The 137,725-nt window shown below is 48.5% G+C and overlaps 2 protein-coding genes across 5 annotated transcripts; one reads left to right on the top strand and one right to left on the bottom strand.

Moving 5' to 3' along the window:
• The first annotated feature begins 20,423 nt into the window (after nucleotides 1-20,423).
• Camk2b (calcium/calmodulin dependent protein kinase II beta) lies at nucleotides 20,424-116,124 on the top strand. Of its 3 annotated transcripts, XM_071614370.1 has the most exons (22): nucleotides 20,424-20,488; nucleotides 58,360-58,454; nucleotides 75,858-75,917; nucleotides 83,686-83,740; nucleotides 87,222-87,287; nucleotides 90,614-90,686; nucleotides 93,701-93,803; nucleotides 93,878-93,961; nucleotides 94,473-94,567; nucleotides 94,700-94,822; nucleotides 95,247-95,330; nucleotides 96,212-96,254; nucleotides 101,843-101,883; nucleotides 102,030-102,101; nucleotides 105,190-105,238; nucleotides 106,479-106,592; nucleotides 107,068-107,196; nucleotides 108,406-108,534; nucleotides 112,904-112,979; nucleotides 113,062-113,156; nucleotides 113,399-113,632; nucleotides 113,972-116,124. In XM_071614370.1, exons 1-21 carry the CDS (start codon nucleotides 20,424-20,426, stop codon nucleotides 113,629-113,631), a joined length of 1,884 nt encoding a protein of 627 aa, XP_071470471.1. In that variant the 3' UTR covers nucleotide 113,632; nucleotides 113,972-116,124. The 3 variants fall into 3 exon arrangements, with proteins under 3 accessions (XP_071470471.1, XP_071470468.1, XP_071470463.1); XM_071614367.1 differs by lacking the exons at nucleotides 20,424-20,488; nucleotides 58,360-58,454; nucleotides 75,858-75,917; ... (1 more) ...; nucleotides 107,068-107,196; nucleotides 108,406-108,534 and adding an exon at nucleotides 79,586-79,595; XM_071614362.1 differs by lacking the exons at nucleotides 20,424-20,488; nucleotides 58,360-58,454; nucleotides 75,858-75,917; ... (6 more) ...; nucleotides 107,068-107,196; nucleotides 108,406-108,534 and having other exon boundaries at nucleotides 94,044-94,567.
• Nucleotides 116,125-118,620: 2,496 nt separating this feature from the next.
• Nucleotides 118,621-131,411, bottom strand: Ykt6 (YKT6 v-SNARE homolog). Of its 2 annotated transcripts, XM_027938337.2 has the most exons (7): nucleotides 131,150-131,411; nucleotides 127,858-127,940; nucleotides 126,073-126,173; nucleotides 125,119-125,223; nucleotides 124,744-124,809; nucleotides 121,664-121,765; nucleotides 118,621-120,634 (listed from the first exon to the last, which is right to left on the bottom strand). In XM_027938337.2, exons 1-7 carry the CDS (start codon nucleotides 131,251-131,253, stop codon nucleotides 120,599-120,601), a joined length of 597 nt encoding a protein of 198 aa, XP_027794138.1. In that variant the 5' UTR covers nucleotides 131,254-131,411; the 3' UTR covers nucleotides 118,621-120,598. The 2 variants fall into 2 exon arrangements, with proteins under 2 accessions (XP_027794138.1, XP_071470456.1); XM_071614355.1 differs by lacking the exons at nucleotides 118,621-120,634; nucleotides 121,664-121,765 and adding an exon at nucleotides 123,751-124,414.
• Nucleotides 131,412-137,725: the final 6,314 nt, after the last annotated feature.

Below are 137,725 nucleotides of genomic sequence, written 5' to 3'. Positions count from 1 at the left end.
GATCCTACAAGCAAGAAGGGAAGGCAGAACTGGGTTTGGGGTTAAGAGGGGCTTAAGTAGGGCAGGGTCTCAGATAGGATAGAAGGAACATCCTTGGGGGAACAGGAGGTGGCCACTCTTCTCAGCTATTCCCATCCCAGGGATAAAAATATCAGCTTGGAAAATCAGCTGCTAATCTTGTTGCTAGGTAGAGTTCAGCCCCTGAATTGCTATTCTGTGCTAAGTTTGGCTGAACAGCTTTTCCTGGGAATCAAAGACTCTCAGCCTTCTGGCTCTGGGTCCCTGGAGGAGGCACAGAGAGGCAGGCATTTTGCTGGTTTTTAATGGGGGCATAGCCTGGTTATTCTTCCCCTCCCCTGCCAGCCAGTCAGACATGGAAAATGAAAAGATATGTGTCCCATCTAGACTGGGGAGGAGCAGAAGTCTGGCTCCCAGGTCAGCAGAGCTGCCTTTGGCTTCCTGGGGCCATGGAGACAGTTTTGCTTCTCAGAGGGTCTGAGCAGATGCAGCATGTGGGTAACTGGCCAAGGTGGGGTGGGCCAAGATGGCATCATGATAAGTACCACTAAAAACTGCACGTTCCTGGAAGAGGCCCTAGTTTAGAAGGATAAGGCATCAGGCAGCTCTGGAGACCATCAAGGGAACCTTCCAGGGGAAAGTGCCCTCCCTCCCACCATCACCCTGTCATGAAGGCCTTTGCACAGGAGTGGTTTTGGTCATGACCAGGAAAGAGAAGGCATGGCCTTCTGAGCATCTATCTGAAAAAAGAGAGAAGAAGGGGTCTGTGTATCATGAGGAGCTGTGTAAGGAGCACGGGAGGGGATAGAAGGGACTGCATCAGGGTCGGTGCTCACAGGGACATCTTAATGACTGTATTGTAATACCAGGGCAGGTCGGTATCCTACAATGACTGCTGAACCAGGTGAAGAGCTGAAAGTATCTGAAATGAAAGACACATGGCCCTAGGGCTCAAGTCCTCCTGAGTGGCACTTCTTGGGGGCTCTTTATAGTTCTTCCTGCCCTCACAAACCATGCTGATACTATGCTCACTCCCTCAGGTGGCCCTGATAGAGGGCAAAAATTCAGAGAGGGATATGGCCTCAGGGTCTTGGGAGGGGCTTCCCAGGTGGAGGCCACACAGGTCCACAGAACAGAAGCATCAATCAGACCACCTCCAGCCTTCAGCTCCAACCCAGGGCCTCAGTCACACTCCTGGGTTCCCTGAAGCAGATCTGCCAGCCCCAGTTCTTACCATGACCTGCTGTTTTCAATATACTCTGCCCAGGAATGCCACCAAGGTTCCTTCACTGCTGCCCCTAACAGTGCTCACAGGAAGATTCTGACACTCTTGCCCAAGCCCCTCTATCCTTTAAGTGTAGGAACATTGTGGGTTCCCTGAGGTTCTTAGTGTCAGGAAGCCATGCTCAGCTCCGTAGAACTTCTGATGTGCCCCACACTTCCACCTACCATCACTCATGAGGAAGCCTAATGCAACCAACCAGTGAAAGGAGTTGTTTATGAGCTCAAATTTTCAAATCCCATTTGGAACCTGAAGGCGTACTAGTCAGCAAATGAGTTCCATGCCTAGCCCCATGTTGGCCTGGCCATGGGACTACAGAGTTAGGGTATCATCTCCCAGCACTCCTTGATAGCTGCTCCTGTGCTAGGGGATGAGCTGAGTCCCTCCCTTAGGGAAGAGACACCAGGGAAGAGCTAGTTCTTATCTTGGCTTGTTGCCAGGGCTGCCAACGTTCCTTCCCTTCTCTGGAAGCTCCCACCCACTCCCAAGCGCAGGGCTGTACTGCCTCTGTGGCCTCCTGTACTGCCTCTGTGGCCAATTCTCTGTTATGATTGATTTTTCAGGATTGAAGAACCAGCAGCAGCATCTAAGCCTGTGGTTGAAGGGGCAGGGAAGTTTATGAAAGAAGATCCTTTAGTCCCTAAAAGATGACATTGTGGAAGAGAGAAGAGCCCAGGTTGCTTGTTTAATCTAGAACGTGACCCTGCACTGCAGAGGTCTGGCCCACAGCCATGGGAGGGCTCCAGGGCAGCATTTTTCTTCCCATAGAGGCAGGGCTACCAAGCCTGTCCTTCCTTATATGGGCCACCAGCTGTTCTTTGTGTTTGTTCTTTTAAATAACAGTTTTATTGAGGTATAATTCACAAAGAACAAAATTCACCCTTTTAAAGTATACAATTCAGTGCTTTTTAGTGTATTCACAGAGTTATGCAACCATCATCACTTTCTAAGTTTAGAATATTTCATTACCTCAAAAGAATCATTGTACCCATTGGCAGTCACTTCCCACTCCCATCACCCATCCCAAGATTAGTCAATCACCAATTTATTCTCCAGTTCTATTCTCTATGAATTTGCTTATTTCATAGAATGGAATTAGACCCCTACCTCACACCACACAGAAAATTAATTTGAAATGGATCACATACCTAAATATAACAGCTAAAACCATAAAACTTCAAAGAAAGCAGAAGTGCAAGTTTTCATGACCTTGGATTTGACAGTGACTTCTTAGATATGATACAAAAGCAAGAGCAACAAAATAAAAAATAAATTAAATGATCTTTATTAAAATTTTAAAAACTTTAGTACATAAAATACATTATCATCAAGAAATTGAAAATACAAATTAGGAAGTGGAAGAGAAATATTTTCAAGTCATTTATCCAATAAGAGTTTAGTATCTGGAATGTAGAAAGAAATGCCTGCAGCTCAACAACAAAAAGACAAACAATCCAATTAGCAAAGAACTTGAATAGACATTTCTCTAAAATAGATAAACAAATGCCCAATAAGCACATGAAAAGAAATACCATTAATCAACATGGAAATGTAAAAAAACACAATAATATATAGTTCACACATACTCATATGACTAGCCTTTTAAAAAGAAAAGAAGAAATTGGTGAGGATGTAGAGAAATTGGAACCTTTGTAACTTACTGGTAAAAATGTAAAATGGTTCAGCAGCTATGGAAAAGAGTTGGCATTTCCTCAAGAAGTTAAACATAGAATTTCAATATAAGCAGCAATTCCACTCCTAGGCATATACCTCCAAATAATTAAAAACATGATTCAGATACTTGTATGCCATTGTTCATTAAGCATTAGTCACTGCAGCCCAAAATAGGAAATAACCCAAAATGTTCACCAAATGATGAATGGATAAACAAAACATGATGTATTGATATAATGAAATATTATTCTGTCATAAAGATGAATGAAATTCTGACACATGCTACAACATAGATGAACCTTGAAAACAGTATGCTAAGACAAATAAGCCAAGCACAAAGGAAAAATAAGGTATTATACTACTTAACTTAGATTAGGCAAATTAATAAAGTCAGAAATAAAGTGGATTACAGGGGAGTTATTACTTATAGGGCTATTGAATTTCTGGATGGGGGAATGAAAAAATTTTGGAAATATGTAATGGTGATGGTTTCAACACAGTGAATGTACTTAAGGTCAATGAATTATACACTTAAAAAAGATTAAAATGGCAAATTTTATGTTATATACATATTTAATCATGATTTTTTTAAGACTTTAAAAATCTTTTTCTATGCATTTTAGCTCCAGCGGGTAGACAAACTGCCTGGACAACTTGATTTATCTCTCTAAGTCTCTGTTTCCACACATATAAAATGAGAATAGATGTAGTACCTAACCCATGCAATTATTGTAAAAATCAAAATGACATAATACATATAACCACTTGGCACAAAATTTGGAAGGTGATAAGTGCTCAGTAAGTGGGAACCATCATAATTATTTCCATGTGTTCATTTTATTCTGTCTGGAATCTCAATTTGATACCATCTATAAAATTTCCCCTTTCCCAGTTTCTATTTCCAGCTATAATGGAGTGCTTGAAGCAAATCACCACCCTCATTGAGAATAACTAGAAAATCCAGGTTTAAAAAACGAATTAGGGGCTGGGGTTATGGCTCAGATGTAGAGCACTTGCCTAGCATGCATGAGGCACTGGGTTGGATCCTTAGCACCACATTAAAAAATTAATAATAAAGGTATCATGTCTGCCTACAACTAAAAAATAAATGCTTTAAAAAAATGAATTGGAAGGCCTTGGACCGCTCAGGCAGCCAGGACTTGAGGAGCCAAAGTTCCAAAGAGAAGAGAATTGGAGAGGTGAACTGGTATTCTGCATACTGTTTATCTCTCCAGGTGTTTACCAATTCTTTTTTTTATTTAGTTTTTTTTCTTTATTTTATTTATCTATGTGGTGCTGAGGATCGAACCCAGGCCTCACATGTGCGAGACAAGTGCTCTACTGCTGAGCCTCAATCCTAGCCCCTAATTCTTGACTTAGAGATATAGGCTAGAAATCTGAGAACAGGGATATTACCACAGAGAGTTAAAGAATACAGCAGAACTTTCAGTAAATTCAGGAATAAGGGGAGGGAAAAATTTTAATTATATGCTGACAAGCTAGCCAGGACTCAAGAGACCAGGAGCCCTAAACTTAGAGTTTTCCTTTGAAGCACTTATTATTATTATCTATTAAATACACACAGTGAGTGGCTAAGACACTAGTAAGAAAGTAAGTGGAAAACTGAGTGGAGTTCAATGATTTCATGGCTATAAAGAGATAACATTGTGGGGGCTGGGGCGATGGTAGCGCACTTGCCTGGCATGTGTGAGGCACTGGGTTCCATTCTCAGGACCACATATAAATAAATAAAATAAAGGTCTATCAAAAACTAAAAAAATTTTAAAAAGAGAGATAACAATGGGAGTTCAGGGTCTCATCTGGGACAGGCAAGAGAAATATCTAGGAGTGGGCATGAACCAAAGATACTGCAGAATGAGATGTATGAGAACTGCACTCCTGACTCATGTAACTTTTTTTTTTTTTTTAAATGCTGGGATAGAACCCAGGGGTGCTCTACCACTGAGCTATGTCCCCAGCCATTGTTTTGAGACAGGATCTTACTAAGTTGCCCAAGGTGACCTCCAACTTGCAAACCTCCTGCCTCAGCCTCCCAAATAGCTGGGATTAAAGGCATGCACCATGGTGCCCCATTTATGTAACTCTGATTAAGGTAGTCTGCTCACACTCCAGCTGCCTCTGGAAGATAAGGTCAACCCTCTCTGGAGGAGGATTATAATAGCATTCAGAGCCTCTATAATTTTTCAAAGATAATGTCTAACATCCAATTGAATGTTACCAGGCATAACAAGAGAAACTGGTATGAAAAATTTCCACATGACTCAGATATTGGAGTTATTAGACACAGACACAGACTTCAAAATAACTGTTATTAGTATTGTATTTTTAATTTTTATTCATTTATTTGTAGTATTGGGTATCAAACACAGGGGTGCTCTATCACTGGGATAGCCCTTTTTATTATTTGTTTTGAGACAGGATGTTGCTAAGTTACCAAGCTTCCCTCAAACTTGTGACCCTCCTGCCTCAGCCTTCTGAGTAGCTTGGATTGCAGGCATGTGTCACCACTCCTGGCTTTTTATTAATGTTTTTTAAAAAGATGAATAATAAGGTAGATATTTCACAAAAGAAAAATATGCATATATATAAATTCTAGACTGAAAACACAATAACTGATATTTAGAATAGATGGGTTTAAGAGTGGATGGAACACAACAAGAGGGTTAATGGAAGTACACTGGTAGGAGTGGTAGAATTAGAAGATACGACTGTAGAAAATGTCAAGGCTGATGCACAAAGATTTTTTAAAGATGGAAAATAGAGAAAGTAGTGTAAGAGATATATGGAACATATTGAAAATTCTAAAATAGATACAGCTGGAGTCTCAGAAGGAGAAAAGAAAGATGATGGAACAGAAGTGACATTAGAGTATGGTAATTTTAGAAACAAAGGAATGCCATCAATCCACAAGTTGAAGATACTCAATGAATTCCAAGCAGGATAAATACAAGGACAATCATAAAAGGAAACGGAAGAAAAAGAATAACTTCTAAGGAATAGCAATCAGATGATAGCAGACTTTTCAACCAAACTATTAAAGTCAGAAGACAAAAAATAACATTATTTAAGTTCTGGGGGAAATTACTGCTAACTTAGGATCCTTTTAAAAAATTTTTGTTTAGTTGTAGTTGGAAACAACACCTTTATTTTATTTTTATGTTGTGCTGAGGATCGAACCCAGGACCTCGCATGCACTAGGCGAGTGCTCTACCGCTGAGCCACAACTCCAGCCTCCAACTTAGAATTCTGCAGCAAAAATATTTTTTCAGAAGTGAAGGTAAAATGAAGCTATTTCTAGGAAAATTTTAAAAAAATGAGTACAGAGAGTTCTTCTGGCATGTTGTCACCAAGAGTAACCACTAAAAACCAGTACAAGTATATAAATAAACAAAATAGTAGCAAAGGTATGTATAACCAACAGGCTAATGGGGAAGGGGAATGAAATAATAAAAATATTTAATCCAAGCAAGGACAACAAAGAAAAGCAAAAAGAATGAAAGCACATACTGGGTATGAGTAGAAAAAATTCAGATGGGGGTATAAACTAAAATATATCAGGGATTACATTAAATGTAAGTAGACTAAATATTTCAGGCAAAAGATTAAGATAGGTTTTAATAAAAACAAAACAAACTATATGCTGCTACATAAGACATGTCTTAAATACAAAGACACAGAAATATTGAATATAAAGGAATAGAAAATATATCCCATGTGTTTTAGGTTTTCCTAAAACCACTCTCAGGCTTGATGGTTCACTAGAAGGACTCACAGGACTCAGACTAGCTGTTACTCTTATGATCACAATTTGTTAAAGGACAAGATTACAGATTAAAATTAGTAAAGGAAAAAAGCATATGAAGTAAGTCCAGGAGAAACTAGACACAAGCCTCTAGGTGTGTGTCCTCTATCACATGGAACATGCTTAGTTTTCCCAGTAATGACATATGAAATATCGACAACTAAGGAAGCTTATCTGAACCTTGATGTACATGGATTTGCCGGGGGTGGGGGGGATTATTCACAAGGCATGCATTGTGTACATGACTTACCTTAGCTACTCGGTCTCCAGCTCCCAAGAGGTCAAACTGATATAGTATATAGCCAAAGTCTGTAGTCATTCACCATAGGTTACATTGTTTCATAAACTATCTGGTATATTAGTTTGATGGGTCTGCCATAAAAAAAAAAATTGCAAAGACTAGGCATGTTGAACAGATTTTCTCATAATCCTGAAGTCTGGAAATCCCAGATCAGTGTGGGGTTGGTTTCTCTGAGTTCTCTCTCCTTGGCTTGTAGACAGTGTCTTCTTCCTGTGTCATCACATGGCCATCCCTCTGTGCATGTCTGTGTCCAAATTTCCTCTTCTTATAAAGACATCAGCCAGATTGGGATCAGAACCTACCTTATAGGCCTCATTTTACCTCTTTAAAGTCCTTATCTCTAAATACGGTCACATTGTAAGTCAGTAGACTTTAGGATTTCAAAATAAGAATTTTGAGAGAGGGCTGGGATGTGGCTCAATGATGGAGTGTGAGGTACTGGATTCAATCCTCAGCACCACATAAAAATAAATAAATAAAATAAAGGGATTGTGTCCATCTACAACTAAAAAAAAAAAGAATTTTGGGGGAACAAAATTCAGTCCATAGCTGATTTAATTAAAACAGCATGGCCTAGAGCCTCAGGTATATAAAAATACTCTTTTCAGACAGGATATTCCATGGGCTCAGAGGTGGTCTCACATGAGCCTATTCAGGGCCATTTTTTTTTCTTGGAATATTCAGCGTTTGGACCAACCAATCCTGATGAGTTTAATTTTACTGTACACCATGCCAGAACTATCCAAGAAAAGTTAATGTAGCTGCACTATCATTAGATAAAATAGGCAATAAGAAAACAGGCTGGGCATAGTTCAGAGATAGAGTGCTTACCTAGCATGTGCAAGGCCTTGGGTTCAATCCCCAATACAGGGGTAAAAAAAGGAAAGAAAGAAAAAGAAAGGGATAACTAGAGATAAAGAGGGACATATTATAGTGATAAAAGGGTGGACTCACCAGAAATACAAAATTTAAAATTTCATCTGAACATAGTTAACACAACCTCTTACAACATACACAATTTAAAATTTCATAAGCTTAATAACATAACTTCATATTACATAAAGTAAAAATGGACAATGCTAAAAGGAGAAATGGAAAATTTGACAATCACAGTGGAAGACTTTAACCCACCTCCCATGAAAATATGAAAAAACTCACAGTCAAAAACTCAGTAGGAAGATCTGAATAACATAATTATTGACATATTTGACACATGTAGAATACCATACCCCAATAATGACAGAATACACATTATTTTCCAATGCATATGGAACATTACAAGAATTGATCATATGTTTGAGTCATACATTTCAACACATTTTTGAAGATTAGAATTATTCAGATCGTGTCCTAGGAAGAGAGGGGAATTTTCTTATTCTGTTAAAGAGTAGCTATAAAAACCTTCTTAATGATGAAATATTTAAAACTTTCCCCCTGAGATTTGGAATGAGGCAAGGATACCCACAATCGCCACTACAACTCAACAAGGTACAGTCGTCTCTCCTTATACAAAGGGATGATGTTCCAAGACCTCCAGTGGATATCTGAAGCTGCAGATAATACAGAACCCTATATGCTACATTTTCTTCTTTTTACCCTGATGCATTATCATGCCATACTGAGGCTAATCTGTCTTTTTATAATTTATGCCCTGGTGCCTCCCTTGCTATTATTATTATCATTGGGGGTGGGGGGAGTCCTGTGGATTGAACTCAGGGGCACTTGACTACAGAGCCACATCCCCAGCCCTATTTTGCATTTTATTTAGAGACAGGGTCTCACTGAGTTGCTTAGCACCTCGCTTTTGCTAAGGCTGGCGTTGAACTTGTGATCCTCCTGCCTTAGCCTCCAAAGCTGCTGAGATTGTAGGTGTATGCCACTGAGCTCAGCCTCCCTTGCTATTATTACACTTTAGGATCATTGTTAGGTAAAATGAGGGTCACTTGAACACAGGCAGTGTAATACCACAACTGTTAATCTGATAACAGAGTTACTCAATGTTTAACAGGTCGGTAGTATATACATTATGAATATGCCAGACATAGGGATCATCATGTCCCAGATGCAACAGGGTGAGTAGGAGAGAGTGAGATTTCATCATACTACTCTAAACAGCAGGAAACTATCCCTGGGAGAGAGTAGAGCAACCCTAGGATTTATCTTGTAAGTTTCCCTTCTCTCAGGGATACTTGTCTTACATGGTTTGGTGTCCTCTGCCTGGAAACAGTCACCTGATATATTTCATCTATGTTTATGATTATTTATGGTGGGGGCTAGTCTGATACCAGCTATTCTATAATGTCTAGATGTGAAAAATCACAAGTAATTCCTGTCAGGGACAATGATATTCACTTCCACTTCCTGACCCACCCCTAACCTCCCCTGTGACCGGGCTCCTGACCTTCTTCTACCCAGGCATTTCTTTGCCTGGAGACTTCTTGACCAGCTTCTACAAGGCTCTTGCCTCCTGGTTCTCTCACCCTTGTGCTCCCCTTGGTCACTTCACTCTCACCATCTCAAAGCTACACACCCCAAAAAGGACGGTAGATTTTTTATTCCTCTGGTGACATTCCTAGGCTGCGATTCAATCCTCCTTCAACTGATGGTGTCTGGCCCCCAGGCCATGTTTTCACGTGATACTGCTGGGAGTATATGTTTAGGAGGCCCTTAAACTCTGCACTCCCTAAGCAGAATATAATATATTTATCTAAAACCTGTTCTTCTGTTTTGTTTTCCCTCCGTTATAAGCCAGGAATGCTGAAGTGGCCCATACTGCCTGGTTCCATCCACTACAGGTAGTAGCCCACAAAGGTGAGGTCACTTGTAAATGTGGTTTCCAGGATGTAGTAGGACAATAGTTAGGTCTGGCCCCCAGCAATTCCTCTTGGGGGTTTTGAGGTGGTTAAGATTGGGGAGCAAGAATGTGAGAAGGGTTCAGAAGATTCCTGAGAGTCTACAGGGGAACCTGGACCAATCCTGAAAGAAAAGATGACAGTGGCTCTTGCCCAGAAAGCCCTGGGCAAGAGCCACTGTCATAGATATCTGATGGGGTTCAAGATATGGGAACTGCCATTGTCCTCCAGGCCACAGAAGTTTCCAGAAGCATAAGGGGTACACTGACTTGGAGGCTGACCCCATTGCTGGAGATACATGAGGGTCTGCCTGAACTGACTCTGAACTGTCATATTCTGGCTGCTGTGAGGTCTGGTCCCCTGGCCAGTGTGCTAAGGTCCCGGGTGAAGTTCTACATTCCAGTTGTGTGGTTAATAGCCAACAAGGTCAGAGACTGAGGGGCATTTAGAGAGGGGCACAGGAAGAAAGGACCAAGGCTGCAGCCTAGCCTTGTGTAGACACCTGCTGGGTGCTGGGTATGGCCGTGTGCCAAGACACGTTATGGCCTTTATCCTCACCAACCTCAGAAGGCCACTGTACCAGAGGCTCTGAGCTCTGGTGGCTGCCAGGCTGGAGTGTGGGGATAGGGAGACAGGGACTAGGGGAAGGAGCAGGAGATCTATATCCCTTGTTCCCCAAGCTTCTTCTGAGATACCAGGGAAGGCCAAATTCAGGGTGCAGCCCAGCAGAGGCCTGTATCTTCAGGCTGGGGATTGGGCAGAGATCACTCCACTCTGGGAGCATCAGGACTTATCCTTCACCCCTCCTTTATCCATTGGCCCTGCCAGCGTGATAGGGACTCCCAGTTATAAAATGGGACACCTAGAACTAGATGGAGGCCAAAGAAGGACAAGAGTCAGTGAGAAGAATTCCTATATGACACTCTCCAAAGGGAGGAAATGTGTATTTAAAACACATTCCCAGGCTGGGGCTTGTAGCTCAGTGGTAGAGTGCTTGCCTTGCATGCACAAGGCACTGGATTCATTCCCCAGCACCACGTTAAAAAAAAAAAAAAAAAAAGTCTAAAAATAAATAAATAAATATATTGTGTCCATTTACATCTAAAAAAAATATTAAAAGAAAAACACATTCCCTCCCAATCCCCACTCTAGAGGACCACCAATATCATGGTGGGGACATGGAGGAGCTAAGAGGGTGGGAGTTACTTCAATGGAGAAAGACCCCATCATCTTCAGGTGCTGTGCGAATCATTTCCATCCTTGAATAGTTAGGATAGCGTTGTCTTTGCAGGTGGTTTTCTTACTGCTCCATCCTGGCCAGGAAGGACTGGCATCCGGCACAGAGCAGGATGGGCAGGCCCAGGATTCTAGCAGCCTCCCCACAGCCTCCCTTACTGCTGTTTGTCTTCCAACAAGTCAACCATTCAGAGCTTCCTCCTTTGCATGGCACTGACCAGGATCACATGTCAGGTATACAGGAAGCGCTTAAGAAGTGCTGCTCCAGCTGTAGTCACTCCTGTGATTTCCTACCAGCCATCACCTGACACCATCCATATGTCCATGCATGCAGCTTCCATAATTACGGTGGCTGTGTACAAACTGCATTATATTTGGCGTCCCCCGCGCAAGAAGCTCTTGTATCCACGGAGCCCTTACCCTCCCCACTTGTCACGCGGCCAGCATTTCCCTCCTCTGGATCAGCTCCACTGTTTCTGCCAGGCCAGTCCCCTGTGGGGGGCGATTTGGATTGTTTCCAGTTTTTTGGGGGGTTATAAATAGCACCACTGTGCATATCTTTATTACAAATTCTGTCTTTCCCCTGAAACCCTGAGTAACCAAGCCCCACAGGCATCTGGTACCCAGGCTTGCTCCTTACCAAACCTCTCGATTCTGCACTGTTGTGCCTGCAATGCGTGGGCCTAAAGACTGTCTTCTCAGTGGCTCAGACAGGGGCAGCCTCAGCCCTCCTCTTCTTGGACCCCATGAACCAGAACCTGATGCTTGATGTTTTCCAAGTTCCCAGGCAGAAAACAAAAAGAAGCAAAAACTAAAGAAAAATGTCCACCAGTATTCCCTAGTTTTCTATGCCCTGAAATTTGAAAAGGTCTCCTTGTGTGCCTACGGCTGAAGGAGGCCAAGGCCCTGGAAGCCAGAGAGGACCACCTTCATCTCCTTGTCAGGATTTTTTGCCCCCTCTACTATATATATAGTAGATGGACACAGTGTTTGTATTTATTTATTTTTATGTGGTGCTGAGGATTGAACCCAGTGCTTCACATGTGCAAGGCAAGCGCTCCACCACTGAGCTACAGCCCCAACCCTCCACCTTATTTTTTATTGCTCTTGTTGATGGTTTTTTTTAAAAAATAGTGTAAATGCAGTCTTATTATGTGAAGCTCATCACAGTTTTTACATTTATTCTGTGGTTTTCTGCTTTTTTATTTTGGAGTCAATATGAATAATTTATGCTTCCCCAGAACAAATTCCATTTCAACTACATTTTCCTATTTCTTAGGAAAATGTGCACAGTACAATTATCCCTCAGTATCACTAGGGATTGGTTCCAGGACCCCCAAGGCTACCCAACCCAAATCCTTAGATGGTCAAGTTTCTTCTGTAAAATGGCATAGTGTTTGAATAAAACCTATAAGCATCTTCCTATATATTTTAAATCATCTCAAATTTCCTTACAACACCTAATACAATGTAAACCTATGTTAATAGTTGTTATTCCTATTGCATGGGAATAATGGCAAGAAAAAGTATCTGTACATGTTGAGCACAGACACAATTTTTCCCTCAATATTTTGATATTTGGATTTGAAGTCTGCAGATATAGAGGGCCAATTGTATTCTTTCATAATCTTTATCTCTTTGTTTCATTTTTTTCCTCTTTTGTTTCTATCTTTCAGGCTTATTTTCGCTATTGACATACTTGTCAAAGATTTGTCTATTGTAACTGTTATAAATTTAGGGGGCTAAGGGTGAACTCAGAGGTGGAGCACTTGCCTAGCATGCACAAGGCCCCAGATTCCAACCCAGCACCATAAAAAAGTAAAATAAAAATGTTTTTCAAAGATCTAGAATTTGGTGTTACTAATTGGTCATCCTATTTTTTTTTAAATTTCATTTGTTTCTGTTCAGTGCAATCAAATTCATCTTTTGACAATCTCTTGGATTTATCTTGCTAAACTTTCCTAGCTCCTTGAGCTGAACATTTTAGTTTATTTTCAATCTTGCCTATTTTCCAATAAGTTCACACGGACTCATGACATCTCCTCTGGGCACAGCTTTGACTGTGCCCACAGCTTACAAAATGCTCTTACTTATGTTTGTTTGTAGATCTCATTTTTGTAATGCCCATAGTTTGTCTTTAAAATTTCCTGCTGAGTGGATTTGACTTTCCTTTAGTTATTTCTTAATTTTTATATTGTTTTCAGTAATTCCTGCTTTTGTAGAATTTTAAAAAATTTCCTTTGTCTCCTAATACTTGCTCCATTGCTTAGATTGTTTTATGTGGCTGAAAAAAAAGTGTATTCCCCATATGGGATAGTGATATCAACCTACATTTCATGTAATTTTTAAGTTGGAGAATAATTTACATACATAATTACTGGGAACGCACATGTAAATCACATTTAAAATGCACTGATTTTAAGTGTACAGTTTGCCAAGTTTTGGGCAACGACACACACACACACTATATATATATATATATATATATATATATATATATATATATATATACACACACCATATATGGTAGAAGTGATATACATATCCCAGAAAATTCCAAGTCAATTCTGGTGCCACTTAATCCTATGCAGAAGCAGTCACTGTTCTGATCTCTATAATATAGACTACATCTAGAATTCTGTAGGAGTAAAATTGTGCAGTATGTGTTCTCTGTATCTGGCTTCTTCCATTCAGCTTTAGTTCTGAGAGATTCTTCTGCATCACGAGTGTATTAGTAGGTATTCTTTTTTATTGATCTAGGAACCACTTTGTTTATGTTCCTGTTTAGAGACATTTATGCTGCTCCTGAGTTTCAGTTCTATGAATAGAGCTACTACAAATGTGTGTGTACAAACTTCCCTCCCTCACTCCCTCCCTCCTTCCTTCCTTCTTTTGGATATTTTTTTTATTTCTTTGGGGGTAAATACCTAAGATAAGAATTGATGGATCATAGGGAAGACATCTCTTTAGCTTTATAAAAACTGTCAAGCTGAGTGAGGTGGCACATGCCTGTAATCCTGGTAACTTGGAGGTTGAGGCAGGAGGATCCCCAAATTTGAGGCCAGCTTGAGCATCTTAGTGAGACCCTGTCTCAAAATTTAAAAAGCTGGGGATGTATCTCAGTGGTAAAGCACTCCTGAGTTCAAGTCCCAGTACCACGAAAACAAAAACAAAAACCCCTGCCAAACACGTCTCCTGAGCGTCTGTCTTCTGTTTATGTACATGATCTTTATAGTGTATTACATCTGTTAATAATAGCAGATACTAACAATTTTCAAGTATTATCTCCTATCACAAAGCAGCATCCAGAAACAATTGCCATATGCTCTGTGGACTTTGTTCCTCAGCAGCAATGACCAACACAGTTCACTGCTTGTCCTCCGGGTGATTCTCTACTTCCTCAGTGACAGACACCCACATGCTAGTCTCCCCTGTGGCTAAGAATAGTCATGTGATGGACTGTCAGTGGGGCTAAGAGGCAAAATCTGGCCAGTGCTCATCATCATCCTTCCTATCACTATCCCCTGTAGGGAACATGGACGTGATGGCTGAATCTCCATGTCAGGACACTGGGAAAGGGCTAACCTCAGATACTAGAGCAGAATGTGGGAGCACCAAGAAGGGGCTGACCCCAGACATCAGAGCAGAACATGGAGATAGCCTGGTTCCTGAGGCTTCCTGACCACCCCACAGTGCATATAGGCCTCTTTGTCTGCAGTGAACTACAGATTTAGCACCATGCCTCTTCTGACAATAGGGCCTTCATGCCCATGACTGGAGGCTGCACAAAACATCATGGGAAGCATTCCAGTGCAGGTCTCCTGACATCTATCTCCTCCCCACCCCTGTAGGAGGCAGTTTCCATGACAACAAGCCTGTGGTGTTCGCCCAGGGAAGGAGGAACTAGAGCTGTCCCTGACCTTGCATGGCCATTTGAACCTACCTGTTCCCACTATCCTAAGCACTCCTGGTGATGGAGATGCCTGATTGGAGGCTAGGCTGGGGCAGTGCTAGTTCTTTGGAGGTCTAGGTCTGAGGTGCCTCCAGGAGGATGGAGGTCACACCAACCAGAACAGACAGGGTCCACCTCACCCAGGGATCAGAGAGAGCCAGGGTTCTCTGGGAATTCCAGCCACCCAGAGGTCTGGACAAGATGCAGGAGAGGTGGCGCCAAGCTCCAGTGGAAGAGTGGGCTTAGCAAGGTTGCCCTCACTTCCCTCTGCCTCCCAGAGGTATGGCATTTCTTTGACATGATGGTGCCCACTGAAAAGAAAGCAAGTCTGAACTTCCTGACCGGTGTTCTCAGGAGGGCCTTTGGGCCAGTGGTGGATGCCAAGTGATGACTGGGAATGTTCATTACTTTGCTTATTAATCATTAAGGTGGCCCAAATCCCTTAGAGGACTTAGATGCCAGAGAGAATCTGTAGATGAACCATGCATAAAATTTCGTGGGGACTTTGCTCACTCTCTTTTCTCCATAATACCTTTATTTTATTTATTTATTTTTATGTGGTGATGAGCATTGAACCTAACACCTCACACATGCCAGGCAAGTGCTCTACCACTGAGCACAACCCCATCCCTTCTCCACTCTCTTTCTTAAACATACCACTTTGGATCATCTGCAGGGTCTTTGCATGGTTGCCTCTTCTGTCAAACCTTTCCTGTTTATTCTTTTGAGGCTACTTTCTCTCTCATTCAGACTCATTTTACAGGTCACCAGTTCAGAAAATCTTCCATGGACACCCACTCTGAAGATGCCTCTCTGTTACTCTTTTGCAGATCACTCGGCTTTAAATTTATATAGAATTGTTCCCCTTATTTGTGGAGATTTGTTCCAAGGCCCTCCAGTGGATGTCTGAAACTTCTGATAGTTCTAAACCTTATACTATGTTTTTTTTTCTGTGCATACATACATACTGTGGATATTCGGGACAAAGAGATGATTCATGTCCCAGTGGGATGCAGTGGGATAGTGTGAGGTTTGATCACACTACTTGGAACTGTGTGCAATTTAAAACTTAGGAATTGAACTAGAGTTGTAGAGTGGTAGAGCACTTGCCTAGCACATGTGAGGCACTGTGTTTGATCCTCAGTACGACATAAAAATAAATAAAATAAAGATATTGTGTCCATCTACAACTGAAAATATTTTTGAAAACCTAAGAATTGCTTATTTCTGCAACTTTCCATTTAACTCTTTTGGATTGTGGTTTATCATGGGTCACTGAAACTATGGAAAGTCAAGCTGTGGGTGAGGTAGTGGTGGGGAGGACTATTATATAACAAACACCACTACTTGACATGTTATTGTCAGGCTTGGGTGTTAGTCTGTATGTGATTTGGTGCCTGGACAGGGCTGGCATACACTTGGTGCACAATAACTGCATAAAGAAGGCCAGGGATCACTCTTGAGTTAAGCACTGTGGTTAAAGTCATCAACTGTGAAGACAGATCTGGATGCTAATACTGGACTAACTTTGTGATCCAAGCTCAGTCTACCTGTACTAAAGTTTCCTCATTTATAAAAGGAAGGTGATGATAGCTCCTATACTGCAGTATTGTTGTGAATTTATATGACGTGGTAGATGTCAGACTTTCTGAATGATTTCTGCATGTGGTGAATGCATTGTAAATTATAGCTAAGACCTTCACCATCACCATCACTAACACTATCAACATCTTCAAGATCACCATCACTACCACCACTATCATTACCATCATCACCATCACCATTATCATTATCACCAATACCAGTCCCACCACTACCTTCATCATTACCACTACCTTCATCATTACCACCACCATCATCATTGCCATCACCACCAACACCATCAACACCACTATCACTGTCACTATCACCACCATCATCACCACCACCACCATCAACACCATCATCACTGTTACTATCACCACCACCATCACCACCATCCCCATCCCCATCTCATATGCCTGCCATGGTGTCCTGAATGGGCTGCCATATCCAGGGTCAGATGATTGGGGATTTATGGACTTGGGTCTTTCTGCTCTGGTAATCTGCTTCTGCTGGGTCTGGGAGAGGTAAGAGCAGTGACATTCCACTCTCCCTCCACACATACACATGAAAGCAGCTCCTGAAGGTGAGGGGACAGGGAAGACTGCTTTCTTTGGGAGAATGAGCCCCATGTGCAGCACTTTTGGCTCTGCAGATGTGATGCTCGTTGCCATGGTGACTGTCCTAACAATAACCTCCTAGAACCCATATTCCCCACAACCACCCCAGCTGCCACCTGGGAGGGAGAGCCCTCCTTGCTTACGAATGTGAGCTAGAAAGGACAAGGTGGGAGGCAGAGATGACATGGGAGTGGGGGCGGAAGAGGGTCCTTCCTGAAGAGAGGGGGTGGGGTGGGAGGAGAGGAGAGTTTGGGCCTGAATAGAGTCAAAGGGAATGAGAGGGCTTCTGGATTCCAGACCAGAAAGAGTCATAGCTGGAAGCATTTCTTCATTCCAATCTTTTGCCCTGTGAGGGAGAAACCCTCTGTCTCTGGAGGCAGGAGTGGGCTGTTCTGTGTGGGGAGGGACAGCCTGGCTGCCTGTGGTAGCTGAACCCTTCCTCACTGTTTAGTGCCCACTTGCTCTGACTTTCCTGTCCTCATCAGGGCCACCTGATTTCTAATGTTCAGCCCAGAGAGAGCTCCTGGGCATCCCAGGTGCTAACAGAAACAGAGGTGGGGGAGATACAGTGGGCCTCAAATTGTGCCTCTTAGTGATTTCAACTTTCTGTGTAACCCTGATCCTGGATAGCCTCCCTACTTTTTGAAAGGTGACCTCATATGAGACCACCCAGAATGCTACTATGTCTTCATTTGGGGCTTCAAGAAGCTGTATGTATAGATGTGTGTGTTTGCATGTGTTTGTGTATGGGTGTACCGTATATTCACACGTGTTTGTGTGCATTGTTTGTGTACATATTACATTTATATGTGTATGCATGCACATGTGTTTCTGTATGTATGTCAGTAAGTGTGTATATATGTGTATCTGTATATGTGTGTTTGTGTGAGAAAGTTAAAGCTAAGGGAGGCTTCTTGGGCCATGGGGTTTGAATCCCAGCCACTTCTTGTGGCCATGTAACTTACCTCACTTCTTTCTTTGTTATCCCATCTAGTAAAATGGGATAATGATAATACATGCCTCATAAGATTGAGAAATAAATAAGAAAACATGTAAAATGCATGTAAGAACAATCAATGTCTGCTGTCATTAAGTTCCAGTATCACTTTGTATCTGAACACATCGGTAGGAGTGTATGTGATTTTGGGTAGCTTGGAGTCTGACTTACAGAGGGGTGCAATTTTGTTTTGTTTGTTTTGCTAATTGTACTCTATGTGTAGCCCTGCCTCCTCCTTCTGGAACTCAGAAAGGGCACAATGCAGCTGCTCCCAGCAGGTTCAGGGACAGGCTCCTGTGGGGTTAGATCCCAAGAACAAACCTTGGTTCCCCAACCTGTGACTGTTAGGATAGCCTAGGGTTCTCCATGTCTAAGCCCAATGCTGAGGCACAAACTGCTATCCCTTCCTGCCTGCTTTTCCTTCTTGCTGAGATCAAGGCCAGGCTTTCTTTGCCTCAACTGGTTTTACCTGGAAACCACACTTGCTTTGAACTTGTGCATCTCCCTCATCCTCTAGCTATCCATCTTCTGACCAGGGCAGGGATTTGCCATGTGGCATACTCCTTGCCAGGCAGCTCAGTGCCAAATGCATCCTAGCAGGGAAGGACCCTAGCTGCCCTCTGCAGAACCCTCATTAGCTCCTTTATCCAGGAGACATTGTGGTTTCCAGGGGTAGGCATGGTCTTGCCTGGGGTTGAGGTACCAGCTGGACAAGCCCAGAGTCTGCCCTTGGGGAGCAGTAAGCAGGTTATCTCAGGGCAGCAGTCTGGCCCTATCCAGAACTGATTGGAAGACTCTGACCTCAGAGCCTGCCTGGGACAGACCTGGTCCCATCCCATCAGAAAAGTGTGGGTGCTTGCCCTGGGGGAAGGCTTTTGTAAGAAACAGGGTGGGTCCTGCCTCCACCCTCCCTTCTTCCCTGCCTGTGCTCAACTCCTCCTCAGCCTTCAGGGCCACTTTCAAGAGATGGAGAGGGGAAGAGTGGACTCTCTCCTTCCAGGGCAGAGAAGGGGGCAAGCAGATGGACAAAGCCTGGTGACTTCAAGTTGTCAGGACCCCAGAGTCCCTGACAGAGCAGTCATTGTACCTCTGGCTCAAGGTCCCTCTGCCTGGATTCCAAATGTCCATTCCTGGGACTTCAGATACTCCAGCAGCCAATCATAGAAGGAAAAAAGGGGGCAGCTCTCACCCTCCCACTCTCTCACCCTGGTGTGTGCTCAGCCTGGGAAGCCCCTGGGCTGCTCTGCCAGGCCAAGCAGGAAGCCACTGTGCATGTGAAACGATAGAGACTGGGCAGGGTGGGTCTGGCAGCATCTTTTCATGGGACTGTAAGGAATGAGTCCTCTGGGTATGGCACACGAATAATCTTCCATGTGGACACCAGTTCCCCACTGCAGCCCAGGGGAGGGAAAACCTTCAGGGCAGAGGAGGCTGGGTTCATTGTATGCGGTCCCTTGTGTGTGTGTGAGTAGGGGAGTCGCTGGCATCCTGGTATCCCAGGGAAGAGCCAGCTCTTCGGTGGTTGCCTGTGCAGGGCGCGGTGGGTGCCCGGCGCAGGTGCAGTGTGCGGGCACCGTGCGGGTGCGGCCCAAGTGCGGGGGCGGGGCGCGGGCACGGCTGTTAGTGCGATGTGCGGGCGCAGTGCGGGTGCAGGCGCGGGCGCGGAGTGTGTGCGGGGTGCAGGCGCGATTCCGGTGCAGGGTGAGGCGCGCGTGCGGGTGCAGGCGCGGGAACGAGTGCAGGTACAGGGCACTGGTGCGGTGCGTGTGCGGGTTCAGGCAGGAGCTGGGTGAGTAGGGTGCGGGCGCGGCGCGTACAGAAGGCAGCGGGCCCGGCGGGCGCGGCGGCGGTGACAGCGGCGCCCGCGCCTCCCCGCGCGTAGGTGTGCGGCGCGCTCCTGGCGGGGACCGAGCGAGCAGATCTCGCGTGCGCTCGCCGCGCGGCGCAGCCCAGCCCGGCCCCCGCCCGGCGCCGCGAGCCGAGGTGTCTCCCGCGCCCGCGCCCGTGTTGCCGCCGTGCCCGCGAGCGGGAGACGGAGTCGCCGCCCGAGCGCAGCCGAGCGCACGCCGAGCCCGTCCGCCGCCGCCATGGCCACCACGGTGACCTGCACCCGCTTCACCGACGAGTACCAGCTTTACGAGGATATTGGCAAGTAAGAGCCACGGCGCGCGCGTCCTGGCCTGGGACCCCAGAGGAGTGGGGCCCCGGGGAACTGGGACCCTCCGCGTCGCGGGTTCCGAGCGCACTGCGGCCCCGCGCGTCCCCGGCTCCTCCCGGTTCCTGGCCCTACCGCACGGCCCCGCGTGGGCCTGACCCTCGAGCTTCGGTGCTGGGCCCGGCTGCTGGACCGCAGCGTGTACGGCCCTGCCCAGCTTGGTGGCTCGGCCGGGGCCCGGACTCAAGGTTCTGGACTCGGCGCGGCGGGGGCGGCAGCAGGTGTCCCCGGAGCGCCGGACAGACGTGACGCATTTGGCGGCGGGGAGGTCAGAGAGGAGGGGCACATGGGGGTGACAGCCAGGCCTGGAGCTCCGGGAGGGGTCAGCCGTGGCCCCAGGGGGTCATCCCCCGTGTGGGAACGCTGTCCCCACCCCCACCCGAGCGGCAGGCGGCGGGGGTGGCGGACCTGCTCCCGCCTGCTTCTGCGCGTGGCCCCATCTGTGCGGGGGGTGCCGGCGTGGGAGCAGCTTCTGCCAGGGGTCCCTTGAGGAATCTGGGTTCTGGAGGATTTTTCCCCCAGATTCTTCTGGAAACGAATTTGGAGAGCGGGGGAAGAGGTCAAAGAGCCTGGATCAGGTCATCAGGGTGGGAAATGAGGGGGTGAGGCGGGGAACCCGATTGGGCTTCTGACTTTGGGGTCATCGAGGCAGGTGGAGACTGGATTTTGGGGCATTATTTTTTGTGGTGGTGATTGGTTGAAAGGAGGGGGTTTGGAAGCTTGTTTCAGGTAGGGCCTCACGGGGAACAGGTGCCCTGGCTCCTCTGCTGTGCTCCGCAGCGTGAACAATGTGGGGGCGGGAGCCCTAGTTTGGAGTGTCCAGACCTGGCTTTGCCCCTTGGGTCAGAGACCAAGAAGCCCTTCAGGGGCCTCGTCTCTAACGTGGGGTCTCCTCTCTGAGTCAGGGTAGCTGCACTTGGCATCCCTTGGGGCTGGTTTGAGAACTCCAGATCCCCATCTCCTCCCCCCTCCCCCCACCCCTCCTGCGCGGTGGGGGAGCTGGCGAGATTTCCTATTACACATCCAGCAGCAAATCCTTTTTTTCCTTTACTAAAAAAGCGTCTGGTGAAACCTTGTGGTGGGCGAGGGACGCTGATCATTGATAATTGTGGAGTGCCCAGCTGGAGGAGTGTGGGGGTGTGCGCATTCCCCACTTCCCTGCACGTGTGGAGAGGAATCGGGTCAGGCCTGGGGGGTGAGGAACACAGTGAAGTGACAGAGAGGAAGTCTATGCTGGATAGCAAGGGGTGGGGGTTGGGTGGACCTGGAGAGCCACCCAAGGGACAGGCCAAGCACTCCTCCATCCTCACTGTGTGCTCCTCCCTGTGGGCCCAGGGACACAGGTCTTGAAGAAGCTTCTAGGAGCTGTCTGGGGGATGGAGGCCTGTGAGGAAGAGGGTGACAGGTTGGGAGCCCTTAGGTGGGGGTGAGCTGGCTTCCTTTGTGGACAGAAGGCCCAGGGCTGTGGGTGGGGGGCTGGCTCTCCAGCTCTCAGACCCTCAGTTGAGTGGCTCTGTTCCTGTCCATCCTGTCTCCTCCAGAGCTGTGTCCTGCACTGCGGGGCAGATGGCAGCAGTCAGTGTGCCTGCCTGGTTCTGTCAGGAAGAGGCAGCAGGGGGTAGTCTCTTCTTCCTGGGGAAGCTTCTTGTCTTCTTTTGTGCCTGTGCTCAGGCCTCACCAGTCTCCTCCAAGAAGCCCCTTTCAGGACCTCCCAATTTGCCCTGGTTTCCCAGTCTGCAGCTCACCACTGCTCTTCCCTTCTTCGATTTGGTGTGAGCTTCCCTGAGTCGAGCGATGGTGTAAGTGACCAGCCCTCCCCTGAGCCTCTGGGTCTAGCAGCTGTTGGTTATTGTCACCCACTCTGGGGTGTGGAGGTTGAGAGGGCTGATGGCAGGTGAGACAGAGGGCTCAGACAGGTGAGAGCTGGGGCCACCAGCTCCTTCTGTAGACAGGCAAGACAGTGAGCCCTCATCATAAAGGAGCACATGGAGAGGCCAGGCATGTGATCAGGCAAGGAATGAAGCCTCAGGTCAAGGGGCCCACTGGGACCTGGGACCAGAGGCTAGGAATCCTAGCCAGAATGAGTTGGTTCAGCCTAGCATCCATTTGTGGAGTTTGCTAGGTGCCAGGGCCAAATGCAGGAAGTATATTTGGAGGGCAAGACACCCCTAGGCCAAGCTGGGGGAACTCAGGCCCATCCTGCCATGGCCTTGTCCGACAATTGTTGATAGCGCCTGCCTGGGGCACAGTGGTGTTGCTTCCCAGCCCCAGGTGGACACATCCAAGTTTATTTAAAGCCATAGTCCTGGCACCCAGTCAGGCTGACTCCCTGCTTGGCGGAAGGACAGGGTCACAGGCCCACAGCTGCGTGTGTGTGATGGGGCGTTGGCCTTTGCCTTCTCGGCTGTCTCTGCTCCTGATCTTTCCCTGGACACTTGGGCAGCAAGTCAACTGGCCAAGGAGAGATACTTTCTGGGGCCTGCTCCACTTGTCCCCAGTGACAGTGCTGCAGTGTGTGCCCTTCCTTGCCCAGCTCCATGAGGCTTGTGGACATTTGCCCGGAGGCCCATATGCTGGGATACGGAACCACCTCTAGCCTAGGTCCTGCGAGCCGACACAGAGCAAAGGAGGAAAACCCTCAGTCCACACGGACCAAATAACAGTACAGTTTACTTTTTTTATTAGATTTTTAAAATCCAGAAATTCTAGGATAAACAAAATGAACACTCCTGTCTCTTCTACCCAGAATTGAAAACTATTCATCATTTTGGTTTAAGTCCTGTTTTAAAGTTATGAAAAGTAAAGCATTACAAATAAATGTTAAGTAACCCATTTTCCTCTGACTGCTGTTAGGCATTTGTATCCTTTCTCCCGGGCTCTTGAGCCTGGGAGATAGAAGTATCCATACTAATATGTGGGATTCTTTCACGTGTTTTCTCAGCATAGTCTTATTGACATCTGTGCGCACCAATAAATTGTGGTCGCCGACTGCTGCGTGGTGATCCATCATATGAACACCACGTCTCATCTGCTTTCCTCCTGATGGGAGTCTAGATTTGCTTCCTGCTTTGCACTCTTACCCACCACGAGACCAACACTGTGCATGTGTTCGCTAGTGCAGGGGTGAGAGTTTCTTTGGGGTTTATCCCTGTCAGTGGGGTTTTCAGTGAGGGTCTACCCTGCCATGTCCACTCCCACTAGTTGTGTTGTGGATGCCCCTGCCCTTGGTGCTGCTCTCCCTGGCACAGGCAGGTGGTGAAGGTTTATGGGCAGGAAGTGTCTCACTTTCTGGATTCTGGCTTGTGAATCTTTCACTTTTGGGGAGTCATTGTTGCCTTAAAATATAGATGATCCCCTTAGAGGAAAACAGTTCCCATGAGGTTTTATATGTAATTTCAGGAGTTCATGAACCCCTCCAGAGGACTGGGGCCATGGCCCACGTGGTTACAGCATCTAATGGGTGTGGAACTTTAAATGTTTGATATTATTTGAGCTATCCAGGAAGGCTTTCCCTCCACCTCTGTTCTACAACTACAGAAACTGCTGGGAAGGTCAGCGACTTGCCCAAATTCAGGCAGCAGGTATGCCCTTGACTTCCAGCCCAGGGTATCTCCCATTCCTTCCAGCAATCCCCAAACCTCAGATAGGCCTAGAATTGACCTTGATGTGTCCTTGACTCCTCCATTGGCCCCCAGGAAGTAGAGAGCAGGCTGCATTCTGGGGCATGTGTAACCTGCCCACTCACTGGAAGTATTGCTGTTTGCTCCTGCTTTCTGCCAGCAGGCCTACTCTGCACCAGTGGATGGCCTGCTAGGTAGTTAATAGGTAAACTTCAGAAATTCAGAGCAGATCAATTTTTGAGACTTCCTTGCTTTGAAGCGGTTGCCAGGGAAGACAGGAATGGAGTGGAGGAGGAATCTTGTATTTGCTGTTGTGTTTGCTTTCCTCCTCCCTTCCTCTGGTACATCAGTCCCTTCCTGTCTCAGGGTCTTTGCCAATGACAGGCTCCATTTTCTTGGGCTACTCAGCCAGGCTGTCCCAAACACTATCCCTCCCCCAGTTGCCTTTCCCTCCCCAGGACTCTCGTTACTTTGCCTTCTCCCTTGTACCCTGCACTGTGGGATACTGGGGTGCAAGATGTGTTAGGACTTGGCCACTTACCCACCCAAAGGCAGGGCTGGGTCCCTAGGTCCTGGCCTGAGGGTGGCTTCTCCAGGTGAGGAAGGGGTGAGTGGCCTCAGGCCTACTGGTCTGTCTCCAAGAAGGCCAGAGAAGTTCTGGTCTTGATTCTTTAATGTAGGGTAGTTTAAAAAGAAGTTGCACATGCTGAGGTTGCTGGCAAGATGCGCATTAAGGTGCCGCTAGTTTAGTTACTATTTAATGGTATTTTTATACCATAACCTACTTTGCTGAGAGCTAAGAATATATCTGCATGCTTGCTACCGGACTCTTTCTTTTCTGGTAACAGTTGCTAGCACTTCAGTGGTGCTTATTTTATTAACATGCTTGCTCTGTGAAATAGGTGCTGTGATTATTCCCAGTTTACAGAAGAGGCGACTGAGGCACTAAGAAGCCCCATCCCCTGCAAAAAGTCATACAGGGTCAGAGTTTGATTCTAGGTACTTTGACTCTAAACTCTATAATCTGCTTCTCTCAAAAGCACATGAACCTACTCTATAGTGTACTTTAAAAATGCTGTTTTTCTGTTAACTGACTTGTGGCAAGCTTGTGGTCCACTCTGAACCCAGGCTCCTGGAGACTGCACCTGTCCTCAGCTAGCAGCTTGCCATGCTGTCTTTGTGCCTTTCCAAACCCAGGGCACTGCCCCCAGTTCCCATTTGTGAAAATTTCATTTCTTTTCATTGTCTCTCCTTGACAACCAACAATCTGACCCCATTTGAAACCAGTAAGACTTGAAACTTTTATTTTATTAATTAAATTACTAGGGCAATATAGTCTGTTGTTAAAAAAAAATCAAGTAATAAGAAGTGTGCACCAGAAATGTGACCTTTTACACTCATGTTCCCTCACCTGCTGGAAAAACCTGGGCTGTTTATTTTTATGTCACTATAAGGTTGTGTTATGTGTACACATATCTACACAGACACATATATGTCATGTATCTGTGATTTTAAAGCACATATGGAATCACCATGCATGTGACTGGTGACACTTTTCCATGCTTATCTGCCATGTCAGTATATCTTTTCCTAGGGATTTGGGCTACTGGTCCCCTTAGTAGAGAGATGGATGTACATGCATTGGCCATACTTTTATTTTCTTTATTCATTTATTTAAATTTTTTAAATTGTAGATGGACACAATACCTTTATTTTATTTATCTGTTTTTATGTGGTGCTGAGGATCCAACCTAGTGCCTTACATGTGCGAGGCAGATCCTCCACCCCAGAGCTACAACCCCAGCCCTGGCCATACTTTTAAAACCCAAATTTGGGACCAGTCTTCTGATGAGTGTGACAGAAGATGGGAGGGCCCTATACTTGAATTCAGGGCCTGAAAAGTTACTAGGAGGGTGTGATTCTTGTGAATGAAGGGCTGGGTTCTCAGTATTACTGCAGGTACTGACCACTTAGAAGTGCAGAGGTTAAGGTCATTGATACTAAGAAAGTCCCAGTCTCACTTGAAGAAACTGAAGAGTGTATTCTGGGTCTTTTTTTTTTCTTTGTATCTGGGCCTCCACAAGAATGGAGGGGAAGGATATGCAATACTTGCTTTTCTAATAGGAATGATTCTCTTATATTGGCTCTCTTGGCCTTTCAAGAGTCTATATTGAGTCATTCTGGAATTTAATAGTAATTTGATGGAAAAGACCAAGTAGATAGAAATGTGTAACGATTGCTCTGGGAAGACGTCTTGACCCCATACTCCCTGGTCCAAGTGAGAGATATGGCCTTTCCAAAGATTTTAAGTTTTTTTTGTTTCTGTCTCTCCTACCAAAAATGGAATCTGATTTGATTATTCGTAAAGCATCCTTTACAGCTGCAAGTCACTTTGTTAGTGTAGAAACATGAAAATGCATATGTGTCAATTTAGTTCGGGGTAGAAAACATTGCCATATGGATATATCACATACAAATACCTATCTTATTCATATGCAAATCTGAATTTATTTAAAATAAAAACATGGTTTTGTGTGAAAGATGGTGTTTTTAGCTGCTGAACTTTGGGTGGCTTCTGTCTCCTGGATGAGAGTCACAAACTTGATTAGGGCTCTGCGACTGGTGGACATGGTGCCTTATATTTTGACATGATGATCCTAAAATAACTAAAGTCACTGTTCTTTATTAAGCCAGATACAAGCTTTAGTAGAATCTAGAACAGATTGGCGGTAGTCAGGCAACAATTTTGGGATATTTTATAGAAGAGGGTATCATTCCCACTATTGGCAGTCACCACTATCTTTGTCTCCCCACTTTGTGAGCAGCATGTGAACCTGGTTAGGGAAGGAGCCGTTCTCGTATTTTGGGGAGATGCTAGGGTTTGTGCTCTGCTGTAATGCACACCCAGTCGATGCTGGTTTCCAAGCCTCCTTCTTTCACCCAGTGTGCTTGAGTGCTCAGAACAGTGCCTGGCACACAGCAGGTGCTCAGCAGTGGCTCTGTGATAGCCTGGACCGTTCAGGCCTTGTAGTCCTGCCTGCTTCCCAGAGCAGTGTCATCCCACTTCACAGATGCAGGTCCTCCAGTGTCTGCTAGTGCCTTACTAGTGACTTGCTGGTCTTGCCACCTGGTGAGACAGCCACAGAATTGTCACCTGCCTGGAGCTGGCCTCCAAGTGGTTTGCAGCATCCTGCTCATTTCATAATGAAGTTCTCCATGGTACTTCTGTTCTTGCATGTTGAGGGACAGCCTGATTCTCTAAGTCCACGGGTTTGATCCAGGCTGGCTGTTGGGGGTTTGTGGCTCCAGTAGAAGCAGAATCTTCTGATGAAGAGGGTGACCAGGGGGATGCTTCTCATCTCAGGCTGAAGCTTGGAGGCCTCTGGGGAAATGTTCACTGAAGCCCAGATACTCAGACACTAGGGTTTTGAAAAGCTTCCAAGTGATTCCAGTAGTAAATGCATATGCCATGAAGCCTGAACCTGTTCTATGGCTCAAGCCGTACAACCCTCACATTCCTTGGTTCCTTAAGAGCCTTATTATTTGTGTTTGGAATTTGGCTTTGTTTTCTGTACACTCACAATGATATTAACCCCCATCCCATCCAAGTTGTCTAGAGTAGTATTGTCCAGAAGAAGTGAAATGTAGCCATGAAGGGGAGCCACATGTGTGATTAAAAAAATTCTAGTACATAAAAAAAAAAAAAAAGTCAAAAGAAACAGTGAAAGTAATTTTACACACACACACACATTTAACCTTATATTTATATATAATTTCAACATGTAATCAATGTAAAATTATTAAGTATTTTGCATTCCTTTTTATGATATATCTTAGAAACCTGTTGTGTATTTTATATTTAAGGTATGTCTTGGTTTGGACTAAACATTCCAGGTTCTTGTAGTTATGTGATGCCAAGTGGCTATTGAGTTGGACAACAGGAGACCAGAGCTTACATTTTTTTTTCTGGTTTCTTTTGAGGATGGTAGTTACATTCTGGGTTGTATTTGCCAGTTGTTGATTTCTCTTGCTGTCCTGAAGACTCTTTTATTCATTGTACAAATCTGGTTGCACATTCACCACCTGCCAGGCATCTTCCAGCTGCTTGGGAAACAGTAGTGAGCAAAACAGTCAAGGATGCCTGCCTTGGGGAGCTTATGTGCTGGTGGCAGGTGAGAGGCAGGCAAAAACTAAACAGATTCTGATGGGACCCTGGGCAGTGGTATGCACCTGTAATCCCAGCTATTTAGGAGGCTGAGGAAGGAGGGTCACGAGTTTGAGGCCAGCTTGTCCAAAATAATACAATTTAATCAAAGGTCTGGGTAGAGGAGCTGGAGTTGTAGCTTAGTGGTAGAGCATTTGCCTAGCATGTGTGAGGCACTGGATTCAGTTCTTGGCACTGCATATAAATAAATGAATAAAATAAAGGTCCATCAACATCTAAAAAAAAAAAAGGACTGGGTAGAGTACTTGCTTAGCTTATGCAAGGCCCTGGGTTCTATTCCCCAGTACTGAAAAAAAGAATTATATGTTAGTGTAGCTGGTGATGAATACCTGTAGAAATGCAGGAATACCAATTAGAAGGAAGATTGTAGCTATAAAAAGAGTGGTCAGGGATTTTAATTAGAATAAGATATTCCAAGCTTGTACAAATATATCAAAATTGTTTACACAGTTATGTATAGCTAAAGAGAACGAATAAAAATTGTTCTTTTTAAGAAAGTGTCATCAGGCCAAGAAAAAAGAGAGTAGACTCAAATTGCTCAGGTCAGGAATGAGAGAGGAGACGTTACTACCAAATTGACAGAAATAAAAAAGGATTATAAGGAAATACTGTGAAAAATTATGTGCCGGGCTGAGATTGTAGCTCTGTGGTAGAGCAATTGCCTCGCATGTGCGAGGCCCTGGGTTCGATCCTCAGCACCATATAAAATAAATACATAAATAAAAATAAAGATATTGTGTTCATTTACAACTAAACATAAAATTTTTAAAAATTATGTGCTGGTCTGGGTCTGGGGTTGTGGCTCAGAGGTAGTAGAGCACTCGCCTATCATGCCGGAGGCACTGGGTTCGATCTTCAGCACCACATAAAAATAAAGATATTGCATCCACCTATAACTAAAAATAAATATTAAAAAAAATTATGTGCTGGTCTGGGGTTGTGGCTCAGTGGTAAAGTGCTCACCTAGCTCATGCAAGGCCCTGGGTTTGATCTTCAGCACCATATAAAAATAAATAAGTAAATAAAGTAAAAGAATTGTGGGAAAAAAATTATGTGCCAAAAATTTAGATAGCCTAAATGAAATGAACAAAAAGAAGGATGTAAACTACTAAAACTGACCCAAGAAGAAATAGAAAATTTGAATAGACCTATGACAAGTAGAGATTGAATTAGTAATTTCAATGTCCCATACTGAATCACCCAGTCCCTGAGACCTTCATGATAAATTCTACCAAGCATTTAAAGAGGAATTAATACAGTTCTTCATAAACTTTCCCAAAATATAGAAGGGGAACAGATTCCTCCCAGTTAATTTAATGAAGCCAGTAACTGTAAATGACAGACCATCTGATACCAGACCAGAAAGGATATTACGACTGGTATCTTTTTAAAAATAATAACGAAACCAACTAGCAACATATGAAAGGATAGCACATTACAAACAAGTAGCATTTATCCCAGGAATGAAAGGTTGGTTTAACATAAAAAGCAATCTGTGTAATATACCATGTTGATAGACTAAACAAAAAAAGAATGATTATCCCAATAAATGCAGAAGAAGCATTTGACAAAATCCAGTTCTTTTTCATGATAAAAAAACTACAAACTAGGAAAGACAACTTCCTAAACTTGTTAAAGGCATTTATGAAAAACCCACAGCTAAAATTATATTTGATGGTGAAAGACTAGATGTTTGTTTTTCCTAAGATCAGAAACAAAACAAGGATGTCTTTTCTTTCCATTTCTATCTATCACGGCACGGAAAGGTTCTAGCCATGGCTATTAGGTAAGAAAGAAAAGTAACCAGAAAAAGAACAGATAAAACTACCTCTCTTTGTGGATGACATGATCTTGTGTAAGAAAATCCTAAATAATTTACCAAAAAAATGAATTCAGCAAAATTGCAGGATAAAAGACCAATGTACAAATATCCAGTGTATTTCATTACACTAGTAATGCTTAATCTCAAAATTAAGACAAATAATTCCATTTAAAATATCATCCAAAGGAATACATTTAATAAAAGAAAAGACATATTTGTGTATTGAAAACTATAAACCAGGGCTGGGGATGTGGCTCAAGTGGTAATGCGCTTATCTGGCATACACGGGGCGCTGGGTTCGATCATCAGCACCACATAAAATAAAGATGTTGTGTCCACTGAAAACTGAAAAATAAATATTAAAAAATTCTCTCTCTCCCTCCCTCCCTCTCTCCTCTCTCTCTTAAAAAAAAGAAAACTACAAACCACTCTTGAGAGAAATTGAAGAAGACATAAATAAATGTAAAGGCATCCCATGTTCATGGATTGAAGGCAATATTATTAAGATGGTAGTTCACTCCAAATTGACTTACAAATTCAATGTATTATCTCTTTAAAAAATTGAATTTTTTGTTTTTGCACAGATTGAAAAATTTGTCTTAAAATTTACATGTAAAATGCAAGGGACTCAGAATAGCCAAAATAATCTGTAAAAGAAAAACAAACTTGGAAGACTCACACATCCTGATTTTAAAACTATACGGCTACATCAGTTAAGACAGTGTGGTATTTGCAGAAGGATAAACACATAGATCAGTGGAATAAGATTGAGAATCTGGAATAAATCTATACATCTATAGCCAACTGATTTTGACAAAGGTGCCCAGATAATCCAATGGGGGAAAAAATAAGAGTCCATCCAACAAATGTACAGTTGAGTATTCAGATGCAAAAGAATGAAGTTGAAACCTTAATTGATACTGTATACAAAGATTATCTCCAAAAAATTATTTCAAAATGGATCGCAGACTTAAATGTAAGAGCTAAAACACTGTTCAACTCTTAGAAGAAAATATAGGAGTAAATCTTTGTGATCTTGGTTTAGGCAATGGTTTTGTAGACATGACACCAAAAATGTATAGTAAAAGAAATACAGATAAACTGAACTTTATTAACATTCAAGTTTGTACTTCAAATAATATTTTCAATAAAGTGTGAAAAGACAACATATAAGAAGCTGATTCTTATTTGCCAATCATGTATTTGATGAAGAATTAGTATTCAGAATACTTTAAGAACTTTTAATACTTAACAGTAAAATAAACAACCCAATTAAAAAATGGGCAGAGGATATGAACAGACATTTCTTCAAAGAAGGCATTATAAAGCCCAACAACACATGAAAAGATGCTAAACATCATTAGTCATTCTGGATATATCCACATATGAACTTGTTCATATCATCATTATCTATAACAGCCCCAAAGTAGAAACAGCTCAAATGTGTATCATCTGAAGAATGAATAAAGAAATGGAATATTCTAAAAGTTCTAGAAGTTCTAACAATACTGCTACATGTTACAACATGGATGACCCTTAAAAACATGCTTAGTGGGGCTGGGATTGTAGCTCAGTGGTAGAGTGCTTGCCTAGCATGCGTGAGGTACTGGGTTTAATCCTCAACATCACATATAAATAAATAAATAAAGGTGTTTTATCCATCTCCAACTAAAAATGTTTTTTTAAAAATATTTATTTTTTATTTGTATTTGGACATAATACCTTTGTTTTATTTATTTGTATGTGGTGCTGAGGATTGAACCCAGGCCCTCACAGGTGCTAGGTGAGCACTATACCGCTGAGCTACAATCCCAGCCCCTCCAACTAAAAATATTTAAAAAAAATATGCTCAGTAAAAGAAGCAAGTCACAAAAGACCACATATTCTATAATTAATTTATGTGAAATGTCTGGAATAGGGCTGGGGCTGTCGTTCAGTGGTTGAGCACTTGCCTCGCAGGTGTGAGACCCTGGTTCAATCCTCAGCACCACATAAAAATAAATAAATAAATAAAAATTTTTAAAAATGTCCAGAATAGGTGAATCCTCAGAGCAGACAGTGGAACTGAGGGTGCATGGGGAGAGAGGATCAGAAGTGACTGCTAATAGATAGGAGTTTCTTTTGGGAGCGATGAAGTGTTGTAAATTTAGATTGTGGTAATGGATGTACAACTTTGTGGATGTATTAAAAGCCATTGGATTGTAAGCTCTAAGTGGATGGATTGTTTGATATAGGAATTATATCTCAATAAATTTATTAAAATGTGTAAATCCCACTTAGAAAAATAAAAACTCTTCCATCTGGATCTCAACCTTCCAATTGCTGAGAAGTGAGCTTTAAAACTAATGTGATCGCCAACACCTCACTCAGGGCCTTCCTTAATCGGCAGGACCTGCCAGAACGGTTGCTCTGGCTGGGCCAGCTCCTTTGAGCCAATTCTGCTGTGGCGTCTTCACAAATGAACCACAGTGAGAAACAGTCTTATCACCAGAACCTCTGACCTGTGCCTGGTGACGGTGTCTCTAAACTTAGCCAGTCCCTGGGCCTCTGCCTGATGTGATCTCAGGCCTGAGGCATGGGAACGTCAGGTTCCCATTTGGCAAGAAGTGTCCAGGACCTGTGGGCCCCTTTAGCTCTGACCTGGACCCAAGACACATGCCACCTCCTATCTTTCCTAGAGGCAGGTGAGTGGTGAGGGCACATCCCTATGGCTTCACTTTCAGGAATGTCCTTCTGATGGTTCCACTTCTAGGGACCCAATAAGTGCCTTGGCTTTCAAAACTTGACATAGTGGCTTCACTTCATGTTCTGGGATCCATCTTCCTTCTTTTCTGAACAGCTTTCAAGACCATCTTTTCAACACTCAAGGCCAGGTCTTTGCAGCAAGGCTGGGACTGAGGCTTCCCTTTAGTCCCTCGTGAGGTAGGTCTTGGCATCCCTGATCCCTTCATCGCCTTCTTTCCTTCCTCAGAGAACGTTCAAGAGGCTCAGACACCTCAAGTCTGGGTAGGGGTCCTCATGACAGCAGTACAACTTTGCTGTGGTGGAACGTCTGGGCCACAGATGTGGCTGCTCTGAAAGGCAGCTTCAAGATCAGGGAGATGGATAGAGTATGTGAGAACTCGCTTATTGCTCAGGACAGTAGGCTGGGCAGCAGGACAGTTGGGATCCCCAGGGGCTGTGTGTTTGGCAGTCACTGAAAACTTGGTAGACACAAGGCCTCTGCAGGCTGAAAGGAAGTGAGGGTCTGAGGGTCCTTCTCTGTCCCCAGTGGCTCAGCCTGTGTCTGACCCCTGCAGAGATGAAGCCCCTTCCCATCCTGGGCTCACTGCCTCTCCACCTGACCTGGCTCATCCCCTCATCATAACAGCTCCCAGACAATGCCAGGAAACACAGACCCCACCATCTGAAAGTCCTAACAGAATCCATGGTTTGGGTGCTTTTCATGATTCCTCTGCAGGCTGAGAGGATTGTTATCCTTACACTATTTTTCTGATTGGCGTTCACAAACCTTGTTTTAACCAATGACCTGCATGATGGACAGCCAAGGACAGCCTGTCTTGTGGGAGGAGTGTTGCTCTGAACCTCTCTGGCAGGATGGCCTTCAGGGCATCTGGGGCTGGGGAGGGCTGGGGGCTACCAGCTTCATGGGAACATGGTGGGGACAGAACAGCCCTGCCTGCCACCCATTGCTTTTAGTTCATGATCTACTGTCTGGAGTCATTATGGATTTTTTCCTTTAGATTTTTCTTATTTGTCACCAGAGGTTAAGGTTTGATTGGACACATGAGAGTTCTTTTTAAAAACCAGATTTATTTAAATATTTATTTTTGGTACCGAGGATTGAACCCAGGGGTGCTCAACCACTGAGACACATTCCCTGCCCTTTTTGTATTTTATTTAGAGATGAGGTCTTGCTAAGTTGCTTAGGGACTTGCTCAGTTACTGAGGCTGACTGAATTTGTGATCCTCCTGCCTCAGCCTCCCAAGCTGCTGGGATTACAGGTGTGTGCCATTGTGTCCAGCTAAAAGATTTTAAAGAAAGCATTTCAAGTACAAGTCTTTCATTATTTCTTAAAGATTTCTCAGAGATATGGCCACATGTCTTATCAGGACATTTTTTAAAATGTGGTAAAATACACATAACACAAAACTTACTGTCTTAATTATTATTAAGTATATGATTTAGTCACATTAAGTATAGCCACATTTCTCTGCACCCATCACCACCATCCATTTCCAGAATTTTTTATTTTCTCTAATGGAAACTCTGTCCCCATTAAACACTAATTCTCTTTACACCTTCCCACAGCCTCTGGTAACCCCCATTCTACTTCCTGCCTCAGAATTTGACTCCTCTAAATACCTCATATAAGTGAAATCATACAGTATTTGTCTCTTCACAGATGTCTTATTTCACTCAGCACAGTATCTGCAAGGTTCTTCCATGTGGAATGTGTCAGAATATCCCTCCTGTCTACCTTTAAAAAAATTTTTTTTTGCAAAGCTGGGGATGGAACCTAGGGCCTTATGCATGCTAGGCAAGAGCTCTATCACTAAAATGTATACCAGCCCTCTCTCCTGAATAATATTCCATTGTATGTGTAGACCATGTTTTGCTTATCCATTCATCTATCAATGAATGCTTTCACCTCTTAACAATTGTGAATAATGCTGCTTTGAATATGATTTACAAAAATATTTTAAGGCATATGATACATGATTTCCTCCTGCTGGGCATGGCTTATTGGCCACTGGGAGGTATAGCCTTGGGCTGCCATGTTATCTCTGGGTTTTGGCCTCACCCATATAAATCGGATGTGTCAGGTCACATGACTTTCTAGGGTTCCTTCTGGTTCTGTGGAAATCCATTTCTTTTCTTTGAGACTTGCTGAAAAGCTTAGCTTTTGAACATGAAGGTGCCCCACAGGCCAGTCCCAAGGACAGTTCTTACCACATCTTTTTGCATTCCTTAAGAATAAAATAAGGGCTGGGTTTGTGGCTCAGTGGCAGAGCGCTTGCCCAGCACATGCGAGGCCCTTGGTTTGATCCTCAGCACCACATAAAATAAATAAATAAATAAAATAAAGATATTATGTCCAGCTAAAAAATAAATATTTTTTAAAAAAGAATAAAATAAGAGGGATTAAATTTATTTGATCTGAAATATAACACAAAACAAAAATCCTGAAAACTTTAATGGGTATGCACATTACAGGGAAAACCAAGGGGACATAAACATTATGAGTTCTGAAGCCCCTTTGGTTCTGGGTCTGTGAGTTGGGAGCCTGCACGTCCTAGGTGTGCCCAGAGTCTGTGTCCATGGTACCAGACTGTACATATCCTGAGTCCTCCCACTTGTCCTCCACGAGCCAACATGGCCTTCCAGTCCTGTCCTCACATGGTGACTTTCCTCCCAGACACAGCTGACAGAGGGCTGTGGATTCTGAAGTGTTGACTTTGAAGGTGGCTTTCTGGCTGCCACGGGCCAGCCTTCTGTAGCACCCACTACTGCGGCTGTTTCTGAATCCATTTGCCGTTTGGCCTGGTGTCTTTCAGATCGGTACAAGCTTGGATACTTTCACATCTCACAGAAGTTCTGATAACACAGGCTGCTTGCTGTCATGAGACAAACTCTTCCTGCCGCCATGCTTCAGGCCACAGAGGGGAGACAGTCTATGTGTGAGGGAGGCGTTGGGATAATGTGCCTGTACCTTGGGGGAAGACGGCTCTTCTGCACACCTGGATGACTTATCTCCTTCCTAAAGCCCTCTCTATGCCCTGTGATGGAGCTAAAGATCAGATATCCATGGTAGGGTCTCAGTGGGCAGGTGAAGAGGGGTCACAGCACAGCCCTTTTTCCTACTAGCTCTGACCTCAGGCTCTAGCCAACCTGAGAGCATAGTGGCCTTGAAGCCACCATTACTCCCTTCTCCTGCCAGGCCAGGAACACAGCCCTTGACTGAGTATGCCAGCCTGGACCCCAGACCCTGGCTCCAGCTGGACAGCCTACTCAGAGGCAGACTGAGCCCCCTCCTTTTTGGGGCCTAGCCTGGTACCTGTCCACTCCCCTGGGACATTACCTTTTCCCTGGCATGTCTCAGATGGAAGTGGCACTTTGGGGAATATGCAGTTGTGCTGGTGGCCCAACAAGTGAGGGAGGCAGTGCCAGGCAGGGCTCTGGGCTGAGGACATAAGCCACCCTAGGAAGGGCACCACCCACAGCTCAGTGCCCTCCTGCCTTTGCTGGACCCTTCTGGCTCTCCCTGGCCTGTCAGTGGCGGGCAGACTGGTATGGATAGATGCTCCAGGAGAGTTGGCCACTCAGCCCTAACCTCTTTGGGTGAGCATTAAGGGACTGCCATGCTTCCACATTTGCAAGACCTGCCAATGGGCAAAGTCTCTTCTCTGATGCGCAAATGATCAATCATAGAGACAGTGGTCACCCGTGTTCCTTGACCAGTACTGGCCTGGCTTTCAGGAAACAGCTGGAATCTGGGGCCCTCCACTGCTCTTTCCCTGCAGTTTCCCTTGCACCTTGGTCCTCCCAGAGCTAACTGTGGTAGGTGATGGACCTCTTCCTGCTGCTGAGGCATCCCTGTGGACCCAGCCCAGAGAGGGCAGCAGAGGGGTCCAGGAGTTGGGTACTGAGGGGAGATGCTTGAGGAAGTGGGGGTTATGGAGAAGTGCTGGCAGTCCCAGGCAGGGCAGAGGGGCAGATAAGGAGGAGGAGAACAACGAGGGACACAGCACACAGGAGTGGGCAAGGCTCATCCCTCTTCTGGCCTGCCTAACCCTCCCTTTGGGCATGCTGGCTCCCCTTGCCTGGGCAGCATGTTCATCCTGGAACCTGGCTTGTCCCTGGTGTTTCTCAGATGGAAGTGGGGATGGCAGCTGCCCATGTTAGCTAATTGCCAGCATCTCTTGACAAGCATGGCTTTCTGTGAGTCTGGACTCTAGGGACACAGAGAAGAAACAGACTCTTTCCTCAAAGTGCCCACCTTCATGTTATGGGGACAGAAGAATGTGCCGTACTCCATATCTCCCAGATAATTTCCATATGTCAGGGGGCCACAGCTGGCACACGTGATACTGGGGCTGGAGATGTTGAAGGGTGGTTTCCCTCACATATAAAGATCTCCTGCAGGTCAATAAGAAGACAGCCAAAACCCTAATTGAAATATAGATGAAAGATGTTAAGTAGGCAGCTCACAAAAAAGAAATTGAAAGCTTTTGGCTTGTAAAAAGAAGACCACAAATCAAACAAGCGTTAGCCCCCTCAGAAGAGAAACTCAAGTGGCCTATCTGCTAATAAGGCCACCTTGGCCATTCTCAGGCTCAGCTCCTCTCCTGTGGCCAAGGATGACCAAGGTCCCAGGCTACAGGCACACATGGTCTCACAGAGAATGGTTCAGTCATGGATCCACCTACAGGCCTCTCCATGTGGGCTGCTGAAGAATTTCAAAGATGTGGCTGAGCCTAGGGGCCTGTCCCTAGTGCCAAGGGACAGACAGAACAGTAGGGGAAGTCCCAGCACTGAGTTTCCTACCACCTCTCCTTCTCCTTCTCCTCCTATTCTCTCATAAGCTCTCCTTCCTGCTCACACCATCCCCTGCTCACACCATTCCCTTTCTGCTCACATTGTCCCCTTCCTGCTCACACCATCCCCTTCCTGCTCACATACTCCTTTTTGAGTATATACCCTCCTCCCCCTGCTCACACCCTCCTCCTCCTTCTAATACCCTCTTTGTCCTGTTCACACCTTCCTCCCCTCCTTATACCCTCTTCCTGCGACACACTCCTTCCCTTGCTCACACCTCCTCCTCCTATTCACACCTCCTTCCCCTACTCATACCCTCCTCCCTTTGCTCACATCCTTCTTCCCCTGCTCACACCTGTTTCCCTGTGCTCACACTCTCCCCCTCCCACTTACCATCCTTTTTTTTTTCACACCTGACGGCTGTGGGTTTTTCTGAAGAAAAATCCTTGTGGCCAAAGATCCCTGGATAATATGGTTTACCTGAGAGAAAGAGGCAGACACATAAATTGAGAGAGGGGGACAGGACAAGAGCAAGGAGTAGAAAGGGCTTGAGTGAGCTATATATAGAAGGCTGGGAATGGTGAGCTCCCAAGGAGGCTGTTCAGGAGGGCCTGGATTTGGGGGAGCCCAGCCTAGATTACTGTGTTCAGAGCCCTTAGTAGGGCTGGTTTCCCCACCAGTCCTCTTACCTCTCCTGTTCCCAAGTAGAACCTGAAATGTCAGACCCAGGAGGCCTCCAGCCTGGCAGCATTTCCACCCACCCCCCATGAGAGGCTTCATTGAGGGTTTTGGGAACATGCAGAGAGAAGCCACATCATGGCCTTAGAGTCCCTTCTCCAGTGGTGCCTGGTGAATGTGTGACAAATGGGGTGGGATGCTGATGGTAGCATGTGCCCTTTTGGGTGTTGTAAATATGCCTGTCATGGCCAATATCAAGATACTGACATGACACCAACCAGCAAGCAGAATTTGAGAGCATGGAACTTAGTTTTCTCAGATGGTAAGAGCTGTCTCTGAAGCCTGGCAGCCTCTGCCACAGCCCAGCCAAAGTGACTAGTGGAGGATAGAGCCATCAAGGGACCGAGGGAAGCCGGGTTCCAGACTCCTTTCCCACATGCTCTCTCTCTGCTGGGCATAAGCCCTGAAATTCATTCTGCTCTTGCTCCAGCTGCTGCTTCCTCCACCCCACAGGAATGTACTCTTGCAATAGACCGTTTTTGAGCCTGCAAAGGGCACCTGTAGGTAACATGCAGGGAGAGGGTAGTTCTAGCTTAAGTCCCACCTCTACACCTGTGATGGTTTGATCTGTGGGGTGTTCTTGTCTTCCTGCAGTGCAATTGGGAGTGGAACACCATCCTTTCCTGGAGTGTGAGAACACAGGGAGGGGGCACTTGTGACTGAAGTTATAGTCAGGACATCAATCAGGTGTTGATAACAGTCAGGGAGCACCTTGTCACACAGTTCATGGGCTGTGATGTTGGAGACCCTAAAACATTATTTCCAAATGTTGTACAGAGTCCTCTATCATACTGAAGATTTAAAGTTTCCCTGTATGTCAGATAATATCAGTAATTTCCTTTTGGTATATGTTTTCTGTATTTAGTTTTTTAAAAAGTCTTCCCTATCCTGGTATAATAAAGGTATGCTTTTGTCTCTTTCATTAAAAAAAAATCATTGCACTTTTCAGAGCAGTTTTATGTCTACAGAAAAATTGGCTGGAAAGTACAGAATTCCCATGTACTCCTCACCACCCCACCCTAACCCCCAGATTTCCCTATTGTTAACATCATGGATTAGAGTGATACATTTGTTATAATTAATAGACCAAGATTGGTGATGGTGGTGGTGATGATGATGATGATGATGATGATGATGATTGGCAGGAATGTTGCTAGGAATCAAACCTAGGGCCTTGGAAATGCTAGACAATGATATGTTATTAACTAATGTCTGTAGTGTACGTTAGGATTCACTTTTGTTGTCCTACAGTTTCAGGGCTTGGACAAATGTGTACTGACATGTCTCTACCTTTGTAGTATCATACAAAGTAGTGTCACTGCCCTGAAAATTCTGTGTGCTCTGCCTACTCATAACCTTCCTCCTCTACTATCCTCTGAAAACCACTGATCTTTTTGCTGTCTTTGTATTCTTTTCTAGAATATAATATAGTTGGAATCATGCAGTATATATAGCCTTTTCAGATTGGCTTCTTTCACTTAGTTATACCCATTTAAGGTTTCTTAAATGGCTTGATAGGTCATTTCTTTTAGCTGGCTATTATTCTATTATCTGGATGAACCACTGTTTATTTATTTTTATTTTTAGAATTTAACCTTTATTTACTTGCTTTTATGTGGTTCTGAGAATTGAACCCAGCACCTTACTCATACTAGGCAAGCACTTTACCACTGAGCTGTAATCCCAGCCCTGAACCATTGTTTATTTATCCATATCTTCAGGACATCTTGTTTGCTTCTAATTTTTGACAATTAGGAATAAAGCTGCTGTAAACATTAGTGTGCAGGATTTTGTGTGTACATATCAACTTATTTTAGTAAATATCAAACAGTGCAATTGGTGGATCATATTGTAGGAGTGGGTCTAGTTTTTTAAGAAATCACCATATTATCTTTCAAAGTGACAGTGTCATTTTGCATTCTCACCATCAATAAGTGACAGTCCCTGTTGCTCCATATCCTCACCAGTGTTGGATATTCTCAGGGTCATGGATTTTGGCCATTCTGAAAAGCGTATACTGGTGTTTCTTTCTCTCTCTTTTTTTTTTTTTTTTCATTTTTTTAGTTGTAGATGGACACAATATCTTTATTTTATATATTTATTTTTATGTGGCTCTGAGGATTGAACCCAGGGCCTCACACGTGCTAGGTGAGCGTTCTACCACTGAGCCACAACCCCAGCCCAATACTAGTGTTTCTTTGTTGTTTTAATTTGTATTCCCTAATGACATCAAGTTGAGTATCATTTTATATGTTTATTTGCCATCTGTGTATCTTCTTTGGTGACATGTCTGCTTAGATTATTTTCCCATTTTAAAATAGGGTTGTTTTTGTATTGTTGAGTTTTAAAGGTTCTTTGGAAATCAGTCCCTTATAAGATATGTGTTTTGCAAATACTTTCTTCTGGTTTATAGAGATTTGTCTTTTCATTTTCTCAACTGTGTCTTTCTGAGAACAGAACTTTAATTAAATCCTACTTATCAGTTTTGTCTTTGGGTGTTATACCTAAGAGTCATCATTTAACCCAGATTATCTAGATTTTTTTTATGTTACTTTTTAGGAATTTTATGATTTTGCATTTTACATTTAGGTCTATAATCCATTTTGAATTAATTTTTGTAAATGGCATAAGATCTGTGTCTAAATCCGTTTTCTTTCACCTGGATGTTCAGTTGTTTCAGTGCCATTGTTGATAAGACTGTCCTTTCTCTATCTGACCTCCAAAGATCTCAGATTTTATTCTTTTCTTTCAATATTGTGTTGACCATTCTCTGTCTTTATTCTCCCCATATAAACTTCAGAATAGGTTTGTCTATATTCACAAAATAACTTATTGGGATTGCCTTTAATTTATAGATAAAGTTGGGGAAGAACTGACATCCTGACCATAGTGAAGCTTCTATCTATGTACATGGAATATCTCGTCATTTATTTGGTTCTTTTATTTCTTTCATCAGAGTTTTATAGTTTTCCTTATAGATCTTGTACATATTTTGTTGGATTTAAATGTAAATATTTTACCCTTGTGAAACTAATAAAGTGGTATTGTGCTTTTAATTTCAAATTCCAATTGTTCTTTCTGGCATATGAGAAAACAGCTGACTTTTTAATATTAATCTATATGCTACAACCATATTGTAATCACTTAGTTCCAGAGGGATTTTTGTTGAGATTTTTCTACATAGATACATCATTTGCAAACAAAGACAGTTTTATTTTTTCCTTTTCCATCAGTATACTTTTTGTTTCTTTTTCCTTGTCTTATTACATAGGGTAAGACATCCAGTAAGAGGTTGAGTCATGGTGTTAAAACAGACATCCTTAGCTCTTGATCTTGGTGGGAAGTTTCTCACTTTTAAGTATGATGTAAAATGCAGGTCTTCATAGACTTTTTTAAAAATCAATTTGAGGAAGTTCTAGTCTTCCTAGTTTGCTGAGAGGGGTTTTAATGTTTTTTTTTTTTTTTTTTTTTTTTTTTGTTGTTGTTGTTGTTTCTTGTGCTTTTTAAAAAAATTCCAAATGGTTGTTGATTTTGTTAAATGTACATCTATTTGTACAATCAAGTGATATTTCTTCTTCAGGTTGTTAGTGTAAAGGGTTATATTAATTGATTTTCTAACCAGGCTTGCATACCTGAGATACATACCACTTGTTTATGGCTTGTAATTTTTTACATAAATTGTTGGATTCAAGATGGAAATATTTTGTTGAGGATTTTTGCTTCTGTGTTCATAAGAGATATTGATCTGCAGATTTCTTCTTCCTCCTCCTTCTCCTCTTCTTCTTTTTTGGTAATATTTGTCTGGTTTTGGAATTAGGATGAGTCTGGCCTTGTAGAAAAAATTAGGAAGTATTTCCTTTTTGACTGTTTTGTGAAAGAGATTTTAGAGAATTGATAAAATTTCTTTCTTAAATGTTTGTTATTATTCACCAGTGAACCTTTCTGGGCCTGGTGCTTTGTGTTTTAAAAGGTTTTTAAATATTCATTAATTCTTTGAGGCCTATTCAGAGCATCTATCTCCCCTTGTGTGAATTTTGATTGATTACATCTTTCAAGAAATTGGTCCATTTCATCTAAGGTTATCAAATTAATGGCCATAAAATTTTTCATGGTATTCTTAATTATCCTCTTAATCTCTATGGGATGAGCAATGATGGCTCCACTTTTATTTCAGTTGTTAATAATTTGTGTCTTCTCTTTTTTCCTTGTTATCCTGCTAGCAGTTTTTTAAATTTTTATTGATTTTTTTCTTCAAAGAACCAGCTTTTGGCTCTGTAAATTTTCTGTATTGATTTCCTGTTTGCATTTTATTGATTTCTACTCTAGTTATTATTCTTTTCTTCTGCTTATGTTGTATTTAATTCTCTTTCTAGTTTCTTAAGGTGGAGGTTTAGATTATGTATCCTAGATTTTTCTTCTTTTCTACTATATGCATTTGATACTTTAAATTTCTACTACTACTTTCACTGCCTTCAATAAATTTTGATAAATATTTTTTTCATTATTTTGTTCAAATTGTTTTTAAAATTTTACCTTTAGACTTTTTCTTTGTCCATGTGGCATTTAAAGATTTGGTGTTTAATATCCTTGTATATGGAGTTTTTCCTACTATCTTTCTATTAATTTCTAGTTTAATTCCATTGTAGTCTGAGAGCAATCATTATATGATTTCTTTTCTTTCAAGTTTAAGGTATGTTTATGGACCAGGAGATGGTCTGTCTTGGTGAATGTTCCATGGGAACTTGAGAAGAGTGTGTGTTGGTTCTGCTATTGCCAGATGAGGTAATCTGTGCCTAGATGTCTTTTTTTATCCTTCTGATTGATAGTGCTGTCCCAATCAACTATGTTCTTCCTGTTTTTTTACTTGTAGGGTCTATCCCTTTCTGATAGAAGATGTTGAATTTTCTAGCTACGATATTGGTCTCTTCTAATTCTAATTTCTGTTCTGTCAGTTTTTACCTTATATATTTTGATGCTTTGTTGTTAGGTGTGTACATGCTTAGGATTATTAGGTCTTTTTGGAAAATTGACTTCTTTATTATTATACAATGTCCCTCTTTATCCCTCACAATTTCCCTTGTTCTGAAATCTTTTCTGAAATTTAATATAACTACTCCAGCTTTATTTCAGTGAGTGTTAGTATGATATATCTTTCTCTGTTCACCTAGTTTTATAAAGTTATGTTAAACATACAGACATAAAATTTACAATCTTAACCATTAAAAAGCCAATATTTAACATTTTCACCACTGAAAAACTAATATAGTTAACATTTAAGTGTTTAAGCTGCACCAAACTGTACGTTGTTTTTTGACTTTCACAAAAGCTCTAAGAAGTACTATTTTCACCTCCATTTACAGATGAGAATTTTTCTCAGGATCATATAATTAGTAAATGGCAGAGTCCAGGAAAAAAAAATAATGCCAGATGTAGGCTGGGGTATACCTCAGTGGTAGAACACTTGCCTAGTTCTATCCCCTGTATCACTTGGGGGTGGAGGAAGAATTGTCAGAAGATATTGGCTATATAAGCTATTTTTTAAAAATTTGTATGAATAATTCACTTTGAGTAGAACCCGTATCTTTATTTTTAATCTCTTTGTGTCTTTATGGTTAAAGTGGGTTTCTTATAGACAGCATATAGTTGGGTCTTATTTTTTTAATCCAGTCCAGTCTCTGTTTTTTAACTGATGTATTAAAACACATTGACATTTAAAGTTATTATTAATGTAGTTGGATTAATAGCATCATATTTTTACTGAAGTGGAATTAAACTAGAAATCAGTGAGGAAATAAATGAAATCAGTACAAATTATTTATATGGCTAATCAAAATTCTTATTTATTGTATATCATATACTTTAAAAATTTACCATTCTAATCAATTAAGTGTATAGTTCACAGGCACTAAATACATTCACATTGTTGTTCTACTGTCAAAACCATTCAAGACAAAAATTTTTGTATCTTCTTCAACAGAAACCCTGTACCCACTATACACTCACTATGCATTTTCTTCTTCAGGCCCTGGTAACATTTCCTCTACCTTCTCTCCATGAATTTGTCTATTCTAGGTACCAAGAGGGATCATGAAGTATTTATTCTTTATGACTGGTTTATTTCATTTAGCTTAATGTCTTTAAAGTTCATCCATGTTGTAACATGTATCAGGATTTCCTTCCTTTTTGAGGCTGAATAATATCTCATTGTATGTATATACCACACTATGTTGATTCACTCTCTCCTCAATGGACATATGGGTTACTTCTACCTTTTAGCAATTGTGGATACTGCTGCTGTGAACATAGATAGATCTGTTAGTCCTTGCTTTCAGTTCTTTTGGCTCCACCTATGAGTGGAATTGCTGGATCATATGGTAATTCTATGTTTGACTTTTTGAGGAACTGCCAGACTGTTTTCACAGTGGCTGCACCATTTTACATTCTCACCAGCCATGCACAAGGGTTCCAAGTTCTCTACGTCCTCACCAACACTTGTTTTCAGTTTCTTTTTCTTTTTTTTTCAGTTAAAGATTTTTTTTTTAAAGTAGTCATCCTAATGAATGTAAAGTGGTATCTCACTATGATTTTGATTTAATTTCCCTCATGGCTAGTAATGTTGAACATCTTTTCATGTGCTTATTGGCCATTTGCATATCTTCTTTGGAGAAAAGTCTATTCAAATTCTTTGCTTATTTTTAGAATTGGCTTTTTAAGGTTTTGTTGTTGACTTTTAAGTGTTCTCCTATATTTATCCCTTATCAGATACATGAATTGCAAATATTGTCTCCTATCCTGTGGATTGCCTTTTTACTCTCTTGATTATGTTCTTTGGCTGGGCACAGTGGTGCATACCCTCAATCCCAGTGTCTTGAGAGGCTGAGGCAGGAGCCTGGCAAGTTTGAGGGCCGGCCTCAGCAACTTAGCAAGACTCTCTCTTAAAGTAAAACATCAAAAGGATTAGGGATGTGGGTCAGTGGTAAAGTGCCCCTGTGTTCAATTCCCCATACCTTAAATAAATAAGTAAAGTAAATTAAAAATAAATTACAAAGAAAAAATTAAAAAGATAGTGTCCTTTGATGCACAAAATTTGTATTTTTTGGTGGAGTCCAGTTTAATCTATTTTTGTTGTTGTTGTTGCTTGCATTTTTTGGTGTCATCTCTAGAAATCATTGCCAAAGCTAATGTCATGAAGATTTCCACCTATGTTTTATAATTTTATGTCTTAAATTTAGGTCTTTGATCCATTTTGAGTTAATTTTTAATTATGGTGTAAGAGGCCCATATTGTATGTCAATATTAGCACCAGTTGTTGATAACACTCTATGGTTTTGGCCCTCTTGTTGAAAATCAGTGGGACATGTATGGGAAGGTTTATTTCTTGGCTTTGTAGTTTACCTTTGTTTTTTGTTTTTCAGTGCTGGGGATCAAACTCAGCATGGTAGGCAAGTGCTCTACTGCTATACCCCCAATTTAAGGTTCTATTTTATTCTGTTGGTCTGTTTCTTTGTTCTTATGCTAGTACCATGCTGTTTTGATTACTGTAGTTTTGTAGTAGGTTTTTGAAATCCGGAAATGTGAACCTTTCAACTTTGTTTTTCTTTTATTTAAGATTATTTTGGCTTTTAGGTTTCCCTTGGGATTCCATATGAATTTGGAGTAGATTTTTCTATTGTGGGGGGAAGCTGTTGGGATTTTGACAGGAATGACATTTAATTTGTAGATTATTTTGAGTAGTACTCATGTCTTTTTACTCCTAATCTGATTTCTTATAGATAGCATGTAGTAATTTTTTTAATATTTATTTTTTAGTTTTAGGTGGACACAATATCTTTGTTTTTTATTTTTATGTGGTGTTGAGGATTGAACCCAGCGCCCTGCGCATGCCAGGCAAGCACGCTACCGCTTGATTCACATCCCCAGCCTGTAGTTGTTTTTTTTTTTTTTTTTGATCCAATTCCATCTGTCTTACTTGGTGTGTATAAACTTATTGACATTCAAAATGATTATTGATATGGCTGGATTAATAGCCACCATATTTGTCATGATTTTCTATTTGATTCCCCCTTTTTAAGTTTCCCATCATTTTTCTGACTTCTGTGGCTTAATTGAGCATTGTATATGATTCTATTTCCTCTCCACCATTCCCCCTCTCTTAACATATCAATAATTCTTTTCCTTCTCTTCAACCTTTTTGAGGTTGCCTTAGAGTTTGTAATATACATTCGCAACTAATACGTTTACAACTAATCCAAGTCCACTCTAAATACTATGCTATGGAACAGGTACTGAAGTAGTACAGTAATCTTCTAGCAGAGCATTGATAACTCCTTCCTCCCATTCTTTGCATGCTCTCACTTATCCAGAGGTTATGATCATGAAAAACATTGCTGCTGTTATTATTTTGAATATGCTGTTATCTGTTAAATCATTAATAATAAGGGAAAGGATTTTATACCACCTTTGCTTATTGCTTCTCTCCCTTCCCCTTTATGTAGATCCAGGTTTCTGACATGTCACTTAAAAAAAATATTTTGTTTTAGTTGTAGTTGGAAACAATACCTTTATTTTATTTCCATGAGGATCGAACCCAGTGCCCCGCACATGCTAGTCAAGCGTTCTACCGCTGAACGGTAACCCCAGCCCCACTGACATGTCATTTTTAATCTTTCTGAAGAAATTCTTTTAACATTTCTTTCAAGGCAAGTTTACTGTTGACCCAGTCACTCAATTTTTGTTTGAGAACATCTTTATTTCTTATTTACTTTTGGAGGATAATTTCTCTGGATACTAGATTCTAGACTGATAGTTCTTTTATTTTTTCCTCAACACAAGACAAAAAGATTACATACATTTTATTTTGCTCTCATTTGCTTGTTTTCTGAGAAAGCTGATATAATTCTTACTGTTTCCCATGTATATGTAATTTTTAAAAAATTCTGGCTTCTTTCAAGATCTCTTTGTCTTTTACTCTCTGCAGTTTGAATATAATAGGCCTAGGTATAGTTTTTTAGGTATTTGTTCTGCTTGGTATGCTCAGAGCTTCTTAAATTCATGGGTTGGTGTGTGTCTTTAATTTTGGAAAATTTTCAGTCATTAGTTCAAATATTTCTTCCCCTGCGCATGTGTGTGTGGTACTAGGAATGACCCGAAAGGCACTTTACCACTGAGCTACATCCTCAGTCCCATTTATTTTTTACTTTGAGAAAAGGGTTTCGGTAAGTTGAAGAGGCTTGCCTCCAGCTTGCAATCCTCCTGCCTCAGCCTTCTGAGTAGAGAGCACTTGGCATATAAATTGTAGTTCTTTCAAATTCCCAGTCTGATAGTTCCACCATCTCTGCTCTATCTGAGTGTGTTTCTGGTGCTTGCCCTTATCTCTGAACTGTGTTCTTTTCCTTTATGTATGCCCTCTAGATTTTTATTGAAAGCTGGATGTGATGTGTGTTAGGTAGAAGCAATTGGATGAATAGGACTTTAGAGAAGTGGTAGAAGAGGAAGCATTCTAGAGTTCAGTGGTCAGGTCTTAATATTTTAGTGAGCCTGTGCCCCCTAGGCCATGACCTTCACACCTGCTTCTCAGTCTCTCGCTTCCACCTCTTCAGGGATACAGGAGGTCCAGAAGGAGTTGAAGGTGGATATTTCCCTTAACTCTCATTAACCAGTTTCCCCTGAGGGCTGGCTGTGTTCAGAAGAACAGAATGCTCTGGGATAGTCCTGGGGGGTTTCCTCCAATCTTTACAGTGAAAACCTGGTAGGGCTTTTGTAGGCAAAATTCAGGCACCCAGGTTTTTTTTTTTTTTTTTTTTAGAGAGGGGGAGAGAGAGAGAATTTTTTAATATTTATTTTTCAGTTTTCGGTGGACACAACATCTTTATTTATTCTTATGTGGTGCTGAGGATCGAACCCAGTGCCCCGCGCATGCCAGGCAAGCGTGCTACCGCTTGAGCCACATCCCCAGCCCGGCACCCAGGATTTTAACCCCCAGGCTTGTCCATACTGAGCTTCCAGCAGTTCATCAGTCATAGTACAGGTTTCCTACCCCAGCACTGGTTCCCGGAGAGGTCTCTGCTTTGATAAGTTGTGATTCTCTGTATCTGTCTCTCCAATTTAGGGGATGGCAGTTTATCTGTTTTCTCAATTCTTTAATGGATCCAAGAAGGGTTGTGGATTTTCAGTGTGTTCATCTTTTTGTCTATGAGGGCAGAAGTGACAACTTCCAGGCATTTAAAAAAAAAATCTATTCATGACTTGTTTTTCAGCATGCTTTGAGGTAGGCCCCTGTTATTTTATCTCATCAAGCCTGTGAGATATATATCATAAATCCATTTTGAAATAGTCACCAAATTGCAACTCCAGAATTCACTTTGGGTCCTCCTGACTCAAAGCTGCCCTTCTCTCTACTCTCAGTTTCTCTGGGTCCAAGAATCATGGGCTTGATCTTCTTTCCTTGATGTCCCACATCACTGGTGGGACAGAAAGTACATCCTGGGTAGATCCACTGGGGAAGATCTACCATCCATGTCTGCAGAATCCCATCTGCTAACTGTCACCTCCACCTGGATCTGACCCTGCTCCTCCCAGGGACCTGTCTGACCCTGTGTTGGGAGAGGTGGGTACACAACTATGGTGTCCTAGGAAGGTTCTATAGGATCCTGGAGAAGCCAGTACCTCCCAAATATTTGCTATAAGAGGATATGCTCTACGGTGCTAGGCTGAGCCATGGCTGAGGTGCCAGGGAGGTGAGGGTGTCATCCTTGGGTACACTTTTTAGGAGTGTGAAAACAGATATGTGTTTCTTACTGCTCCTGCAAAGGGGGCCATGGGACCTGTGGAATGAGCTAGGACCAGGGAAGTAATCTCAAAGCTTACAGCAGAGAAGTTGCCACCAGATGGGTTTGAGTTGTGAAGTGCCAGTTGCCAAAGTCAAGGGTAGATTCCCAGATCACCTTGCTGCCCACACCCCCCCCCCCCCGGGAGGAGAGAGGAGCAGAGGGCTAAGAGGTGGGACTTACACAGGTTGTGAGGGGCTGGAAGACAAGTCTATTGATTTGTGGATCTTTCTAGACCAGGGATAGAGTTTGCATAGCCCACAGTGCCCTTCCAGTACCGAGGACAGACATTGCTAATCAATCATTGTATATTCATACAGCTGTACTCTAGGGTTCCATCTGCTCCTTAGCAGATGTTGCCAAGTGCTTTCTGCAGCCAGTCCTGGGCTTGTCATTGGGACAGAGGAGGGAGCAGTCAGTGACCAGTGATTCATTTCATAGCCCTCTTGCTGTCCATGCATGCCTCTCCCGGCAGTCTTTCACAGTGGGAGCAGCCCAGGATGCCTGTGTCCTGGTTCCTACCCTTTGCCCTATCCCTCCTATCCCCTCTATGAGAAGCAGACAGAAGCCTTCTATATGGGCCCATGGGGTTAAGGGCTTTGGTGGGGAGGACCCAGGAAGAAAGGCAGAGACTGGGGGTCACATTCCTCAGAGAAGGACCTGGGCATATGGGGTGCTGGGTGAAAAGATCACAGGAGCCCATCAGACCCAGCCCAGACCTGCTGTTATCCATCTTCTTGTTCTATCGGCTTTGTTGCCTTGAGCTCTCTAGGATGACCAGATAGTCCTGTTGTGTCAGAGAGAGGTGGTGATCCAGGTGTTTTGAGGATTGGGACCTGTGAAGTTGAAATCTAGCACAGTGTTATGGAAGCAGGTCAACATCATACTCTTCCCACATCCTGTCCAGAACTGTCAGTGTAGGAGAGAAAACCCTGCAGACACCATTACGTGGCTGAGTAAAAATGATGGCACCTTCACTCATGGTGAAAAGGTTCCTGTGTGTGGCCATTTACAAATGTGCCTCATCAGGCAAACAAGGAACAACCTCCGCTTCATTTAAAGCATTGTCAGAAGTGTGAAGAAAATAGTAGTCTCCAAATACACTTTCTTGCTTCATCCAGATGACATCCAGCCACTCAGGGTAGGGAGGTGAGGATGCAGAACAGGATGTGGGGCCTGGAGGGTCTGAGGTTTTGCAGCACTGAAGTGTGAGGCTTCTGTACCTGTGGGGGAAGGACTCCATGCAGTGAAGGAGGGGGGGAGGTCCTCAGGAATCCCCAGTGATAGGAAGCCAGAGGTGGTGGGGCCCCACAGGCTCAGCCCTGCCCTGTTGAGAAGGCAGAAAGAAGAAGGAACCCCACTGAGGCTGTCTTGGTCTGAGATGTGTACACAGTGACCCCAAGAAGAGCAGCTGTAGTTCCAAGATAGGTCTGTTGAGTTTGGGTGTGTCCTCAAGTGGACAGATGGGTAGCATTTCCCTAACATGCTCATCCTCAGAAGCATTTGCTGCGGGCTTCTGTGGGTCACAGGAGGCTTTAGAAAGGGGTTGGTTTTCAGTCTTAAGAATGTTCCGTCCTCTGGAGCCTTTTGTGAATAAAGATTTCTGTGGTCAAATAGGTTAGGGAACGTTTGCTTCTCTCACTCCCTCTTTTGAGACTCAGTACCACACTAAAGGCCCTGAGAAGTCCTGATGTGAAAAAGGAAGGAAGGAAACTGCTGGTTCCCTTTTTCTTTGTTCACGAAACCCCTTTTGTACCTAACATCTGTCAACATCCAATGGTGCAAATATTTGGGGAATATAATGCAGGGAATTGTTCCCTACTGCACTCAGTGGCAGATTCTGCAAGGCAGAATTGGGGGTCAGCATGTGTTATGGCTGAATTGTGTCCCCTCTAAACTTATATGTTGAAACCCTAACCCTTAGTACCTCAGAAGGTGATATTATTTGGAAATTTGGTAATTGCAGATGCATATTAATCAGGTTAGGGTGAGGTTATACTGGCCATAAGTTTGGTAATAAAAAGGGAAAAAATTTACACAGAGACACACAGTGGACACCATGTGATCTGCGTGCCAAGAAACAGAGGAGCCCTGGCCCAGAGAAGGAGAGAGCTTTGAGGAACCTTTGCAGGGCTATATGAGCCACCAGGATTTCCAGGGAAGACCTCTGAAAGGCCAAGGTTGGAACACTGGGCAGTGGAGAGAATGGCTTTCCATTGCTGGTGTTGTAAATTGTTGTAAAATCAACGGCGAGTGTACCTTGGAAATGAATCCTGTAGAAACAACTGAACCACTCATGGCAGGCCGTTTATGAGACAGCAAATTGGAAGCATGGCAAATGCCTGGCAGTCTCAGAAGTATCGACTGGAAGGAATGTTCTCCACTACCAAGATGAGGAAGGGATTTCGGTCAAAACATGGGAATCGTGTGTGATGTTGAATATAAAAAGCAAAAACAAAATTGGAATCAATGATAAAGCAGTGGTTGGATGCCGGCCGAGACCACAGGGAGTTTGAGTGCTCACACAGAATTCAGTGCTGTCCAGCCACTCATCTCCAGCTGGGCTACCTCAAGACCATTTTTCAGAACCCAGGATATGTGGGCACTCGGCAGCCTGTGAGTGCAGCTTGCTCTTTGCCATCCTGGGGGTGGGTGATGGGCAGTGTCTGTCTCCCTGTGGCATGTCCCTCCTGTCCTGGGGGCCTCCAGCTCCTGCCTGGTGTGACACACATTTACATGAAATGCTTTTGTCATCTGGTCAACACCAGGTCAGGGGGACTGTGGAGGTTAAACACTGGAGGGCATCCGGAGGGCCTCCTCCGGGCGGAGCAGTGCACAGGTCTGATCATCTGTTAAAGATTTGCTAAAGGTGTGGAGAAATAATGAAGGGGAAAGCAGAAAAATAGAGACGAGCTGCTCCTAAATGTGTAAAAAGACACCTCCCCACGGTGTAAGAGCTGCACACCTGCACAAATAACATCAGTGCAGCTGCACCAACAGCGTTTCAGGTTAGGGATTTGACAGTGACTTCAACATATTCTGAAACGATCCTGTGTACTCCATTGTAGACGCTGTAAGCAGAGAAATACATAAAAGAAAACAACACCACAGTAATCTCAACACTCTGCTTCATATAGAAGTGATTATTTCCACCAAGCTGATTAGATCAGTACTAAAATACAAAAGGGCTGGGCACAATGGGGCACGCCTGTCATCTTAGCTATGTGGGAGGGGGATCCAGTTGGCCCAGGAGATCAAAGCCAACACTGTGAGACCCCCATCTCAAATAAAATAAGTGAATAAAATAAATATAAAAGGCCACCCCTCCTTTGCCTCCCAGAGCTCATTGTAATTGAAGGTAGGGACTTTTTTTGTAAGCCAGAACACAATTAAATAGCAACTTGATTAATTTTTTTATGTGCAGGCCCTCTGTGTGGTCATGGACCTGCACCTGCTGGATTGGCCCTGGCTCCAGTCCCTATCGACACAGCCCATTTGGGGCTGACCAGGCTGGGAGATTGGACCTGGATGACCTGAGGCTACTTTCAGAACAGCTATTTAGTAATTTACAGCAGGAAATAAAACTGTTGTCCGCTCAGCCTATTAAAAAAAAAAATCGGCCAGTCTGCCAGATAGGATCTGCCAGGGTTTGGGGAGAGCTGTGCTTCTTCCTGGGGGAACAGCCCTGACTCTCCTGAGTCCTTACACAGAAAATCCAAATGGGAAATGTCCATTTACAAAATAGGTCAACAGGGTTGGATATTTGCTTTTACACAAGATTCTTGGGCATCTTTTTGCTATAAAATAAGAATCCCTGGAATGTGCAGTAGCCTTTCTGTAGACAGACAGGGTCTCTGACTCATCCCTGGGCTGTTGCTGTGATTGGCCTCTGGGAGCATGTGAAATGCCCGCACTGCCACTGCGTTGTCAAGCAACCAAAGGCGTTTGTGGGAGAAGGTCGAAGTCCGGTTGTCAGGTTTAGTTACGCAAATAGTTAGCAGCCCTGGCAGGAAGCTGGTGACTACCCTGGACAGGCCAGCAGAGGCCCAGCATGGAGGGAGGAAAGCCCAGAGTACACAGGGAGAAAACTGGGGGTGTGTGTGTGGACGTGGGGCTGGGGGAAGCCAAGAGGGGAGCAGGGGAGAGAAGCTGCTGTGACTCTGAAATTTCCACCAGGAAGATAGAATCCAAGTATTGAGGCAGCTGAGAGTACCCTTTGATTCAGCTTTCCTGAGCACTGCTGTGCAGGAGCTCTGAAGCCTGATGTGGGGATCGCAGAGCCTGGTCCCCGTCCATACCACCCTGGGAACAGAGTTGTGTTGTCAGTTCTTTCTGGGTGCCAGAAAGTGCCTTCTCCATGGATCGCCTTGTTTAATAAGGAGCACTATCATCTCCCTCACTGACAAAAATCCCCAGCCCGTGATGCAGCTGGGGAGGGGACCTGAGCAGGGTCTGCATGGCCATCAGGGACAGAAGGTATCATTATGGTGTCTTAACTAGCACTCCAAGAGCCAACAATCAGGATAACCCTAGCTTCACTAGAAAGTCGGGCATGGGAGGGTCCACGAGAAGCTGTTTTGCAGACCCTGCTATGGTCACAGGAGAGATTCAGAACGTTCCTGTCTCTGCTATTTCAGCCCAGCAGTGGCCATGCTGCTCAAGGACATTTCCCTCCAGTTCACCTTGGAAAGATGTGGGTGTGACCAGGCAGTGGAGCAAGGGGGCCGGGAGCCTGGATGGCAGGACAAGGTTGCAGTGTGGCTAGCAAGGTCCAATGGAGGGCTGAGAGGGCCGCAAAGCCACATGTCAGGGAGCTCTGAGGGGGCCAGTGGGAGCCACAGAGAGCAGCAGGTGGCAGGTTCCTTGTAGTTTCTGGTTTGGGGGCAGCTCAGAGTCAGGGCTAAGCAGAGGCCATTTTCTACCTCTGAGGAGCAGTAGGGCTGGGGATAGTAGCTGGGATGAGCTGTCTGTCATATGGTGGGAGGAGCCAGTGAGATTCCAGGAGAAGATAGGCACAGATGGGGTCCTGTGAAAGTGTCCATTCCCTGACCCTTCCTCACCATGCACTCATGTAGTCTGTGCCGTATAGCCAGCTGGAAAGACCTGGTGCTCTCCTGACAGGGCCCCTTTTCTTGGGTAAAGAGATTTTTACCTCCAGCAATGAAGCAGGTAGCGAGTGCCCACAGCCCCCAGGCAGCTCACAGAAACGGGCCGTGCAGTTCCAGGGCTCCATTCCTGCGCAGAATTAATTCTTCTCTCTCAGGGCCCGTTTCCCTGGTACTGTTGATCCCACTGCAAATGAGAAAGTGTTTTGAGCCTTCAGCAAGGGAAAGACTCAAAGAGTATTTTCTTGTTTTAATTAGCTTTATTTGATTTTAAAAGCCCCATAACGCACTTGGTACCTGGGGGCCTCATGAGCCGAATGAGTTATTCAAATCACTTCCTAGTAAGTTCAGTGGCAGGTGTCCCATGCCAGGCATCTCACAAGTGACCTTGATGTTCAGATGAAGTTCACAGCCAGTCTCTAGCAGGAGTGTTGACAGGGAGACCCTCCCGCCTACTTGCTTCTGGACCTTCTTCCTGCCTTGGCACCATTTCTGTCTCCTCTGCCACAAGCCACTGCCTGTCCTGCTCACCTGTAGTTCTGGATGAGCAGAGGGGGCTTCAGGCCTATTTATATGTGGGGGTTCCCCTAGACGCTTAGTTCTGTTTACTCTGGGTTCTGACCCTTTGCCCATGTGGCCTCTGTCCCAGAGATGCTTGTCTACCCACAGGGGAGGCCTTGGTGGTGGTGGGAGGGGGAGGTCTCTTGTTGGACAGCTGTAGGTGTTCCCTTCCTGTTTCACTACTCTAGTGGGGCCCACTTCCTGCTGGGGGTTCTAGAAGTCTCCCTCCTGTTGGCCACTCTAGGGGTCCCCTTCTTCCTGCCCTCTCTCCACAGACTAGCCCAATCTCTCCCTGTCCCTGGCTTTTTAGCAGCCACTGCACCACTGGGCTGGACAAAGCTGAGGCCTAGCAGCTCCACTCTCCGCTCCAGCCTGCGTGTGCTGCTTTCTGTTAGTTCTGATTCCTGTATCAACAGGTGACACCATGCCTAAAACCAGGATCAGGGTAGGCAGGACAGAGGCCCTGCCATAGAAAGCCACAGTGGGGAGGGGGTAGAAACAGACAGATAAATAATTATAATAATGTGGAGAAACTGACCTGAGACCCATGTGAAGGGTAATAATCAGAGAAGACCAAGCTGTCAGAATTGGGCCATGAAGGATGTAGAGGAGTTGGACTGCGGTGGCAGGGACAGGCTTACAGTACAGACCCAGAGTATTCGTGTTCCCTTTCCATGATTACAAGAAAGGATGGCGATGGCATTGGCCTCCCTGTTCTGGAGGTATCTAAGATGGCAATGCTCCCAGCTGTAACCTGCGTGGCACATGCTGAATGTATTTGTGGCCACTTCCAGGGGGACTTCTTGTGATAGGGTAGTACCTGGCAGGTGACAGAGCCACTGAGAAAGGAAGGGGGGGGCATGCACCTACTGGCCAAGTGCCTGTGGTGGGCTGGAGGGATGGAGGGGAAGGGAGATGGATGCTAGAGGAGAAGGAGATGGCCATTATGAGGAGAAGCCCTTTGCAGGGGTGGAAGAGGTGGGGCTGAGGAACTGGGCATAGGGAAGAGCAGCCATCCTGGGGGCTGAGCCTTCCTGTCCTCACCACCTGGCCGCCACCTTCTGTATCTGGGGCTGAGTCACTGGAATGGGGACCTGTCCTTTCTTTGGGTATTCTCCACCTCACCCTGTGGACTTGTGGCCAAGAAAGAAGGGCTTCTTCATCCCTGGCCCTTCCTGTTGAGCATCTGCTGAACAGCAGGTGTTTTGCCTGCTGCCTTCCCTCTCACATGGCTGTGCAGCTGGTACCCCCAACCTAGATGCCTCCTGGTCCCCAGCGTACCTTTCTCCCTCCCTGTGGCAACTGCAACTATCCCTGTTCACCTTTCCCGGTCCGTGACTATCCTAGACCCTGGCTGACAGTGCAGGGGCAGCTCCAGAGCCATCTACAGAGCTGAAAAGTGGGTGTCTGACCTGGGGAGGGCCACCTGAGCAGTACCCTGAACCATCCATCTGCTGTAGGATCTTGGTCATTTCATGCGTGACCACTCTTCTGCTGCAGAAGAGTTGTGACTTGCAGGGATTTCTGCTTGTGTCTTTACCCAGGTTGGCACAGCAACTGGGGGCAGGCTCTGCTGAAGGGAAGATGAGTGTGGACCTCCTCCCTGCTTCAGGGACAGGCTTCCCCATTTGGACCCGGTGTCCAGCATCACCTATCTGTTTCTCAGAGATGAATGTCCAGCTATGCAAACTTCCCACTGAGGGTCAGCCCACATGTGAGGTTGCATCCCTGGCACAGGGAAGCCTGGACTTCCTGCTTCCTTCAGAACCTGGCCCAGAGCTTTTAGGGGGTTTCCACAGAGCCAATACTGCAGGCACCATGCCTTCTTAGGCACTGAGTGGGAACAGATCAGGTGGCAGCTCAGGGCCCCTAACAGAAGCTCTCAACTCTTGATGAGCAAGAAGGGAATGTGAGGGTGAGCATTGGGTGAGGTTGGAGTGGGCAACAGCCACACAGCGGCCCCAAGAGGCCTTTCTGCTCTTTTATACAGATGAGGAAACTGAGACTGAGAGCTACGTCACCCTGTGCAACCAGAAGTGATGGATAAGAGTTGAAACCAGACTAGGCATGAAGCTCACGGCCTCTCCCTTCTCCACTCTCTCTCAGGACAGTGTCATGGATCAAAACATAATCCTTTCTTTACATTTTTTATAAGAAGGAATATTTTGAGAATGTAACTTACACATAAGTGAAAAAATCAAATAGAACCAAGAGGCTGCAGAGCGAGCAGCCTTCCCCACCTCCCAGCCCCTCCCGAGGTAGCCCTTGTCCCCTTTTGCAGATTGACTTTAAAAGGCGAAGATGCCACTGGGCTGCCTGGGTAGTCACTGATGGGAAGGACCTGAGTCATTTTGAATGTATTCAAGGAGACATAGTGTATTCATTTACATTGTTACAAAGATTGTAGCAGAAAAAGAAAAAAAAAAAGTGTTTGCTGCTTAAGAGACTTCTTTCTGGTCATGGAACCTCAATTTAGACACTGGGATTACTCAGGATGCCCAGTCCAAAGAGGGAGTGAGGTTGTGCTTTGAGTGGGGAGGCTGGGCACTTTGGGGGTATAGAGACAGAGGTCAGTGTCATAGTAGGGCTCAGTCTGGCTCTGGGCTTCCTCCCTTTCTGGGCTTCAGGTCTCTAGAAGTAGAAATTCTTCTGTGGGTCAGTTTTGTGGGAAATGTCAAAGGCCTCTCTTGATGGCCACCATCATTTTAACCCACATTCCCAAGCTCTGATTCTTCAGTGTGACACCTCCAAGCTGTTGGTGTGTCAATGTCCCTGTGGTGCCCCACTCTGGACCTCCACAGCCTCTGCTCTGACACAAGGACAGTGGAATATTCCAGGGGACTCTCTCCTCTCACTTTGCAGTTTAATGATTTGCTGCTTCTCCCTCTCTCTCCAACCTTATGTGAGTCTCTGGGTCTGCACCAAATACCAATATATCTGCCCTTGGTAGCTGGCCTCTGGCCCTTTCTTTGAAAAAGAACTAACTAGGCCTTGTGCACTTGGTATAGAACACCTGAGGGTGGGAGATGGAAGGCCCGGGGGACTATCAGTTCGTCTGACCCATAAGGATATGGGGCCCCAGGATCACAGAGGAGTTGAATGGGGGCCTGGACAGCCTCCTCCCAGTGTTGTGGTGGCCCCCCTTCCCTGCAGCCTTGTCAGAGTGTTTGTCTGGCAGGAGCTGTCCGGAGGCTAGGCCCTGTCCTGCAGTACCCAGTGGTGTGGGAAGGGTCCAGGCTTCCTCCCAACACTGGCCGTCTGCCCAAGGCCTGGCTACTGGCTGGATACTGAGTGTTTATGGGCGATTAATTGGCTCTCTCTTTCTCCCTGTCTGTTTCTGTCTGTCTCTTGCCCGGTATTCTCCTCCCCAGGGGGGCTTTCTCTGTGGTCCGACGCTGCGTCAAGCTCTGCACCGGCCATGAGTATGCAGCCAAGATCATCAACACCAAGAAGCTGTCAGCCAGAGGTAGGGCCCAGGGGTGTCAGTGTGGCCATGGTTGGGCTGGGCAGGGGCTTGGGAGGGCTGTGGACAGGGCAGTGGATCCCTCCTAGGCTTGGCCAGTGTTTAGCTTGGCCTGGCCAGCAGTTTCACACATGGACGGAGCAGACTTCAGAGTTCATGGAGTAGAGGTTGTGTGTGGGGCAGGGGGTGAAGGGGTGCAGGAGTATTAAGGCCTTGAAGGCGTCTCTGGCTGAAGGATGTGGGGGTCCTCATCCTCAGGTTCAGGATGCACCTTCACTTGTTGGTTGGGTATCCCTGGAGCCCCCACGTGGCCTCCCCTTCCCAAGTCTATTTGATTTCTGTTCTCAGAGCTGGAAGGATAGATGCTCATGGTGCTAGGCACTGTAGTGCTTTTTCCCAAGGACTGTGGCCAAGGAGAAGCCAGTGACCCCAGGTGATAGATAGGGCTGCAGTCAACGTCCACCCTCTGGCTCTGTGGCCAACTTGGCATACAACAGGCAGTTTCTTAACTGAGTCTTCTGGGCAGGAGAACAGTGCATCCACTTACCCTGGGGAGAGCTCTGAAGACTGCAGGCATGGGAAGAAGGGTCTTGCCTGGTGCTGGCCGGTACAGCTCTGGTGCATCATGGGTCTCTCAAGACCTGCTGATGATGGAGCAGACAGATCTTTGTCCTCATGGGGGTGTTTTCAGGCAAGCTGACAGAAAACAAAACCAGAAGTCAGTCTACAGCAAGTTCCATGGTGATGAGGCACAGATCTGAATGGACCCCAGGTAGGGCTCTGGATAGAGTCCCCAACATGGCAGGGCAGTAGGAATGCAGGTGTGGTGGGTGGCTATCTCAGTGAGATGGCAGCACCATGTCACCCCTCCCCTCCAGGAACACTGCCAGCAGCCCTGTTGAACATCTGTATACAAATTTTGGCTACCTAGGACCAGGGGAAGCTGCTTTTGGGGCGTGGGCCTGGGTGAACCCTCTCTTAGGATTCTGCATGGGCTAGATGTGGACCACTGGCCATTGGTGAGCTCTACTGGCCTCTCTTGGGCCTGGCTTGTGGTGGGGTGGGTGGATGGGGCTGTGTTCCAGGGCCTGGGGCTGTGAGCTTCATTTTTCTCTGTCAGAACACAGAGCTGGGGCTGGGGATATGGCTCAAGTAGTAGCGCGCTCGCCTGGCATGCGGGAGGCACTGGGTTCGATCCTCAGCACCACATAAAAATAAAATAAAGATATTGTATCCACCTAAAGCTAAAAAACAAATATTAAACAAAACAAAACACAGAGCTGGTCGGGAACCTGTGATGCTCAGGGTGATCCCACAACCAGTGTGGTGCCAGTTCCTGGACTGTGGGTTTTCAGGCAACCTCCTGAGGCGAGGACACTCCCTGCTTGTCAAGGGCACCATGGAGAAGAGCTCTGTGATACAAAGCAGGCTTAGATGTGTGTGTGTACAAGTATATGTGTGCCTATATGCATGTGCACACCTGTCTCTATGTGTCTGTGTGTGCATTAGTGTGGCTGTGTGGAGCGGTGTGTGCATGTGCGTGTGTGTACATAACTGTACGTATTTGTCAGCCTGTTGGAAATTGGGTGTTTTCTCCAGTGGAGCTTCCAGAATAGTTGGTCTTGCACTTAAGCTGTGAGCAGCCCAGGCACAGTGAGGACTCTGAAGGATCCTCCTAGTTCCTATGCAGGAAGATACTTCAGACACCCCAGGGGACTGCTGCAGGATGGATGAGAGTGGCCCAGGGGGCACTAGGTGAGGTGAGCGAAGTGCTTTCTGAAGGTCAGCTTTGATGCGCTCTGAACATTGTCTAAGTGTGTTAGACAATGGTGGCAACAATGTCTAAGTGTGTTAGACAATAGGTGGCAACAATGCTCGCTGGGGTGCTAGGTAGGCAGATGTTACCAAGAGTACGTGGCTGGGAATCACTGGCTGTCAAGAGGCCTGGCCAGGGTCCTGGAGCCTCTGAGTACACAGACCTTGGGATGGGCTGTTGTGTGTAGGATACAAGATATGGAGCATCTCTCTGCTGTCCCCTGCCCCTCTGTCTCAGGCAGGTGTGAAATCAGTATAGATTGACCCACCACTTCGTGGGGATGCTGCTAGACTGAGCCCCAGGCACAGGGATGACAAGCAAGAGTAGTAGGGAGCAGATCATGCATCAAGTGGTTGCCAAGTCATGAATGTGGGTAGTGGGGTGCTCTCTTCTGTGAGATGTAGATGGCAGGGTTGGCCTGCCCTCTGAGGGCTGGGCAGGATGGGGACCTGCACTAATATCCTAAGAAAAAGTTTAGATGAGCTGCTGGCCACTCTTAGATCTCTGTCCATCTAGGAGGGGTCCAGCAGTGGGATCCCTGAGCAGGTCTCAGCCAGAGCATACAGCTTGGAGTGGTGATGTGGGGTTTCCCTGTCCAGAGTGTCTTGGCTTTATCTTAGGCCCACATCTTGAGCTTCTGGGCAGCCCTGAGTCCTGGGACCCTGCTCCCCATTTTAGGCCAGGTGTGGAAGCCCTGGCTCCTATAGCCACCAAATGATCATGCAGAGGGATGAGCCCTCATGTCCCTTGTACCTAGCTGTGTCTTGGGGGCCTTGTTTCCTTCATCAGCAAGCATTGTATCCCCAAGCCCCTGAGCATGTGACTGTGACTCTGCCTCCATTTCAGAGTTAAGGAAGCTTCAAGTGTCCAGGGGCCTCGCTGGACTTTGGGTCTGGCAGCTACCCAGTGCAGCCACTCTGTCCCACTCCTGGAATAAAGACACCAGGCCGAGCTCATGTCTTCCAGCCTCACAGTAATGTCAAAATTAACACTTACAGAATGTTGCTGTATGCATGGTGCCAGAATTCAGGAAGCTTCCACATTCTCTGATGTTTGGTGGTCAGCATGATGGGGACACAGGTATAAAGTGTGCTTGGGGTTTCTTGTGGAAGGAGGAACATGAAACTCAAGCACTTGGAGTTTCTTAGGTGCTTCACCTCCTTCCTTCTCCTGAGTGTTGTGGTCTTCATCCCTCCCTTTCTCAACTGTTTGCCACATTGTCATTTCATCCACCTGCATCTGAGTCTGACATGGGTCACACTGCTGGCATGACCTGCCTTGTGCTCAGGGTGTGTCAGTGTGGTGGATTTGTTCCCACTGTCATGCGATGTTCTGTTGAGCAAGGGTTGCTATTTTTCCAGCTCTATGTTGGCTCCTGACCACATTAGCAGGCCCACCGAAGTCCCACACACAGGCGATGCTCAATAAAACCTATGACTGAATTGTTTGTCCAAAATGTTGGTAGCCAGCAGGATACGTTGGCACACACCTGTAATCCCAGTGGCTTGGGAGGCTGAGGCAGGAGGATTGCGAGTTCAAAGTCAGCCTCAGCAAAGGTGAGGCATTGAACAACTCAGTGAGACCCTGTCTCTAGATAAAATACAAAATAAGGCTGGGGATGTGGCTCAGTGGTCAAGTTCCCCTGAGTTCAATCCCAGGTACTCCACACCCAAAAATGTTGATAGCCAGTCAATTTAATATTTTAAAAGCCTTTTTTATTAGCCTGGAAACTAGAATCCATAAATGGCTGGGATTTCTTCCTGACTTTTCATCCATCTGTGAGGGATAGCAGCTACCCTCATCCTCTCTGAGTCCTCATAGGGGTCTCCAGAAGCCCTGTCCACTCAGATGAGTGGCCCCAAATGCACATCCCAAGGAGACACATGTGTGAGCCTGTCCCTGTGTGGTCCTGGCAGAGCCCCAGCACTGTGCTGCTGGCCTCTTCAGTGAGTCACCTTATTCCTGCCAGTTTCTCAGCCTAAGGACCATGTGATGCATCAGATACCAGCCTCCTGATCCTTCTGCACTTTCACTATCACCTGCAGGCTTGCTCAAGGCCACAGTGTGCCCAGACAGACCCTTACTTATATAACAGCTTTTTACCAAGGACATGGTGATGCCAAATACACCCTGAAATAGGCAGCTATAGCCCATTGTGCTGGGGGTGGGGGGACGAGAGGGGTTCCCAGGAGACTGGACAGTCATCTAGAAGTTACATTGGATGGGACTTGAAGGATTAGGAGTTTCTTAGGCTCAAGCAGGAAACCATCTGGGTATAATTCCATGGCATTAGGCAGTTCCTCTAAATTGAACCCACACCCCCTATATATACCCTTAAAGTGCACCACAAGTTGGAAGGATTGAGAAAAGTAGAAATCTGAAATCCCAGGCATGCATGTTTTGCTCTTTCTTACTCCCCAGACCCCACCTTGCAAGTGGCCAGCTTGCCTGTGCTGCTTCCTGACCAACAATGCCCAAGACCCCTGTGAACCACGTAGGCTACTGGGATGAGCTGCCTGTGTGCAGTATGGGAATGCCAGGCCATCCTCCTGCCCATCGCTTCTCTCAAGCCCTGTGCCTGGCCACATTTTCATTTGATACAGGCTGGGCTGGATGAGGGGGCAGGGCTGGAATTCTATGTAGCCACAGGCCATCCTTCCCTACTGTCTTCTTCCTGCACAGTCACTCTCAGGGCCAGGGAAGTTCCCTCTCGACAGGGCAGGCTGACCCTCACTGTTTTATCCCCTCCAGATCCTCCCACCTTTGTCCAGCCCTGCCATTTTCTTGGGCATTTTTTTTGTCCTATTTAACTTTTTTTCATGGAAAATTTCTGACATTCCCAAATACAGAGAAAATAACAGAATGATTTTCAGCTTTAGCGTTTAGCAGCTCTTAGCCAGTTTTGTTTGTACCCCAGAACCCAGACCATTTGGCATCTCATCCATGTTTCAGCATGTGTTCCTAGCAGAAAAAGGATTCTAAAAACATAGCCACAGTTGCATTATCCCTCCTAAAACCAGCAGTAATTCCTTATCAAATGTGTATCAAATTATGCATCCCTGTTTCTGTTTCTAATAGTTCTCTGGTTTTGCCAGAATTGCAGGCCGAACGTTACAGCTGGTCATAGGCTCCTGGAACTAAGGCCTTCCTCCAAGAACATCCCTGAGTGGCTGCCTTATCACAGCTGTTGGTCCCAGTGCAGCCACCCAGCTATAGACAATGCTACCAGGGAGCCCAACAAACCCTGCTGAATCTGGTTTCCAGGGATACCCAATCCTTTGGGGTTGAAACCTGGGGATCCAGGAGATAACCCAGAGCCAGGCTTGCCTTGACTGCTGTGGGCTCTGCTTCCCTTTTCCCTTCTGTTCCTCCAGACTGCCTCACAGGGATTGGTGGTGACAGTGCTGGAGGGTTCACTAACTCCTCAGGGGAGGACATCACGGAGCTTCCTTTCTGGTCTCCTTCAGCAGACAGAATCCTGCCACTACTGCCGATTTGGTCTGAGGCTTTCTGTCCAGTGCCTTCTGTGGCCACCTACTCTTATAGGGACTCAAGGCTCCTCTGGTGTTCCCCAGACCCTTTGAGCTTCCCTGAGGGGGTGATGGGAGGGGGCAAGAGAAAGGGTCCTGGGGCTAACTAAGTCTCAGCTTCATAGTGAGATGTCTCACCTCCAGGTAAATGTCTGGTGCCAACTCTGGCTTCCCCGCTGTATGACCTTGGCAGGTTGTTTAGCCACCCTACCCTCAGTTTCCCCAACCAAAAAATGAGAATACTGTCTGCTCAGAGGGATGCACCAGTTGCCTGAGTGTGGTCATGCTCCACAGGGGCCCTCTTTTCACCTTGCCATCCCCCTTCATGGCCAGACAGCAAGATACCCTGCTTCTGAGGACCTCACAAGGTGTCCTCATGGTTGGGGTGGGGAAGGAAATGCTACCTCTATAGCCTGTACCATTCCAGTACCATTTGCAGACTCCAGGGTCCTTCCTCCATGATCTCTCCTGGATCCCCTTGCTAAGGAGCTTCCCAGGCCCTGGGATAGTGGCCCAGGACATTTCTCCACTGAGCAAGTACACATGCAGCTGATTCATCTGGTGGCTTTCCCAGCTTCCAACTCAGAGCCTAGTTGGAAGTTGCTGTGCTTCTGATGTCCACCTGGCCCTAGGCTCTCTGCCTGGCTGACTCTGCTTCAATTGGTGTTGAGGCTTTTATGAAATGGCTTTGCCCAGTTATTCTAGAAGAGAGGAGGGGGGACCCAGAGAACAAGGCTAGAGAGGAAGTTCTAGAAGCCTGCCCATCATCTTTATTTCAGCCCTTAAATGAATCTAGTGCAAATGTGGGGGCCTCGATCTTCCTCGGCATTACTAAGACTGTGGGGAATGCTGTGTCCCCACACCTGCTGTGTTTAGGGCCATCCAGGACCCAGAAGACACAGCTGTAATCCTCTGAGGCCCTGCAGTAAGGAAGAGGAAGCTGGCCTGAACACAGAAAAGCCACAACCACCCAGTAATTGGCACTTCAGGATCACACCCACAATGCCAAAGGTGGTAACAGTTGGATTTTTAAAAATTTAATACTTAATTAAATAGAAGATTGTGAGACATTCAAAATCTGTGAATGTACTGAATAATTAGAGATTATTAAACAATTGTTAACAAAAGCAGCTAGAGGAAAATTAATTGACTAGGGGTAAAGAGATCATTAGGCACATGAGTCTTAGAAACATTTTTTGTTGTTGTCTCCCCCTCACCACCACCATTGTCACACCAAATGACTGCTCTTTTGGGGGTGGTTTTGTTGTGGCTTTGTGGATGCCTGTGTGGAAGTGAGAGGCATGCTTACTGGCACACTGCTCAGGAAGCAGGTGCAGAGGTGACCCCTGGTTAGTGGAAGCACACAGTGTGATCATGGGATGGGAATCCTGCCCTGGACGGGCCCCTTGGCTCCAGTCAGGATTTATATGTGCCCTCATCATGCAGCCACACTGCTGCTTAGAGATCCCACACCCATAAGGTCAGTGTATAGCTTCCTACAGAAGCTGAACAACACTCAGGGTCCTACAACTGGGAGTTAGCAAAGCCTGAGTGTGAAGGTCTTTAAGTTTCTCCCAGCTGAGGCAGACAGAGGTTTGGTCCAAAGTGTGTGTGGTTGGGTGGGAGGGGGTGAGGGTGTGGAGGTGTTCACAGGTGGGGTGCACAGGGATGGCAGACCTTCCCTGTGAGGGGCTCACATCATTGGTGAGCCTGACATCCCAAGTGGGCTGATCTCATAGGTGGATTTGCCTCACAGGTCAGGAGATTCAGGCTCACCGAATGCCTCTTCTCACCCATGGTCCCATGTCCAGCTGCCTTTCAAGCCCTTGGCCTCCCCAAATCTTACATGACCCCCTACTGCCTTAGGGGACACACCCTGCTCCGTGGTGATGGGGAACAACGGTCCTAATGTCTCTCACGCTCCAGGGCTGAGCCCACACCCCAGGATGGGAAAGGCTTGGAGTGGAGATCTGCATCCCACCAGAAACCTGCCTGGGACTGTAACCTCGGGGCTCTTGCTGCAGCTGGCAATGCGACTTCCTCTGGCCCCACGGCGACCCGCAGCCAAAAATGACCCCTACCCAGGGGGATAAGAGTGCGGTCTCAGAATCGGCGGAACTGGGTTAATAGAGACGCGGCGCCGCAGTGCAGGGCAGCTGAGCATGCGCGGGAGGCGGTGCCCTCCCCTCTCAGGGACCCTCCCCTCCACTCCTCCTCTCCTCTATCTTCTAGGCCCGCCTCTCATTGCCTCTCGTCTCCCTGGCTCAAATCTTCTTCCTTTCCCACTGCCCGCCACCCACCCGCCGCGCTTAGCCTGAGGGGAGTGAGGGAAGCTAACGTTTTCCAGGGATTTGGAGGGTGTGTAGGGGTGGGTGACCCTCCCCCTAGAGACCGGCCCCCCTTCTCACCCCAAGGTTAATCTTTAACTGTGCGGTCCTGTTGCCAAAACTTGGATTTATGCGGTGTGGCAGGTTCAGGATACCCTGTGGGCAGGTGTAGAGGGAGTTGGAAGGGGAGGTGGGGGGCCTGGTGGGGGCACCCCATGAACATAGTGGGGTGAACCACCAGGAACAATTAAGGAAACCAAGCTGGGGTTGCCAGATTTAGCAGTTAAATTTAAATTTCAGATACACAATGAAAAAATCAGTAAAAGTATGTTTCATATTGCATGGGACATACTTATTCTAAAGTTTTAATTAAAAATTTTGTCTGAAATTCAAATTTACCTGGGCATCTGTGTTGTATCTGGCACTGGGGACAAGGCTGGGAAGAGGACTGGTTTTCATAGTCCTCTCAAATTTATTTTGGCTAAGTCCGCAGCTTGTGAAAACAAGCAGGTCATGGCAGGGTGTCCTGGTTCTTGGTGGCCTCATCTGTGAAGTGAAGAGAAGGTGGGGAGCCTCAGGCCACCTGCCCACTGGTTCTGGAATGAGGCTGCTGATGTGAACAGAGTCCTACAGGCCTGTATCCAGTATCAGGTTTCTGTGCCCCTTGATCCCTGGGATGCACCATGAACTGTCTGCAAGAGCAGTGCCCACCCCATTGGGTTGAGTGGGGAGCTAAAGGGAGGAATCCTGAGCCTGGGGGTGGGTGGAGCAGGGTGAGGAGCTGACTGGCCCTAGTTATCAGAGGGTCCATCCATGAACTTGAAGGCCCTCCTAGTATCATTTTGTCAGCTGTTCTTGGGATCCCATATATGCATCTCACCTTCTTGCTGGACTAGGAGCTGGTGGTTGAGCCACTTCAACTCTAGAGCTCACAAGAAGCCCCTGAAGGCAGCTTAAGCAAGGAACCTGCTGGGGACTGAATTCTGGACCTTCCTGCATCAGTCTTCTCTTCTATAAAATTGGTGGGAGATTGACCTCAATGCCTTCACGGCTCGTTTAAAGCTGACATTCCCCAAATCTGGAGTGATCCTGCTCACATCCCATGCCCACACCAGGAGATGAGCACAGAATCACAGGGGCTGAATGGGTGAGGCTATGGGCCCAGGTTTGAGGCCTGGTTCTACGATGTGGTAGCACGTTACCTCTCCTTTGCTTTGACTTTAAATCCGCCCAGTGAGGGTGGGGGCTGCCCAAGGCTGTGCTGTGCACCTAGTAGGTCCTTACCTACCTATTATGTAGGTAAGGGGATTGAAAGGTCAGGAGAGGAGTTTTGTGACGATTCAGTTCAAGGACTGAGCTGATGTGGTGAGTGGAAGGGTGGGGGAACATGCATGTCCCCAGACCACCTGGGTAAGAGCAGCACTGTACCAGGTCTGAGGCCTGGGGAAGGACTTGGATGAGCAGTCCCAGTTTGGTTAGTGAATAATCTGGAGAGCTGAAAACCTAGACTGAGCCCACATGGGAAGTAGCCACAGAGAAATTGGAAGGCACAGAGGTGCCCCTCACCCTGCAGGTAGCCCCTGTCCTGGAAAACAAGCACATTTGGGTCATGATGCTTCCATGTTTGTGTGTGGACAAGGGGAGCCCTTGCCCCAGCTCTACAGTGGAGTGGCCAGTGCCACCAGCTAGTGTTCTCTATCATATGCTGAAGACACTAAAGTCTCAGGCCTCAACTGTGAAGACAGAAGCAACCTTGAGAGAGGGAAGCTGAGACAATGGCAGATGCAGGGGGCCAGGGTCATCTTCCTGCCCCCATGGAAGTCCGGAGTTATAGGTGCTGACTGCATGTTGGCCTCAGCTGGCAGGAGCTCCAGCTGCCTGTGCCCCTGGAATTCCCTGGCTACATGACCAGCAAGGGCTCAGATCTTTCTGGATGGTATAGAGAGGGTTACTTAGGGGGAAGTTAGAGACGAGTTCAGCCAGTAAAGGATGAGGGGATTGTGAAGAAGCTCTGGCAAGGGCAGGTGGTTAGTGTGTTGGACTGTGGCCATGTGGCCTTAGTTTCTGGGTCTCTTCTGTTGTTTTTTTTTTTCCCCCTTTATCCCTTTCACAGTCAGAAGTGCTCCCTGGCCTCACAAATGCAGGCTTCTGGTTGGGTTGGGTCTCCAGGCATCCAGTCTGGTATGCGTGGGAATATCTGGGCAGTTGTCCTAGTCACTGGAAAGGACAAGAAGAATGTGGATAGTGTTGGGGGCAGAGGCAGAGGTTGGGCACAAGACCTTTGCAGTGAGGAGCTCTGGGCAGGACTGCTTCCTTGGAGAGAACCCCTGTGGCCACGTGTTGAGAGCAAGGTTGTGACTGGGTGAGTCTTGAATGCTGGGGGCTGTCACCCTTGGAAATTCCTGATCTGTGCTTCACGGGCATGGGTCATGGTGCAGAGTCCTTAGTGCAGAGTCACAGTTCCCCTGACATCCCTGAAGGAGACTGAGGTGGCCCATGATTGTGAGCAGGTGGGCTGGCCTGGGGCCTGGGTGTGAGGAGAGTCCACCCCAAGTGTAGACTTCTGGCATGAGACTGGTAGAGGAGAGGGCAGCCAGCTAGCTCTCGTCCCCACACCCTGCTGCACAGAGGTGAAGATGGAAGTCCTGTTCCAGGGTTATGGGGTTGGTCCACATGACAGCTGACACTGGACAGATGAAATGGACAATAGGACATAGTCACATGCATTTAGAGGGGGAGACAAGGATGTTTCACCCTCAGGGTCCCTCAGGGCTGTCAGGGCTACTCTTGAGAGTGGAGTGAACCAGCAGGGCTGGGGGAGGCTGACTTTGTGGTAACTAGAGGGAGAAGTGGCCCTGGGTATCCGCAGGAAGATGTGATTAACTAGTTTGAATAATTCCATGGGTTGCGGGGTACTGTAGTCACTGCTTACAAATCAGCAGAAACTATGCCTGGTCCTGTGAGGAGGAGAGTTGCCTGCTAATCCCCAGTAACAGAGTCAGGAGGGGCCATCTGGTTAGGCCATTGGAGGCCTTCCTGGTTTCTCTGGATGTCAAGGCAGCGCATAATATTGGCCTTAACTTTGGCCTCACAAATGCCACCACTTGGCAGTAAGTGAGCAGGAATTCCAAGCCACATCTCTGTTTCAAAGCCGAGCTTCACCCACATGTTAGAGATGGTTCTCATTCTGAAGAGGGCACTGGGTGTGAGGCATCAACTGCAAGGACAAATGACCTCACAAAGGGGAGGCACTGGGAACCCTCTGCCACGAAGCCCGAGAATGGCCACACTTTAGCCCACATGCCTGGGCTGCAGAATGCCATTCACCCCATGTGACTTGCAGATAGTTCAGAGGCCTGTAGCTCCACTGGGGATGATATTCCTGTGCAGAGGGCAGGATGCGTGTGGTTGTCAGTGTCCCTTGAAGCCCTACTCCTCTCCTTTGTTCTAATGGTGTGTCAGGCAGCTGCAGGGCATGCACACAGGCGCCTCCAGCCTCATGGTGAAGCTGTTGGCTGAGCTGTCACGTTAATTGCTGGCTGCCTAGTTGCTTTCTTAAAACATGCACAGAAATCCACAGTGAGATCCTCCTCTCTTCCCTCATTGGTCTGCCATCCTTCAGCCTCCAGCAGCTACACAGACCCAGCAAGATTCCGATGACCCCTGGTGCTGGAGGCTGAGCAGGAAAGGGGTATCTGCCTCCACTGCCCATCTCCTCAACATTGCCTCCATCTCTGCCTACAGACACGCCCTGACACCCTGACACCCTCAGCCCTGTGGGAAGGAAGGTGGAAAGTGCTGCTGGCTTCCCACCCAATGCACTCTCTATGTGGGGCTGCAGTGAGTCATCGTCTCCCCAGCTTCTCCTCCACCTGGCCTCCTTGCACCTGTACCCCATCTGAGAGTTGGGGGATGTAATGGCCTTGCCTTGTTGGGTACGGGAAGTCTCTCCCAGGTCTGCCTAAAGCCAATGCTCAGCAAGCAAGCTGTTACTCTGAAGGGCCTTGTAGGACTCTGTTCACTCTCAGGAGCCATTTTTCTTTCAGGAGGAATTTCCAGTATCTGCCCATGATCTCCTTTCAGCCCTGCCCCAGCTGCACCCCAATACTGGACAGTCAGGCCATGATGAATGGCCAGAGCTGAATAGAGTCCAGACTAGCTTAACTCCCTATAAAACACTCCAGGGAGTCTGGGGAAGGAGCTGCCTGGAGCCCTCACTTGGCTGATATTCTTCATGAAGAATGAAGCTTCCCCCTACCTGGCCACCCCCTCTCAGTATTGGCCCTTAAATCTGAACTCACTTTTTTTTTCTGGCCAGTTCCCTAACCCTGGGGCCTGGGGCTGCTGGACAGGACTTTGCCAGCATGGTGTGGAGGCCAGGCCTGGAGCAAAGATCCAGGATGTCCCATGTATTTCAGCCCAGCATCTTACCACCACAGTAGGCTAGCCATTGGGTTCCTGATTGGGATGCATGAGTTGAAGTATGCTGGTACAAGACAGTGCTTAGAAAGCCCCCAGTTGTTCTATGTGATGTGATGTTCTATACCTTCTAAGAGTCTGGAAAGCTGAGACAGGTGGGAAGGTGGGCAGGACCCTGGGTGACAGGGGTTAGTAGTTTTGCCATGTGCTAAAGATACAGGGAGTAGGATCCTGACCCCACCACCACAGTCTGAAGTGTTGAACAGATGTAGGTCCAGCTCCTGGGGGGATTACAGGAAGAGACCTGGGCCCAGGAAGGGTCCCTCTCTGCTGTGGCCCTTATCTCCTTTGCATGGGAACAGCAATGCTGCCCTCGCCCTTTTAAACTAAGGCCCCCAGTGAGATTTAGATGAACTGCAAATTTTTGGCCATTCATCCCAGACCTCAGTGTTGAGCTGTGTCCCAGTTTACTGGCAGGGCCTGAGTCCTGGAACATGACCCTGGCTTTTGGGGTACCTCTAGTTACTGTCCCTACCACCAGAGGCTGACACACAAGTGGGCCTGCATCTCCTCAGCCTTGATGGTATTGGCTTTGGGCTCACACTTGCAGGGGCTGGTTTAGACTGGGGGAGTAGAGCCTTGACAGCCACTGAAAGGCCCTCCCTACCCTCCCAAGTCCAGGCCAGGACAGCTGGAATAGGGCCTTATTGCTGCTCCCACCAGAAGGTCCATGTCCCTGGGCTCTTCCCAGCCAGGCTGCCTATCACTGAGCATCTCTCCAGGGCCTGAGACCCTCTGGTACTGGCAGGGGCTCCCCAATGAAGGGATCTCTGGGGGTTGCTAGCAGCATCCTGGGGTGAGGCAGGGATGACAGGATGAGTGAGTATATCCTTGAGCATCTACCATGAGCTAGACATGGTGGGTACCCTGCACACACAATTTCATGCTGAGTCCAGCACAATACTTTGGGACCAGACATCATATTGTTCCCAACATCTAGATGAGGCCTGGAGAGTGGGCATCACTTGTTTTAGGCTACAAAGCAGGCAGGACTTACAGCATCTGTGCAGCTCTATGTGGGCTCGGGTCCCAGGCGACCCTGATTGGGACAGCTCCCACCCCCACCTCTCCACAGGCTCTGATCCCCACAATCCTAGAGGCTGAGATTGTGCACGGTGGGTGCGGGTGTGGGTAGGCCTCACTTCTCCCCATCCTGCCCTTCCTCCACTCCACCCAGTGTCCTCCCATGACAGCCTGCAGCTGGCAGGGCTGGGTGCCACCCACATCCCTCCTGTCCCCTGCATGCTGGCTCCTCTCACCACCCCACCCCTCTCTGCTGTGAGTCACCCCTGCCAGAGAGCAGATGGGGGCATGAGAGTGAAACTTAGTGCTGGGGGCCTGGCGTGGGCCAGGGAACCTCCACTTTTCCACCCCTAACACCTCTTCACTCTGGATAAGGGAAAAGGAAATTATGGAGAATGACCAACAGAGATTCACTAAAAATGTTACCTCAGCTTGTCCTCTGGCCCTGTGATCATGACCTCTGAGTGCCATCCCTCAGGACATAGGAGTCCCTGGAACGACACACTGGCCTGTCTTTGGGATGTCGAATGGGGACTGCCCCTCCTGCCCCCAGGCCCTCATCCTGGGCTTTTCAGACCTGCAGACATTGAACCACTCTCAGTCCTCATCTGTGACTTGTCCTCGTGCTGCAGGTGCAGTTGGGGCAGCCAGGATTCCCTCCCCACTGCCAACTGCACCTCTCCACTGCCCCCATAGACTTCTCTTTGTGCCTAACTCAGCTCAAGTGACCTCACCGGAAGTAGACCACCGTGAGGAAACCCCATGAGCTGACCCAGACTGAGGGACACCCCCTGAGGGAGCCCCAGGTGGCCTGAGGAGACACCACCTGAGGGAACCCCTCCTCAGGTCACCCATTGCACGGGTTGCTGAGAGAGGGAGGTGTGGCAGGTGAGGGGGACTCCATTTGAGGTCTCTCCCTGGCCACTCTGGCCTCTCAGGGCATACTGTAATTAAACAGGTTATTGCCTGTAACTTGCACAGAACAGATGGTGCCTGTTGTGTGGCAGGTGCTCCAGAAGGACAGTCACGTGCCTTGTGCCTGTGTCCTGGCCTTGGACAACTCGGGGCGGCCCCTATTCCTATCATCTTCAGGGTGACAGTAACAGCCCAGAGGAGCCTCTGCTCCCCTCATCAGCCCCTGGGAACTTCATGCCAAGTCCTCCAGGCCTGTAGGTCAGAAATGGCCATTCTTGGAGCCTTGTGGTCCCTGTTCCTGCAAGGTGGCTGGAGCCTTAGTTGATGTGATATCCAGGTGGGCACAGACATGAGTGGTTTGCTGTAGTCTGGCTTCTGCTGTAGGTGCTGTCTGGGGTCCCACTCTGATTTTCAAAAGGCTGAGAGATGAGGGAGAAGGGTAGCCTTTTCGCAACCCTCACCTGTCCTTTTCGAGTGTTGGGCTGTCTCCTTTTCTTCCGTCACATTGGCCTTGCTGCCCCTATGGCGGCATTTGCAGGAGTGAACATTTGCAGTGTGTGGAGGCTACGGCCTCTAGGCACACACCACCCACCAGCCCACAGAGGAGCATAGAATGCAAACTGAGGGCTTCATCACAGAGCCCAAGAGCATCAAGAGAAGGCCTTGACTTTGAGGCCCCGCTCTGCTTGGTGCATGGGGGTGTCTTCTGCAGGAGCTACTGATAACCCTGCCATGAGTCACTCAGCGTGGGTGTGCAGGGCTTGGCTGGGGCCACTTCCCTTCCCTTGTCCTTCTGTAGCTCCTGAGCCTTGCCCCCGCACTGGGCCCCATGCATACTGCTGACCTCAGGGGCACCTAAGATATAGGTCTGGCAGAGCGGGTGCCTCAGCAAGCCAAGGCTGTACACTGAGATCATGGCAGAATCACCTAGAAAAGCTTCCAGGCCTTGGCATTCCCCGAGGGTGGAATCTCGGGACGTTGTGCTATCATTAGAATTCAGTCAGGCAGGCGGATAATTGCAGGCTCCAGTTTAGCCTGATCTTTGAGTAAAATTGTTTTTGGCATTTTTTTGTTTTTGTTTTTGTTTTTTTTGATAAGTGCTTTTATGGGGGTATAAATGAACACTGTATTATATCTGTGGGATGTTTCTCTAGTAGGAGGAATAAATAGCACATCTTTTGCCCAAGTTGCTCTGAGCCAGCCCCCTTGGGGAGCAGGTGTGTAATGTGTGTGCACAAGTGTGTGTGTCTGCATATGTGTGTGTGTAGGACTGCTGCCAAAGTAAATGAGCCAGTCCGTCTGTCAGTCACCTTTTTACTTAAATATAGACCCACGCACACATGACCTTGCCTGGTTTGGGATGCTGTCTCACCACGACTGAGCAATTGGAAGGTGTGGATTCAGGATTTCCCTTTCTAAGCTTCACATCAGAGAATGGGGCCGACCCTTAAACTACTTCCAAGGTTGACCATCACCAGATGGGTCTTTCAGTCCTGGAGACATTAGGTTTTTCTCTGTCTTCATCTGTGACTTGTCCTCATGACAGGTGTGGTTGGGGCAGCCAGAAGGTCCTCCCAGCTGTTGGCTGCACCTCTCCACCACCCCATAGACTTCTCTTTGTGAATAACTCAGCTGCGTTTCTGGGTGCCTTAGCTTCCATTTCAGCAGGGACTTGGGTGTTATGTTGGAAGACAAGAACGGTGTTTGCTGTGGCAGATGTACAGGTGAGGGAGTGGGGATGTAGGGGCCTCTGGCAGCACACTGGGATGGGGTCTGACTCCACCCACCTGGAGGCTTGGCTAGTCCCTCTGTTTGGGATACCAGGTGCCTGGGCTGAAAGCAAATGGGACCCAGGTGTGCAGGGCAGGGTGGCTCAAGGATCTGTCCTGGGGGAATGAAGGAAAGCCCTCTGGACCCATCCCAGAGACATGCCTGTTTGCAGGCACTGCTGCCCTGGGGAAAGGCACATACATATTTGCATGTCTGGCCTCCATCCCTACACTACGCCATGCTCGCTCCAGTGCAACTGACCAGAGATGCCTCGGCCAGGCCAGGTGGGTGATTTTCCCCTGTGCACCCTCTAGGGACTATAGGCCTGTAGACTAGTTTGAATGCCTTTGAGCATCCTTTTTTAATTGGTACCTTCCCTCCTCTCCTGCCGATGGGGCTGGGAGGAGCTCCCAGGTTGGTAAAGGAGGACCTGTGATCCTGATTGGCATATTAATTGTGTGCTCACCTTTATGGGCATTTTAATTGTGTGCTCACTTACCCTGCTCAGCAGGGGTAGAGGTTCTAGACAGGTTCACCTCCTCCCAGTCTCATCAGGGAGTCAGCCTCTGTCCTGAGTGCTGAAAATCCACCTACCTTTCTTCACAGCTACCCCCCACACGTCTGTGGCTCAGTGATATGCCTGGTTTTGACCTTGATGTATGTTGAAGCACATCTTGGACACTCCTTGGTTGCTGCTTTTGCCCTGAGCACCATGTTGGGGGTTGGGGTGTGGGTACAGCTGGGGGACTCTGTTTCCTTGCTGCACCGTATTCTGTTGTCACCGCAGAGCCACAGTGGAGCACTCCCTTCTTCTGTCACATGTGGGTTTATGGTTTTTGCTATTACAATTTCCTTCAGCTTTTTAAATCCTCCTGGAACTTCTGTTGGAAGTTTCTGGCTAACAAATTGCTCCAATCTTTGAGGGTCCTGTGGAGGGACTGCTTGAGGGGGGGGATCCAGGTGCCCAGTGACTGCTCATCTCAGGTCCGCCCACCCAGAGCCAGTCTAGACCCTGCACCTTGTATGGGTGGGAGCCGTCAGGGGGCTCTGGGCTCTGAGGAGGACACGTTTCCCCACTCCCAACCTGTCAGATGGGTTGTTCAGCACATCCCACCACTGTCTTGGAAGAACAAATTTGGATCAGCAGAAAGTTCCAAAGAGTATGGGATTAGGACAAATAAGTGAAGGATTAAATCAGTGCGCTATTAACACATGGCATTTCCTGTTCTTTGAATAATGCCTGGAAACTTTCAGCCCTCAAGTTAGTCTACCTGGTGCCTCCCATGGGTGTCTCTGCCCCAGGCACCTGCAACTTGCCTTGCCCAGACCTGCCAGCTGGTGGCCCGGCAGGTGCTCACACCCTGCTTCTCCCTTCAGCAGGTGAAGACAGCTGGACAGGCACCCCAGAGGCCAGGCAGTGGGTGGGCATGTCCCCATCCTCTCTTGTTTGGCAGCTGCTACAACCCTCATGAGTCTATTCTGAAATGGAACCCTGAGTCCCCAGCTAGTGGGGCACAAGGTGACACCTTGTCCTCTGTGTCCCCAGATCACCAGAAGCTGGAGAGAGAGGCTCGGATCTGCCGCCTGCTGAAGCATTCCAACATTGGTGAGCAGCCCCTAAGGAGGGCGGGAGGCTGATATTTTTGACAAAACTCCTCAGGGTCTTTGGAGCCCAGAACATGGGTCTGATGGGCTGTCCAGGCCGCACTGGCTGGGCACAGGGGGAGGGCTCCTGGGGGCCTGGGCTGAGCTGGTCCTGTCTTCAGCATCGGGACTGTTGGCCTTGCCAGGAAAAAGGTAGGCAAGGGAGCCACCCAGTAGCCCTCCTGCCTGCATCTGGATTAGATGGAGGCCAAGACTTTAACAGGGTCCTGGCCCCTAGCTGTGTCTTGGCCCTCAAAAAGTGCAGCGGCACTGTCTGCCAGTCTCCTTCCTGAAGCCCCAGACAAGTCCTATGTTTGGGTGATAAATAACAGTTCTAGGAGCTGTTGAGCAGACCCCCAAAAACCCGGTTGAGCAGTCCCTAGGAAGCTGGCTCATATCTCCCCAGGTCACTTGGTCCTGTCTGCCCCTTACCTTCCCTGGCTCTGGCACCTGAAGAGCTTGGGAACTCAGCCCTTGCCCACACTGGGGAGTAGCTGGAAACACCTTGGAGGTGACAGCTGCTCTCTGCCAGTGGAGGGCTCAGGCTGGCCGCAGAGGCACCTGGAGTTTATTAAGTGGGTTCCTGGGCTCCTCCCTCCAAAGCTTTATTCTCTTTTGCTAAGATAGGTCCCAGGAATCTGTGTTTAAAAGAAACACCCAGGGGCTATGAGAAGCAGCCAGTTTGGGAGCCTGGGACATCCACATCCCCTTCCAACCCACTGAAGTAGAGAGGGAAGAGGAGGATCTGCCTTGGCCATGTTGGGTCCCAGTGGGCCACAGGGGCTCCAGGAGAGCTGGTGCTGGGAATCTCTGCTGCTGTCCTCTGGAATAGGGGGCACCCTCAGTTTCCCCATGTCCCAAACCAAGAGCTGAATGGGAAAGGCACATCTCCCATTTGTGGGGCTTCAGCAGGTCACCAGCCTTGGTCCACAGTTTCTGAATCTCAGTCTCTCCATCTCAGTCACAGAGTCTTGTTCTTACTGATAATGCAGATTCCTGGGCCTGCCCCAGAGAGTCCAACTCAAGAGTTCTGGGCAGGCTCAGGAGTCGGGATCTTAGTGCAGCATTTAAGCGGACTTCAGGCCCACTGGGCACCAGCAGCTCACTATTGGGGCCCCCCTTCCTGAGGATCCTGGAAGACATCACCTCCCACTCTACTCTGCCAGCACCCTTTCCCTCACTCCCTTGGTCCTGGCTCTCCATTTATCCCCACTACTATGTCTGCTGAGCACCAACCAAGGGCAAGTCACCCTTCTGAGCATATTTGAAGGAATCCCTTTACTTAGAGGAGAGGACCAAGTGTTCTTTGGGTTGGCGTTTTTGGACAGTTCTTCAATAAGACATCTCTCTGCCCTGGCTGGATGCTGGGTGTGGTTCCGGGTTGGATCTGAGCAGTGGATGGTCCCTGCTTCCAGTCTGGGCCAGGGGAGGAGTGACTACTGGAGGTCCTTGCAGCGGCTTGAGTAGCTGATTAGGGACTCAAGATCAGCACATTCCAGAACACAGAGGAGGCAGACCCAAGGCTGCAGGGGTCACACAGTCTTCTCTGTAGATCCAGAAACTCTCCGAGGAGTGGGAGGGAACACAAAGGGGAGACAAGAGGAACTTGTCCCTTGTGGGGTATCTTTAGCCTTCCCTCAGGGGCACCGGCCCCACCTCTGAGCAGAAAGCTGCTCATAGGCTCTCCTGGGCCACAAGAGCAGGTGCTGGGTGCAGTTCTGAGAGGGGCAGTTCTGCTCAGTGGCTAAGTCAGGCAGCAGCTGTGTGCCAGGCTAGGAAGGGCCTCAGTTTCCTCCTTTGAACATGGAGATGTTCCTGCCTCTCTCCCAGGGATCTAGTAGGAGGAACTGGGATGATTCATAAGGGAAACTGGCATAAACTGTAAAGTCCCCTCTTTTCTGAGGCAGCCTGCTTGGAGTGAAAGGCAGAGGCCAGCCATAGCTCTGGGGGTAGACCCTTCATTTGTAGAAAGGCGTGTAAATCCCCCACCCCTTCATAGGGTGGTTTTACAAGTTTGTTGGCTCACCATGCGTCAGAACAAATGACCCCACAATCTGTGCCCCTCACACAGGTTAACAGCTTCTGTGCATTCAGTAGCAGTTCAGCAGACTGGCAGGCCTGCCGTACAACTTGTGGGATCCAGTACAAAATGTAGATGTGGGCCCTTTGCTCAAAAATTATTAAGAATTTCACCCAGGTGTGGTGACATATGCCTTTAACCTTAGCAACTCAAGGGGCTGAGGCAGGAGGATCACAAGTTCGAAACTAGCCTCAGCAACTTAGTGAGCCCCTAAGCAACTTAGTGAGACACTGTCTCAAAATTTAAAAGGGGGCCTGGGGATGTGTCTCAGTGGTTAAGCGCCCCTGGGTTCAATCCTCAGTACAAAAAAAAAGATTTGTTTTTTTCTCAAAACAGCAACAGTGAAGATATTGTTTTTTTCAAAGCAGCAACCTCTTGGGTGCCCAGGATAGCTGCACAGCTGCAGGCCCTGCCTGGGCTTCTAAGGACTGCAGACATGCCAGGGCTGTACTTATAAGGGCTTGATCAGAGCCTCAGGCTATGCTCCCAAGGTGGCTCCTCACATGCCTATTGGCTGGGGCCTGAGCCCCTCCCACAGGCATCTCCAGAGTTATAACATGGCAGCAGGCTCCCCAGAGCCAGCGATGACAGAAGGACAACGTGTTAGTCTGTTCTTCCTTGCTCTGACAAAAGTTGAGCTAGTCAACTTATGAGGAAGAAAGATTTCCTTTGGCTCATGGTTTACAAGATTTCAGTCTGTTTAGCCTTGCTGTTTTGGGCCCGTGGCAAGGCAGAAGATCATGGCAGAGGAAGTCTATTCACCTTTCAATAGGCAGGAAGCAGGGGGCGGGAGAGAGATAAGAAAGGGGTCCCAATATCCCCTCAAGGGCACACCCCCAATGACCTGACTTCCTCCCATGAGGCCCCACCTCTTAAAGGTCGCACCACCTCCCAGTAGCACCACAAGCTGACGACCACGCCTTCAATACATGGGCCTTTGGAGGACATTTCCAAACATATCAGAAAGAGAGAAAGAGGGACAGACAGAGGGACAGCAAGGGACAGAGATGGACTGACAGAGATGGAGTGAACGTGTGAGATAGGGACAGAGAAGGAAGCATACAAAAAGAAAAAGAAGTATAATGCCTTTTTTGAAATTATGATAAAATATACATAATATAATGTTAATCATCTTAACCCTTTGTGAGCATGCGGTTCTGTGGCATACACATTCACAATTCTGTGTAGCCCTCCTCACTGTCCATAGCCAAAACTTTTTCATCTTCTGTCAAGAGAAACTGTCCCCATTAAACAACACCCTGTCCCCCAGCCCCTGGCACTCGCTATTCTACCTTCTGTCTCTATGAGTCTGACTCCTCTTGAGACCTCAGAAGAGTAGAGCCATAGTGTCTTGTTGTGACCAGCGTATTTCACTTGTGATGTCCTCAAGGTTCATCCCTGTTGTACATTTGTCAGAATTTCTTCCTTTTTAAGGCTGAATAATATTCCATTGCATGGAGGTACCACATTTTGTTTATCTATTCATCTGTCGATGGAAACTTGGGCTGCTTCCACCTCTTGGCCGTTGTGAATAGTGCTGCTGTGAACAGGGGTGCACAGGTATGTGAGTCCCTGCTTTCAGTCCTTTGGGTATGTACCTAGGAGCGGGATTGCTGGGTCATATGGGAACTCCATTTAACCTTTTGAGGAACCATGTGCCTTGTTATGACCTAGCCTCCAAGCTGTCACCTCTGCCAGTTCATTCAGAGCCCACACACAAGGGTGAGGAGTCGAGTTCCCTCTTAGAGGAGATGCATCAAAGGCTTCAGAGATGTGTTTTATAGCCACTGATGATGAGCATCTGATGTCATGACCCTGGTGTCCACTGAACTGAGTTGTCCCGTTGCGAGGGGGGTTCAAAGCCTGGCCCTAATACTGACTGCACAGATGGACTCCAAGCTACCAGTTCAAGGGGGTCCTGAGTCAGGGGTTGGCCAGGAGCTTATTCGCAGGGGGTTCAATTTCCCTCAGAGACAAAGGGAGGATTGGCAGATGGAACTGGGCCGGATGTGACCTGGCCTTGCTTGGTAGCAACTCATATAGGGACAGGGGTTAGGGCCAACTAGGCCTCTCAGAGCCAGGAGACTTTGCCTTTTGGGGCTTGGGCTCCCTCCTGCCCAAAATGTCACCCTGGGCAGTTTTCACAAGTGTCCTGTGTCAACAGAGAAACCCAGGAGGAAAGAATCAGGCAGGACCAATAGGGATGGTACCACAAGCCACAGGAGGGTCTGGCCAGGTGTTGGGGGGCTGCTGTTGGGGTCATCTGGAATAAACCAAAGCACTCAGATGATCCAGAGCTCCTTAAACCCTGTGTCCTCAAATACAGATGCCTGCCCCCCGAGTCAGAGCTGCAACCACCATGAGAGTTTGGTGAAGGGGGTCTTCAGCCCTGTGGTTCTGGCTACTAGGCTGAGTATGGAGTTGGTTCCCAGATCAGGTAAAGGTGACAGTGACAAGTCTAGTTGATGTCTGTGGAGCGTCTATTCCTGAGCATAGGTGATCTGCACCTGCCTGGATGTAGCCCCAGGTCAACACCCTCCCCAGGGTTCCAGAATTCACTATTAAGCACATATTTACAGATGTCTGCTTTGTGTCAGGTGAGGTCCCAGGAGTGGAGACCCAGCCAGGGGCATCTGCTTCTGATGTGGAAGGTGACCTGGGGGTAGGGAGCTCATCAAAAGAGCAGGTCCCAAACCTTCATTACTGCCCCCCAGGACCCAGGGTGACAGAGCCTAGCAGAGTCACAGTCCTCAGCATCTCCTGCTAATGTGCCCAGCATCTCCATCAGGAGTTGAAAGCCCCCAGCCCTGACTGAGGGACCCTCAGCTGCCCCCCAGACTCCTCTCCCTACACTGACCAGCTCTCATTTGGCCCTGGCCAGGAAGTTTGTAATTTTGACTGATTTTAGGGCTAGAATTAGCCTCCCTCAGTGGGTCCCCACTGAGGAGCTGGGCAGGGGGATACCCAGAGGGTGGGAGGCTTGAGGAGGAGGGCAAGGGTGAAAGGTTACTGAGCTGCCATCTAGCAGCTGTTCTTATGTGCCACCAGTTAGCATCATATGACCCTGCAGGCAAGGGTTAGTGTCTCTGTAAACTGCAAGCACCATGGGTGTCTAGGAAAGGATCCAAGAAACTTCTTGGGAGAAGCAAATGGAGCCCCCTGAGCCTCCTTGCTCTTGGACCCCAGCCCCTTTGCCCACAGAAAGTCCAAGCCGCAGCCAGGCTCTTGGGAACTGGACCCTTGAGCCCCTGCTGGGTACAGCCCTGAGGGAAGAAAGAACCCCAACAATCGGGAGCCCCAAGGCAAACAGGAGAGGAGGCAAGGCCACATTCCTGAGCCCCTTCTCCCTTGGGAGATTGAGAGCCGCAGGTTATCTCTGGAGGATATTTGCTGACCTGACCCATGGTTTCCAGTCTGGACTCTTAAAGATATCGCCAGGGACCTTACTTATTGCCACCTCTGCATGCCACCACAGTGTTATTTGCTTACTGTTTTTATTTAAATAGATTTTGTGACAATTCACTTTTTTGCTTAGCCCTGTCTGTGAATTCACGGGTCTGATGTGCTAGTTAGATTTTCTTCTAAACCATTAAAATAAGCACCTATTTTTAAAATGTTAATTTTTTTTTTTAATGTTCACATGCACACTACCTTGATTTCCTACAAGTATCCCCAGTGGCTCCATCTGATTGAGGGACCCACTTCCTGGCAGAAAGCAAGACCCACCCAAGCCTGATGTCCCTTGGGCCCCTGACCTCACCCCATATTGCACCAGGAGTCCGGTGCCAGCCCCCACCAGCAAGCTGTGCCTGCTGATCCCAGGGAGCAGTGGCCCTGGGCCTCCCTTCCTCCCCTGGAGCACTGTGCCGGAAGACCCCTTCCAGCTGCTGCCCTCTGGGCTTGGGCCTTTTTGCTCTGGGCTCAGAAAAGAAGCTCAGGTCCCCAAGCAGCCCCAGATCCTGGTACTGAGCCTCACAAACAGCTAACAACAGTGACAATGACAATTGTCCTTAGGTACTCACCATGTCGTGGGAGCTTCCTGCAGGTTACCTAATTCATCTTTGCAATGATCCACAGTTGCTAATTTCGTCCATTTCATAGAGGAGCAGACAGGCTTACGTGGCTGAGTGACCTGTACAAGGACATACAGCCAGTACAGTGGCAGGAGAGGGTCATCCTGCATTTCCTGGGACCTGGAGCCCAGCCTGCTCTCACAGGCTGGGGGGCTTTGTGCCTGAGGTGTAGGTGCTGAGAAAGGCCATTGGTGTGGGGTCATTGGAGCCCAGAGGTCTGGGCAAGGCCTGGGCCCCAGAGGCCAGATTAGAGTTTCTGGGCATGAGGATGCTATTAGGCTGGCACCCGGAAGGACCAGAGCCAGGAGGGAGGGCCCTGACAGCTAATTAGAAACTAGGACAGCGCAGGAGGGCACCAGGAAGGGGCTGGAGCTGTGTGGGCTATTTATGCCTAAGGCCCAGGTGCCTATGGGACGTGGGAGAAGGCGACCAATTTTCACCCTCCAGCTCCTGTGTCTGGATGATGGGAGACAGCCATACCTCAGAGATCTTTTTGCCTGGACCCAAAACAGAGAGGGGCCAAGACTGGCACAGTGTAGGGCCTAGAGCCAGACCAACCCCTCAGCTCACAGCCCCACTTTGCCTTTTTTTGGGCTGCGTAACTTTCAGCTGATTACTCAACCTCTCTGTGCTTCAGCTTCCTCATCTGTAGCCTCTAGGAGTGGCTGGAAGGTTAATTGAGTTAATCCATAGAGTGCTCATAGCACTCCTGGCACACGGAAAGAGCTCAATGCCTGTCGTCGTTGTTCTAGCAAAGGGCAGAATCTGCACGTGGGAGAGCAGGGCCCAAAGTGAATCATTCTGAGCAAATACTCACTGCTTGGAGCAGGGCCTCTCTCCAAATGAGGAAAAGCAGGCCTTGGCGGGGCACACTTTGGTGCTGAGATCGCACCGCTGTTCCCCAGCTCCTTTGTCCACTTGTCACGCATCCTGTGTGTCCTCGTCAGTTCTGCCCTGCACCAGGCAGGGTCTAGAGTGAGGGGCAGGAAGCAAACAGACCTTCGCAGGCACCGTGGAGACAGGCTTGAGGAGGGGAGAATGGCAATGCCCCACCTTGCTGGAACCTGAGCTCAGGGTTCGAGCCTTTTGGTGATGACACATTGGGACAGGTTTTCCTCTGGACCAGGTCCCTGCCTGTTGAGGACAGAGGGCAGCTCTGGGAAGGCCCAGGGTGAACAATGGGTGTGTTTCATCCTGAATCCTCCCCCATGTGACACCTTTCAGGGACTCCTGTCCAGGAACTCAGCTGGGCAAATCCCTACTGCTGCCCTCCTCGATCTCCCTCTGGCAGAAGGAAACAGATCAGGCAGGCAGCTGGGAGTGGAGGAAGGTCAGGGTGCTGCCCAGAGGCCCCTGATGCTCACCCAGGAGCTGGTGGCCTTCAGGGCCCAAAGTACCCCCTCCCTGCCTCCTGGTCACCCACCTGGTCCTCCCCACAGGTCATCCTGTGGGCAGCCCTAGGGTCCTTGGCTGTGGGTCCCTCCCTGAGGGCTTGCACAGCGGCATATGGCTGGACAGTGTGAAGGTGGGTGTGTCCTAGCTACCACCAGTTCCTCATGGCTTCTCTGTCCCTGCAGTGCGTCTCCATGACAGCATCTCCGAGGAGGGTTTCCACTACCTGGTCTTCGATCTGTAAGTGCCAGCGCTGAGAACCCTCTCCCACTCCTGGTGCAGGGTTAGGGAGGGGCCCGAAACCTCCCCAGGCCAGGGAGCAGTCCTGTCCCTACTTCTGGCCACCACCTGAGTGCACCTCTGCTGTGGGTCACCTTTTTCCCAGCCACATCTTCCTGGCCTCCTTGGTCTTGCTCTGGTTTTATTGAGTCCCTTGGGGTTGGGACTGACCTGTGACCCCTCCTCCCCACAGGCCAGAGGGGTAGGGGAGGGAAGGGAGGACTGCAGAGTGCAGCCAGAGGTTCAGTCACTTCCCTTCCCTGTGTGCCCTTGTCAAGCTGGACTGTGGTGGCACCATTGCCTGGCGTGAGCATGTGTATTTTGAGTGTGGGTAAAAGCATGTACATGTGTGCACTTGTGCTTATGTGTGAATGTGTGTGCACGTGTGGGTATCTGAGCGTGTGTGAGTGTATGTGTGCGGTATATATGCGTGTGTGTGTGCCTTGTATGAACATGTGTGGCTATGGTTTGTGGGAGTACATGCATGTATGCCTGTGAGTATTTGCACGAGTGTGTGTGCGCGCACAAACGTGCACATGCAGTAACTGAGCGAGGAAGGCGTCTGGGGCCAGTGCCGCCTCTCACTTCCTGCCAGATTTAGAAGCGATGATCTCATCTCCCTCACTCTTGACAGCTCCGGCTAAGCAGCACTATATTTAGCTGTCCGTGAATCAGGGCTGTTGTGGGACCCTGCGCTGGGTGGGGGCCCACGGGTCTTGGCCTACCTCTGTGGCCTCCAGGAAGGCACACAGCCAGGGAAGCCTGGCTGTGGTGCCATTGCCATGGTTACCCCATGCCCTCCCGCAGCAGCTCTTGAGCAGCAGGCTCAGTGGTGACAGGAGGCACTTTTGTATGGACCGCCCTCTCAGTTCTTCCTTCCTCAAGTGACAGATGCCCAGGCTGTGGGGTGTGCAGACCTGAGAGGACTCCATTCACATGGAGTCCTCTGGTCAAGAGAGGCAAGGCTGTCCCTTTAGGGGGTTCTTGGATGCCCCATGTGTCCCATAAGGCCTCAAATTGTCAGCCAGGTGACTAAGGCTGGCCCAAGCACAGCCACTGCTGTCTGGCTGAGATTATGCCCTCCTTAGGGGGCAGACTCACCATTGCTCTTGTGTCCACCAGAGGCACCTACATCAGATTCTTTTCCCAGGAAAGGGAGAAGCCCCTGGACTGAGGGTGGCCCTGTCCAGGGCTCCTGGTGGCAACAGATGGCTGCATGTGTTCCAGGAACTAAGAAGGAAAGAGAACAGTGTGTGTGTGTGTGTGTGTGTGTGTGTGTGTGTGTATGACTTGTCTCTCGGGGCTGGCTTTGCTCGGAGCTGACTCAGCACTCACCAGGAGGTGTAGGGAAAGCCTCTGAGGGTAGTGAGTCCTGGGGTCCTGCACATCTTCCTCCCAAACCTTTGTGTTTGACTGGGCAGCAGATTCTGGAATGGGCTGGCCTCACTTTCAGGAGGCCCAGAGGTCCCTTAGCAGTTGAGAGGCTCTGTGGATTTGGGGACATTGACAGGTGTCCACGCTCCCCATGCTTAGAAATGTCACAGGACTCAGGGAGTAGGCCTGAGAATGGAAGGACTTGCACACACCTGCACACCTGGAGGAAGGAGGCTCTCATGTGGGCCATGACTTCCCTTAGTTGTATGCCCCCATGGACTGTGGAGAGGTGATTCAGATGCAGAAACTCCCAGACATATCCCCTTCTTGGGCAGCACTGTGCCAATATGCCCCCATCAACAAACATGGCAGGGACAAAATCCCTGCCCTGAGGCTCTGGACCAGACGATGGCCCTAGCCAGGAAGTCCCAGGTGCCCATTAGTCGGAACTACAGTTGGCTAAACACACAGGGCACCCCAGAAGGTCTGGTCTGGCCCCAGGTGAGGTACCTCTCAGGAGGCTACTGTAAGCTATGACCCTGGACCTAGACCTGGTAGCCTTTTGCTGTTGTTCTTTGCCTGGACTCAGGGCCTTTGGGCCTGATGAGTAAGCTGATGAACCAAGACCGACACAGTCAATCATACAACCTGGTCTACACTTGGGATGTGATCCTCCTGCTCCACACACATGTGTGCACATGTGCATTTCACCCTCATGTTGGAATTTCCACTTAATTTAGGGCTGGGCTCCCTGATAGAGGGGTTGGGTGGCTTGTGGAGCCCAATCTGAGTCTCCTAGGCCCAGAGCTGCTGCTCAAGTATTGTCACCCCCGTGGGTAGCACTGCTCAGAGCTAAGGCTCCTCCAGAGACAAAGTGGAACCTTAAAAGCTCCTCACTCCAGGTGTTGCTGGGGGCTCCTGCAGGGTCCTCAGGGCATGTTTAGCCTGGAGCAGGGACATGCTAACATGCAGCACATCCTCATTTAAGTTTTTCTCCAACTCCAAGACACAGTACCCACCCATGCCAGGGTAATTTTTAAACAATCCCTACTCCCTGGGTCACCCCTGCCATGAACTGGGCCAGTGCTGAGTGCTGGACACAAAAATGAGGAAGACCCAAACCTCACTGGAAAAAAATGGGAAACTAAACAGAGACAGCACAGCTAGAGCAGGAAGGAGCCTGGGAAGAGGACCACAGGCTTTCCCCACTCCTCAGGGAGGGCCTGACCTCAGAGAGCCATTGGGTGGTGTCTTCTGGCAGACTTAGAACCCTCAGTTTGGGGAGAGACAAGGGCAGACCCAGGGCCTCTGTCCTACCTGCTGGTGTGCGTCCACACCTCTCCACCTTACCAGACCCCAAGGACTCCCAGAAGCCCAAACCCTTTCTACATTCTCAGAAGCCCTCCATTCAGCCCTGCCCCGAAGCCCATCTTGACTATATTCTGATAGGGACACAGGGCATGAGGTTGTGCCAGCTGAGACCACCCCAGCACCTGTCACAATCAACTCTCTTCCCTAAAGATGGGTCTTAGAACTAAGACAGTGGCCCATCAGGGAAGCCAGATCCAGGCACCGGATCTTCTGGCCCTTTCACTCCTGGGGGTAGGGGAGCACATATCTGGCCCTGGGGTACTTGAGGATAACAATCCAGATGCCTGACTCAAACCTCTATGCTGCCCACTCTGGGGAAATCACGTAGATCTCTGGAACTCGGTTTTCTTGTCCATTAATGGAATATAATAGTGCCAATGGCTTGGAATGGTTGTGAAGACAGAAAGGTTAAGTATCATCATGTATGAGTGAGTAAGTAATTGGTAAGCTGTCAGATCTAGGTGACGATGGTGCTAGTATGGTGATGGTGGTGGTGAATGTTGGTGGTGAAAGAGATTGTGACGGTGGTGGTGGTATTGATGGAGAAGGTGGTGATGGTGATGATGGAAGTGGTGATGGTGATGATGGAGGTGGTAGTGAGGTAGTGGTGGCAGTGGTGATGGTGGTGATAGTAGTAGAGAAAGTGATGAAAGCAACAATATTTCCAGAATCTGACCTCCATGTGCTTTTCCCACAGGGTCACTGGTGGGGAGCTCTTTGAAGACATTGTGGCAAGAGAGTACTACAGTGAGGCTGATGCCAGGTGGGTGCCAAGCCTCACACCATCTTCCCCCTTGCCCATCCCTCACTCAACCCCACTCCTGCCTCTCCTGTAACCCCTGTATATTCCATGCATCATTGTCCATTCCATATTCCTAGCAGAAGGCAGCTGAGTGGAAGTGTCACTTGGCCCACTGGCCCTACTGGGAGCTTTCTGACCAAGGAAGGAGGGGGCCATCTTGTGTCTTTGACCAGCACAGAGGTGCTGCCTGTGGGAATGTCTTGGTCCTGCTGCACTGTGAGGGATGCTTTTCTTAGGGTGGCTGGTGGAGGAGGAGCAGCAGCTAGAGGATGGTCATAGGCACCCTCCTGCCCTTTGGGTGTGGAGGGCCATGGCACTAATCTCTTGCCTAACCTTCCTCACAGAGATAAGCAGTTTCCAAATGCTCTTCCCCAGAAGGCAGGCCAGGAATCCCCTTCCATAGTGTCCTCACAATGCCATCTCTGGCCCCAACCAGCTTGTGCATAAAACCAAGGAAAGTCAACAGCCTATCCTGGTACAGCTGCTGGGACAGCTACCACTATCTGTCCTCTTGGGTCCCTGCACTCTTGCCTGCCACACCCAGGACAGTGGGAGGAGGCCAGAGCACACTCAAAACTTCTGTACCCAGTGTGCCATTCAAGGGCTTACCCCTGGGCCCTTGGGCTCCTGGTGTGGGGGTGGGTTAGAGGAGCGTGGATTCTATACATGGATTCTATACACTGGGCTTCCTTGTGGACCCTAGACAGCCCTTCCCTTGGAGTCAGCTCTCACTAGAGCAATGAAGCTAGACAATAATCCCAGAGATGGCCAATTGTAACATGGCTGCTGGGGACCAGATTGAGGGATGCATAATGTCAGCTGGAGAGATGATGACTCCTGTCCCAGGAAGGGTCAGCCATTTGTGGGCTGCTTTGGCCCAGGTCAAGTGATACACTGATCCTTGAGAGTGTATCTCAACTCAGGGAGAGCTGAGGGTGGTCACTTCCTGCCTTCCAGGTTCTGTCCAACCTGCTTTGCCACAGAGATATGCATTTTACAAGAAAAAAGGCTACAGTGGTTCTCTCCAGGTGGTGGAGTTATGGATGATTAAAATTTTTTTCTTGTCTATTTTAAAACTCTTCTTTATTGAAAATGTATTGCATTTCTAATGAAGAAAAAAAGGAATATTTTTTAAAGTAGCTTCTTGTGGCTTGTCTCTATACCAGCAGGCAGCCTTCCCCTTCGCAACAAGTCCCTTTAGGAAGGTGTGAGCATTCCAGCTTGTCTTGGCCACTCAGGCCTCCCCACAGAGCCAGGCAAGCAAAGGCCGTAGGCCAGATCAGGGAGAGGACAAGTTGGGACAGGCAGGCCTGTGACCCTTCCTGTTGCCCGCAGATCCTGAGAGGCTAAGCTCACTAGCTTCTTTCTAAGGCTTCTTCAGGAAGGACTTTATATTTTACAAAACAGCCTGGAAGTGGCCTGTCCCTCAGAGTAGAGAGAGATGAGGTTTTTCTTTATATTCTACTTAGAAGCAGAAAGTGGAACGAAATCCCCTCCGGCTGCTCTGTCATGCCGAGTGGAAAATGTCTCAGAACTGGGCTGCATGCTGGTGAACGGACCCAAGTGTCCCCACTGACCCTCCAAATGCCTGCTGGGGCAAGAGGGGCCCTGGGTGGGCCACATGCTCTGAGGGACCCAAGATACCAGGCAAGGTAGCGGGCATCATCTGGCCATATGGAGCCTTCCATATACATAACGGACTCTGAGGCCCTACTGCGCAGTACCTGGACTGATCATGCCACGGCCACTGCCCCAGGGTCTGGTGTCCTCATGCCCACCCCCTGGCACCCTCTCACTAATGGTGCCACCCATAGCCTAGCTCGCCTCTCACATTGTCTTCACCTGCCCTCACCCTGTGCCCTACCCTCTCTGACACTCCTTCCCCTATATCATCGTCTTCCAGCCCCGGCCCCCTCCACCCCTACAGACCCTTCTGCTCCCTGTATACTGTGGTTGTCCCTGTGGGACCTGTCATCCTCTAGCCTGGAGAGCTGTTGAGGGCTTCACAGTGCCAACCCCCTTCCAAATGACCTACCCACCAGAGTGGAGGCCAGGGGGTAGAGGGCTCACTGTGTGCTGCCCTCACCACACCAGGTGGCCTGTCCTTCCACAGCACTAGCCACTCTGCCGGTTGCACTGGGGCCCTCAGCCTCTGCTCCCTGGACCTCTACACTTAGTTTCTCTCACAGACACACAGCGCCCCCTGGTGACCCTGGAGGACCTGACCTGAGGCAGAAAGTCTGCTGCCTGAATGGTAGCCTTCTTGCTACAGGCCAGGAGAACTGCTCAGGACAAGTGGCCTCAGATAGGTTTTAGGAGGGGAGAGGCTGGAACTTTCTGGGTGCTTGAACTGTTCTGGTCCCAGGAACCTTCTTCACACTGCAGAATTGGGGAAAGAAGAGCCCTGTGACCCTCTCTAGGCCCCACCCTGCCTGCTCTGATGGTAGAGGTCCCCCCTCTCCCCAGGGGACCCCTAGTCAAGGATACTGGGTGTTTGGAGGCCCCCAGACCTGGCCCAGAAGAGGTGGGACTCTTACACCACACACCCCTCGTTTCCTCTCACAAACTGCCTCTTTGAGGTTGGAGGCTCCAGTGGAGTATGCTCAGTGGCCAGACTGAGGAGGGTTGGGCAGCCTGAGTCTGTGGGGTGGGGTGCAAGGACCCTGGCAGTTATTTTGGAGACTGAGTTATCGGGGAGGGAGAGGGCACAAGGGAGCTCCCTGGAGACTTTCCTCCTGGGCTTGCCTTGCTGGTTTGACCAACTCCTGTGCCTATAGGGCAGCCTCTCAGCAACCTCAGCCTCCCTCTTTTTCTTTCCTGAGCCTGTGTTCTGCACTGAGGAGGAGGAGGAGAAGGCACTGCTGGGAATCAGCCTCCTGGTTGGCTCTTGGTGTTTCTGCCTCAGGCTACTATTTGCCTAGGTTCAGGCTTAGGGTCAGCTTGGTCAACACGAACTTTGGGGAAGTATATTGGGAACAGGAATGTTTGCCCTGAAAGTCACGTCTGTGCACCTGGCCCTGCCTCCTAGGCAGACCTGGGCCCAAAGAGGAAGGCAAGGTGAGGGCCAGGGTATCTGACCCTGGTAGTGGGGAAGGAACCCCAGAGGCCCCTTCTGGCTAGCATCTCCTCTCCACTTGGTTTCCTGCATCTGCCTCACTCCCCGCAGGCTGGGAGCTGCACTCCAGTACCACCCAGCACTGCCATTCTCCCTGTGCCTCCTCTCCCTGCTTCCCTCCCCAGCCTATCCCCAGGGCCACTTGCACTGACCCACCTGCTCTTTGCCACAGTCACTGCATCCAGCAGATCCTGGAGGCCGTTCTCCATTGTCACCAAATGGGGGTTGTCCACAGAGACCTCAAGGTGAGTTCCTATCTCACTGTGTGTCAGGTGTGTATGATCCACACCTGCATGCTGTGTAAAAGGTATGAGGGGCTGGGCAGTGTGGAGTGAGGGGGATGTGGGGTGTGGGCAGGCATGTCTGCATACCGTGTATTTGTGTGGAGGAGTGTGTGTATGTGTACTTGTTCATGGAGGTGTGTGCACATGCCTGTGTGTAGAAGTATGTGATATGTATGTACATATCGGTGTGTGCATGTTTGTGGGCACACAGGTGAGAGTGTGCTTGTGTGTGCATGCATTGAGGGCTGTGCATGTTTATTTGTGTGTGTACATGTGTCCACTTGGATGTGTGTATTGTATGTGTACATGGAGGCATGTGTACACACCTGTCACACATGTTTATGTGTGTGCATATAGTGTGTGCATGCATATAAATGCACGCGTGTATGTGTGTACATGTGTGAGTGTATTCACGTGATTGTGTGCACAAGTGGTCATGTGTATGCATGTGTGTGAATGTACACTGTATGTGCTGTGTGCATGTGTGTACACATGTGAGATGTGCCTGCACACATCTGGCTCGATGCCTTCAGGGTTGGAAGGGGCAGCCTTTAGGAATACGCCTAGCATCAAATGTATACACTTTCTGGTTTTCCATCAAGATGCAGCTTTGGCAGGTGGGGACACAGGGGACAGAAGGCTGATGCTGCTGGGGGCAGGGTGGTGAAAGCCAGTCTCACCTGGCCCTGCCGGTTCCTCTCAGCTCTCACTCCAACTCTCTGCTGCCCAGAGCTGAGCTGTGGGCTTCAGGCTCTGTTCAAAAGAAGGTTTCTCATCCCCAGGACACGGGGTGGCTGTGGCATCCCAGAAGCCACCGACACTTCTTCTCCCTCCTCCCTTTTTTTCCTTCCCTCCTTTTCCAAATCTTGGTTCAACCAGTTGTTACTTTCTGAAGGTAGTATGGACCCCTGAGCCTTGCCCTGGTGTATTTAAGACCAGCCTTCCCATGGCTGTTGGTGCTGAGTTGGGGTCACATCTTTCCTAGGCTGAATAGGCTGAATGAGAGGTCATACCTTCCTTAGACTGTGGCTATGGGAGGCCGGTCTTCACAGTTGCTCTGAGGAGGGTGTCACAGGAAGACCAGACCTGGGATTCCCTCCTTGTCCCTTCACATGTCTTGGCCTCCCCATGGTCTTATCTGAACTGCCCTCACTCAGGGTCCCTAGGAGGATGGGGCCCAGATTCTCCCCTAGGAAGGCCATGTGTTAGTGCCAGCACCCAGAGGAGGTAACACTTTGTTCCCAGGCCCCGTGATTTATCTGGTTAACTTTGAGGTCAAGGCATAGAAGTGCAGGTGGGTGCTCCCTCACCTCTTAATTTGGGAAACAAATAGAATTCTTGCTGTGGCCTCCACCTCTTGTTGTGGTGGCAGAACAACCCTTCTTTCTCGGGGAGAAATCCTACTGTCTTGACTGAGATGGCCCCCAAATGGCACCATGGTGGGTTTGCTCCCATCCCATGAGAGTTGGTGGTGACAGAGAGCAGAAGGCTGTCGGTGCCATCTTGAGCTGTGAAGGAACCAGAGTGGAGTCCAGAGGTGGAGGAATGCTATGCAGCCCAGCTGGGCCATCCCTGCCCCCCTCTTCTTTCAGATTCTCCATGTGGAAGTATGGCTTGGGGCCCCTGCCCTGCTTAGGTTGGCAAAATCAAGATGGGCAGTGGTGTCTGGTAGGCAACCAGTGGGTAGGGCCCTTGTGCTCCCTCCTGTTACCAGAGAGATATGGAGTTCCACCTGGGGACAGAGTCCCCCCAAGAGGGCATGAGGCCTCATCCCTGGCTGCTATGCAGCCCATAGTTGAAACCTCAGGAAGCTCTGGTCTGGAGCACAAATATTTTCACACAGGACTGGTACATTTCATTGATTGCAAAGGCCACTTTTTCACCTATGAAAATCTCTGAGGTTGACAGCCAGTGTTAAAAGTAGGCCGCGAGGCAGTGTGTTGTCTTTTGGGTGGATCATTAGCAGCAGTGTAACCTATGCAGGCTGCGCAGTTAGTTTCAGGATGGAGGGAGACTGCAGGGCTGCCAGGGGACCTGAGTACCCAGCAGGCCCCAGTGGTCAAGGATCAGAATGGACAGGCTTTGAGCACCACCAATAGCCAGAACCCTGCTGGAATTGGAAGCTGGACAGGAAGGTCAGGGAATGTTGAAGCCCAGGGACCCCTCAGGCCTTTGGTACCAGGTGTCCACAGAATGAGAGCAGCCTCCTTGGCTGCTTCTTCAAGACAAGGAACAGATGTCTGTTCAGTGTGAGCAAGGGTGCTGCTCCCTGAGGGGGGTCCAGAGAGCCTTTTCCCACCTGTGGGAGTGGACGGGAAGGTTTTTGGGCAGGGGCCTCCTTTCTGCCCTGCTCACCAGAGCCAAGTGGGAATTGGTGGTCAGGCTATGCCTAGCAGGTGGATGTCCTCTGCTGTCCTGGGCACTTTGGCTCTTGAGTGTTTCTCCACGCCATTTGAGGGCCACTGTCCAAGTAGGAAGAACTTCCTGAGCCTTACAGGACACCTCCCCCTGCGCCCTGCTGCCACCTGCCAACTTATACACTTGGTCAAAAATGGGGAAGGGAGGGAGGTCCAGTTGAAACCTCTCTGCCACTGGGAGTCCCGGGCCATGGGAGCCTCCAAAGCTCCTGTGTGACCTGCCCCTGAGCTGTAGGGACCATCACAGTTGCTTGTGAGGATGGGCTGGAGATTTTGGTCTGAGAGGCCCCCTCAGACTCCTGCTCTGGGGTGCAGGGGAGCTACACTCTGCCTAAAGGCTAACTTTCCTCTGACAGGCTGGGGCTGCTGTCTTTGTCCTCAGGTAGTCAGATTAGAGGGTACAGGACTGAACTCAGCCGTGCCCTGGGAATTCCATGTGTGGAAGGGTCAGACCTGCACCCCTCTCCTGCAAGCTGCTGTCATCTCTCTTTTGTCCCATATCCCTCCTGTGACTCCTTCGGGTATAAACATGGTGACTTCGCGGCCACCTCTCTATAGCCTGAGAACCTGCTCCTGGCCAGCAAGTGCAAGGGGGCTGCAGTGAAGTTGGCGGACTTCGGCCTGGCCATCGAGGTGCAGGGGGACCAGCAGGCATGGTTTGGTGAGTACACAGGGGGAGGGCAGGAGGTGTTGGAGGCCCCTCACAGCTCCTCATGGCCCCTTCTGCTTCAATAGGTTTTGCTGGCACACCGGGTTACCTGTCCCCTGAGGTCCTTCGGAAGGAGGCATATGGCAAGCCTGTGGACATCTGGGCGTGTGGTGAGACCCATGTGGGGTGGGTGGGTCAGAGGGTGTGGTGGGGTGCTCCAGGGCATTTCTAAGTCGCCATGTCTATTCTGGAACCTGAAGATGGCTGACTTGCTAGTCCTGGACCAGGTTCATGTGTCATACCTGCCTTTGGGCTGCCTTGGCAGGGGTCTGATCCACAGACTAGAATTACTAACATGACCCAGGGCCCGTCACCTGTGTCCACCTGCACTCAGCAAAGGTCTGGGCCCAGAGCCAAGTGGACAGCCTGAGTGAAGGGCTCAGGGACACTCAGACCACCTGGTGGGGCTGCTCCTAGGGCAGGTGTTTCCTCTTGCAGGTGGTGTTGAAGTAGAGGGGGCTAGCCTGGGCTCCATGGTGAAGTATGGTGGGCATAGGGCTGGGAATAGGATTTATATATGCCATTCTTCCCATGTGCCTGGTGCCTGTTGGGGTGGGATAAAAGAATGCTGAGGACCCCAGTGCCCTCCCAGGGCTGTGCTGCTCATGTCCCCATCCATAGGAGTGATCCTGTATATCCTGCTGGTGGGCTACCCGCCTTTCTGGGATGAGGACCAGCATAAGCTGTACCAGCAGATCAAGGCTGGGGCCTATGACGTGAGTGTGCACCAGGGGGTGGGGGTGAAGCCTCCTGTGGCCCACCCTCTATCTTGCCCTCCTCAACTCTGTCCCTGCATGGGGGGAGGGGGTTTCAGCCTCGGCCTGTGCATTATTTCTTTGCTTCTGCAGTTCCCATCCCCTGAGTGGGACACTGTCACTCCTGAAGCCAAAAACCTCATCAACCAGATGTTGACAATTAACCCTGCCAAGCGCATCACAGCCCATGAAGCCCTGAAGCATCCATGGGTCTGTGTAAGTCGTCCTTGGTGCCCGCTTGTGGAATGGATCTCCTGGGGGAGGTCTCAAGGGCCCCAGGAGGGCACTGGGGTTCTGTCCCTGTGCTGACAATTCCCTGGGTGTTCCTCATGGCCTCTGGCTTGGGACATGCTGAGTGGTTTTCGAGGACAGGGCTTGGATGGCATTGAGCTTCCTCTTGACTTCAGTACTGTCTATGAGAGGCAAGGCTTGAAGTCACAGGTGGGTGGATACAGCAGGTGGGGACAGTTGTTCTCTTGATGCAGTGGTGGCTGGTACCTCTCAGCACCTAGGAGCCCTGGGATGCCATAAGCCCTGCTGCCCTGGGCCTTTCCCCTGACACTCTGGGGTCTGCCCCACCGGGACAAGGCCGATGCCTCTGGTGCTTTTTGCCACTCTGTGATCACCCCTCTCCCTGCAGCAACGTTCCACAGTGGCCTCCATGATGCACAGACAGGAGACCGTGGAGTGTTTGAAGAAGTTCAATGCCAGGAGGAAGCTCAAGGTGAGGCACTACCATTTAGCCCACAGAACCATCACACGTCCTTGTGTTCCCACGGGCCCTTGCTGGGGGTGATATCGGCAGATCCAGCCAAAGGACAAAGCAGGGTCACAGCTGCCCCCAAGACTGTGCTTGTTGGCAAGTCCCAGACCAAATGAATCTGGGCCCTGGGAACAGCCCAAAGCCCCCTGGGGCCATGAGTATGGGCTTGGCCCCAGACACAGAGCTGGCCCCTTCTAGTTGACCCTGTTGCCTTGAGCGGTCCTGGAGGGGTGTCCTGAGGACCTTCTGCAGGTTCCACACCTGGGAAGAACATGCCTTGGTCCCAAGCAGGTTTGGTAAGGAGACCAGATTTGAATGCTGGTCTTGGTGGACAGGGCCATGGGAGCGGAAGGTGGGCCATGGGAGTGGAAGGTGGTCCCTGGAAGGTGACCAGAAGATCCTGATGATGATTTGTCTGGTCAGGCCAGCCATCTCCCCAGGTCCTCAGTGCTGAGGGCAAGGCCAGGCCTGGACCTGGGGAATGTCGTTTAACTATAATTCTCCTAAAAGCCTAAGTTGGTCACTACCACCCTGGGCCTGTGAGGAAAGAAGGGGTGGAGGAAGACCCAGAGGGCTGCCCTGGTGACAGTGATTCTGGCAACCCCTGAGTCTTAGGAGGGTCTTGAGGCGCCTAGAAGCCTAGTCGGTCGACAGTATTGGGTTCCCAGGTATGTTTTGATTTGGATACAGATAATCTCTTTCAGAGGTACTGGTAGGTTCTTGAAACTCTTGCCTCTCTGGAAGGCTGAGCCTGCAGGCAGGTGGGCAGGGCTCTTCTGACCAGAAGCCAGCAGGTGACACTAACAGAGTGGTCCTGGCTCTGTCTGTGTGTCTCTCCCCAGGGGGCCATCCTCACCACCATGCTGGCCACAAGGAATTTCTCAGGTGAGACATTCTTCTCCAGGGAGGACATGATGCTGCCCTTGACCTGCAGGTTGTAGCAGGAAGCCCCTCCTTGTTCACCAGCACCTCCACCCATCTCCACCAAGCTGGTTGGTGCCCAGCCTCTGCCCTCAGTTTGGGGACCCCTATTGCCCAGCAGGCCTCCTGGGCTCGTTCTTTGGGCAGCTGCCCAGAGTCTGCCATCCCCTGCCCTGTCTCCTTCGTATTGGGTCTGTGTCCCTCACCTGACACCCTAGTGTCTGTGCTGCCCACTACCCAGCCCGCCACGTGTGTCTGTCCAGGCGTCTGTAGGGCAGCTCTGTGGCCTCTTTGTTTTCAGTGCTCTGAGCACCATGTTGTGTGCGGGATGTGGCAGAAGTGGGGGTGGGTAAGCGTGAAGTCAGCGTGTAGAGGGACCTGCCTTTTGGAAGAACTGGCGCCGCCTGCCCTGGTTGTTCAGGGTGGGTGGTGGGGAAATGAAATCTCAAGGGTCTGTTAGAGACCCCCAAGGCCCAGGGTGCCGCAGGCTACCCCAGGGAGTGGTGTTGGCCTCAGCGCCCGGACAGCTGTGCCTTTGGCTTCTCCGTCGTCTGACACTGCGTGTGCGAGCGCCTGTGGTTGTCTCTCGTTGTCCGTTCACATCTGGCACCCTCCCCCTTCCTGTTACTTTGCTGTGATGCTGTACTGCCGGGAATGGGCACACATGGTCACACCAACACTAATGGGACTGTCCTGTCTGCTGTGTGCCCGGCACACGCTGCCGGGCATGAGAAGCCCCATTGGGGTGTTCTAAGGAGAAAGGAGGCAAATGCTTTTCAGTGTCAATCGGCCCAATCTTGTTTTCACTCTCCTGAGAAAGGGATTCTGGAGCCATCTGCTGCCTAAACTTTAACTCTAATCTTCTTCTGCTTCCTTTGTCTCTTCTCTTCCCTTACCTCGCCCCCCACCCCGTCTGTGTTCACCCCCCTCCCCCCCTCGTCTCTAACCTGGTGCTAACAGTGGGCAGACAGACCACCGCTCCGGCCACAATGTCCACCGCGGCCTCCGGCACCACCATGGGGCTGGTGGAACAAGGTAGATGTGTCTTGCCCAGCGTCCACCCGCTCCTGCCCGTCCTTCCTGTTGGCATGCAGCCCCCCTGCTGCACGCAGCCGCTGGCCAGGTTCCCAGAGCCGCCCCAGAGGCTGGCAGGGCCCCCGGGAGCCCCTGCTCCCGCTGTGGTCACAACCCAGGAGGGTCCACCCAAGGGCAGTCCTCACTCGTCTCCTCACCTATAAGAGGAGGGACTGGCTAGGTGACCCCTGGCCATGCTAAACCCAGGTACATTTGGCCAAGACCCCTGGTCCTGGTGCCTGGGGTCTGGAGACCCCATTCAGAATAACCGTGACCTCATGGGGAGCCACTGAGCTTGCTGCTGGAGGTCTGAGTCCTGGAAGGGGAGCCCTGGGAGCAGGGCTGTGGAGGCAGGGATGCTGACTCGAGGGAGTGGTGGGCCCGTGGTCAGTCCTTCTCTCAAAGCAGGTGGAGCTGGTGGTCTGTACTGCGGAGTTCCCACATGCAGGGATGGATAGGATGGCTTCAGTGCCCTGAAGAGACTCTGAAGGCCTCCTATTGGGTTCTTTTTAGAGATACTTCTCATCTAGTCCCATATCTGTGAGGGAGGAGGCAGCTCTGCTGACCTTCTCAGGGAGGTACAGGTGGATCCTCCTGCCAGAAGCTGGGACATGGACCCCCTGAGGATTAGGGGACCCTGGTACCTCCTCAAAGGCTCCATAGCTGCCATCCAAGCTGAGAGCTAACACATGTTAAGGGTGGCTGCTAAGCATACAGGGTCACCCTGGGTTCTCCCCAAACCAAGCTATAGCGTTCTCCAGCAACAGCTGGGAGTTAAAAGAACCTCCAGCAACAGCTGGGAGTAAAGGGATCACCTTCCCAAGGCCCGGCTCTTCCTGCACGCCCATTTGGCTCTACCTGGTGACCCTCCAGGGCCACAGTGAGGCTATCATTGCCAGAGGGCTCTCCTTATAGAGGAGGCTCAGGCTGTCCTAAAAGGAGTCTGTTCTCCCCATGAGGGCCGAGTGAACAGTCCCAAGTCTCCATTTTATGGCCTTCTAGAAGAACATATGGGAGGGAGGAACTGGGGTTAGGAAAAGATGAAGCTAGTGGCTCCTGAAGAAGCCTGCTGCCCAGGGGACAGTGGCATGAGACAGGCCCCTTTGAGTGACACTCTTCCCAGGACTCCTGCTGCAATGCCCGCCTGCCTGCAAGTGAGCAAGGGCGACGGTGCATGAGGCCGCCTGCATGTGCGGTTCCGCCCTGGGCTCCAAGGGCTACTCTGTCCTGGAGGGTGGTCAGTGCATGTTGATGGAGCCCAGCATGGCTGTCCAGGGTTCCCAGCTAGGGGATGAGGCAAAGGTGGGGCTGCGGGTCCCACCTGCCTGATTAGGTTGGTTCAGCTGTATTCCAGTGATATGCATCAGGAGTCTTTCTTCTCCGTGTTTCTGTCAGACATCCCAGTGTGGTAGAGCACCTCAGCCAGCAGAGAAACCTTTGCTGTAGAGTGTTGTCCTCCAAAGTCCCTCCAACATTGAGCAGATGTGAGAGCAAAGAAGACCATAACTATCAGGCTAGCTATGGGTTGGCTGCAGTTTCTTGGCCTGACCACCCCTGGGAATAGGCAGTTTCCTCCCAGGGGTGGAGAGTCACTGGCCTGTGGAGTCCCCAGGTGAGATTTATGGGATCCCATGACTGCTCTATCCACCTTTGGCTCCTGCTGCACCTAAAGGATGTAGTTAGTCCAGGGCAGATGTGGATATTGAAGAAAGAAGTGGACCAGGAAACCAATGGCCAGGAACTGCATACTCAGGAAGGGCCAGGCTGCGCCTCATGCTGCACTCAAGACATGCACAAGGGCTGATGTGAAACAGGGGTTCACAGGGAGGATGTTGAAATGACATAGGTATAAGCTCAGGGCTCAAGGCTTTCTGGGGCTGGGCCAAAGCCATGGCTCATCCAAGTCCTCAGACTTGGCACATCCACCCCAGCCTCAACTCTGTCCTTTTCCTTCCCGTGGATAACTGTTAACATCTCCAGTAGCGCAGCTTGGAAAGGTGGGTTTTGATAGACTTGTGGACCCATATGGAGCCCTCTTATGACCAAGGACAGTCCTGGGGTCTCTACAGGCCTGCAGATGCTTCCTTTCCTGTGAGAATCATTTGGAGACAAGCAAAGGGGGAAGGTAGGAGGATCCCATGTCTGGCCGACTCTCAGATCAGTATTGTCCTGCACTGTTTCAACTCAGAATCCAGCAGGGAATATGCTGGCTTGGCCAAGGTTGTGTGGCCTGATAGGAGGTAGAGTCAGGCCTGCCTTGTGCAAAACACCCATTGAAACTGCTGCATTTAAAAAGTCACATCCCTAGAGGGATGGAGGTCCCTCTCTTGCTGCTCAGCTTGCCATGACAAGTGTCTTTAAGACTCTTGTCTTCCTCTGTATGCCCCAAGGAGGAACCTGTTCTCCTGCTGTGTCAGCAGCAGGTCACCAGCAGGAAGAGGTCTCCATGCCACAGCCTTAGCAGTGCCAGGCGCAGCTCCATGCCAGGGGCAGATGGGCATTCCATGCTGCCTGCACTGGGTAGATATCTTTAGGGATGAGCTGTGTGTTAGAGATAGGGAAGGAGAGAGACAGGGTCCACAGACAGGAGTGGGGCTGCCCTGGACCAGGACTAGCCTATCCCTGTGTAATAAGTTTTAAGGAGATATACTCTAGCCCCAGTGAGGGGAGGATTTTCACCGTCTGTGCTCTAGGAAAGAAGTTGGAATTTCTGGTCCTGGGAACCCTTGGCAGGGCTGCCCTAGGGTATCAGGGTAGTCCCTGGAGCTCCATGGGGGGTCGGGGGAGGGTACTCAACCTTGCGGGGATGAACGGCAGAGGACAGGATACAGGAGTCCAGTGTCTGGTTAGCTCCAGGGGAGACCTGCTCTCAAGATCCTGACGTAACCCTGGACTTGGCAGAAGTTTTGTGAGAGTTAACAGATCCACAAGGAGGGAGACCATGAACTAAAACTGTGCCGCCACAGCAGGCTGTGCCTGCCTTTCAGGGTCTTGAGGTTGTATGCAGCTCCCGGGTGGTTGTGACCCTGTGACACCACATGCAGAGCCTGGGAGGGACCAGGCATGGTGATCTGGCTAGAAGGGAGGTGGTCAGCAGGCAACACTGGGGCCCAGGCCTGGCCTCTGAAATGAAATAGGCTACCCAAAGAAGCAAGGGTCAGAACTGCCCTGTGAGATTGTGGGTAGATGCCAAGGTTCCCAGGCTTCTGACTTAAGAGGGCTGGGTGGCCCAGGAATTTGTATTTCTGCTCATGCAGGGTGCTGCTGTTGCTGCTGCTTCTTGGGGGACACCCTTTTTGAGAATGCTGCAGCCCTAGGTCTCTGTGTGCAGACTCAGGCCTGCCCTGGGCAGTAAGAGTCCCCCTCTGGATAGCAGCAGAGCCCAGCATCAGGCATGGTCAGCAAGCATCCTGGAACCGGGTGTGTAAGGAGCTATGCCTCCTCCTTCCTCACTGGACCTGGGGCCAAGGGACCCCACCCCTCCCGTGCCCTTCGTGCTGTGCCCAGCCCTGGCTGCTTCTCTAACCTGCTGTACCGGCCGCACGGCCACTTGGCTGTCCTTGGGGAATGCTGGGCCAGGACGGGCTGGCTTTGCTGCCCCGTGTGAGTGCCTGCCTGAACCAATACAAATCTTGTTTTCTCTTTCTTCCTCTCTTCCTTTCTCACTCCTTCCCTTCCTCACCTTTCCTTTTCTGTAAGGTAAGCTGACTTCCTCCTTTTTTTTCTTTTTTTTTTTTAAGTTCTAAAATTAAAATTCTAACTTCTGCTGTGGAGGGTGTGAATGCTGGGGGTGGAGGACGGGGCAGAGCCAGGTCTATCCTGACCTCTGAGGGGAGTTTTGGGGTCACAGGGTCATCTGCTGGGCCTGGGCATCCGCTGGGGCTTGTGGGCAAAAAGGCTGGTGTTGGCCACAGTGAGTGCCAATAAGAAATGGCCCCACAAGCAGGGTTGCTGGGACAGTTCAGGAAGACAGCAAGGCCAAGGCATTTGGACACTGGTGGAGAGGTCAGAGTCCCGTTGTTAGAAAGAAGGGTGGGGTCTGAGCAGGGCACATACCTGGGCTGGGATGAACCCCTGATGGGAACATGGTGAACTGTGGGGGTCAAGACCTTCCCTCCTTGCTCAGCTGCCCACGACCCCCAACCTGCTGCCAGCCCCCAAGGGAGGAGTCCACATTCTCCCTCTCTTGAAAGCCAAGGGGCACAGGGCTAGAAGGCTCCTCCGTGCCCTGTTGGAGCCCCAAGGTTGCAGAAGATTCTGGGGAAGGGGCAATCCTGGGGTGAGGGGTCCCTGGGCAGTGTGGCCCAGCCCCCTCTGGAGGTTCTGATGCTGCTCAGGGCTTGGCTATGTGCCGAAGCCACAACTGTTTCCGATCCTGGGCCTCACTCCTGGGGAAAGGGCAGAGGTAGGTGGGAGGGTTGGGTCCACAGGGAGACCCGGGTCCATCACTAACAATGCCTTCTTCCTTCCCAATGCAGCAGCCAAGAGTTTACTCAACAAGAAGGCAGATGGAGTCAAGGTGAGGAGCCAGTTTGGCCTTAGGGGCCCAGATCCTAGAGCTCTGCCCCTGCCATTGAGGCTGTGGCTTTAGAGACCCTGATAAGCATGGGAGGGGAAGTGGGTACCCTTTTTCTCCCTAATAACTCCTCTCCTCTCTCTCCACAGCCCCAGACAAACAGCACCAAAAACAGTTCGGCCATCACCAGCCCCAAAGGGACCCTCCCTCCTGCTGCCCTGGTACTGAACTCCTCAACCCCTGGCCCCTCCCATACCCACTGTCTGAGAGGCCCTGTGAGGTGGGGTCCCACCCAGCCTGGCTGGTCTCTGACAGCACACACCTACCCCGACCAATCCCACACTTGCTGGGGGCAGTGATGGGGGATTTGGTCTCAAGTGAGAAACCACTGGTCAGGGGCCCCAGGTTCAGGCCAGTACAGAGCTGTTCCGGGAACCCCTTTCTGGAGTCCGGAGATATAGGTACAGAGGAGAGGTCTGTCCTCCCACCTATGCTGCCTTATGAGTCATCCCCCCAAGAATCTGCAGCAAGAGATTGTTCAGGAAGCTGGTGAGGCAGAAGACAAGGGCACTGCCATGGCTCCCCATCCCCCCAGGGACCTCACCCTCAGCTTCTCTGCCACCCTCAACAGGTTGACCCAGCTTAGGGGTGTAGCTGAGTCCCATGGGGGTGGGGGCCATGGTGGTGTAGTGAGATGTCCAGCAGCATCCAGGGTGTGCTTGCCCCTCCCATCTGTTCCTATCAAAACTAAGGTACCCTGCTGGACTATGGATGCCTGAAAGGGAGGCTGGGGGCTCCCTGCTGGGGAAGGGTGGGGATGCTGACTCCCCTACTATGTATCACTCTGCTTCTTGAGGTGGTATTGACCATCTCTGGCCTCTTTGTCCTAGGGGGCTCCTGTCCAGGTAAATCTCACAGCTGGCATTCTCAGAGATGTGGAGTTGTGGCCAGAGGGCACCAGCCTCCTGCTGAGGCACCATATGCTTACACTCACTATCCAGGGGCGGTTTGGAGTCTGCTGGGCCATAGGCTCCTAAGTTTGCTAGAAGTATGCTTGGAATCCCCCATGGGCCTCAGGCCAGGCTTCTGGGAGACAGCCCAAGACTGTCCACAGGAAGGCTGCCTTTGCCAAATGGTTCCCTTGAGCTCATGGGGAGTCCTCAGGAGAGGAAAGCTGTCCTGTACAGGCAGTGGAGAACCTGCTCAGAGCAGTTGGGCTGTGGGAAGAGGGTGCCAGGCACCACCTAGGTCCTCCCAGTGGCCAAGGTGGCTCACACACCGGCCTCACAGCCAGTCCCATTTGGGCCCTGTCCATCCCATGTACCACTCCCACCCCGATGGCATCTTTAAGCCTGTGCCTCCCCCACGCTGGGGCAGAGGGTCCAGGCAGCAAAGGGTGGGGAGGACTCCTGGAGGCAGAGCCCACATGTACCTGCAGCTTCTCTTGGCCCCCATGAGCTCCATCATCCCTCGGGAGGGCAGGTGCCGTCTCCAGCCTGGGAAGATCTGTTGGTTCCATCATGTTGGTCGGACCCCAGCCTGCTCCACTGCCCTGAGGGCCATCGCTGACCACCTGCTGCCTCCATCCCTATTGGGCCATCTCGCTGACCACTTGTCGCCTCCATCCCTGTCCCCTCTGCTCTGCACTCTCTCTGGGTGGACTCTGGCCGCTGCCCACTCCTCCTCTGTCTCCCTGGCTCCCTGTCCTCTGCTTCCTTCTTTCTCACTCTCCCTCTCTTTCCTTCCTCTGTCTGCCGCCTTCTATAGGAGCCTCAAACCACCGTTATCCATAACCCAGTGGACGGGATTAAGGTACTGCGGCTGCCTCACTCCTCCTCACCCTTTCCTCGGGCAGGAGGCGCCGGGCCCAGGAGGAGGGTCTGGACAGTGACCTGGGAAAGCATTTGTGCCCAGAGTGGAGGGCAGGTGTGCAGTGGCCTGAACTCCCAAGGCAGGGCAGAGCCCACAGGCCCACCTGCCTGGGGACCACAGCAGAAAACGAAGCGCCAGGCGCTTCCCTGGGAAGAAATCTTACAGCTGTGCCCTGTCACCACATGCCAGCTCTCAGCCAGGCTCCAAGGGGACCTCCCACTACAGGCACTGGGGCAGGTCCACGGCTCAGGAACTTTGTCCTTGCCCCTCTGGCTGCCCCCCACCCCTCAATCCCTAGCATAGCCCCAGTGCTTCCTGCTGAGCGGACCCCCCCCTCCTCTCTGCTCTGCCATCCGCTCCATCACATTGGCGTCATCACCTGGGGCCGGGGAAGGGGCTGGCTCTCTGTGGTGGTGGGAGGGATGGGCAGGTGGCTGAACCCTTTCCAGTACAGCACCCATGCCAGCAAGCAGTTCAGACTTATGCCAGGACCTGAGCTCCCCTGAACCCCCAGAATGCCCCCATGAGGCCCCCATTCCCTTCTGAAGGTTTCAGAAGACACCATCCCATGACAGGGACCAGAGGCTGTGGGCATCCCCAGTGCTAGGCACCAAAGACCTGTCTTCCTTCCGCTTGGATAATGGGTGTCCCTTGGGCCCTGTGTGTCTGGAGAGGGATCATATTTCTCTGTGAGGGACCCCTAGACAACATTTTCTGGGTTGAGGTGAGCCATGATCCTACACTTGAACACCTCCAGTTCGGGCCTAGGGCCCAGAGCAAAGTCCAGTCAGTGTCCAGACCAAGGGGTAGTCCCTCAGGGACCTAAGAGATTTATATTCCTTCTGAGGAACACAGCAAGGTCCCTGGAGACATGAGGCATCTGGATACTATTTTTCTCTGAAGGGCAGCAGACACTTGAGGTGGGAAGGGCTGGGCCTGGCAGGATTTGGAGGGGCAGATGGCCCAGGTGGGCATCTCACTTTTTTGGGGGGAGGGGCTAGGTGGCAGGTATATTCTGTCTGGGGCCCCAAGAGACTTGAATCTGAAAGTTGCTCCATCTAAATGTCAAATGCCCAGGCACATCACCAGGAGTTAGAAAAATCACCTTGTGTTTTAAGTCTTGAAATTTCAAAATGCCGGTTCCTCTCATTAGACAGTCAGTTAAGCATCCCGGAGTCTCGCTGGGAAAAGGGAAGTCAAGGCCCTTGCTGTTGGGGATGTGGATGGATGCTGCTTATGGTGGGACAGGATGAGGCCTGGAGAGGGCTCCTGCACAGGCAAGGGAGCTTTCTCCTCCAGTTACTGCTCCATGAGATTTGGGGGGCCCCAAGGCCTGCCACCGCAGGCCTGACCCAGAGCCCTTGGCTAATCCCACTGCTGGCTGTATCCCTTCTATCCTCAATCACATCCTGACCTGAACCTCCCGTGTTTCCTCAGGAATCTTCTGACAGCACCAACACAACCATAGAGGATGAAGATGCTAAAGGTACCTGCCAGAGACCTAGCCCATCCATGCTGGGTTACTCTTTGGGGTGGATAAGCCTTCAGGGGGTCCAGTGTCCTACAACACAGCAGCTTAGGACCTGGTGTTAGAGGCTGCCCAGTGTGGACAAGAAGCAGCTTTGAGACCACCACCAGGCTTCTCAAGTACCCTGTCTAAGTGAGGAAGCCATGGCCATGAATTGGGGCTTGTTCTGTTCTGGGAGCCAGGAGCTCAGTTCCCATGGGGGACCAAGTATGAGGGTAGAATTTGCTCAAGATGTTGTTCTTCTCTTAAAGTTCCTTAAGCTTGTGATTCCGTCCATCTTGCACTGGTGAGTGGCTGGGTGACTGAACCATGCTTCGTTTCCTGGGAGCATCCCCCCTCCCTGTGGTGGGCTTCAGTGTTATACCCTGATCCCAAAGCTCTTCCTGCAGAGCACAGCCTTGTGTGTTCCTCCCAAAGACCACAAGGCACCTGGCACCATCGAGTGGTCCCCCAGCCTCTCTTCTGCCTTGTCCAACTCCCCAGAAGTAGCCTGGTAGCACTCCAGGCTACCTATTACATAGTCCATCAGCTGCCCTTTAGGATAGCCCCAGGGGTCGGATGGGGGTTCTGATCCTACCCGCCCCATCCAGCTGTGATGTTATTCCTGAATGTCCCTCAAGCTTCAGAGTGAGGTAAGCATAGGGCTTTGGACCCTTGACACAGGACAGTGGACATCTGTGTCATTCCCCCACAGATTGAAACAGGCCCTGAAGTCAGCAGTATGAAGACACTCATACTTCCCTGTTTAAGATTGTGCCCTCAGCATGGGGCAATAACAAAGGTGGCTGAGCCTCAGTTTTGCAGAGAGATAGAAGAGGACAAGGGGGACAGGATAAGGCTCAGAGACAAGGCAGGAAACTAATATGGGGCAGGTCCTGGGGCTGCAGAACAGGACCACTGGGCCTCTCTCACCTCAGCCAGGACAGGCCCAGTGGCCACAATGCCTTGTGGTGATTGTCATTCCCACTTCCTGATTCTACAGGTCCTGGCCAGGGGCCACCAAATGAGGCTTCCTGACCCCAGTGGGTGGCCCCAAAAGATGACCCTCCTCACCCACCTCTGTTCACCCTCCAGCTCCCAGCAGTGGTCTGGGGTTCAGTGATAACCTCCCTCCTCCCCTTTCTAGCCCATTATGGGGCCTCTGCTGCCCCCTTTCCTAAGTGCCTGCCACCTACCCACCTTCCTCTGTTCACCCCAGGCCCCAGGGTCACTGATGTCCTAAGCTCGGTGAGGAGAGGCTCGGGAGCCCCAGAAGCTGAGGGGCCCCTGCCCTGCCCATCTTCAACTCCTATTAGCCCCCTGCCAGCCCCATGTAAGTAGCCCGGGCCCTGCTGCTGCCGGGATCACTTTGAAGGGCCTGGCAATCCTCTCTGAAGGGCTACTCAAGAACCAAGTGGGGGGGACTGAGCTTGGACCAATGGCTCCAGCCTGATTCAGCCCTTGGCCTCTACATCAGGCTCCCAGAGCTGCCTTTGCCCAGTGAATGCCACCTCCATATAAGCCAGGGCCAGAGGTCTCTGTCTATGGGGAAACTGTCCCAGCCTACCTTCCTGCTCACAGCCTGCCTCTGGGCAGTCTGGGAGGCTTTGAAGGGTCAGGTCTTGATACCATGATCTCCAAGAATAGCCCAGTTAACTCTCTGCCCCATTCTGGGGACTTCTTGCTGCTGAGATAGCCTTCATGTGGGAAGTCTGAGCCCAGGGCCCTACTTTCCTCCCTCCTCTCGGCTCTGCCATCTTCTCATGCGTCTGTCTGCCTCGTGTTCATGTCTTGTCTGTTCCACCCAGCCCCCAGGATCTCTGACATCCTGAACTCGGTGAGAAGGGGCTCAGGAACCCCAGAAGCCGAGGGGCCCCTATCAGCAGGGCCTTCACCCTGCCTGTCTCCGGGTCTCCTAGGCCCCCTGCCCACCCCGTGTAAGTAGTGGCCTCCAGGCCTGCTGCCTCTCCTGCTGAGGGCTCACTGCGAATGGCCAGCGTTCACAGCTTCCTGCACCTGCTGTGCACGGCCCAGCTCTCCCCAGGCCAGGATGCCCAATGGGTATCCAGCCTGGCTGGGCTTCCTGGGGGCACATGCGCTAACTCAGCAAGGCAGCTACTTGGCTTCTGCCTCCAGGGACCCAGCCGTCTTTGTGGCTCATCTCCTACTCCCTACTCCCCACCTGCTCGCCGCCCACCTCGCTGTCAGCTCTAGGCCTCTCCCTCAGAAGGGCTGTCCTACACTTGGGCAGTTGGCCTGGCCCCTCCTTGCCCCCTCAGGCAATCTCTGCTGAGAATTTTCCAGCCTTGCTGACTTCACATCTGGTTCACCCTGCCCTGCCACAGTGCCCAGGAGCCTACTCCCAGGGATGCCTCTGGTTTCCAATGTACCCTCAAGCCCAGAGCACAATTTCCTCAGCAAGGGGTGGAGGGTTGAGGAATGTGCTGAAATTGGAATCCCAGTCAGGGTCCCCACAGTTTATAGGCAAAGAGATATGACATAAAGGCTTAGCCTTTACTGACTTGTGCTGTCCACATGGGCCAAGATCGTGCTTCCTCTTAGATTTCCCTTCCCTAGCTGGTTATAGTGGTACACACCTGTAATCCCAGTGGCTCAGGAGCCTGAGGGAGGAGAATCACAAGTTCAAAGCCAGCTTCAGCAACTCAATGAGGCATTAAGCAACTTAGTGAGACCCTGTCTCTAAATAAAATATAAAAAATGGCTGGGAATGTGGCTCCATGGTTAAGCTTCCTTGGGTTCAATCCCTGGTACCAAAAAGAAAGAAAGATTTCCCTTCCCTTCCTCATCCATTTTTTCCCATATATCAAGCCCTTTCCAAGGGCCAGTTACACGAAGAAATATCCTCTGGCTTCCTTTGGGCCAGGTTGCCTCTCCTTGGAGGGCACCCTCTGCCCATAGCAGCTTCCAGCTCAGCCCACCTGGACAGACAAAGGCATCCTGGTTCATTCTGGAGCCAGCTCCCCACATTCCTTCTGTCCTCCCACATCCCCACACATCCCCCTATGTCTGCCTTCCATCCTCCTATATTTCCCTGTCTTCCCCCTCTGGCTTGGCTCTCAGCCCATAGTTTTCTCTCTTGCATGTCCCCTCACCCCACTGTGTTCACGTCTGTCTGTTCCACTCAGCCCCCAGGATCTCTGACATCCTCAACTCGGTGAGGAGGGGCTCAGGTACCCCAGAAGCTGAGGGCTCCCTGCCAGTGGGCCCCCCACCTTGCCCATCTCCGACTCTCCCTGGCCCCCTGCCCACCCCGTGTAAGTAGCACTTTGAGTGGCCCTGGAAGCTGTTTGGAGGGCTCAAAGGGGGTGAGCCCCTGCTGTGGTGTGTCACCAACCTGGCTCTGGGAAGGCCTAGCTTTTGGAGACATGGGGGACACAGGGTCCCTCTACTGGGTCATGGAGATTTGCATTTAAGCACATAAAGAAGTCATTTGACCTCATAAAATTCAAATTATGGTCATGAAGTATGTGTGTATGCATGTGTGCGTGCGGGTGTGCATGTGTGTGCACAAGTGCCCGCGCGCGCACACATGTGCATATGATTGCCTGCATATAGGAAAAGCATTCCAAATGACATGTTTGTTGCTAACCTGTGCACTACCCTGTGGGCCATAGCTTTCTTCTGATGGGAAAATAAAGTGGGCAGCTGCCCTTGCAGTGCTGATCTTCAATGCAAGAGGCAGAGGGTCCATTCTTTGGCCAGGGCCCTTCACATTGTACAGGTTGCACTCTGATGAAGGTGGACTTGTGTGGATAGTATGGCAGGAAAAGAACATAGTCCTGGGTACTGAAAAGTTCTGGCATTCCAGCTGCCCAGCTGGACATCAGGGAGCAGACTTGAGGGCTAGCCAGGGGCAAGAGAGGGCGGGAGAGACAGGCGCAGACTGGGCGGCCTCCCCAGTCTGTCTGCTGACTGCCGGCCAGTATCACTTACAGGGATGGATGACATCCCAGGGCTGCAGCCACCACCACCCCCGCCTCTAGGGAGACACAGAGTTGGGGGTGGTGCTGAGATGCTCTCAGAGAAGAGGCTGCCGGGCCAGGGGCTCGGCATGGCAGGGCAGTGGCTGGGTGAGTACCTGTGATAGGTGGGGCCTGGGGCCACCCACCTCCCTAACCCTCTGCAGGCCAGCCTTGGGGGACTGCTGCAGGTGTCTGGGGCAGAGTAGAGGAGACAGAGAGACCTACAGAAGCAGTGGCCCAAGAGGGTGGGGGTATGCAGCCTGCAGTCTCAAAGGGGCTCCAGGTCAGCTGGAGGGATTGGAGATGAGGTGCTGAGGCAAGAGGCCAGGTTCTTGCTGGTGAGGGGGTTGGGGGTCAATCGTGGGGTGGACAGCAGCTAAAGCTCATGAGGGAGGCAAATAGGAAAGGCACTGGGGTGAGCACAAAGTGGGGCTTCTGGGAGTATCGGCACCCTTTTGCATTTATTTCTGCAGCATCTCATCTGATTTTAAGGAGTCCTGCTGCCCTTATGGAGGGCAAGCCAGAAAGGGGGGCTTCCATAGGGGTCTGTACAGTTAGCTGGGTGGCTATTCTAGGTAAGGGCCTGTGGGGAAACTGAATGGCTGGATCACCTGAGGGACCATTGCATAGACTTGTTCCTTTAGGGTCTGTTCTGAACTTGGCTAGAGGAGGAAGGGCTACAAGAAAGGGTCTGTTTGGCTACCCTGGAAGGAACTGGGCAGGGCTGGGCAAAGTGCAGGGAAAGAAGTCTGTGGAAGGAGGAGGGCACCAAGTGCCAGCTCCATGCCATTCTGCAGCCAGGTTTCGAATCTCCCCCCTTTCTTGAGAAGGTGCCCACAGCTGTATTAGTTTGTGAATAGCCAGGTGCCACTGGCCCACCTCAGGCCAGACCCTCCCACCCGGGTACTCCCTGCACCCCAGGCCTAGCCCCCTAATCGGGGATTATGCATGAGGCAGGCTGATCCACGCTGATCCCAGGGCAGCTGTCCTGCCTCCCACCACTGCTGATTCTGAAGGACAGGGCTCTGAGCCAGCTGGGGTCAGATTCTACACCAGCCCCACTTGGACACGAGGGGGTTCCCTAGGCTGCTGGCTTCCTGCAAGAGAGCTGCAGGCTTCCTGCAAGAGAGCTGCAGGTAGCGTGAGGCCCTGGCTCACACTGGGCTGGGGAAAACCCTCCCAGGCCATACCTTGCCCACCACTTGAGCTTCTTGAGTTGTTGGGGACAGGGCATCTTGTCTTCAGCTGCAGGCATCATGCCTCAGGCGTCCCTTCATGCTGAGCGCCCTGCTCCCTCCCTCATGGGTGGTTTCCTTCTCCAGAGACCTGAACATCAAGAACTCAAAAGTACCCACAAGCTATTTGGGAAGACAGAGTGGGCTGGGTTGCATGGGGATCTAAGCAGCAGCCATTCCTCAGGGTAAGAGGTGTCTGGCCCCAATTCACAGGTTTCAGCTTCCTTACCTGTAGAATGGGCAGGAGGCTCTCCCAGCAGATCCTGTTTCCAACTCTGAGACCCTGTTTACTGCCTCTTGACTGGTGCTATGACCATGGACCTCCTCTTCTGCTTACTTAACATTTTCTCTTTACACTGACTCCCATTTTTAATTATAGATTGTTTAAAACTATATTCCTCAAATGAAAGATTGGTTCCACTTACCACAGTATAAGGTGACTATAGAATCAAAGCCCACTGGAAACAAAACAATGTCCTCCATTCCAGTCAGATTCTGCCCTGTGCTGAGGGCATAGCAGCAGGAGGAGGGCAGCTCACTCTGTTAGAAGCTCTGTTCAAAAGGGGATTATCAAGTGTCAGGAGGTGCTGGGCAGTGGAAGGCAGGGGCGACAGCCCAGGGAGCCTGGCTCTGGGACTGGGGAAGAATTTGGTTGCAGGTTCAGGAGAGCTCAGACCTGAAGCTCTGAGCCACCTCCAGAAAGAATAGGTGAAGTGGGGCATGATGGGCACTTAGAATTTTGCAACCCTGGTGGGGTCCAGATGTTAAGGACCTGAATAGCTGTTGCACATTTGGAACAGAGCCCTGGTACTCTCCCAGAGCTGGGCATATAGATGTGGGACTGGGAACAGGAACTGGAGGGGAAAGGGTTTCTGGAACTCACAACCCACTCCTCCTGGAGACCAGCTTTCTAGAATTGATTGTGTGAGTAGCGGGATTAGGCACCTGCTGTGAGACTACCCTGAACACAAACAGTGATATGATCTAGACTCAAGGCCAGGCAAGAAATGGAACCAGAATGATGGCACAAGTACAGCTGGGTCAGGAGAGAGGGCCTTTCCAAGATAGGGGCAGATCACAAACATGCATGCATGTGCACACATATGGACATGTACCCACAGACACAGCATATGGGCACTCATATGCACTGTGTCACATACACACATGCAGGTGTGTAATTGTATGTAGCATTGTGTACATGCATGCACTCATACACAGGTATACATGTTTGCCTGCATGCACAAGCATGTGTGTGCACACATGCACATTCTCACACATGAATGCACCCAACTCCTCAGAGGTGCCATTGAGCAACTTCTGCCCTCACTGGCCAGGTGCTGCAGGGACCAAGCAAGGATAGCTCATATTTCGCAAGCAGACACAGATGCCTTCTGCCAGCACATGTGGTCACACGTGGGCTGCCATGTAGCAGGCAGTGTCTCTGCAGTGGTGGATTTAGCCCTCCTCCCTGCCTCCCAGGTACAAGTTCCCCTGTGTCCCAGAGGTGCTGCAAGAATGGTGACAGGCAGCCCTGCCATGGGATATATTATTGTCTGCTTCTTTCATTTTTAAAAATTTTGCAATAAACTGTAATTAAAGTAGCAAAGGGGCTTCCAGTTTATTGCCCTAGAGGTTAGGGAGCCTGTCTAGAAGCCTAGAGCCAGAACCCAGGAGAAGTGTCAGCCAGGAGAAGTAGCAGACTTAAGGCCAGTTGGGGTAGAAGGGTCTGCCAGGGCTCCAGCCCAGGACTAGGATAATAAATAGGCAGAGCCATAGGCTGTGGCTTCCAGGGAAAAGCAGGATATGGGGTAGCCAGAGACTGCATATTTTTTCCTGTGGACCATCTTGTACCTTAGTCTGTTCAGGAGCCCCTCACCCTCCAGGGACCTTGGAGTCACTCCCTGAGTCTGCTGATGGTTGCTCCTGCCTGGTGCTGACCCCTAGTAACCCACCACTCTTACCAGCTGCCAAAGAGTTGTTGGGGGAAGGAACTACTAAGTTAACATGGCACAGGTGGAAGATGGAGCAGGCAGATAAGTCAGGGTGGAAGTTACAGGAAAGCCCAGGTAGGACCCATGGAGATAGGAGGACCATTGTGGGGCGAGTTGTGAAAAGGGCTTTTTTTCCCTCTTTCTGCATTTTTCAGACATTTTGTTATATAGATGAAGTATTTCTGTCATTTAAAAACATTTAAAGAAAAATGAGATAGAGCTATTGCACTTGGAAATGAGGAAGCCATTGATGACTGTGGAGGGAGTGGTGTGATCAGGACAGTTTGGGCACAGGTGCCAGGGCCTGGGAGTCCTTTCTAGAAACCAGAAGCAGAAACCAGGGTGGGAGCTGCCACATGGATACAGCCTGCAGCTCAAGCTCCACCCAGGCCCCCCACCTCAGTGCCCAGTGGTCATCCCAGTGTTTTCCTGCAGCCCGGAAGCAGGAGATTATCAAAACCACAGAGCAGCTCATTGAGGCCGTCAACAATGGTGACTTTGAAGCCTATGCGTGAGTCTCTGGGGGGCTGGGGTGGGGGGTTGTTGAGGAGGATGGAAAACTGGGCCCCTCCTCACTTGGGTTTGCCCCCCAGGAAAATCTGTGACCCAGGCCTGACCTCATTTGAGCCTGAAGCTCTAGGCAACCTGGTCGAAGGGATGGACTTCCACAGATTCTACTTTGAGAACCGTGAGTGAGGAAACTGGGGTGGGCATGAGGGGGTAGCACCTTCAAGGAAGTGCTTCAGTCAGGGGCAGGGCTGTGGCCAACTATGGAATCATCCCCATGAAGGGGAGCCAAGGTGGTGGGGGCAGAGAGCCAGGTGTGCAAGTCAGATGCTGGAGGTGGAGGGGGGATTATAGTGCATGCAGAGTGGGGGAATTGCTGGAGGGACCAGTTATCTTCAGTGCCAAGTCCCCACCTGTCTGCAGTGCTGGCCAAGAACAGCAAGCCGATTCACACGACCATCCTGAACCCACATGTGCACGTCATTGGTGAGGACGCAGCCTGCATCGCCTACATCCGCCTCACACAGTACATCGACGGGCAGGGCCGGCCCCGTACCAGCCAGTCCGAAGAGACACGTGTGTGGCACCGCCGTGATGGCAAGTGGCAGAATGTGCACTTCCACTGCTCGGGAGCACCTGTGGCCCCACTGCAGTGAGGTGAGTGGCCCTTGGGGACAATGGCCAGCAGTGTCACAGGGCACACCCTGAAGGCTGGAAACTGATGAGGCTGGAGAAGCCATGCAGGCCAGAACTTGGTGGGTCATGGTGGAAGGGCTCCCTAGCGCCACTCATCAGCACCTAAGATGGGGATCACCTGTGGTAGGCACAGGGGCCAACGCCTAGGTAGTAATTGAGCCTGGAGCCCTCTCGCAGCCAGGCCCATTTGTGAACATTAACTTGCCCACTCCCTGTGGGGGCCCTCTTTGTAGACAGCAAAGCCTGGGGGCCTGGTACAGGGGTGGGGTGCTGAGGAAGGTGACCCACCCCTTGTTTCAGAGCTGCGCCTGTTTCACCGGACAGAGTTGGTGTTTGGAGCCCGGCCGCCCTTGGGCGCACGGCCTGCCTGTCGCATGTTTGTGTCTGCCTCGCCCCCTCCCCTGGTGCCTGTGTCTGCAGAAAACAAGACCAGACGTGATTTGTTTTTAAAAATAAGATGACGACAACGACAACCACTCAAAAAAATTTGACATCGGATGAAATGGGAAAAGGAAAGAAAAAAAAAAAAAAACTAAAGAAAGGAAAAGCTGTAAAAATCTGGCATTTGTGGGGTCGCTCCCCACCCAAGCTCCACGTGTGTCCGTTTCGCTCCTGGCCTTGGGGAGCCCTTGGGGCATGAACATACCCACGAGGCCCCCACGCGTGCTGAACGGTGTTAGTCTGTAGGTATCGCACTCACCCCACACCTCAGGCATCTGCATCCTCCTGCCAACGCATGGGCCCTGTGTGTGCTGCCTGGCTGTTGTGGTGTCAGGTGTCTTGGGGAGGGTTGTGGGGCCACTGGGCTGCCTCCTTTCCCGCTAGTCGTGCCTGAGAGTTGCTGCTGTTCCTGCTTTCCCTTCCCTTCCCTCATCCCTGTGAAGGGCTGGGTGTGGGCTTCCTCAAGTCACTATCCAGCATGGATAGCCCCTCGCCCCTTGAGCGTGCAAGAGACCACCGCCCCCAAGGCTACCAGAGAAGCTTCAAGGGCCCTGGGCTCCAGCTCTGGTCCTTTGAGGAGTGAGGTGTGGAAGGGTAAAATTTGCCTCCAGGCCTTGTGCCTGGCAAGAGGACACTTTGGCTGCAGCTCTGATCTGTCCAGCTGTGGAGAGGGGAATCAGCCAAAGGCTGGCCTCCCTGTTGTTTGGAGCACCTGTCCCTTCCCTGCTGGCCAGCAGCAGAACAACAATGGCCCTCCCTCAGCCTGGGCAGCTGGGAGCAGACCTTACCAAGGACTGTGGGTCTGGAATCCCTGATGGACAATGGATGCTGGGAGCAGGCCAGGCTGCATCTGCAGAGATGGGGAACTGCGGGGCTCAGGGCTGGGTTGAATGACACAGCAAGTTTGAAAGAGGGGTAAGAAGGTGCTGGGCTTCTGCCTGGGCAGGGATCTGAGTAGTTGTTTGCTGACGTAGAAGTACTTTCATTACCTGGGCCTGGAGCAGAAGTCTCTGTGGGAGCCGTCCAGGAGCACGTGGAAGGCCAAGGGTGGTGGTGGGCCAGGGATGCAGCCTAAAGAGGTTAGGCTGGGGGCAAGATGTATGGGTGTGGGGCTAGACACTGATGGGTGGAGGGAGGATCCCTAGGGACAATGTGCTGCCTCCAGGGGCCGGTGGTGCTCCCAGGTATAGTTGCCTGGGCTCACTGTGAGGTGGTCCCGGCCCCTTATGATGGTGGGCGCCACGGCAAGGCTAAAGACAGAGTCCCAGGGCAGTTGGGCCAGGGAAGGTGGGTCTGAAGCCAGATTGGTAGGAGTGGGTAGGAGCCTTGAGTGCAGAGGTGCAAGAGCCTCCACCCCAATGCTGCCCACCTTCAATTCACGTCATTTTTCAACAAGGATTTTCTTTATCTTCCCCCACAAATCAAGTCAAGGGAGGGGCACAGAGTGGGGGACAGGACACAGGATCCTAAACTCCAAGGGGACTGCCCACCCATGGACACTCAGTGGACACCACCTTTCGTCCATACTGTGCCCAGGACAGCTGTCCTCATCCATGGACACAGGGTAAACATCTGCCAGGCTCCGCGCGAGTGGCTCAGGCCACAGGACAGCGGCAGGGCTTGCCATGGACAGCGTGCAGCCCCGCGGCCGGCCACCCTGGCGTCCTGGGGCCTCCTCCCCATTTCTCCCACTCACCTTGTTATCTCCACGGAGCTGCCTGTCTGGGATAATTTGGGGATTTTTTTTTTTCTGGGGGATAATTCTTTTGCATGACCCTCTCTAAAGAGCAGGACACACCTGCTCTGCTAGCTAGGTGTTTGCGGGTGGTGGCGTTGGCCGCTGGCCAGTGCTGCAGGGAGTCACTGCCTGCAGTGCTGGCGGCCCCTTCCTCTTCTCTCTTTTTGCTGAGTTTCATTGTCTTTTCTTTCTGAGCCTTGTAGGTGTACAAAAATTATTCTTATTTTGTTCTGTCTCGGGAAACTGCAAATAAAAGAAAAACAGGACAAACTGCTTCAACTGCAGCTGGGTGCTTTATGTTGGGACCCTGCCAACCCCTTGCCCCACAGTATAGACCCACATCCACTCCCTGGCCCTGACCTGGCTCAGGCCCCTCCCCTGATGTTGCAGAGGGATGAGGCCCTATGTCCCTCTAGGGTGGCTAGTGGGTCATAGCAACAGCTGTCTTCACCCCTGTGTCTAGGTCTCTCAAGTCCTCTGGGCTCCAGGCTGTCCACCTCAGACACTGGAACCAAAAGGCCTCCATCCCCAATGCCCTGACCTCTCTAGTTACCCCAGTGGCCTACACAGATGAGGCCAGGAAGGGCAGCCTCTAGGCAGGAAGGAGCCCTAAGACCAGGATCCCTGAGTGTCCCCTTGGGTCTCTCCTTATGCCTCCATGCTATTTGACATGGGCTATTCTGGGTGTGAGGACATGTGCCTGCCACAGCCATGCTCTATTCCCATAGATTATGCAGACAGCTGACACTCAGACCAGCATGGACATCAGGCAACTACTGTAGTCAGGAGGCTTCATACAGAGATTACAACCTGGAGTCCAGGTCAGAGATCTAGAGTGGTGGGAGCAGAGGGATGCCAGGAGACAACCCAGGAGCAGCCATGGGCCTCCAGGGTCAGCAGGTGCTGAGGGTCTGTCGGCTGACCTGGGTGCAAAGAGGAAAGGCTCCCAGGCCTTAGCCCTACACCTCCAGTCTAAGCACAGAGCAAATCCCTTTCTGTGAAAACTCTGCCAGGCCTTTCATGTTCCCAGGTTGTCCCCAAGCTGTCCTTCAGTTTCCCGCTATAGCCTATGTCTCAGGTGAAAAGTCTGCCAGAGCCTGCCTCAGAAACACCAACCCTGACCTGTGCCTCCAGAGCTCTGTGGATCTTTCTTCTGCCTTGGAGCCCTCTTGTTTCCCGGACACACCCTGGATAGTCCTTGTGGTCCTCCACACACATCTTCGTTTCCACTCCCCTCTATTTCTGCATCCCATGGCCTGTCCCTGCTGCCCTGTTCCTTATAACTTGTGCTTTCTAGGACAGAAGTATTGGCTTCAAAACAATCCCAGATACCAAACACACCTATCCTTGGGTTCAGGTAACTTTGTGCGTCTGTGTGTGTGGTGCTAGGGTTGAACCCAGGACCTTTTGTGCATGTTAGAAAAGAGCTCTACCACTAAGCTACATCCCCAGCCCTTTTTAAACATTTTAATTTTCAGACAGGGGTCTAAGTTGACCAGGCTGGCCTATGGAACACAGGGTCCTCCAGCCTCAGTCTCCTGAATAACTAGGATCACAGGTATGCACCACTGTTTCTGGCTCCAAGGAATTTCTGATAAGACCAGTGGCCCTATACCATCAATCTTGTCCAGTAGGAACAGGGATCCTAAGGGATCCCCAGAACTGGCCAAAGCTTCCAGTTATCTCCTTCACTAAGCATTTTGTTACAGACCCCCTTGCTCAGTGAAGATGCCCTTGATGTCAGCTTATTGGACCTGTGTGCTATACCTGGTCAGAAGCTCCCAGGTATGAGAAGCAGGAGGCAGATCCCAAGAGCCAGTGCAAAAAAGATCTAGGCCAGTACCCGCAGGTGCAGTGATGACATAGTATCTAGAGCTTTGCTTGTTTATCACTGTAATCAGAGGAACCTTTCCAGGCCAGGCCTTCCTCAGGAAGGCTGCAGCACACTACAGATCCTGAGCCTCCAACATGCATTATTCCTGAGGCCTTTTTGCAAGATGCCAGCAGGGCAGCTCTGATGGAATTTTAGGGATAGCACCCAGGGCTAACCACCCTGGGGTTAACCACTAAGCACTACAGGCAGGGATGCCAATGAGGCATTTCACTTTTTTTTAACTGGGGATTGAACCCAAGGGAGCTTTACCACTGGGCTGCATCCCCAGCGCCCCCTCCCCTTCAGGCTCAGGTTACCCCAAGCTATGACAGGTCCTCTGATAAGGGACACTGAGTCCAGGGCTGCTTCCAGGACAGGCAGAGGCCTCAGAACTCCAATGATCAGCAGCTGAAATGACTCTCAATCTTCACATCCAAACCTGCAGCTCAGTTTTGCTCCTCAGGGAGGATTCCCCATGTCCTGCTGTAGTTTCCACTTGTGCTGGGTAGTAAACTGAGTGTTCTCAGATCCTCTCAAAGGGATGCAAGGCCTGGGCCAGTTAGTTTCCTCCCCAGGGCTCTGAGGCTAAAAAGTAGCTTTCCCCAGCTAGGCTCCCTGGTCAGAGTTAAGACCAGAGGCAATAGGGCTTCTACTCCAGGGCTCCCTCACCTGGTTAATGGCAAAAAAGGGAAAAGAAAAAAAAAAGCGGGGTGGGGGGGATGGTCCCTGATAGAAAAGTGTGGAGAAAGGTTAAGGCACTGGGCCTGGACCTGCCTCTTCTGGACAAGATCTTAGGACCCCCAGGTACATAGCCATTGGCTTCTCTCCCTGGAGGCTGAGCTGGGCTTTGGAAAAAAGGGTACCCTCTGAAGCTGAAAAACAGAGCACCAGGACCACTTTGTAGTTTCAAAAGACAACTTTATCTAGACAGGAACCTCTCAAACAGAACACAGAAGTTAGGCAGTAGTTATTAAAATACACTCTTGCCAAATGATTTAACATTAGAACATAACAGAGAGCAGGGGAATGTGGGGTGAGCCATCCAAGTCACCCACTCCTGCCTTCCTGCTGAAGGGCAGCCAAATGTGGGCCAGTCTCCCTTCCTCTTCCCCCCAATCTCACACCTCTTCCACCTACCTACACTACTTCCTAATATCCTCCAGAGCAGGAAGGGGAAAGAGGAACCATGCTATTTCTTCTTTTGGGATCCAGGCACACTTCACTCCACTTCAGGTACCAGGACACAGGCTAGATCTGTGTCTTTCAGGGGGTCCTGGACTGATGATGTCTACGAGAGTAGGAAAAAAACACAGGCAGGCCATTCCACGGGGAAAACCAAAGCCCTTTGGCCAGTAGTGCCCAGAGGAAAAAGGGCTATGGCTGGTAAACCAAACTGGAATAGGGATCTCAAAACACACAGCAGATCCCACCCTGCCACCCACCCCACACCCACATGCAGGCTCTCAGAGCAGCAGGGCAAACTCATAATAAGGCTCCTGAGGATGAGATGACACTGATTCAATACTTGTAGATGGTATCATTCCAGCAAAGGTTTCTGTTAGGACAGGAACCCCTGGTGTACTCTGAGCAGGCATCTTGAGCTTGAGCACAGTGGGGCATGAAGAAGCGGTTTGGTACTTAGCACATCCTAGGCCCACCCCCTGGACTGTTCCAGCCTGGTTCTGGAGATGGGCCTCAAGGTCAAGGTGGCTCCTGCGGGCACCAGTTCAGACCAATCCCGTAGCTGCCTCTGACCAGGAGAAGGCCTCATAGTCAGGTCAGTATAATTCCCACCATAGGAAGTTCAGGTGGGTGCTGGGAGGCATCAGGCTGCTGGCACCTCCTCCTGGTATCCACAGGAAAGACTTATTTAGACAGGCAGGCCCCAGGCAATTGCCAAGACAGTCTTGTAGTGAAGAGGCAAATAAAAACCAGTTTTGAAAGTCTGCAGCACCCACCACTTTGATACTAATGTTCAAAGTCAAATTCCAAGTCAAGGCGGGTTATGACTCCATGCTGAGCAGCTGAGGGCACCGGTGTGTGGATCTTCCCCTGAAGACGGGCACTACCAGATGACCATGCTAATACCAGGACAAGAGCCCCCTTTCCTGAGCCTAACTCCAGCCTGCTGGATGGCAGAGCCACAATCTTCACATCTTGTCTATCTCAGCCCCTTCCAAACACCTCCCACAAGTCAACTTTATAGTACGGGGTAGAAGGTATTTAGATGGGTCCTGCCCTTGGTGGAAGCCAATCCTTACAGAAAGACAAGCTAAACAACAGGTTGAGAATTTGTGACACTTAGTAATCATTGCCCCCACACAGGCCTTAGGCCTAAACTGCTGGCCTACCACCTGACTCTGGCCACTGTGGTAAACAGGCTCACCCCCATCCCCATGGTGCCCCAGGAGAGGCTTTCCCCAAGTGTTCAAATTCTGCCCACCCCAGCCCTATCATCAGGGACCCCTCCCCCACCCCACTTATTGAAGAGTTAATATCATTAATGCACAAATGAAATCCAGAGGCATACTGAGGATCAAAAAAGAGCTGGCTCTAAATTTCTTCCCATAGAGCCTTCTGGGGTTAGCTGAAAATGAGCCCTTCAGCACCTATGGGAGCCACTCAGAGTTTATGGTTTCGTTTTCCCAAAAATACACCTTTGAGGGCCTCAAATTCTTTCTAAAAATCACAACCAGACATATGAACTTGAATTTCCCCCACCCTTCCACTGTCCCTTGTTTCTTCTGGGAAACTCCAAAATAAAAATGACCAGTCTGGACAGCTCCAGGTCCTCTTCTCGGACATCTCTTCTTCCTCAGGACTGCAGTTCTGATATGAGTGATGGACGATCCAGTGCCGGCCTCCATGGGCTGCATCACATGATGGCACAGCATGAATTTTGTTTCCGGGCCTTGAAAGAAACAAAGGGAACTGAAAGGGTGCTGAGGAAGGCAGGGGTTCCAATCTTGGCAGTTGTCAGGAGTGGCAGATGAGACTCTGCAGCAGTCTAACAAAGAAACTAATATGAAAAGGGACGGAAGAAAAGATATACCAGGACTGTCCTCAAGGTCTCAAGGGAAGCTGCCACCAGTAGTCCACAACCACACAGTTTCCAGTCTGGGATCCTTACCTCTTTTTTTTCCCCCCACACCCTATTAATGCTATCAAAAAGTGGATAAAATTCCTATTACGCAAGGTACAAGCAAAAAACCAACAATGCAAATTGGATCGGCTCAATTTCCTCCACTCTTGTCTTCCAATAACACTATCTGACCATGTTGGTAGCATTTCTTCCCAGAACATGATCTTCCAGAGAACAGATGTGGTCCTACTCATGTTTGTGGAGATGGCTGTTATACTTTCTCTCTTGCTTTCTGGTCATAGATTGCCCTCCTAACCCCACTTGACCTCTCCAGTGTGCACACAAAAGTATGTGTACAAAGGCTAGGGAGACTCATCTCTACTACTATTCAATAATGGGTCAAAAGTGCCACATCCACTCAGGGAGACATGAGTACTGTTCCAAAAGAAAAGAGGCAGTCTTTAAGAGCCATCCTGCCAATAAAACAGCTATTCCAAAGGGAAAAAAGGACCTCCTCAGAAAGGGGAGTTGCTGGCATTTTAAGGACTTTTGCCCAACTGCTTAGCCACAGAGGAAGGAGGACAAACTCCTGATCATAAGAACTGGAATCAATGTGGGTTCAGAAACCAGCAATGTGCAGCCTCAGAAGCAGAGAAGATAAACTGCTTGAGTGAACTTGCTGCTGTTATGGGGGCCTGTGAAGTTTGTCTTAGGCTCCCACGCCCCAAGGACTGAAATCCATATCCACCCTAATTAAATGAACGAAGAAGGGTCTGACCATAGTACAGAATATCAGAAGAAACAAGCTACAACGGCCCCGTGGGAGAAGCCCAGGAGAGTCAGGCAGCAGCTACTCACAGTTTTATAGAAGGCTTTGGACTGTGTTCCCAGTACTTCTGATTTGGACACCAAGTCATCAAGCTTCTCGCCTCGCTCTAACAAAGACTCCATGGTGTTATGCTGGACAAAAGAGAAAAGAGAACTCTTTGCTCTGTTCAGTAAGCAACTGTTGACAAGAGACTTCGCGGAAGTTCTGAGGCTGGGGAAGCACCACCTCTCCAGCACAGATATATCTCTAAGTGTTAGGACTGCGTTTCAGAACAGTTACTATCCCAGTGGATAAAATAGGACCTGGTGGCATTCCCACAGAATCTAATTCTCCCAGAGACAAAAATACCTCCCAAAATTGCTCCCAGCACATACTCAGATAAGCACTGATTTAGGAGAGTTCATGCATATGCTTATTTATATTTATATATTACTGTGTGTGCATCTACATACATGGGTTACATGGGGGATGGGTGGGGCATTCTATGGGAAGAGAAAACCATAGCTAGACAATGCACACTTGCACTGGGTTGGATAGTGGCCCCCCTAAAATTTACATCTACCCAGAACCTCTGAATGTGACCTTATTTGGAAAGAATCTTTGCAAATGATATTAGTGAAGATAAGTGCATGATGGATTAGGGTAGGTTCTTAATTTAATGACTGGTATCCTAATTTAGAGAAAAGAGAGTGGCACACACAGCAAAGGCTGTGTGACAACAGAGGCAAAGACTGGAGCAATGTACCTACAATCTAAGGAACATCAAGGATTGCCAGCAACCACAAGACACTGGAATAAGGCCTAGAACAGACCCTTCAGAGCTTCCAGAATAAAACAGCAGCCTACACTTTGATTCCAAGACTCCAGAACTGTGAGAAAATACTTCTGTTGTGAGTATTTATTAACAGCATCTGCAAGAAACTAACAAGTTGGTAAAGCTGTGGTGTCTCAACCCAGGAGCTACATAGAGCTATCATGTACAAAAGATGAAGCAAGTCCAAACTGAGATGTACTTCAAGTACAAACACATACGGTTGTAGAGACTTAGGCTCAACATGCATCACACCCTCTTAGTGACTTTTTATTCTCACTACACATTTAAAAGATAATATCTGGATATATTGGGTTTAATAAAAATATTAATACATTTCAACTACTTTTGAAACTACTAACAACTAAAACATGACTCCTATAAAATTCTGAATTACACATGACTCATATATATACACAGTGTATGTCCACTAGACAGCATTGTGATAGAACTCACCCTGCTTTTCTAAATGTCATCATTCTGCACTTAGGAAATAAGAACACCTTTTATCAAGGGGTAGAGGGATAGATACCCTCACAACAGTTAGCAAAGAAGCAGAGCTCAACTTCTCCAGATGATTGATAAGGCAGCTGTATGCACATGTGAAATGGTACAGGATGAAGAATCAGCAAGTGTTCTTTATCCCTATGCAAAGCTAAGCAACTCAGATTTTTAAAATAAAGTTAGCTGAATTAAAATATGGACACCAAGCTGTAATCCCAGCAACCTGGGAAGCTGAGGCAGGAGGATCTCAAGTTCAAGAATAGCTTCAGCAACTTAGTGAGACCCTGTCTCAAAATGGAGTTCAGAGATAGTGTCCTTGGGTTCAACCCCTATTAAGGGGAAACTATTAAGAGGAAAAAATAAAGATACAGACACCAATAATCCAGATTTTACAACTGCAGCTAGAACAGGACTGGGTAAGGTTATTTACTGCTCCCCAGTGGAAAAAGGGGAGAGTAGATATCCCAGGTTCTGTGTTTCTCAGACTCAGATTCAAACAGCACAAGGACGACTCAGGGCTTGTGGAGAAACATCATCTCAGTGATCAGAAAGACCAACAGGCTATATAAAAGATAGGTGCTTGAAGACTTTCACAGAGGGACACTCTGATGCAGGTGATAGAATGGCAGTCACTGCTTCCTTGACAATACCGCATCACTACCTAAACAAGGGCTGGCTTTGTGCATGCTCAGCTGGCAGCATGCCCCTGTGCCCTCAGGTCCCAGAGTTGTTCTCTGCCTTCCTGCTTACCAGAATGATTTTGGTCACATCTAACTTTCATTTCAAAGCCAAGTTATTCATAGGTCTCTATGCCAGAGACCTATGTGGAAGCCCTAGGCTGGTTTTAAAAAATAGAAGACTCCAACCCCACAACCAGCAAGTCTGAGCCCAGGATACAGTGTCTGCCGAAGCCATGTGGGTGTGGACAGGAGCACTTCACATCAGCTGTGGATTTTTTTCTGGGCTTCATATCCACACATTCATTCATCAACTGATAAGCACCAGGGTAAGCTAGACATTGCACAGTGAACAAAGATGGAAAGATGCCCCAGGTGCTCACCTGGTGGTCAGGGAGACACTTTAACAAGCTGTGGCAACAGTGTCCTTCAGAAAGACCCCCAGCATGGTGCACTATGTACAAACTGGGCAGACAATGGTGTAAGAGAGGATAAGGCATAAGTGTGTACACTTTATCCTGGAGTAGATTTGACAGCTGTTGAAGGATTTTAAGTAGAAGAGTGACAGATCAATGGCTACGGATTAGTCGATGATAGGAAGTGAGGGAACCAGTTAAAAGCAATTAAAAAAAAAAAAAAGAACAAACCATTCCAAATCAGATTTCAGATAAACATGCAAGTTCCAGCTCATTCTACAATAGGCCTGTATTGCAGAATTTGGCTGCCTCTGGTCAGTGGAGTGTGCTTCACTCTGCCCCTTTCGATACTGATACTGCCAGGGGAGGCACCTGTCAGAAGTGGAGAACCAACTTAACAATGGCACTGGTGGTGGGAATAAAGTACTATAGAGGGCAACTCTGTAACTGCAGACAAGGAGTGGCCATGGAAGGAGGATCAAGGGCTGCACTGGTTCTCAATCTGATCCGTGTCAAACAATGGGTACTGTGAACCAAGAGGCACAGGAGGGACACTCTGATGCAGGTGATAGAATGGCAGTCACTGCTTCCTTGACAGTACCGCATCACTACCTAAACAAGGGCTGGCTTTGTGCGTGCTCAGCTGGCAGCATGCCCCTGTGCCCTCAGGTCCCAGAGTTGTTCTCTGCCTTCCTGCTTACCAGAATGATTTTGGTCTCATCAAGTTCAGCCTGTACTTTACTCATGGGATCAGCTTCTCGGGGGTTCTAGGAAAGAGCCAAAATAAGAACAGTCAGTAATGGAGTGATTACCTAGAAAAAAACTCAAACCAAGGAAAATGGACTAATCTTCATAGTAAAAAAAGACACAACCTGTCTAAATACACAGCAAAGAAATGAAGTCTGCCTACAGCTTGGGTTCCCAAGTCAGAAGGCAGATGTTCTGTGTTCCTCAAACAGAAGGTTTGAAAGAACATTGGCAAAAGAAGTCACCAGAACTGTCATGATGACTGGCCTTTTTAGGATCAAGTGGATTCTAGGCCACACAATCTCTATAGTTTGTTTCTTTAAACCTACCTGGTATCTACTAAGGTGACCATCCAGGGCTGTGTAGTTGATTGTAGCAGGGGATCCTACTGGCCAGTTTATACTGTCAACCTGCTTGGAGAATTCATCTAGTACCTAAAAGACAAAGGAGCCTCAACAAGTCTCCCACTGTGCTTACCAGCACCCTCAGTGACAGGGCTTCCTCCTGAGCACCTTTCCCTGAATGAGGTTCACAGACTCCCCAGAGCTCAGGGAAGGAAAAAGAGGACATCCAAAGGCAAGGGGACAATCTAGGTTAAAGTTTCTCTTTCCAAATGTTTCTTACTATTAAAACACATTGTAAGTAGTCTAGAATCAAAAGTAAAATATGCCCAGCTTGGGATGAACCTCATCTGGGAAATGATAAAGGTGTTCACATTTAAAAATGACAAGATTTCCAGGGAAAAGGGCATTGGCCCTCTAATTTTCCAAAGTAATTCTTCAAAAAATGGAACTATGTCCTTTGGATTTAAGCAACTACTGGATTTTATGTACTTGGAAGTATTTTAGTTCTGTGGGGACAGAATGAGTCCCCTTTCATCAAGTTTATATTTAGCAATCCACCAAGAAATTATAGAATGCCCAGGTGCTAAGAGCTTACATCAGGGGAGAGAGCTGCAATGACTGCAGGAGCAACATAGAAAGAGTGAAAGATCCTCAGTAGAGGCATAGGGGGCAAGATGAGAGCTGTGAAAACCCAAGGCACAATTGGCTTTGGTCCAGAGGAAAGGTACTATCACCCAGTGGCCTGGATATGGGTCAAATGAGGTTCAGAGTCAGTAGCAGTGAGGGAACATGAGCAGGAATGTCAAATTGTTTCTTGGTTTGGGCAGGGGAGATGGCTAAAAACATGTAGACTTTGAACCAATCATCCTGTGTGCTTTAAGCACAGTACATGATGTTCCACCCTCATCCTAGTCCAATCCAGACAAACCACATACTTACCTTTTCCAACAAGGTAAAGGCCACCCGGGATGGGTATTCACTGTCAGCAATGACCACACCTGCAAGACTGTCATTCCGAACATAGACATGGCACAGATACTCTAAGGAGACAAGAGATCAGACATATCAATAATGACATGAAGGTTTTGGACTACTTTTAATCCCCCAAATCAAAACATCACAATGCTCCCTCCTGCATTCTGGGTCAAATGAAGCCAATCTGAAGCAACTATGAAGCTCAACTCTGTTGGGTAAGGTTTGTGGAGGCTCTGTAGCACAGCTACATGGATCTAACACAGAGTGCAGCCCAATACCTGCTTAGGACCAGTCGATGCCTTATCTATGAAGCCAAGGTTAAAGTGAGCCACCAGTCAATATGTCCCCAGGAGAATTCCAAGTTATTTCCTTGAGCTCAGGATAGGCCTGGCTATGTCTTGGCAATTCATAACCTCTCTGAGGCTCTGTGCTGCTCCCAAATTGAAGGAAGACCAGACAAGACAAGAATCTTCTATTTTCTTAAAACAAAACAAAACCTTTCAGAGTGTCCAAAAGATAGGAAATTACCTTCCAGGCCACAGTTTGCCAAATTATGGCAATACTGCTCAACATGCTCCAACCTATAGTGGGGGACTAGTGAGAGCTATCAGGAAAAAAATTTAGCCACTGCTGACTGAGGTTTCTAGCAGTATTACACTAAAATTGTCATATGACCAAAAGGTATGATTTGAAAAAGGGATTCCACAAGTCACAATCCATAATACTATTAATTTCCATCACTTTGAAGGGATTCAGAAATGACAGTGAACCACCTCCCCAAACAAGGAGAAAAAAAAAGGATTACAGTTTACAAATAAGACCCTTCTTGTCCTTAAGGATTTGATTCAAAAGATTTCAATGCTGAAAAACAGGAAAACAAATAAATAAGAAGAGAAAGAATGTGAGCCCTTGAAATCAGAAAATGGATAGGGAATTATGATATATGCTTCCAGATTTCATATACAATCCAAAATAAGCAAGATTTAAACATGGGGTCAAAGTGTACATACTCCACAGAAACTAAGAAGCTAATCGGTGTCTAAGGAATCATCTTTAAGTAATAAAGCTGGGAAGGACAGACAGTATGAAGGAGAACTGAAAGAGAACACTAAATGTCTGTAATTCAATTTCACTTCTGTGATGCTCTTTGTGCAGGGATTTCAAGTGGAATATATGTGTATGTGTGTGTGTGTTGAATACTGCCTATGATGTAAATGATATTTATATCATCAATTCAGTAACTCTACAATCAAGTGGCTTGAAGTCAGTGCGCATGTGATATGGTCTTTGTTTCTGCCTAATGAAATTACCATAACTCTTTTCTAATCTGTAATATAACTTAAAAATCTAAAACAAGTGCCTAAAAACTTTCATAAAAAGAAAAACAAAATCTATGGAGCACAGAATGAAGCATTACCTCATTAGTGCTAACTAAAAATCCTTTTTTTGGTGGGAATTTGCAACTCTGGAGGAGAAAGGAAATATGAACGCTGTTTATTATTCCAGGAGAGTCAGATCCTAATCTTAAGTGAATCCAAGCTTTGGATTCTGGAATCTTATCTAGGAAGCTTAGACTTCAACAGTGAACATAGAATTCTGTGTAAATAGGAAAAGGAAGAGGAGAGAAGAGAGAATAAGCTAGCACAGAAGTGAGGTCCTAGTAGTTCTCTCCATGTGCTAAAAAAACTGTGTGCTGCCAAAATGTGGCAGCCAGGCTCCACACACTCAGAAGTTGAAGAGTCCTCTTACCTTGTTCTTTGACAGAAGCTCTGCTGCCTTTCGCTGAGCGCTCCACAATTAGTTGACTTGTGAAGGTCATGAATTCCTGAACACTAAGAAACACACACATATTTATTACCTTCTTCCTGTCACCTGTCCCTAGTACAATGGAAAGTGACCTCTGAGCTTATAAGTTAAGGAGACACTGCTTCTTGGTTTCATTCCTTTCCCTCTGTAGTAACAACATACACAGATACATAAGCACCTGTACACACACACACACACACACACACAGAAAACCCACTACAAAGAACACAAATACAGGGCTGGAGTTATGGTTCAGTGGTAGAGTGTTTGCCTAGCACATGTGAAGCCCTGGGTTCAATCCTCAGCACCACATAAAAAATAAATGACAGATATGACTTAAATGGTGGTAATAAATTTTATATCTGTCTGTCCACTAGTTCACCAAAACAATTCACTTTCAGATTTTGGAGGCATTTTCTTTGGGTTACCTTAAATTTAACAGTTGGGTCAGAGCATGGTTTGGGACAAAGTGAAAAAGCAGGAGGTAGCTTCTACTGGCAAAACCCCACTAACTTCCAAGAAACAGAATAAATAAACACTGAATGATAAAACATACACTAGTGACAAAATCTGTCAAGAAGATATACAACCAGTGACTGCTGTAGCCAAACAACAGACCCTGGCAATGCCACACACCTCTGTAGTAAGTGCTGGCTCAGGTCTGCTGGGGCTCATCCACAGGACAAACCCCACTCTTAAAGAAATAGAAGGAAACAGCTGGGGCTGAGGCTGTAGCTCAGTGGTAAAGTGCTTGCCTCGTATGTGTGAGGTGCTGGGTTCAATCCTCAGCACTACGTAAACATCTATAACTAAATAAACATTAAAAAAAATTAGAAGAAGAAGGAAACAACCAAGACGAGGAAGTGGGAAACAGCTTATACAAAGGCTGAGAGAAAAGAGAAGGTTCACAACAGTCCTAACAGAGACATCTGGCCAAAATGGAACAGTCATAGGAGATGTTAAGGAGTCTCTGACTGGGGAAGCAATGTAAAGGACAGTCAAGGCCAACAGAACAGATTCCTTAAATGAAAGTCCAAACAAGGCTCCCACAGAGGCACACATAATCTGAAGACCCATCTCCAGGATCCCAGTTCAAATGTCAAGCAAGTTACTGTGCTGTGACTCATTTATAAAATCAAAATTTGTGTGATGGTTAAATGCATTAACCAGGTAAAGAACTTGACACAATGTGTGGCACATAGTATTACTACATATTATCATCATGAGGGAATGATATGATCAAAATAATCATAGGAAAGAGGAAAACAATCTTTAAAAATGTTCAAAGAAGGAAGACTTTGCAGTAAAACTAAACATAGTGCTTAGAGTACAGCTATAATTAGACAAAGGAAGACTTGCATTAATTGCAAGAGCCTGTACACAGGGTCAAAAGAGCAGCGAATCTATTCAAAGGTTTTGAGCTTGGAGTTTGGTAATCATGGGGCATAAACGATGGATGGGTGGCCTCACCAAAAAAAAAAAAAAGACTCAGCTGGAACACATATGGCTTTAAGAGACACAATGAGAGATGTCCCTTTAGTGTTAGTTATCTGAGAATAGTGTGGGGATCCCAAGAAGTTAGGTATAAGTCCTATAGTCAAATCTATGAGACTCTTCAGTATAAATGGAAAAAACAGAAAAGACCAGAGCCAAGTTGGCACCAAAAGTTCCATCAAAAAAAATGCAATTACACAAAGCAGAAAACAGAAGCCAATGGTAAAACGAAGTGAAACATTAAGAACTTCAAGAAGGAGCCAAAGATGAGGCACCAATTCCACCTTTGGGTATATGCTGAAGAAAACCATAAGCAGTGTCTTAAGAAAATATTTATACACCATATTCGTAGCAGCATTATTTATAATAGTTAAAATGTAGAAACAACCCAAGTGTCCATTAAAGATGAATGGGAAAGCAAAATGTAATAAATACATACAGTGAAATATTACTCAGTCTCAAAAAGGATGGATGAACTTTGGAGACATTACAGTAAGTGAAATAAACCAGACACAAATAGACAAATACCTTATTATTCTACATATGAGTCCCTAGAATAGTCAAAAATCATAGAGACAGAAAATAGAATGACTGTTGCCAAGGGATAGGGGAGGAGGGAATGGAAAACTAGCATTAAATGGGCTGTTGCAGAAGATAAAAAGATGGATGATGCTGATGGTTGCACAACATGAATGCATTTAGTACCACTGAGTTGTGTACCTAAAAATGGTTAAGATGATAAATTTTTTGATATCTGTATTTTACCACAATGAAAAAATAATTTATAAAAACCCCAAAAGGAACAGATAGTTTCAACAAAATAACAATAATTGTTTTAGATCCAGCCAGCAAGCCACTGGCCACTCTCATCAAGAACAAATTGTTGCACTGAAGCAATGAAAACAATTTGCATGGCAGATTCCACCAGACTCTGAGACAAGGTTCTCCTGTAGGGTCCTTCTTTTTTTTTTTTTTTTTTTTTTGCCTGAGTCACTCTACCGGCTCCCACAAATGGCCTGGGCATGTTATGGCACTTCTAATGTATACCTTCCTGCAATTAAAGTGCTCCAGATACATTTAAAAGCCTGTAGCCCTACACAGCCCATACTTTTCTTCCAAATCTTTGGCGTAGAACCCTTGTGTACTATTAGAGCCCAATCACTAAAAAGCACACAATCTGGGTTTGACTCCAGTTCATTTCGGTGTAACATCTTGGGGCTTCAGTAGCTGACTTTAACCATAAAAAAGAATACACTAGTATCTCTCATACTGAATTGTTGGGAAGTCACACAAGAAATTACAAAGGTGGATCTCTAAACATAATACACAGACTTCCTGATCATAATCATTGATTGGGTTCGAGACACTGATTTAAAATATACTCTTCTGGGACACAAGCTATTAATTCAGAACATCTGGGCGTCAACTTTGGGAATCTGCCTATTTCAAAGTCCCATTCTAATTTTTATGCGGCAAAAACTTGAAAAACCCTGAGTACAGGACAACAGTGCAGAATGATATAAGAAGAGCTGGGTAATGGAATGACATAAGACTTTTACGAGGGAGTGCTAAACGATTCCTCAGAGATACAGTCCGAACCAAAGAAGAAGCCATGACCAGGTTCCACTGCGGGAGGCCGAGGCGGACCCTGGCTCTCACGGCGTTGTCCCTAAACCTGGCCCTCCTCAAGGACTCACCCGACCCCCGGCCTCTGCCCGGCCACCACCGCCTGCCCGCTCACCTGGACCTCTGGAAGAAACTGAAAGAAGACACGTCGTAAGCGGCTTTGAGCAGTACTGCTTTGGGCTCGCTTTTGTAGAGGACACTAAGGCTGTACAGCTTCATGGCGCCAGGCCCTCGGGCCGCCTACCGGCTCCGCCGTGGGACCCACTTGTAGAGAGCAGAGCAGCCACCGCCCGCTGGCGCCGCCGCCGCCTCACGGCGTACCAGCGGCCGGCTGCTGACGGAGCCGCACCGGCTTCCTCCTTCGAGTTCGGGATTAATTTCCGCTTCCGGTCTGGGCGGGCTCCCGAGGCCCGACCAAGAGAAGAGTGTGTTTGTGTCATACCCCGGATGCAGAAGAGAGAGCCGGAAGTATGACGCCGCGAAGGGCGAAACGCATACGTGTGAGCCCAACTCCACCCGCCTGCCAGGAGGAGGCGACGTGTGGGCTGTGCTGAGTTGTCGGGTTTGATGAGCTCCAGAGATCCCTCCTGTGCCGGTCACGATAGTGCTGGGCCGTCCAGGTCGTTTTTATTACCTTTTCTAGCCCTTGAGAGCAGCCATACCTCTCTCTTGGGCAGTGAGACCCCGAGCAATTCTTGTTTTCTGTAAATCCTGCACCGTCGTCAACTCCTCCGCAGTTTCGTAAATCAAATCTTCAGAATAGAGGGAGGGCCAAGGGGAGGGAGGGGAAGGGATGGGGCATGGGGGTAGGAAAGATGGTGGAATGAGGTGGACATCATTACCTAGGTACATGTATAAAGATACGAATGGTGTGACTCTACTTTGGGTACAACCAGAGAAATGAAAAATTGTGCTCCATTTTTGTACTATGAATAGAAATGCATTCTTCTGTCATGTATAACATATAAGAATAATAACAACAATTTAATAAAAAGAATAGAGGGAGGGACCTTTCCTTTTAGAATCCCCTTCAGCATGTGAAGGTGCCTCCCGGTTTTGGATCAGTTCTGCGCCTGCTGCGTGTGGGAGTAGATCTTCCAACTGGAAAGATCCTCCAGCACAAGACCTGGGAACTTGGCAGCCTGTGTCTCAGCACTGACAGGAACTCAAGAGTAGCAGGTCCTCTGTATTTCAAAAGGGGACAGAAATGGGGTTAGCTTCCCACTGCAAGCAGCAGTTTTGTGCACAGTGACATGGAAAACCTAATTTTGCTTGAGCTGTTGAAATAGTGTAAGTCCCTGGAAGGACATGAGTGAGGCACAGTTCCCTGAAGGTGTCACCTCTTGCCCACTTTATGTATACTAAATGGTATTATGTAATTGAAAAAGACCTTGTTGCCCAGTGCAATGGTGCACACCTGTAGTCCTAGCTATCCGGGAAGCTGACTGTTGAGCCCAGGAGTTAAGATAGAGACTGGGCAACTTAATTAGACTTGTGCTAAACAGACAAAACATCAAAAACCTTGGTCTTTGAAAGTTGGCAGTATGGTCACACAATCATCATGTTAGAATCAACCAGAACTAAAATTATGGGAAAGAGATGATGTATTGGAAAAAATACATCAGTTTCTCAACCTCCAGCCCTATTTCATTTTGGGTTGGGTAATTGGAAAGGGCTGTTCAGTGCATTGCAGGCAATATCTCAGGCCTGTGTCCACTAGGTGTCAGTAGCAGACCCCCACCCCAGCACCACCCATTGTGACAACTAAAAATGTGTCCAGACATTGCCAGATGTGCCCTAGAGCAGTGGTTTAGGAAAACAGTGCTCTAAATATTTCTTGTGGCTAAGGATGTTCCCATTGCCTGCTCACTCACTCACAGTCCCTTTACCAACCCTCTTCTCTGGGCATTCCCAAGTTCAGAGGTAAAAAGGGTTTTTTTTCACATCCCCAGCATTTGGTGCTATACATCAGAAACAGTCATTAGCAGTGGCCATGCCCAGCCCCGCAGATGTGGACACACTGATCTGATAATCTTGGTGACTGATGCCATCAATACAATGCCATCTACCTGTACTGACACAGTTGCCTTACTAGGGGTATGAGAGAGCTGTTTGTGAGGAAAATCCCTAGAGCCCCTTGTTCTCTGCCACCCAAAGTTGTACAAAAGGACCAAGAGGACAATGCTTGGATGGAATATATTTAAATGTGATAATAATTGTTCTGAGGTTTCTCTTACACCAGGTACTTTACATGTGCTACCTCATTTAGTCCTTATAAAAATAGAGGTTACTACCATCTTCCACAGAAAAAGACTGAGCTTAAGAAAGTTGTTAGTAAGAGGTAGAGTTGGGATTCAAATGTGAATACAAAATGCTTAATGAACTCTCAGCCCAATTTCACTCCTGGCAGTTCTTCCCCCTTATCTCTGGCTTTGCCCAGCTTTCATTACCTACAGGAAGACTCATTCAATCTTGTACAAACTTCCCAAGCCCCTTACTGCAAAGCAAGACCTGCTTCTACTCCATTGTCCCATCTGTCATTCAACTTGGATTCAGCCTCATCATTGCCTACTACTAAAAGTAAGCAAGCCATTATCCTTGGAGTCTCAGTCTCTTATCCTCTACCCTCTCTCCCCAGTCTGGTAAGCTAGGAGAATACCCTTTCCAAGGACATGTTGCTTGGGATAAAAGATTAGAATCCAAGGCCTAGTCATTGTAGGCATTTAACAAGTACAACAATTATGATTATGTGTATTATTATTAATGACAAAAAGGAGGAGAAACGGTAGGTTGAAGGTATTCTACAGACTGTGCAATGCAGAGATTTGAAGGGAGGCTGAGATCTGAGTAGGATCTATAGATTATGTAGTTGTACTATATCTATTTTTACTTCCTGATTTCAATTACTGTGATATCATTATGTAAGAATTTTTTTTTATTTTTAGAAAATGCAAGGTATTTGGGGAGTAAAGGAACACCATGTATACAACTTACTTTTTTTTTTAAGAGGGAGACTCACTCTTTTTTTTTTTTTTAGTTGTAGATGGACACAATAACATTATTTATTTATTTGTAAGTGGTGTTGAGGATCAAACTCAGTGCCTCACACATGCAAGGCAAGTGTTCCACCACAGCCCCAGCCCTACAACTTACTCTTAAATCATCAGCGTGTGTGTCTGTGTGTGTGTCTCTGTGTGTGCGTGCACACATACACATACATACTAAATATATGAAAAATAAAGTAAATACAGCAAAGCAAATTTAAGGAACCCAGATGAAAGGTATCCAGGAATTCTTGTACTGTTCTTGCAATATTTTTGTAAATCAAAAATTATAGGGATAGAAAAGATTGTAAGGGACTGGGGTTGTGGCTCAGGGTAGAGTGTTTGCCTGGCATGTGTGAGACACTGGGTTTGATCCTCAGAACCACATAAAAAAACTAAATAAACAAAATAAATGTATTGTGTCCATCTACAACTAAAAATATTTTTTAAAAAGAACAAAAAAAGATTGTAGGGACAGGGCACTGAGGTAATGAATGCAGCATGCTCAGTCAAGGGCATGGCACAGGTCTCAAGTCCAGGCTTCCCCTTGGATTGTTAGGCCCTAGAAGAAAAGTTCCTCTGCATACAGAACTTGAGCAACAGCTTCCATGACCAAAGGTCCAGGCCCTATGAGTTTCGTCCACTGGAGAAAGCAGATACCCATCCACATTTGCAGCTTTCCCCAGCTCACAGGAGGTGCCTGCCTCCAGTACAGAGCAGAACCCCAGAGTGGGGCACATGAAAGTAAATCAAGGGGTATATCCCCAGGAAACCTAGTTCAGATGGGGAGATCCACCATACTGTGGGTCCTACTCCACACTCCTTTGTCAGTTAACCAAGACCCCGACCACTATTTCACTCAAAACATAATGTGAACCTTCAACACTTACATGGGAAAGGGATATTGAAAAGGGTCACCCTCATGGTAAGGTTTTCATGACCTGATTAGTCCAACCACCAGGACTCAGGTGCATATATTTTATAGATTTTTCTTTCTTTCACCTTTTTAATCTTCTCTTCCCTCTGCCTCTCCCTTTCCTTTCCACACATGCTAGGCAAGCTCTCTAGCACTGTACTACTGAGCTACATACCTAGCCCAAATGCACAGATTTGATACCATCAATCCAAGTTCTCAGCAGACCCAACTCACAGGAACACTGCTCATTACCTTCACCCTTCACTGAGGTATCCCAGCTCAGTGACACTGAGTTCTTCAGACCACAGGGAAGAAAGACATAGTCTGCCACCAAAGGTTGGAGTTCTGCCACTGGCTACATTAGAGGACAGGAGGGTCAGGGACAGGAGTAGACTTGGGCAGGAAAGTGATCATAGCCAAGAAAGGCTGATGAGCCAGGTAGGAACTTTTGGAATTAATGAGACAGATGTCCTCATTTTGAGACTCCTTTCCCGGCAGAGGCATCCCAGAAGCTGTGTTTGTTCTCAAGACACTCCTCCCCAACTGGGAAGCTAGCCATATTGGACAAAGGCTAGGAATTTGGAATTGGGATATATGGTCATTTAGGCCAGTAGCTTGTGCTGATTATGATACCTGATGGCTATGTGGCTTCTCTACACAGAAAGTGGAAAAGTCTACAGAGAAAAAAAGCGGTGGGCAGAAGGGTGTGCAGGGGTGTGCCCTGCTCCACAACTGGCATGCACCTCTATGTTAGTCAGTTTTTTCATCCCTGTGACCAAAGTACCTGACAAGAACTACTCAGAGGAGGAAAAGCTTATTTGGGGCTCACAGTTTCAGAGCTTCTGTCCATGGTCAACTGGCTCCATTGCTCTGGGCCTGAGGTGAGGGAGAATATAATGTCAGAATCACACGGTGATGGAAAGCTGACCGCTTATGGCAGCCAGGAAGCAGAGAGAGAACGAGCAACAAAGTGCCAGAGACAAAATATAAACCCCAAAGGCACATTCTCAGTGACCAACTTCCTCCAGCCACACCCTACTGCCTACAGTTACCACCCAGTTAGTCCATTCAAATTATTAATCCTTCAAGTTGATTAATCCACTGATGAGATTACAGCTCTCATAATCTAATAATTTTACCTCTGAACATTTTCTGCATTAACACAAGAGCTTTGGGGGACACCTCTTATTCAAATTGTAAACCTCCCACAACCTCAAAGCATCTGGATTTTACCTGAAAACAGGAGAATGATGAGAAAGGGCAAGAAAATTAAATTTACCTTTTGAAAAGCTAAGAGCACCAAACACAACTTAACAAATGAAGGCAGCAACCATAGAGGAAAAGTCCTCAAAAAGAAACTATAATGCAGTCCATGATACTGCCAGTCCAGGCTGAGCCATGTGGTGCCCCAGACCTGAGCAATCAAAGAACATCCCTGCTGGGCACCTGATCCAGACTTCTGCCAATCAACACTGACCATCTGGTAGGCTCCTACCTCACACCAAATACAAAAACCTACTCCAGAGCCTGTTAAAGAAGAGGACTTTGGAAAAAGGTAAGAACAAGAGGTATAATCTTAGAATGGCTGGGTGTGCACTCAACACAAACAAACCCAGAAAGACTGAAGTGTTGAACATACCTTTTAAACTTTTGGGGAAAATATTAGAAGCAAATGTGGAAGAACATTTTTATAATTTTGAGATGAAATGCTTTTTTTAACAAGATTTGAAGCCTCCAAATAAGAAAATGAAAATTGAAATTCATAAAAACTGAATACTTTTGTGTGATGAAAGACATTGTTAATCAAGTTTTAAGTTAAGCAATAGACTGGGAAGATAGAACATATTTGATAAACAAAATTTATAGGTATTGTAGGTGGGTTCTAAAAAAATCACAAATCAATTAATTAGTAGAAAATAATAGCAATGGTTATAATATAAAATATCCCTAAAGGAAGAAATGTAACAATGAATAAATATATAAACAGGTATCCAGCATTTTGCAATTAAAAAAACAATTATGTGTGTCTGGTTCTCAATTCCAATAGTTTAATGAAGATCTAAATAAAATGCTAGGTTCAAAAGAAACCAATGATATCAGTAAAAACCATAAAGTTTTATCATCTCAAACATAGACCAGGATGTAGCCAAATGTTGGCAAAGAATTCACTGGTGAAGCCATTAGAGGAGGTAATGTTGTCCTATCAATCAAAATGTTAAATGTGTACAGCATTTCAACTAGTAATTCAGCCTCTATAAACTCTCTAGAAGAAACATTTGCACATTTTTACTCAGCTGAAATACTAAGATTTCTATCTCAGTCTTGTTGATGATATTAAAAACTGAAATTGCCTCCAGGACTATAAATAGGAGGTTGATTTTATAATATAATATATCCATCTGGAGAGATCTTACTGCTGCTCCTCCTTGCTTCCTCTGCCAGAGCTCCCTCTGCTTGATCCTGAGTCCTCTTTGCTCTCTCTACTGGACACCATCCAATACGGTAGCCACAACCCACATCGAGTGCTTAAAAAACAGCCAATCCTAAATGAGAAGTACTGTGAGTGTGTAACACACACCAGATCTGTGTCCTAGGTCAGAAACACCACATTTTGTTCCAGACCATTAAATGAAACCCCAAGCCAGCACCTGAGGTTGCTCCAGCACCTGGCCTCCTGCTTCTCCACCAGGTCTTCCTACTGCACTGCTGATGTCTCCAGAGGCATTTGAGC

Source organism: Marmota flaviventris, chromosome 1 (assembly GCF_047511675.1).
Source record: "Marmota flaviventris isolate mMarFla1 chromosome 1, mMarFla1.hap1, whole genome shotgun sequence".
NCBI classification, from domain to species: Eukaryota; Metazoa; Chordata; class Mammalia; order Rodentia; family Sciuridae; genus Marmota; species Marmota flaviventris.
This window is presented reverse-complemented; position numbering and strand designations above follow the sequence as displayed.

Excerpts from the sequence above, each read along its gene's own strand:
- Camk2b (XM_071614370.1), top strand. The coding sequence starts at position 20,424 with ATGGCCACCACGGTGACCTGCACCCGCTTCACCGACGAGTACCAGCTT. Across the intron at positions 106,593-107,067 it reads TAGCCCCCTGCCAGCCCCAT|CCCCCAGGATCTCTGACATC; the intron begins GTAAGTAGCCCG and ends TGTTCCACCCAG. Across the intron at positions 108,535-112,903 it reads TGGCCCCCTGCCCACCCCGT|CCCGGAAGCAGGAGATTATC; the intron begins GTAAGTAGCACT and ends GTTTTCCTGCAG.
- Ykt6 (XM_027938337.2), bottom strand. The coding sequence starts at position 131,253 with ATGAAGCTGTACAGCCTTAGTGTCCTCTACAAAAGCGAGCCCAAAGCA. Across the intron at positions 127,941-131,149 it reads AGTTTCTTCCAGAGGTCCAG|TGTTCAGGAATTCATGACCT; the intron begins GTGAGCGGGCAG and ends TGTGTTTCTTAG. Across the intron at positions 125,224-126,072 it reads CCTTTACCTTGTTGGAAAAG|GTACTAGATGAATTCTCCAA; the intron begins GTAAGTATGTGG and ends TTTGTCTTTTAG.